The following is a 144,179-nucleotide window of genomic DNA, read 5'->3' as shown; positions in this document are numbered from 1 at the left end:
CTGTTTTACCCTATAGATATAAAAACTGTCTATCAGACGTCATTAACTGATTAAATGGATCTTATCGCGCGTATCTTGGATATGTGGCCGCTTATGCAATCTGGGTTTTAAACTATCAGTAGAGTATTGAAGCTTTTTAGAGATGGAGAGTAGTTAGATGTAATAATTTCCTCGGGGACTGTCACTAAACTGTTGTTTTCCTACAGTATTTCCAACCATATGGTCACTTTTTTTCTTCATTTGCTTTTGGCAGCGTCAGTATTTTGGCTCCAAACGTCATCCGAGAGAGATCCCAGTACTTACACTCCCTGTCCCCTTTGTTTGGCCCACTGTGCTGGTACCTGGCTAGGATTAGACCCCTTTATTCAGGGGCCTCAAATTCTTCTCCTCCATGGCTGCTACCCTGCAGGTTTTTGTTGTTTTCCTGCTCCATCATACCTGATTCAAAAGAAGTGAATCCAACAGATTGCCACCCTTTTCAAACTGACCCTGCTCCAACAAAAACCTGCAGGTTAGTGACCCTCAAGTAACCGAGTCTCACAGCTGCGGTGCTGAAAACATTCCTCGTCCGTTTTGTCCTGTATTGACATGACAGCATCACAGAGTTGCTGCAGCTTTGTCAGCTGAACATCAGTGATGAGAAGCTCCCTCTGTGTTGTACAGATCCAGACAATCACACATTGTTTGGGCGGGTGGTGGCTCAGGTGGCAGAGCAGGTCGTCCAACAACCGGGGGGATTCAGCTCGAGGCCGGCTATCGTTGAGTCCTTGGGCAGGACATGTTACTTGCTTTGCCTCTAGTGTTGGTGTGAATGTGTGTGAATGTTCAGTGGTTGGAGAGGCCAGATTGGCTTGAGGGATTGCATGAGGGATTTCCTGGAAAGCATTCAAAAGAGTTATATAAATCCATTATTATTAATATTTAGCAACGCAGGAGCAAACTGCCTTCAATGGCCTGGAAACGTTTCACTTCCCTGAAAATTGTGGTCACTTTTATTGAATAAAAAGCAACATTTGTTCAGGAAATCTTACATGATGAGACCGATCATGTCCTTTACAGCTGATCACCATATGAGTCGCTGAATCATGTCTTTGAAATGTAAAAATGTGAGATTTAGGTGCCATCAGTACCTAAAAATGTTACTACACTTTGAATCTTTCAGTTTTCAGCAAATAAACAATGAATAATGTCACCACGCCAGATAAAACAGCATTTTCACTCTGTCTATAACACAGTGAGTGTTAATAGTTTAAGCCAAACAGCTGTGTGTGTGTGTGTGTGTGTGTTACATTCAAGCTGTCCAAAATTAAACACATCATGCACCCCTTCAGATGCACTCAGCGTCTTAGTTCTAATAATGTTACTGATAACCATGATTTCTTTCTGCCCCCCCCTCCATCTCACCAAGTCCCTTTTTCCATCCTCTCCTTCCTTCTGCCTCGTTCCCTCCCTTCCTCCCCCTGCAGGCAGTAACCGTCTTGCACAAAGTGACGCAATGGTTGTAATTGGCTGCCCTCCCTCTGCCACTAATCAGATCACAGTTGGCGCTAGGAGGGCTCTGGCGATTACCCATAACCCCCCACCCTTACAGATCAGGGGCTAAGTCCACAGAGAGCTGAAGATGGCCAGGATAGAAAGGGCTAGAAACTAATCTGCAGGGTTTTTTTCCACTCGTCAGCTCTCACGTCATTTCACAGCCCTGGTAATGGTCATCCATCGATCGAAGGTGTTATAAACAATTTCTTAAGTGGCTTCTTTTCAGATTAACACAGAAAATGTGAACAATGTTGTTTTTTTAAAACCATCCGCTGTCTTTCTTCTCCCTTTTTTCTCCCTCTCTTTTCCTCTCCCAACCTCAAAGAGAAAAAAAGAAAAGAAAAAACCTGACGTGATCTTTGAGCCTGTGAGCAATTGACTTGAGATTGCCTGCCTTTCTCAGACACTCCATCGACCCTCCATTCTCAGCAAGGGGTCACACTTGATGTGGTCCTTTATTAGCTCAAATTAGGCCTCTGTGTCTCCAAGAAGGGAACATCCATCTCCTTATTCATTTGTTCTTCTTGTCCCATTTATTTACTTAGTTGGCTGGGCAGCGGGCTGTTTGGTCGGAGAGCAACGGTCGCCCCGGGCAGGAACACAAATAACATCTTATGCACATTAGTTACAAATCAGCAATGAGGGGTGACGGTTGGAAAACTGGAAATAGGTGAAGGAAAAGCATGCACGGATGGGAAATGCTGAGACATTGCTAAGCTGTCTGCATAGACTAATCCAGTCTACACATATTTATAACATGTTTTTTTGAGACCGTCCACATCGTTTACATCTCGGTATTTGTTTCTCTGTGCAATGAAAGTCTTACGCATTTCACTGTGGTAACTTTTACCTCTGTCTGGAATAAGTCATTTGGGAACAGTAGTCACAAACTAAAAGATCTAAAAATTAGCTGCAGAGGAGACGGCACCAGTGCCAAATGAAGTCATTTAAGAACAGAAATATAAGAAGTTAAAAGATTACTTGTTAAAAGTCTAGAATTCAGAGTGGCTGCAGCAGAAGTGTAGGTGTAAGAGCAGCAGGTTGTTCTTCGCACATGAGTGCATCAGATGCTGGGACGGTCTTTTGCATCGTGTCAGGTTGGTCAGAAACAAACGTTGCCTCAATCAGCTGCAGGATGAAATATGGTTGGTTTAAAAGCTCATTAAGAAATAAACATTAAGCAGGAACCTAACCGTGTTGCCACTGGTCTACTTCCCTCCTCAGGTACCTGCACCCTGACTCAGTCACATATGAGCAGGGGTCCCCAACGACTGGGCCCTGGACCGGTACCGGTCCATGGATCATTTTGTACTGGGCCACAAAGAATGAATAATCTTGATTAATATATATATATATAAATATGTTTTTGCTTCCGGGTGTCATATTTTGAAAGACAACCACTTTCCGCTCTTGCTTAACTTCTGCGCTTGACCCTGTCACTGGAGAGTTTCTTTGTAAAAGGTAAAGACAACGATGTGACAGCAGAAGGGTCACAGACTGCCTGCAAAAATAAAGCTGCATTTAAAAGAAATGACCAAGATTCCTACCTGAGTTCCGGGTTCATCACAACAGGTGATTCACATGCCCCAAACCCACTCTGTGTAGTATGCAGTGACAGACTCGCTAATGATGGGATGGGACCGTCTACTTACAAAAAACAAGCCCGGAGCTCCCACTGATTCTACATTTTGGTGAGTTGATAATATAGCGTAATAGTTCATGAAAGTGACTAATATTAAATGTAATTGTTGCATTCAGATTTCATACTAAATATAATGATTAAGGTTTTTGTTATTGGAACCTTCACGCCCCTACCTGGTCCTTGAGAAAGTGTTTCTGTGTGAAACTGGTCCCTGGTACAAAAGAGGTTGGGGACCCCTGCATTAGAAGACGGTTTCCACTTTTAAAAAATTAAATAAGGTGCCATTTAAAACCCCGTAAACAAGCTCTAAAAACATTGGCGTTAAATGTTTGTCACTCATATTTGCCACATTTAAAGGTCTGGAAGACCTCCTGACATCTGGAGATAAAGGTGTCCAAAGCACAGGGAATGGACGGTGGTCGTCAGAGGACAAAGTTCCTCCAGAAATGAACATGTTTTCAGCAGAAGGTGCATCCAGAGGCCTCAGGTGCTGCAATCACTGGTATCTTCCACTGTCTTCTTCCTGTTGGTGTAAAATATATAAATGGCTCATTAACAGATTAAAACCAGTTTATTTATTTGAAGTGAAGTGATAATTTGCCAACAAAGGTTTTAAAGACATTTTGACCTTTGATTTTGTTGCAGTGCACCTTTAAAGTCTTCATGTCTGTAAATAATCTGTATCTTTAACATCAACTATGTGTATTAATAAATGTGCATCCAGGGTCACATTCCTAACTAGTCATGATAGTGCATGCAGTTGGAACGTCTTCTTGGATCTGAGCATGTGACGTAAAGTCAGGCTTGTCCATGTGAACGCTGTTGTGTTGAACTCCTCCAACCAGCTGAGAGTAAACAATCTTCTCGTTTCGCTGGTGAGGTTGGAGCTGCGTAATGGTGCTGTTTGTTTCCTTTGTTTTTAGCCAAGGGTTATAAAGCAAAGATCTTTCATCAAACATGCCATTGCCCATTTCCACAGCTGATTCACGACTCAATTATTGGTTCATTAACTCTCCATATCAATTTATAGATTGATTGCTATGGAAGGCAGTGAGCCCAGGGGCACGGAGGGATCCAGCCACTGAAACACTGTTTAACATGAGCGATCTGGAAGACAGCGGAGCATTCCTTTGCAAATGGAGGCTTGAGAAACCTTGTGGCTCATCTGGAAATAGCGAAGCAGATGGTGATTATCAGGCGGGACATTTCCACCAGAAAGATAGATGTTTCGCTTGTGTTTTGTTTGTGCATGTTTCATGCGAGGCACCTCTTTGCACCTCTGTCAAAGCTGGGATTTTACTGATGGGATGCTCTTGTCATTTTCGTTCTAAAAGTCTTTACTTGAATTTATTTGAAATGAAAACGAGTTAGAGGGATGGCAGCCAGGGGCTGATAGCATCAGATAGAGTACAGGGGTGACTGTCAGAAAGCCTACCTCTCTCTCTCTTGCTTATCTCAAATTCTCTCTGCCTGATCACGAATCATAGCCCTCACTTAACTCCAGCCAAGAGGAGAAAAGCCGAACCCCCTCAGCTATCTTCAGTGCTTAAATCCACTCTCCTCTCCCTCCCTTCCCCATCCAGCCATCCAACTGGGGGCGGTGCGCTGGCCTTTAAAAAGGCAAACTAGTAATCTGATAATTAACAATCTGCTAAATTTCTCAAAAGGAAAACAGTCATGAGAAATGTCTGCCTTGTGCCTTTGAGTGGGATGACCTTTTGCCGGGGCTGGAATGGCAGGCGAGCTGAGGCGACTCACTTAGAAGCATTTAATTAGCTCTGCTCACGGCTGTGTGCGCTGCCAATGGTCAGAGGCGGGAGGACGAGATGCAGCGGGCAGAAGGAGGATGGAGATAGGCAGGCATGAGGAGGACAGGCAACCCAACTCTAGATGTCGCTCATTTAGTTGCTGCTGTGTCCAGTGAAGGAAAGTGGTAATTCCGGTCTTGTCTGGATGCGGCTGTGGCGTACGTCTCTTTGTTTCCATGGGAGATTAAGTCAGTGGAAGCCTGGAGGTAGGCCTCATATGCAACTGGAGAGAAGTGAGGAGGACTATCACTGCTGACTGAATTCATCCTCTTCTTCTCTTTGCCTTTGCAGGCGCAGTCTTGCTTTCCTGGCTGTGCTGCACACACACAAACTTCAGCAGCAGTGTGGGAACATATCAGCCCTTTGGCATATTCCCTGGCTCTCCCCCCACTATGTCACTGTTCATCTGCTGTAAACAGAACAAAGCTCGCACAAAAATACGGCATTATTCACGCTCTTTTCATTTTAAGGAATCCTCTCTATATTTCTACTGTGGTTTAATGAATATCCATACATATAGGTTACATTCAGCAGCCATTAGCATTTGCCTTGTAATGATACAGTCCCCCAGCCGCGATCGCTCCCCTTTTTTCAGCTTTCATACTTTATTGGATGCAATATAGAAATCCATTATTTACACAGAGCACTTGTCATAATGTCAACAGCAAGCCAGCGCTGTGCTGTGATTTATCGGTGAGGAAGAGAAATAATATTCAGACATTTCAGAAACAAAACAGCCAGAGGAACCGAAGGGAGTCAATCCAACAAAGTCAATAAAGGATCATTATTCCAGCTCATTTCAAGCACACAAACGGTGAGAGAGATATTCACGCTGAAGCTCCATAAAGCCACCACAGCTAATGCACTTACAGGGTTAATCACTGCATTTGTATGCAAATATGTATTTAAGTGTGTCTGCCCTTATGGGAGGCTTGTATGAAGGAATTGGGGCCCAGGCAGTTGGTGACATTCAGCGCCAGTGTAACCTCTGTGGATAGCTTCCCCAACGCTATTTGTGAATGTTAATTGCTTTTCGGCTGCCGCCACCTCCCCTGCCTCCACCTGCCCCCAACTGCCGAGCAGCATGGGACTCTACCTGTCCTTTAAGCCAAAGCTGTTGTTTAAAAGACTGCAAATCCTCCGAGGGATAATGTTGTTGTGCTGGTGCATCACGTCAGGAAGGATGCATTCAGGGTAGGACGTCACAAAGCAAAAAGAAGATGCAGAAACACCAGCTCAGCCTTCTCTTATCCTTTTCTGCCCCAGTAAAGGAAACACAGTGCAGGACCTGCACGTTCACCTGAACAGAGACAATCTGTCCACAGTGGCACCCAGCTGCAAAACAGCTGGGATGCTGTGGAAAACGTGAAAAAATAAAAAAATCATAAAACATGTTCAATAAAGGAAAACTGCCATTTCTGATATTATTTAATGTATGAATGACACATTTTACCATTCAATGAAAAAAAAATGGGCTGATTGTGAATCTGATGCAGCAACATGTGAAAAAAGTAGTTCCATGTTTAGTATCGTTAGCATGGTTAGCATGGTTAGCATCTCCTCTGCTAACATCTGGGTAGTGAGGATTCCAGCTGCTCTGCAGGATTCCAGCTGATGTGAGCTGGGCGGCAGCAAGGGGCGGGGACCCTGGCGGTCCGATCCCCGGCTGCAGAAGCTGGCTCTAGGGACGTGGAACGTCACCTCTCTGGTGGGGAAGGAGCCTGAGCTTGTGCGCGAGGTTGAGCGGTTCCGACTAGATATAGTTGGACTCACCTCGACGCATGGCTTGGGCTCTGGAACCAGTACCCTCGAAAGGGGCTGGACTTTCTTCCACTCTGGAGTTGCTCATGGTGAGAGGCGCCGAGCAGGTGTGGGCATTCTCATCAGCCCCCAGCTTGGTGCCTGCACGTTGGGGTTTACCCCGGTGGATGAAAGGGTAGTTTCCCTCCGCCTCCGGGGGGGGGGGACGGGTCCTGACTGTTGTCTGTGCTTATGCACCGAACAGCAGTTCAGAGTACCCACCCTTTCTGGAGTCCTTGGAGGGAGTGCTGGAGGGTGCTCCTTCTGGGGACTCCATTGTTCTGCTGGGGGACTTCAAAGCTCACGTGGGCAATGACAGTGAGACCTGGAGGGAAGTGATTGGGAGGCATGGTCCCCCTCCTCTGAACCCAAATGGTGTTTTGTTATTGGACTTCTGTGCTCGTCATGGATTGTCCATAACGAACACCATGTTCCAACATAAGAGTGTCCATATGTACACCTGGCATCAGGATTCCCTGGGCCGCAGTTCGATGATCGATTTTGTAGTCGTATCGTCGGACCTGCGGCCACATGCCTTGGACACTCGGGTGAAGAGGGGGGCGGAGCTTCAACTCATCACCACCTGGTGGTGAGTTGGCTCAGATGGTGGGGGAGGAAGCCGGTCAGATCTGGTAGGCCCAAACGTGTTGTGAGGGTCTGCTGGGAACGTCTGGCTGAGTCCCCTGTCAGAGCGAGCTTCAACTCCCACCTTCAGCAGAGCTTCGAACATGTCCCGAGTGAGGCGGGGGACATTGAGTCCGAATGGGCTGGGTTCCGTGCCTCTATTGCTGAGGCGGCCGGCCGGAGCTGTGGCTGTAAGGTCGTTGGTGCCTGTCGTGGCGGTAATCCCAGGACTCGTCGGTGGACACCAACAGTGAGGGATGCCGTCAAGCTGAAGAAGGAGTCCTATCGGGCCTTCTTGGCCTGTGGGACTCTGGAGGCAGCTGATGGGTACCGACGGGCTAAGCGGCATGCGGCTTCGGCTGTTGCCGAGGCAAAAACTCGGGCATGGGAGGAGTTCGGCGAGGCCATGGAGAAAGACTTCCGGACGGCTTCGAGGAGATTCTGGTCCACCATCCGGCGGCTCAGCAGGGGGAAGCAGTGCTCCATCAATACTGTGTACAGTGGAGGTGGGGAGCTGCTGACCTCAACTCGGGACGTTGTGGGTCGGTGGAAGGAATACTTCGAAGACCTCCTCAATCCTACCAACACGTCTTCCGATGAGGAAGCAGAGCTGGTGGACTCAGGGGTGGACTCTCCTATCTCTGGGGCTGAAGTCGCTGAGGTGGTCAAAAAGCTCCTTGGCGGCAAGGCCCCGGGGGTGGATGAGATCCGCCCGGAGTTCCTTAAGGCTCTGGATGCTGTGGGGCTGTCCTGGCTGACACGCCTCTGCAGCATCATGTGGACATCGGGGACAGTACCGCTGGATTGGCAGACTGGGGTGGTGGTCCCCCTTTTTAAGAAGGGGGACCGGAGGGTGTGTTCAATTACAGGGGAATCACACTCCTCAGCCTCCCTGGTAAGGTCTATTCAGGGATCCTGGAGAGGAGGGTCCGCTGGATAGTCGAATCCCGGATTGAGGAGGAGCGGTGTGGTTTTCGTCCTGGTCGCGGAACAGTGGACCAGCTCTATACCCTCTTTGGGGTCCTGGAGGGGGCATGGGAGTTTGCCCAACCAGTCTACATGTGCTTTGTGGACCTGGAGAAGGCATTCAACCGTGTCCCCGGGGGCTCCTGTGGGGGGTACTCCGGGAGTATGGGGTACCGGACCCCCTTGTAAGGGCTGTCCGGTCCCTGTACGACAGGTGTCAGAGCTTGGTCCGCATTGCCGGTAGTAAGTCGGATTTGTTTCCGGTGAGGGTTGGACTCCGCCAAGGCTGCCCTTTATCACTGATTCTGTTCATAACTTATATGGACAGAATTTCTAGGCGCAGCCGAGGTGTTGAGGGGATCCGACTTGGTGGCCTCAGGATTGGGTCTCTGCTTTTTGCAGATGACGTGGTCCTGTTGTCTTCATCTGGTCATGATCTCCAGCTCTCGGTTGAGCGATTCGCGACCGAGTGTGAAGCGGCTGGGATGGGAATCAGCACCTCCAAATCTGAGACCATGGTCCTCAGCCGGAATAGGGTGGTTTTCCCTCTCCGGGTCGGGAGTCAGGTCCTGCCTCAAGTGGAGGAGTTTAAATATCTCGGGGTCTTGTTCACGAGTGAGGGAAGGATGGAGCGCAAGATCGACAGACGGATCGGTGCGGCGTCTGCAGTAATGCAGACTCTGCACCGGTCTGTCGTGGTGAAGAAGGAGCTGAGCCAGAAGGCGAAGCTCTCAATTTACCAGTCGATCTACGTTCCTACCCTCACCTATGGTCATGAGCTGTGGGTCGTGACCGAAAGAACGAGATCTCGTATACAGGCGGCTGAAGACCCAGGACACGCTGGAGGGATTATATCTGCCGGCTGGCCTGGGAACGCCTCGGGATCCCCCCCGCAGAGTTGGCAAATGTGGCTGGGGAGAGGGAAGTCTGGGCTTCCCTGCTTAGGCTGCTGCTCCCGCGACCCGACCCCGGAGAAGCGGCAGAAGATGGATGGATGGATGGATGGACATTTAAGAGATGATGGTGAAGTTCTGTGCATCTTTCCATGTGAGAGACTCTGCCTCTCTGAAATGCTCCTTTTTCACCCAGTCATGTTACTGACCTGTTGCTAGGTAACCTAATCAGCTTCTACAAGTGTTTTGCGTTTTTATTTTTCTGCCTTTTGTTCCTCCTGTTCCTACTTCTCACAGATGTGTTGCTGCCATCAAATTCTAAATGGCTTCTTATTTTCTACCAGATGTCTCCATGTCGACATCTGATACATCTTTTGTGTTCTGTTAGGAATAAAATGTGTCTTCATGAAATTTGTAAACCTTTGTTGACATTGCTGCATCTCAGCTTCATGGAACCTGGGTTGTAAATAACCGTGATGTGATTCCACGTTGGGGAAAAGAGGTTCATTTCTCATATCCATGTCACCTACATGTACTTACAAGGCAAACGGAGGAGAGACGGGAGCAGGAATGAAGACAGAGATCTTTCTCATGTCTGACGGGACTTTGAGTTGAATTTAACCACAGATCTGTGAAAAGCAATCCTCATCTGTTTGATTCACTTGCAGAAGGAAATTTTCACTAATCAAAAGATTACCACCAATAGCTTAAGTTTGTGATTAACTTTTTATTCTCCCTGCTGTCTGCATCTACATTTCCTTTAAAATATTAAGCTGCTCTGCAGAGGCGAGGTGGGGGGTACAGACTGTGTGATCACCCTGTGATCTGAGTTTGGCCTATATAATGCTGATTTCAGGTGGAATAAGCAATTTTCTGAGCCTCGTTAGCAGAAAACACATCGGCAGAGAAAATATTAAAGCTGTAAAAGCAGGATGAACGTGTCTTATCTTGTCGAGAAAGACCCGATCTGCATCCATTTCTGTGACAGGAAGTGTGTCCTCACGCCGGCTTGTGGTTGGTTTAAAGCGACACTAAACATTTATGAAAGCCATGAATCTGTGTTAAAAACACGAAGCATTTAGAGTGGAGTGGTGTTTAATGGACTTCGTTAAGTGGACAGCGTTGCTTTTGTGTTTTTACTTTTCTTTCCGCAGCTTGCAGCCTCCCTCTTGGCCAGTTATATTCAAGCAAAAGCCATATAAATGCTAACAACAATCCATTGATTTTTTTTTCTTTTTCTTTTGTGTGTGTGTGTGTGTGTGTGTGTGTGTGTGTGTGTGTGTGTGCGGTCGTATCTGACACATCAATCTTGTTAACACGGAAAGCTGGGAGTGGAGGTCTGAGCTTGGAACAATGTAAGATGTAAATTCTGACTGTCTCCTCGGCGGTATAATGCAGCGTATTGAGCAACAGTCTGCAATTATTTCAGCACATTAAAGCAGTAAACAGAGAAGAGAGGACGGGAATATCGGAGATGGAAGTCAATTTATTTCCACAAACACATAAAACTTAACGACGTGGAAAAGCTTCGAAGTGTCTGTGAGGAAAAAAATCAAGCGGAATGCTGCGTGTTGTCAGCGTTACAGAGGGATAAGTGTGTGCAACGTGTGTGTGTGTGTGTGTGTGGGAACCGTCCTGACAGCGAGCCTTTCACACACACAGGAGTGTGTGGAAACAGTGGCTTGTCAGGCCAGATACACCTCACTACAAAGGGAGGTTAGATAAGAGGACAGTGTTGGGATTTACCCGACTTTTCTGGTCAGACTTGGAAGAGCAGCAGGAATTTTAAGGACAAAATGACAAACATCCATCCATCCATCCTCTTCTGAGGAAAAAACCGATTATTTCTAAAGATATTAGACCTAAAGTAGTAACTGATAAATCCTCATGATGGCTGTGTTTTTATTAATTCCAAATTATCCATCTGTTCCAGAGAAACGTGTCTCGCCGTAGTCCTGGTGTTCAGTCTAGAAAACACAGAACTGCACGTTCATCATTTTCACCTTTTATTGGACAAAATCTTCCCTTCATGTCAAAAACACGGAGACAAAACTCTGACTGACGATCATCTCCCACTTTTCCTGCTTTATGAACAAACATGTGGATTCTTTACTATTTCACTACTATTACTAGATGGTACTGTACTATCATTTCCCATCAGAACACTCGACTGTCAGGTGGACTCCAGGTAGTCTCCAGGTAGACTCCAGGTAGTCTCCAGGTAGTCTCCAGGTAGTCTCCAGGAAGTCTCCAGGTAGACTCCAGGTTCACTCCAGGTAGTCTCCAGGTAGACTCCAGGTTCACTCCAGGTATTCTCCAGGTGGACTCCAGGTAGACTCCAGGTAGACTGCAGGTAGTCTCCAGGTAGACTGCAGGTAGTCTCCAGGTAGTCTCCAGGTGGACTCCAGGTTCACTCCAGGTGGACTCCAGGTTCACTCCAGGTGGACTCCAGGTTCACTCCAGGTAGTCTCCAGGTAGACTCCAGGTAGTCTCCAGGTAGACTCCAGGTTCACTCCAGGTAGTCTCCAGGTGAACTCCAGGTAGACTCCAGGTGGTCTCCAGGTTCACTCCAGGTAGTCTCCAGGTGGACTCCAGGTTCACTCCAGGTGGACTCCAGGTTCACTCCAGGTAGTCTCCAGGTAGACTCCAGGTAGTCTCCAGGTAGACTCCAGGTAGTCTCCAGGTGAACTCCAGGTAGACTCCAGGTGGTCTCCAGGTTCACTCCAGGTAGTCTCCAGGTAGTCTCCAGGTGGACTCCAGGTTCACTCCAGGTTCACTCCAGGTGGACTCCAGGTTCACTCCAGGTAGTCTCCAGGTAGACTCCAGGTAGTCTCCAGGTGGACTCCAGGTAGTCTCCAGGTGGACTCCAGGTTCACTCCAGGTAGTCTCCAGGTGAACTCCAGGTGAACTCCAGGTAGTCTCCAGGTTGTCTCCAGGTTCACTCCAGGTAGTCTCCAGGTAGTCTCCAGGTGAACTCCAGGTAGTCTCCAGGTTCACTCCAGGTAGACTCCAGGTGGTCTCCAGGTTCACTCCAGGTAGTCTCCAGGTAGTCTCCAGGTAGACTCCAGGTAGTCTCCAGGTAGACTCCAGGTAGTCTCCGGGTTCACTCCAGGTAGTCTCCAGGTGGACTCCAGGTAGACTCCAGGTAGTCTCCAGGTGGACTCCAGGTAGACTCCAGGTAGACTCCAGGTAGACTCCAGGTAGACTCCAGGTGGTCTCCAGGTTCACTCCAGGTAATCTCCAGGTAGTCTCCAGGTAGACTCCAGGTAGTCTCCAGGTTCACTCCAGGTAGTCTCCAGGTAGACTCCAGGTGGTCTCCAGGTTCACTCCAGGTAGTCTCCAGGTAGTCTCCAGGTGAACTCCAGGTAGTCTCCAGGTTCACTCCAGGTAGACTCCAGGTAGTCTCCAGGTTCACTCCAGGTAGTCTCCAGGTTCACTCCAGGTAGTCTCCAGGTAGACTCCAGGTGGTCTCCAGGTTCACTCCAGGTAGTCTCCAGGTAGTCTCCAGGTAGTCTCCAGGTTCACTCCAGGTAGAGTCCAGGTGGACTCCAGGTAGACTCCAGGTAGTCTCCAGGTTCACTCCAGGTAGTCTCCAGGTAGACTCCAGGTAGACTCCAGGTAGTCTCCAGGTTCACTCCAGGTAGAGTCCAGGTAGTCTCCAGGCGGTCTCCAGGTAGACTCCAGGTGGTCTCCAGGTAGACTCCAGGTAGTCTCCAGGTAGACTCCAGGTAGTCTCCAGGTTCACTCCAGGTAGTCTCCAGGTAGACTCCAGGTAGTCTCCAGGTAGTCTCCAGGTTCACTCCAGGTAGACTCCAGGTAGTCTCCAGGTTCACTCCAGGTAGTCTCCAAGTACACTCCAGGTGGTCTCCAGGTAGTCTCCAGGTAGACTCCAGGTAGACTCCAGGTGGTCTCCAGGTTCACTCCAGGTAGTCTCCAGGTGGACTCCAGGTAGTCTCCAGGTAGACTCCAGGTGGTCTCCAGGTTCACTCCAGGTAGTCTCCAGGTAGTCTCCAGGTTCACTCCAGGTAGTCTCCAGGTAGACTCCAGGTAGTCTCCAGGTGGTCTCCAGGTTCACTCCAGGTAGTCTCCAGGTAGACTCCAGGTGGACTCCAGGCGGTCTCCAGGTAGACTCCAGGTAGTATCCAGGTTCACTCCAGGTGGACTCCAGGTAGACTCCAGGTGGACTCCAGGTTCACTCCAGGTGGACTCCAGGTTCACTCCAGGTAGAGTCCAGGGAGTCTCCAGGCAGTCTCCAGGTAGACTCCAGGTAGTATCCAGGTTCACTCCAGGTAGTCTCCAGGTGGACTCCAGGTAGACTCCAGGTTCACTACAGGTAGACTCCAGGTAGTCTCCAGGTAGACTCCAGGTAGACTCCAGTCAGACTCCAGGTGGTCTCCAGGTAGACTCCAGGTAGTCTCCAGGTAGTCTCCAGGTTCACTCCAGGTAGTCTCCATGTAGACTCCAGGTAGTCTCCAGGTTCACTCCAGGTAGTCTCCAGGTTCACTCCAGGTAGTCTCTAGGTGGTCTCCAGGTAGTCTCCAGGTAGTCTCCAGGTGAACTCCAGGTGAACTCCAGGTTCACTCCAGGTTCACTCCAGGTTCACTTCAGGTAGTCTCCAGGTTCACTCCAGGTAGTCTCCAGGTAGACTCCAGGTAATCTCCAGGTGGTCTCCAGGTAGTCTCCAGGTAGTCTCCAGGTGAACTCCAGGTGAACTCCAGGTTCACTCCAGGTTCACTCCAGGTTCACTTCAGGTAGTCTCCAGGTTCACTCCAGGTAGTCTCCAGGTAGACTCCAGGTAGTCTCCAGGTAGTCACCAGGTAGTCTCCAGGTAGTCTCCAGGTAGACTCCAGGTGGTCTCCAGGTAGTCTCCAGGTGGACTCCAGGTAAGACTCCAGGTAAGACTCCAGGTAAGACTCCAGGTAGTCTCCAGGTAGACTCCAGGTAGACTCCAGTGAGACTCCAGGTGGTCTCCAGGTAGACTCCAGGTAGTCTCCAGGTTCACTTCAGGTAGACTCCAGGTAGTCTCCAGGTAGACTCCAGGTAGTCTCCAGGTGGACTCCAGGTAGTCTCCAGGTAGACTCCAGGTGGACTCCAGGTAGTCTCCAGGTGGACTCCAGGTAGTCTCCAGGTGGACTCCAGGTAGTCTCCAGGTAGACTCCAGGTGGACTCCAGGTGGACTCCAGGTGGACTCCAGGTGGACTCCAGGTAGTCTCCTGGTGGACTCCAGGTAGTCTCCTGGTGGACTCCAGGTAGTGTCCAGGTAGTCTCCAGGTAGACTCCAGGTAGACTCCAGGTGAACTCCAGGTGAACTCCAGGTAGTCTCCAGGTAGACTCCAGGTAGTGTCCAGGTAGACTCCAGGTAGACTCCAGGTGGACTCCAGGTGGACTCCAGGTGGACTCCAGGTGGACTCTAGGTAGTGTCCAGGTAGACTCCAGGTAGTGTCCAGGTAGACTCCAGGTAGACTCCAGGTGGACTCCAGGTGGACTCCAGGTGGACTCCAGGTGGACTCCAGGTGGACTCTAGGTAGTGTCCAGGTGGACTCCAGGTGGACTCCAGGTGGACTCCAGGTAGTCTCCAGGTAGTCTCCAGGTGGACTCCAGGTGGACTCCAGGTGGACTCCAGGTGGACTCTAGGTAGTGTCCAGGTAGACTCCAGGTAGACTCCAGGTTCACTCCAGGTAGACTCCAGGTGGTCTCCAGGTGGTCTCCAGGTAGTCTCCAGGTAGACTCCAGGTAGTCTCCAGGTGGACTCCAGGTAGTCTCCAGGTAGTCTCCAGGTGAACTCCAGGTGAACTCCAGGTGAACTCCAGGTAGACTCCAGGTAGACTCCAGGTAGTCTCCAGGTAGTCTCCAGTTAGACTCCGGGTGGACTCCGGGTGGACTCCAGGTGGACTCCAGGTGAACTCCAGGTAGTCTCCAGGTTCACTCCAGGTAGACTCCAGGTGGTCTCCAGGTGGTCTCCAGGTAGTCTCCAGGTAGACTCCAGGTAGTCTCCAGGTAGTCTCCAGGTGGACTCCAGGTGGACTCCAGGTAGTCTCCAGGTGAACTCCAGGTGAACTCCAGGTGAACTCCAGGTAGACTCCAGGTAGTCTCCAGTTAGACTCCGGGTAGACTCCAGGTGGACTCCAGGTGGACTCCAGGTAGTCTCCAGGTAGACTCCAGGTAGACTCCAGGTGGACTCCAGGTGGACTCCAGGTGGACTCCAGGTGGACTCCAGGTGAACTCCAGGTAGTCTCCAGGTTCACTCCAGGTAGTCTCCAGGTTCACTACAGGTAGTCTCCAGGTAGTCTCCAGGTAGACTCCAGGTGGACTCCAGGTAGTCTCCAGGTAGTCTTCAGGTAGTCTCCAGGTAGTCTTCAGGTAGTCTCCAGGTAGACTCCAGGTAGTCTCCAGGTTCACTCCAGGTTCACTTCAGGTAGTCTCCAGGTTCACTCCAGGTAGTCTCCAGGTAGTCTCCAGGTGGTCTCCAGGTAGTCTCCAGGTTCACTCCAGGTAGTCTCCAGGTAGACTCCAGGTAGTCTCCAGGTAGACTCCAGGTAGTCTCCAGTGAGACTCCAGGTGGTCTCCAGGTGGTCTCCAGGTAGTCTCCAGGTAGTCTCCAGGTTCACTCCAGGTAGTCTCCTGGTGGACTCCAGGTAGTCTCCTGGTGGACTCCAGGTAGTGTCCAGGTAGACTCCAGGTAGACTCCAGGTGAACTCCAGGTAGACTCCAGGTAGTCTCCATGTGAAGTCCAGGTAGTCTCCAGGTGAACTCCAGGTAGTCTCCAGGTAGACTCCAGGTAGACTCCAGGTAGTCTCCAGGTAGTCTCCAGGTAGTCTCCAGGTAGACTCCAGGTAGACTCCAGGTTCACTCCAGGTTCACTCCAGGTTCACTCCAGGTTCACTCCAGGTAGTCTCCAGGTGGACTCCAGGTAGTCTCCAGGTAGACTCCAGGTAGACTCCAGGTAGTCTCCAGGTAGTCTCCAGTTAGACTCCATGTAGTCTCCAGGTGGACTCCAGGTGGTCTCCAGGTAGTCTCCAGGTAGTCTCCAGGTAGTCTCCAGGTAGTCTCCAGGTGAACTCCAGGTGAACTCCAGGTAGACTCCAGGTAGTCTCCAGGTAGTCTCCAGGTGGACTCCAGGTGGACTCCAGGTGGACTCCAGGTGGACTCCAGGTGGACTCCAGGTAGTCTCCAGGTAGTCTCCAGGTAGTCTCCAGGTAGTCTCCAGGTAGACTCCAGGTAGTCTCCAGGTAGACTCCAGGTGGACTCCAGGTGGACTCCAGGTGGACTCCAGGTAGTCTCAAGGTAGTCTCCGGGTAGTCTCCGGGTAGTCTCCGGGTAGACTCCGGGTAGACTCCGGGTAGACTCCGGGTGAACTCCGGGTGAACTCCGGGTGAACTCCGGGTAGACTCCGGGTAGACTCCGGGTAGGCTCCAGTTAGACTCCAGTTAGACTCCAGTTAGACTCCAGTTAGACTCCAGGTAGTCTCCAGGTAGACTCCAGGTAGACTCCAGGTAGACTCCAGGTAGTCTCCTGGTAGTCTCCTGGTGGACTCCAGGTAGTCTCCAGGTAGTCTCCAGGTAGTCTCCAGTTAGACTCCAGTTAGACTCCAGTTAGACTCCAGTTAGACTCCAGGTAGTCTCCAGGTAGACTCCAGGTAGACTCCAGGTAGACTCCAGGTAGACTCCAGGTAGTCTCCAGGTAGACTCCAGGTAGACTCCAGGTAGACTCCAGGTAGACTCCAGGTAGTCTCCAGTTAGACTCCAGTTAGACTCCAGTTAGACTCCAGTTAGACTCCAGGTAGTCTCCTGGTGGACTCCAGGTAGTCTCCAGGTAGTCTCCAGGTAGTCTCCTGGTGGACTCCAGGTAGTCTCCTGGTGGACTCCAGGTAGACTCCAGGTAGTCTCCTGGTGGACTCCAGGTAGTCTCCAGGTAGACTCCAGGTAGTCTCCAGGTGAACTCCAGGTAGTCTCCAGGTAGACTCCAGGTAGACTCCAGGTAGACTCCAGGTAGACTGTAGTCTACCTGCAGTCGACTACAACCCCTCTCCATAGAACCAGCTCCCACTCTGGGAATGATTATGACATTACATTTATTGACACTTTGTGTTTCTAGGATAAATATACATGATATACATTTGGAGAAAGGCTTAAATCATGTATCCATCTTCATCTCTTTTCATGTACAAACCAACCGGAGGGTTAGCATGCTTCTGCACTTAGCAATAGTTAGCTGCATCAAAATAAGCAAGCTAGCATGTTATTTTTCTCCACAGTTTGGGACCAAATCCAGAAATGACCGCTGGCTTTATCATTGTCTCCTTCAGGTCTTCCCCTCTCCTCTCTTTTTCCCACTAAATATGGAGGACAAACGCATCACGGTGCTCATAAGCCTTTTTAATCAGCGTGCGAGATTGCCCACATATCTGTTAGCTCTGTCAGTAATGGCTATTCTTCCTCATTAGTGAACATTATCGCTGCCTTCACCATGTTCAAGCGTGATCAATTCCTCTATCATTTAGGACCAGATCAATCTCACACCTCCTCTTCCTTTTTAAACTTCAATATCTCCCCCTTTTATCATGATGCATTACAGCACCTAATTAGTAGCATAGCTGTCATGGAGGGAGTTGAGCTGCGGGAGCAGGTCTGAACAGCCGCGGTGGGCTCTGGACATGCAGGTAAGTCTTACACACTGCACAGACGGAACACAAAGAAAATCTCCTGCTGGTTAGAATCACTAAATATGATCAGTTTTTTAGGATTTTTAGAACATCACAACAACACACATGAAATTGCTCAGAATGTGGATGTGGCTGATTTCTGACCCACGTTGTGCACCAGAAGGGAGGTGACTTAAATTGTTTTCATTCAGGAACTAAAAAACTAAAATGAAAATATTTTATGATAAATAAAAAGTGAATTGAAAGATTCCTAGAATCTGAACGATGAAATAATTTTACTCAAAGATTTAGGAAATACAAGCTCATCGGTCACTTTGTGATAAAGGGTTAAAGTTACTGGGACATTAGTGTTTTCCTGGTAAAATGCAACTAAATTATGACCCAGTCTGCATTTCCTTGCTGTGCTCTTCATCATAATCCTCCTCATCTCGAGTTTGATGCCTTGAAACATGTTTTTCAGACGTGATGCAGAGAGCCTTGAGAATCCGGTTACATCACGCAGATCTATTATATTTACATTAGAGCAGTTTTCAGGTCGATGTTTTCTTTAAAGAGTACCGACTCAAGTGTTACCCTTTGGATAAAGGTGAGTCAAAGTGTGAAACGGCAGGCTTTTAGGGAGGGCATGTGGGAGCTATTGTTTCTGCAGTGTTTAGCTCTGTTATAAGGTCAATACCGTTATGAAAGCTTTGGAGACGTATAACGCTCTTTTATAGAGTGTAAAAATCTTACACTCTAATGCCTTTCAGGGCAACAACAAAGCAAATCCTCAAAGCTCAGTGCAGCCAGAAAGCTGCTGTGAGTCCGAATAGAAGACATATTTCCGAGGGGCGACGCCAACTTCATTTAGGATGATAATTGCACATGGAGTTCTGACTGCAGAATAATCAAGATAACACGCTTTTCACTTTGTCTCTCTCACTGCAGAATGTCTTAACAGGCTGAGCGGCGCTGCCAGACAATGCCCAGCTATATTTAATGCAACACATATTTTCCCTCTTTTCTTTTTAAAACGACTCTCCTGCTTCAGCTTCGATGCCTGAAAAGAAAGTCCAAGACCTGTTAGCTCTGTGGCGTGCTCCCGCCATCTCACTGCGGTGTAGAGAGCGCGCTGAAGACAGAGGACAGAAGGGAGGTATTATTTATTAATAGTCAGTCTCCCCAAAGCTCTGTAAAACATCCTGTTGAGCTCCCTGAGGTGAGCACTCAGCTTCAAAGCAATTAAAACCAAGGCGATGAGAGCGGGATGAGAGCAGAGGAGAAGGAATTGAGAGGGGAAAAGAGAGCGACATCGGCCTGACCGGCTCGGGCTTGGCTGACTGCGCCTGTAGATTCAGGTTTTTATGCCTGGGAGTGCATGCAGAATCCCTTCCCCGGGCCAGAGAGCCCCTACTGGGGTTGAAAGCCCCCCATGTGAGTCTGGGACAAGCAGAAACCTCTCCTGAGGATTTTCCAGGCACGATGCGAAGGCATGACTTTTCCTCTGAGTCATGTTTGGAAGTTTCAGAGGAACGAAAAGGGGATTCTTCCTTCTTCCTGTCAGCAACTCTTCACACTTAATATCAGGTGATTTCTGGGAGGTTAAATAGTCGGGTGTGAGCTTAAGGTTTAAGGATTATCCTCCCTATTATCTATGTTTGTCCTGCAATATGCCGACAACTCCTGCAGGGTGTTTCCCCTCCCACAGCCCCCTGCTGGGACTGTCTTCAGCCCAACGACACATTCTGGGGATCCGCTCGTCAAACTAAAACATCTTCACTCTTCCATCACTGTTCGCCGACACGCTTCCAGAGCAACGAACTGTAAATCTCATAAACCCACATAAAGCACGGTTAAGGTTATATCTATCAGCAAACGCTCCTGGGCATCATAAATGCTGCTTAAGTAGTCTTTAATAAAGGTAAGTTTTACATGCCTCTCGGGTGTCTTCTCATAAAAACCTGAAAGGTTTTGGAGAATCCTTCTCTCTTATGGGCGTATAAATCTTTAGCAACCTCTTCTGACCACGGTCACTACCATGTCTGTAGAAGACTTCTAAAAGCCTTAAATAGTTGCCCTTAGATGATGTTTTGCCCTGGCATGGCTGATCCGCCGTCCGTATTTTCTCTTTTTGGTCTTTCCATCCCTTTTTTGTCACTCAACATCCACGACTATATTTGTCCTGAGCTTGATTTGATAAGAGGGCGAGAGCAGGGAAAAGGGAGGTTCTGTGAATAACTTATGAGTGTTCCCTGCTCAGAATTGAGGCATTATGATACTTATATTAGTTCCGCTGCTTTGCTATTCTGTGCTCACCGTCAAGGTGGGTTACGCAACTAAACAGGCTGTGACAAAGCTACTATTTTGAGCGGGGCTTTTCTGCTTGCTTGGGAAGCATCTTTACTTCCCATTTGCCTCCATTTTGAATAAAACAAGGTGGAGGAAGGCAATTATTCATGGAGGGTGGGCTTGATTGTACATCTTTCTACTTCTTGATTCTCTTTCAGGTATCACTGAAAGCATGCGAAGACACAGACTCCATAACTCCTTGTACATCCAACGAGGTTCTCAGGCCAGGTAAGACATGTAATCCCCTCTGCTGTGCTCCGGGCCTGCCCCAGGGTCTCTTCCAGAATGGACAGAGCAGCATTGCCGACATGGGAAAGCATTCAGGAATAAGTCAATCACATGTGAGAATCACCTGAGCTGACTCAGCTGAGTCTTATTGCAGGCTTAGTAATGTGTTGTTCCATAGTCTCATTCTGTCTGCTGCTCGTAGCTTAGACTGCAACTTGGAGCAGGCGTCCAAACCAAGACAACCCAGCAGTATCCATCATCCACAGCAAGCCGTTTGTCGATGCGGTCGCCACGACCGCAGTGACCTCTGCCACGGAGTTGGAGAATGTTTCCTGCAATATCTTCAGTCTTGCTTTTCTTACAGCAAGTGTGAGGAATTCCACGGCATCTTCTTCCTTCTACTTCACTGTACACTAACATGGGGTCAACAGTTCTCGTCCCCTGCTGGGAAGAGCGTAGGCAAGGCTCTGCCTCCACTTCCTGAATCATCTGATAGTTTGCCAAAACAAATCTGTTTCTATGGCATCGTGGAATTTCAGTTCATGTTTTTGCTTCCAGGACCACATGTACTGCTGGCTGTCTCTTTGCAGATAACCTGGCATCTTTCTACCACATGGAGGTGTACAGACAGCTTCTCTGGCAGGTTTGGAGGCTTTGCCACCAGGCTGGAAACACAGTCGTGTGAAATATGAAACTTTTTCTCTTCTGTTTTACAAATCAGGACATAAAGAAAACACTGTATGGTCCTCCAGGTCTTATATTATGCAACACGTCTAGCCAGGAGTGGATCTCCCAGCAAGTTTGGTGCAAGATCAGACCTGCAAGTCAGACACCCCAGTGATAGTATAGCCTGTACAGCCTGTAAGTAAGTAAGTATAGCCTGTTTGGAAGGGTTGAGAATGACTTCTCTCTGAAAAGAACAGGGCCGCCTGTTTAGATCTGCTCTAAACCACAAGACCTCTGGGACAACGCCTTCTGAACAGCGTGGAGATGTTTGGTCACAATGCAGAAAACTCAGCATTTCAGCACAACCACCTCGTACAGCTGTCCAGCACGGTGGTGGAGGGATGATGATCAGGACCTGGACACCTTACAGTCACTGAGTGAACCATAAAATCCTCTGGACTCTGGTTAGAATCTGACCTGAGTCCATCTGTCTGACAGATAGAGTTTGGCTAGCTAGCTAGCTAGGCTTAGCAGTTTAGCTTTATTTAGACAGCACCACTTCACAGTAAAACCCAGTTATTAAAAATCCAAACAAGTTCACAGTTACTGTGTTCATACATACCCTTTCATAAAAAACAACAAGGACAAGGATCCCAAACAGCAGCAGAATGACTGAAACAGAAAAGAGTCAAGTTGTTGACATGATCCCGTCAAAGTCCGGACTTCAGCCGGACGGGAACGTTGTGGCGGGACCTTCAGACTGCTGCAAACCTCAATAAACTGAACCTGAAAAGAAAAGTCGCCCTACATTAACAATGCTGTGTCAGACTGATAAGACTGAAGCTTTGTTACTGATTATAAGAAAATAAAAGCAACTCAAACATTAACCCGTTTTTAAAGTCGTCGTTGGATTTTAGCAATTTATGCATTTCCTGCAAAGGTCCTTATCTGGTATAGGAGCCGATTTCTTTAGCTGTGTTCTCATTGGTGCTGTTAGAGGGCACTGTATTGTTACCTGGGCAGGGGGAACTAGTTTGGTAGATGTTTGGACCGGAAGGCAAATGGTTTTTGACCGCAGGGCGCGACGTGTAAATGCCACAAGATTAAGCTGGAATAAAAGATGGATGAACTTGAAATTAGGCAATCTGAGTGAAGTCAATCACGGTGACGCGGCGCGTCAAAACACTCTCGGGCCAAGATATCTCAGTAGCTTTGATTAGACTTAGCTCCTTCATCTGGTCTTTAAACTTACTGTATGAGTGACTGTTTTTATCCCTGGTAGGTCAAAGGGGGAAAAGAGTGTGCTGTCCTCACAACACGTGCCTATGTGAAGTTAGACAGCCAGCGAACAAAGCAGCAAATATTAAAAAAAAGTTCTCCACGCAAGGCTTGCTTTTCTTGTTTCTTATTGAAGATTTTTATGAATTATATTTGCATTTCCACTTTTTCTTTTGTAACTGAAACATACAGAAAAGAAGAACAAATTACTGGCTGACACACACATCTCAATGCTACAGTGGAAGTTGGTGGCCTAGCTCAAACCTCATGTGCATATCACATTACCAACATATTTCTAGCAACAAAAATAATACAAACACATATGCCAGTGTTTTCTTAACATTAATACTTACAAAGACGAAAGTTTTCCAAGGTACAAGAGTATGAGGGTACATTTAGCGTGTATATGAGCTGCTGCTTTACTTTCATCGTACCAGGCAAAATACGTCAAAGACCTTTTCTATGTTAAGAGCGCTCACTCGCTCAGGTAACGGTATGATCGATATCACAAAGATTGTTTGCAATACAGATGTCTTACGCTGTCTAATTTTCGATCTTAACATATTTAACCCTTTTAAGCATGGACTCATTCTTAATATTTATTAACTATGAACTCTTGTTTTTTAACCTTATTTATGTACATCATGAACAAAATAGAATTAGTACGATCCTTGGCCAAAAGGCATGACAAAGAGAATAACAAATACTTCCATCATAAATCATTCCTACATGGGAAACATCAGACAAACGAAGGAGTGACAGACGGACAGAAAGCCATAAAGGCTGAAACACAGGATCGCTGAGATGCTGTGGATTGAAGGTAGACTGTTTGATGCATTCACTGATGAAATATATCTCCCATTTCAGAGAGATGATAGCCTGCATTTAGAGAAAGCTCTTTATTGCAGTCATTTATGCATGCATACTTTTATAGCCCATCATATCTGGGCTTTCATGAATACCTCAAAGCAGCTATATGTGCCAAAGTGGAATCTTCAAAAACACGGAGAGGCTGAAAAGCAAAAGAACTGTAAAGTACAGCAAGGGGCAATCTTGTTGTATTTCCACTTTTTATTGGGGGGAGGGGGTTCTGAACAACAACAGCGGCGACCTGGCTGTACACACAGCAGATAAGTCTGAAGCGCCTGGCTCTCCGTGATGCCAGGGTCACCAGATACAATCTACAGGTCCATCAGTCAAACGCAGTTGCTGCTGAGGTTTACTTCCCTCCCTCGCCTGCCTCCTTCGTTTGCTCCGCTGCTTCAGGAATATTAAATATGTGAGCGGTTGGCCGCTGCAGATGCAACGCCATTGATTTTGTGTCCATCCTCCAAGCCTCAGTAATTTGATTTGGTATCAGCCACCGCTAAATGAGACTTCTGCAGGCAGAAGTGGAGAAAATGGCCGAGGACGTGAAGGGTTGGCAGGTTTCTAATTGTGAATCGCTTCGTATTTGCAGGTGAGGTAGGATCTATCAATACGTTGCAGCTAGCATTAGCCTTTTTCTCCTGTTGCCTGATGTTACAAAGCAGCTGGAGGAAGCACAGCCTTGTATTTTCTGTTTTCTATCAGCCATTAAAAATCCTCCGGAGGATAAAAAGAGCACAGAATTAAACCTGACTAAACAAGTGTGTTTTTTCCATTCTTACAGACTAGAACTCAAAGGCCAGCTCCCACTTATGCATAAGTAAATTTTCTTAAAGCAATATTCATCATGACTGATTCTACCCTAATGAGGATTCAACCCCCCCGTGGCACCGGGGGCTTCGCCAGAGTCAGCAACGAGCTGAATACAACGAAGGCCACAGCCGGCCAATACGACCTCTTGCACTTTGTAAGAGACAGTCAAGCTTCTTCTTCTTCCATGTTGACAGAAGGAAGAGGAGCTTGAGCGCTACGGACGCCTTCACTGAAGCTTGTTTTTACTTTACAACCAAATTTGTGTGTGATGTTTGTAGACTGGCGGGGATTTGTTGATGTGATATAATGATAAAGCCTCAAACGTAACCCCTTTCCTGCCACTGGAGGATCTTATCTTTACCTCACCAGTTCACAAGAAGGAGAGGATTTAATGAACAGTAGGTTTGCTTCATGTTGTGAATATCGCACAGGTTCGATTTTGATGGGGAGCAGCAGAAACTACAAACGCTGTACTGTTATCTGCATTGTGGTGCTGCATTGTGATTCACCCAACACCCTGACAGGGACTCTGTTTTTGCCACATCACTGGAACTGTTCCCACCTCCCTGCTGGGGAGCCAGTCCTCATCCGGCCTGCATTTAGGCAGCTCAATGTTGCCCCCAAGTGGTCGACGAGAGCCACGACCGCCCCTCGTCTCAGCTCCAGAAGCCTGCAGTCAGAGCACCATGAAGGGGACGGGGTCGCACATCACAGGTGCCTCGCTGGGCTCAAAGAAAACAAGCTGACGTCAAATTATCACAGAGCTTGGCGGCAGTCCCGCGTTTTGATGAGCAGACATCAAATCAATGATCTGTTCATTAGTGTTACGTGAGGAAATCTAAGAGTGATCTGCTCCTCAGAAAATCAATACAGCTTGTAGTTACTCATAGCAGCAGATGCTTCCTCCATCCAGGATAGGGTTTAATGGGAATCTGCTGAAAGGAATCCTCCCAGTTGGTAGGCAGCAGATTCTCTGCAGATCATCCGGATGCTGTGTGTTGAATCTGTTCCAGACTGAACAGGACGATGGACCTGTGCAGTCTGTTGGGGGGGGCATGACACTGTAGCTGGAATGTGTTTCATCTATCAGGCCACTAATCTTTCTTTCCCTTGCTGTGGAGGTCACAGTGTGAGACAGTGTGTGAGGCCATTTCCCTCCTGCCTTCATTACTATACAATTAGCTGCGGTGCTTTTCAATTTCCCTCATTTCAGACTTTGCAGATCAATATCACTCAGGCTGCAGGCTAAATGGCTGCGCCTGCCAGGAGAGCTTTTCTGCCGCTCAGGGGGAGGTATCAGTCAGCAAGGAAAGATGTTCAGTGTGGAGGATGATCACGTGGACTGTGAGGAGCGGTCCAGCTGACTTCTGGGGGGGGGGGGGGGGGGGGGGGGGGGGGGGTGGTGAGAAGGGGTGTGTCTAGCTGCATCAGGGATCAATCACCATCATCACATGATAGCAGTGTGCCTTCTGCTTACCTGTTTCCTTGTGTTTCTGCATCATCTTTCATGATTCAGTGCAGAAACAAAAGTAAAAACTACATTCATCCAGCTGTACATGCGAGAGCATTTAGCAGCTCTGGACCCCGGCAAAAGGCTGAACATGGCCGGATCAATGTCCTGCTATTGACCAGAACACAGAGCGGGGGCCAGGCAATCACAGACCTCCACCGCCTTCATCTCTGGCAGTAATTAGATGTGGCATTGACTCCAGCGCTCATCCAGGACTGGTTATTGCTGCTGATAATAGACAGGCGGAGGGCACTGGATCATGGTGACGTGAAGGGCAGAGTGATGAGGTTCAGGAGAATTCTTCTTTTTCCTGACACCGTGCTGCAGAACGGTCCTCTGCAGGGAAAGGACTGAGTCTGGAAATGATGACAAATACCTGCATCAATATTTGAACGTGCTGCAGGCTATACAAGCACAACGGGGCGATCTGGTGAAGAAATGTTCTACTTATCAGCCTTACAGCTGCAGTTAGCAGAATCATCTCATAACTCCTCCTGCTGGAGTGTCTCGTCTGATCTTTTATTTAGCTCACGCTCTGCTTGAGTTTAAGTTGTTCTGTTAACTCAGCAAACTGAACAACAATTATGTAATATTCCCATTTTAGGAACTAACAGCTTCTTTGGTTTGGCTGTTTTTATTCCCCTCATGTGGGAGAGTTAAAGATACTGATGCTGCTGAAATAAAAACATTTAATACTTTCATCCCAGTAGCAGATCTCTTTGATCACAAGCAAAAATAACATCATTTACTGAATTCCTGTGTGGTAGAAGAGTCTTCTGAATGGAGCAATATCCCTATTAGAGTGAAATGACCCTGAAGAACTTGATTAGCAGCCATGATGCACGCTGGTTGAGCTGGTTCAGACTCCAAACCTCCAGATGAGATTTACTACAAGCAAAGCACACACAGGAGCATCTGTGCAAAAAAATAAATAAATAAATTTTTGTGTTTTTTATTTCTGTTTTATATTAAAGTCAGGAGAAGTTTTAAAGTAGTTTTATGTGTTAAAAATCTATTATACTGGTTACTTTATCAGGTGCAAGTACTGTTGACATGAAGTCCCACTCAGTTGCTGGACATCATGAGGAGAATCTCCCGTTCCTCCACAGATAGGCTGTGGAGGTTAAACCAGGTCATGTTGGGACTAAGGGGACCAGAAGCAGGATGGATCCATGTTGTCATGATGTTTCCGGCAGATTCTGATCCTACCATGTGGATGTGGAGCTGAACTGGAGACTCATCAGACCAGCAACGTTTCTCCATCTTCTATTGTCCAGTTCTGGTGAGTCTGTGTGAATTGTAGCCTCAGTTTCCTGTTCTTACTGACAGGAGGGAACCCGCTGTGGTCTTCTGCTGCTGGAGACCATCTGCTTCCAGGCTGGACGGGTTGTGTGTTCAGAGATGATGTTCTGCAGATCTTGGCTGGAACCAGTGCTGACTGGACTTCCTGTTGTCTTTCCATCATCTCCAACCAGTCTGACCAGTCTCCTCTGACCTCTGACACCAAGCAGACCTCCTGGTCCAGACAACTGCTGGATGTTTCCTCTTCTTCAGACCTTCTCTGGAAACCCTGGAGATGGTTGTGTGTGAAAATCCCAGTAAACACTCAGACCAACACGCTTAAATCTCCTGATTCTGATGCTCAGTTTGACCTTCAGCAAGTCGTCTCCATCAAGTCGACATGACTACAGGTGCTGAGTTGCTGCCGTGTGATTGGCTGGTCAGATATTTGCAAACAAGAAGTTGGATCAGGTTGACATACTAAAGTGGTCGACATGCATGTTGTTTATTACATACATGACACAACCCGTGTTGGTCAGTCTGATAAGACACGAGACACAGATGGCAAAACACTTTAGGTAAAATATTTATTCAACGTGTGTTTCAGTGCAGCAGAACCACATCACAGCTCTGAGTGTTGTCAGATTCCCAGTGAAGTGTTCGCCTCAAGCCAGCGGGGTCAAGCACAAGAGCTCAGCAAAGGACGGAATATGACACTAACACCTTTTCCACTATTACTCTGATTAGTCACACCAACACACATGTGAACGACGCCTGCTGTTCTGATACTGATGACTCACAAGAAGCGGGACGAAGCGATTTCTGGAACACAAGAAACACACTTTGTTAGGCAAGGAGACAGGAGCAGGGCCTGCATCTTTTAAATACCTGTTATCTGAGGAGTCTCATTCAAAGACAAAGCAGCAGTTAGCAAGCTGTCGCTCGCCGTCTGAATTCATCTCTCCACAGGCACAAAGACGCCGGCTGCTGCAGCATACATGGCAACTCGCCGCGCTGCATCACAGCTGATAAAAACCAGAAGACACCGATGTTTGCAGGCAGCATGCAGGAATAAAATAGCCAAACACAACTGGCATGAAACAGAGTCTCAGGAACATGTTCTTATAAGCTGCTGTCAAACGAGAAGCCTCATTAGACTTGGGCTGCGGTTTCCCTTCTTCTCGCTTTGGCTGACAGTAGAAGACAAAACAAGAGGAATCCCTCAGTCGGCTGTCAGGACAGAAGCTCCTTCATCTGGCAGCAGACTTTCTCTGTTTCAGCTACATTCACAGCATTCTGAGACGACATAACTACGCATACCCAAACATATATCACTGCTCCACGTATGTAGTCCACATGGGTCACCACGGATCAGCACTTCACCGGACATCTACACTGGTAATCATCAGGAAGTTTCCAAAGCTAAACCACGAGCAAAAACCGGGAAAAAGAGGATCATAGCTTAGTCTGGGTGGCAGCTTTACATTCTTGGCAATAACAGCACCTCTTTTATGACTGCAGAAAAAACAGACTTTCCACAGACAAAATACAGATTTGTGGATTATTTCCTGTTTTAGGTGGAAGATGATGCAGAAACACTGTTGGCGGACCCGGATCCCAGATGCAGACACATCCCAGAGACGCAGAGATGCTGTTGCAGACTGAGCCCACTGTGTGGCAGCATGGAGGCTTCCTCTGTGCATCCTCTCCCGTCTGTCCAGGCTTTTCCAACACGCCGTGGAACTTTCTGGATCCTCGCTTTGTTGACTGTTGATCACCGACTGCAGGGATGAGGTGGGGGGGGATAATAAAATAAAGAGATGAAGACTGCCACTGGCCTCTTCATCCTCAGTCACGGCTCCTGTGTGGATGTGAGACGCTCATATTTAGTATTGGGGGTAAAACTGCAAGTAAAGAACATGAAAATGCATCACTGTGTAACACAGAAACCTTAATACAGAAAAAAGATCATCTTTCATATGTTTAAGACCTTCAGTGAAGCCAAACTAAAAACCTGTAAACATTCTTTAGGCCACATATCCGTTTATAGTTGTTTCTGGTCATTTATTTTACATTTGTGGTGTTTAATTAGCCAGTTTGAGAGAACAGCAGCTCCCACCTCAGTAATAGGCTCATTCTCATAAGACAAAAGAAGAAGAATCATTCCTCCAAAGGGAAATTAGGCTTAATTTTTCCTCTTATCTCCGCTTGCTTTTTCCTTTCTGTCTCTTAACACTGATTGGTTTCTCTTGTGAGGCCTTTAAGAACAACTGGAATCAAACAGAAAGCTGCTCTTTCATTGAAGCTTCGCAGCTCATCTTCATATGCAGGCTGTGAATTCAGCCTCGAAGCTGCACTGATGTTTTTCAAAGGGCCAGAAAAACACCTCAACCTACTTCCCCTACAGCTATGACGGCACACGTATTGATCTTTATTTTCATATTTTAAAGGAGGACGATGGAGGTGAGAAATCCCTTTTCTAACATGTGTCAGTGTTGCTCCATGACAGAACAGCTTTACAACACGAAGAGCATTTCTAACAGCTTACAGGCTCCAAACTCCTCCCAACACCATCCTAACCCCACAATGAATATTAAACAGGCTGATTTCGCCCATTAAAGCCAGTTTCAGTGGCGTACTGGATATGGCGAAAAGCTGGATAAATCCTCTGGGCTTCACAAGGAACCGTTCAAAGTCTGATCAATTTCCTCAAGTAACTTCACTCAATAAAGCCCGAGTCAAGAGTCAAATAAAGTCCACAAGTCTTCCTCCTGCACTTCAGAGCTAAACACAATGTTATTAACTCAAGTGGAAATCAATAAATAACATAAAGGTCACGTCATTAAGAAGACTCTGTCACCTGGTTATAAATGGACGTCAAACACTCCTTCCTCCACCGTCTCGAGATCCTCTTCAGCAATTACTGTCGAGAACAGAGAGCACGAAGAGTTGGGGATCGATCAGATGGAAAAGCTTCGTAAACATCATGTGAAGGCTGCAGTTCACAATGAGCCTCGCAGGTTGTCCTGCTCATTGTGGGGGAAAACCAAGTAGGCACCACGTTCACCAAGCTCTGATGGAAAACACTGGCCACATCGCAGGTCACCTCACAGGTCACATCGCAGGTCACCTCACAGGTCACATCACAGGCCACATCACAGGTCACATCACTGGCCACATCACAGGCCACATCACAGGCCACATCACAGGCCACATCACTGGCCACATCACAGGCCACATCACAGGTCACATCACTGGCCACATCACAGGTCACATCACAGGTCACATCACAGGTCACATCGCAGGTCACATCACAGGTCACATCACAGGTCACATCGCAGGTCACATCACAGGTCACATCACAGGCCACATCACAGGTCACATCACTGGCCACATCACAGGCCACATCACAGGTCACATCACAGGTCACATCACTGGCCACATCACAGGCCACATCACAGGTCACATCACTGGCCACATCACAGGTCACATCACAGGTCACATCACAGGTCACATCGCAGGCCACATCACAGGCCACATCACAGGCCACATCGCAGGTCACCTCACAGGTCACATCGCAGGTCACATCACAGGTCACATCACAGGCCACATCACAGGCCACATCACAGGTCACATCACAGGTCACATCACAGGCCACATCACAGGTCACATCACAGGCCACATCACAGGCCACATCACAGGTCACATCACAGGTCACATCACAGGCCACATCACAGGTCACATCACAGGTCACATCACAGGTCACATCACTGGCCACATCACAGGCCACATCACAGGTCACATCGCAGGCCACATCACAGGCCACATCACAGGTCACATCGCAGGCCACATCACAGGCCACATCACAGGCCACATCACAGGTCACATCACAGGCCACATCACAGGCCACATCACAGGTCACATCACAGGTCACATCACAGGCCACATCACAGGTCACATCACTGGCCACATCACAGGTCACATCACAGGTCACATCACAGGTCACATCGCAGGCCACATCGCAGGCCACATCACAGGCCACATCGCAGGCCACATCACTGGCCACATCACAGGTCACATCACAGGTCACATCACAGGTCACATCGCAGGCCACATCACAGGTCACATCACAGGTCACATCACAGGTCACATCGCAGGCCACATCACAGGTCACATCACAGGTCACATCACAGGCCACATCACAGGCCACATCACAGGTCACATCACTGGCCACATCACAGGCCACATCACAGGTCACATCACTGGCCACATCACAGGCCACATCACAGGTCACATCACTGGCCACATCACAGGCCACATCACAGGTCACATCACTGGCCACATCACAGGTCACATCACAGGTCACATCACAGGTCACATCACTGGCCACATCACAGGTCACATCACAGGTCACATCACAGGCCACATCACAGGCCACATCACAGGCCACATCACAGGCCACATCACAGGTCACATCGCAGGCCACATCACAGGTCACATCACAGGTCACATCGCAGGCCACATCACAGGCCACATCACAGGCCACATCGCAGGTCACCTCACAGGTCACATCGCAGGTCACATCACAGGTCACATCACAGGCCACATCACAGGCCACATCACAGGCCACATCGCAGGTCACCTCACAGGTCACATCGCAGGCCACATCACAGGCCACATCACAGGCCACATCGCAGGTCACCTCACAGGTCACATCGCAGGTCACATCACAGGTCACATCGCAGGCCACATCACAGGCCACATCACAGGCCACATCGCAGGTCACCTCACAGGTCACATCGCAGGTCACATCACAGGTCACATCACAGGCCACATCACAGGTCACATCGCAGGCCACATCACAGGCCACATCACAGGCCACATCACAGGTCACATCGCAGGCCACATCACAGGTCACATCACAGGTCACATCACAGGTCACATCGCAGGTCACCTCACAGGCCACATCACAGGCCACATCACAGGCCACATCACTGGCCACATCACAGGTCACATCACTGGCCACATCACAGGCCACATCACTGGCCACATCACAGGTCACATCACTGGCCACATCACAGGTCACATCGCAGGCCACATCACAGGTCACATCACAGGTCACATCACAGGTCACATCGCAGGTCACCTCACAGGCCACATCACAGGCCACATCACAGGCCACATCACAGGCCACATCACAGGCCACATCACTGGCCACATCACAGGTCACATCACTGGCCACATCACAGGTCACATCACAGGCCACATCACAGGTCACATCGCAGGCCACATCACAGGTCACATCGCAGGTCACATCACAGGTCACATCACAGGTCACATCGCAGGCCACATCACAGGTCACATCGCAGGCCACATCACAGGCCACATCACAGGTCACATCACAGGTCACCTCACAGGCCACATCACAGGTCACCTCACAGGCCACATCGCAGGTCACCTCACAGGTCACATCACAGGCCACATCACAGGTCACATCACAGGTCACATCGCAGGCCACATCACAGGTCACATCACAGGTCACATCACAGGTCACATCACAGGCCACATCACAGGTCACATCACAGGCCACATCGCAGGTCACCTCACAGGCCACATCACAGGTCACATCGCAGGCCACATCACAGGCCACATCACAGGTCACCTCACAGGTCACATCACAGGTCACCTCACAGGCCACATCACAGGTCACATCACAGGTCACATCACAGGTCACATCGCAGGTCACATCACAGGCCACATCACAGGTCACATCACAGGTCACATCGCAGGCCACATCACAGGTCACATCACAGGTCACATCACAGGTCACATCACAGGTCACCTCACAGGTCACATCACAGGTCACATCACAGGTCACCTCACAGGTCACATCACAGGTCACATCGCAGGCCACATCACAGGTCACATCGCAGGCCACATCACAGGTCACATCACAGGTCACATCACAGGTCACATCGCAGGCCACATCACAGGTCACATCACAGGTCACATCACAGGTCACCTCACAGGTCACATCACAGGCCACATCACAGGTCACACCTCAGGTCACATCGCAGGCAACATCACAGGTCACATCACAGGTCACATCACAGGTCACATCGCAGGCCACATCACAGGTCACATCACAGGTCACATCACAGGTCACATCACAGGTCACATCGCAGGCCACATCACAGGTCACCTCACAGGTCACATCACAGGCCACATCACAGGCCACATCACAGGTCACATCGCAGGCCACATCACAGGTCACATCACAGGTCACATCACAGGTCACATCGCAGGCCACATCACAGGTCACATCACAGGTCACATCACAGGTCACATCACAGGTCACATCACAGGCCACATCACAGGTCACATCGCAGGCCACATCACAGGTCACCTCACAGGTCACATCACAGGCCACATCACAGGTCACACCACAGGTCACATCACAGGTCACATCGCAGGCCACATCGCAGGTCACATCACAGGTCACATCGCAGGCCACATCACAGGCCACATCACAGGTCACATCGCAGGCCACATCACAGGTCACATCGCAGGCCACATCACAGGTCACATCACAGGTCACATCGCAGGCCACATCACAGGTCACCTCACAGGTCACATCACAGGCCACATCACAGGTCACATCACAGGTCACATCTCAGGTCACATCGCAGGTCACATCGCAGGTCACATCACAGGCCACATCACAGGTCACCTCACAGGTCACATCACAGGTCACATCACAGGCCACATCACAGGCCACATCACAGGTCACCTCACAGGTCACATCGCAGGTCACATCACAGGTCACATCGCAGGTCACATCACAGGTCACATCACAGGTCACATCACAGGTCACATCACAGGCCACATCACAGGCCACATCACAGGTCACATCGCAGGTCACATCACAGGTCACATCACAGGTCACATCACAGGCCACATCACAGGCCACATCACAGGTCACCTCACAGGTCACATCTCAGGTCACATCGCAGGTCACATCGCAGGTCACATCACAGGTCACATCGCAGGCCACTTCACAGGTCACATCACAGGCCACATCACAGGCCACATCACAGGTCACCTCACAGGTCACATCACAGGTCACATCACAGGTCATATCGCAGGCCACATCACAGGTCACCTCACAGGTCACATCACAGGTCACATCACAGGTCACCTCACAGGTCACATCGCAGGCCACATCACAGGCCACATCACAGGTCACATCGCAGGCCACATCGCAGGCCACATCACAGGTCACATCGCAGGCCACATCACAGGTCACATCACAGGTCACATCGCAGGCCACATCACAGGTCACATCACAGGTCACATCACAGGTCACATCACAGGTCACATCGCAGGTCACATCGCAGGTCACATCACAGGTCACCTCACAGGTCACATCACAGGCCACATCACAGGTCACCTCACAGATCACATCGCAGGCCACATCACAGGTCACATCGCAGGCCACATCGCAGGCCACATCACAGGTCACATCGCAGGCCACATCACAGGTCACATCACAGGTCACATCGCAGGCCACATCACAGGTCACATCACAGGTCACATCACAGGTCACATCGCAGGTCACATCGCAGGTCACCTCACAGGTCACATCACAGGTCACATCACAGGTCACATCACAGGTCACATCGCAGGCCACATCACAGGTCACATCACAGGTCACATCGCAGGCCACATCACAGGTCACATCACAGGCCACATCGCAGGTCACATCACAGGTCACCTCACAGGTCACATCACAGGCCACATCACAGGTCACCTCACAGGTCACATCACAGGTCACATCACAGGTCACCTCACAGATCACATCGCAGGCCACATCACAGGTCACATCGCAGGCCACATCGCAGGCCACATCACAGGTCACATCGCAGGCCACATCACAGGTCACATCACAGGTCACATCGCAGGCCACATCACAGGTCACATCACAGGTCACATCACAGGTCACATCGCAGGTCACATCGCAGGTCACATCGCAGGTCACCTCACAGGTCACATCACAGGCCACATCACAGGTCACCTCACAGGTCACATCACAGGTCACATCACAGGTCACCTCACAGATCACATCGCAGGTCACATCACAGGTCATATCGCAGGTCACATCACAGGCCACATCACAGGTCACCTCACAGGTCACATCGCAGGCCACATCGCAGGTCACCTCACAGGCCACATCACAGGTCACATCGCAGGCCACATCGCAGGTCACCTCACAGGTCACATCGCAGGCCACATCGCAGGTCACCTCACAGGCCACATCGCAGGCCACATCGCAGGTCACATTGCAGGTCACATCGCAGATCAAGTCGCACGTCACATCGCAGGTCACATCGCAGATCAAGTCGCAGGTCACATCGCAGGTCACATCGCAGGCCACGTAGCAGGTCACATGGTCACATCGCAGGCCACGTAGCAGGTCACATGGTCACATCACAGGTCATATCGTAGGTTACATTGCAGGTCATATCGCAGGTCACATCGCAGGTCATATCGTAGGTTACATTGCAGGTCATATCGCAGGTCACATCGCAGGTCATATCGTAGGTTACATTGCAGGTCATATCGCAGGTCACATCACAGGTCATATCGTGGGTCACATTGCAGGTAATATTGCAGGTCACATCGCAGGTCATATCGTAGGTTACATTGCAGGTCATATCGCAGGTCACATCACAGGTCATATCGTGGGTCACATTGCAGGTAATATTGCAGGTCACATCGCAGGTCATATCGTAGGTTACATTGCAGGTCATATCGCAGGTCACATCACAGGTCATATCGTGGGTCACATTGCAGGTAATATTGCAGGTCATATCGCAGGTCATATCGTAGGTCACGCATTCCTTCTGCAGCGACTAAACTGACTGTAAAATGTAGCCTGGTCTTCTACTACTGCATGAAAAGCCAACGTGGACGCTTCTTACCGGAATTCTGCAGGCTGGGAGGCGTGTTAGCAGGCGGGGGGAAGCTGTAGGACCTGGCCTGGAGGGCTGGAGGTGTCTCGTGGCTGATGCTCTTCGTTCTCTTCCGGCACTCCACAGCCAGGCGGCTTCGGCAGGCCTTGTGGCAGTTCACCCCGCAGGCTGCATCCGCCGGGTTCATGTGGAGACAGAAGGACGTCGGCAGGGAGAGGTTTCGGGACAGGTGGAGAGGAGGACGAGTTCGGAAGTGAGGAAGGGAGGATCGCCGGGATGGGAAGACAGAAGGGAAGTGCCGGGTGCAAAAGGAGAAGGGAGAACGGGGTGGGAAGACAGGGTCAGACAGCGGGACGGATGCAAACAGAAACATGGGGGCAAACGGCAGAGCTAACGGTGACAGAAAGGTGTTTTGGCATGCCGAGCAGACACACGAACACTGACACACACGCAGAGTAAGACCGACTGTGCCCGACAACAGCTGTGTCAGCTGGAGGGAGTCTGAGGCAAAGGGACGATGGGTCAACGCGGCGAGGAAACCGTGAACATTCAAACTAACTATTAAAATCACAATTTCATTCATTTCTGTCACAAATGTTCTGAAAATGTCTGCAAACTGTGAGATTCTGATGTTTGGCAGATATTAATCACATGAATGTTCATGGAAATCACAAAATATTGGTGAAATTTTACACTCATAGGCTCATTTTCACGTGGAAACACACTCAACGTTTAAACACCATAAAAACTACAACCTCTGAATGTTTTATGCCTGCAGTTTCACCACACTTTTTACGAACTTCTGAGATTCGGATCAGAACTGGTGGAAAGTGATGACGTCACACAATGAATTCAGACACGCTTCTCTCATGTCTGCAGTTTCTGCTCTACACACACTAATTACACATCCAGACGTGGCAGGTTTGTCTTCCTTCACCTTGTGTGAGCGTCGCTTCAGTGCATCTCAAGGCTTCCTCTCAAAGCACATAGTTTGGTGTCACGGTTTGAGAATAAAGATATTCTGTTCTACTTTCTCTTCCATCACGTTTGAGCCGAGATTTTTCTCCTCAGATCAAGAAGTGAGGGCGATATGAAGCCATAACAGCCGTATGAGACAGTGAAACCATAAAAACAACATCCCTGTTTCTGGTAGAAGTTTCTGTCATTTAAGAATTTCTTTGTCTCACAAATTTTGGAAGATCTGTGATCGACTATATCGAGCAACTAGCACTAAAACTTATGCATGACAGCACTGGACCGCGACTGGAGCTGGTCGTGGGAAACATCTTGGAGAAGCGGTTGCTCGGTTTTGGTGGAAACTGACCCCTAATGTTTCGGAGTCCGACAGAGACCACTAAGGACTCAAAGCTGAGCCAAACAAAGCTTAGCTTGACCCAAAACAAAAGCTGTTGTCTGAATCTGGCTCCCTGACTGGCCTTGGGCAGGCTGGTTATCACGTCTCCTGGAATGTAATGCTGTCTGACGCTCAGTCCCCCTCCTCACCCCCCTCCCTTTCTCAGGCCTGTGGAACTTAAACTGAACTCAGCTCTCAAGGCCGCGTTTACGTCAGGTGGCCCAGATGAACTGGGGAAAGTTCACAGGCTGACTCACTGAACGCACACACTCACACACACTGTTACAGACACACTCTCCTATCTTTCACCGATTTCTCCAGACCTCGCCCCTCCCTCCACTCACGAGCGGCAAGTTGGATGGGCTTGCTGCTTGGCTGGCTGCGACCTCACTGGCTTTCTGGGAGACCCCACCCCCCCTCCCATTTTGTGTGTTGTCTATTGTCTGAATTTGTGCTTATGCTTAGAGGTGTGGTTTTTTGTTGCATCTTTATCCTTCCCACTTTAGGTGAAGTGTAGAGATACTTCTTTTTTTCTAACACCCACCCATCCATCCTCATGTCATCTTTTCTGCATTTTAAGGCAGCCGGTAAAACTGGCTGCAGGGCCGAAGTATCAGTTCGTTCTGTAAACTTGTCAAATGTAAACGTCTGTATGTCTCACCTTGGACGAGATGATTTGAACCTTGAATTAAGTATCTTTGATTTGATTTGATTTGATAAAACTTACAGACCAACTGCAGTGAAAATCCTGTTTTTCGTGTTGCTCACATGTCTAAAGGACAGATCTTGTGGAAAACTGGATCAAAACGGATTGTCTGAGTATTTCTGGGTTTAAATCATTGTGAACCAACAGCAGGCCACAAAAGGCGAGCTCAGAGGATAACCCCCAGTTGCAGCCTGGAGAATGGGGTGTGGTTGGATGTCAAATGGCGTGTGGTTAGGTTTAGGGTTAGAGTTAGGGTTGGGGTTAATCCAATCAAAATGTTGTCCAATATCCAGCCCCGCCTTATTCTCCAGGCTGCAGCCAAGACCCTCAGCACAGACTGAACCTCGCTAACCCGTCATACGCCCACAAGGCGGCGCCACAAGCACCCGCCTCTCCACCCAATCAGTCTGAGATGGCAGGTCAACCCTGCCTTTCGCCCAAAGCCTGTTGGGATAGGCTCCAGCTTCACCATGACCCGTAATCAGACTAAGCGGTTATGATAATGAATTAATCAATGAATGAATTAAAGTTGCACTCAAATAGAACAGTTTTAGAAATGCCAGCATGTGTTCAGTGGGTATATTTTGTCTGTGTTCAGCTCTGTGTGTGTGTGTGTGCCACCTCATCCCCGTGATGCCATGTAGACATCACCATGGCAACCAGCTAGCAGCTCTGACTTCCAGCATGTGTTACGGCAGCCATTGTTTAATCCATGAGAGGGAGCATGTCACCGCTGGCAACCAGAAAATAAATAAAACCTGAATTTTCTTTCTGATTTAACGTTTTCCTATTTTCAAGCAAACATCTTCTGTGAATTTAAACTCCACCTCATCGCCAGCTTTTTAATGATGCTGAGTTTTTCTCCTTCACCTGAGAAGTGCCTCTTGAAATGGTCGAGTACTCGTCTTGGTTCAGACTGAAATGCCAGCACACAGCTGAGGTGAAGGCTATTAAAAACCTCCCCGTTATATCTGCTGGGCCATGTAACACAGCCACACGTGCAGCTGGAAGCTTCAGATAAATAAAGTGTCATCCAGTTCTCTGCAAAGTAAAGCAAAGCTAGAAGCCTCGTTGGTGGAACTGATATAAAACTTGGAGTCCTGATGCTGCTACAGGAAGTTTCTACTATATTTAAGTCTAAATATCTGACATCTCACACATCCAACAACCCACACAAACCTCACACTCCTGCACTGCACTGTTGTGGGTGATTCATTTCAATTCCATGGCTGGCGCTCCATCTACCTCCCAGAGTACGGGCTAACAATGCTAATGGGGATGAATGAGTGTGAGGCTCTCATTGACTTCCTCTGGTCTCATTAATGGAACGAGCCAGAACACGCTGGAACTCCCTGCCAGGCTACAGTCCTTCGGAGTGGCGGGGAGAGTGTGTGGTGCATTAGCAGGCTGTGTGAGAGCTTCCAGACATACGTTTCAGTGGGCCGGCTTGTATCTGACCTCCCATTAGCCCCGTTTCATCTCAAAGGCAGAAACCAATCACAAGGCCATTACGGTCCTTTAAAAACTGATTGATCCTCCCAGATTTGTGTTTAAATTGCAAACTTCTTCTTCTGCTGCTGGAGACAGAATAATTAGCTGATTAACAAACGAGTCTCTGGTCAGATGGTAGCCTTTCCTCCCACACACAAGGTGCAGGTTGCTGTAAGAGACCTGGCTGGTTCCACGAAGCATTAATTACACTTGCTGCTATGCAGCCCATGTTTGATGATGGCTTGCCAGCTTTTTAATCAGCGCTGGTTAGCCGACCTCAGAGCAGGAGCAAATGAGGAGGCAGCTAAAATTACAATGACAAACAGACAAGTTGGTGATTAAAATGCTTTTTGTGGAGTGGATGAAGAGGAAGCTGCGTGTTGCGTCCTCTTGGAGGCGTCAGGATTACGTCACCGACAGACGGAAAGGCAACTGGCTAACAAAGCAAAACATTGACAAAGCAAAATAGTGAAATAAGTGCTTATTCATCCGTTAGCGATCATTTCCTCCCAAACATCTGAGGCCTGAAGCTCCTGCGTTTACAGCTGCGGTGGGAACATAGACTGTATATAAAAGATGGACTTTGCCTCCGTGACATCATCCATAGATTTTTGAAGAGTTGAATTGAAGCTCGGTGGGCGGTTCCTACCATCGCCATCTTGGCAGTGTCATGCGTGTCGTCTCGCCCGGAAAATACAAATATGGGCAAAGAGGTGGAGCTGAGAGGGGGGCTGTGAGCGTCATGGTGGATGATTGACATCGAGCGAACTCCAAGCTTTCTGTAGCTAAGAGCTAACCGAGCTAACCCGGAGATAACAGGAGCTAACCAGCTAACAGAGGTAAGCGGGCTAAAGCTAAGTCACGTTGTTAACCGGCTAAAAACCGCGGTTGTTCTACGTTCTTCTGACTTGAAGCAGGAGATCGGGTACCTGTCAATCATAAGGACACGCCCCTAAATATGCCGAACTTCGAGATTAAATTACTTTTAAACGGGCGAGTCAGAAAAAAATCCACTCCCCCCACAGTTGTCATGAAGGTAAAACTGACCTATGAAACGAAAATGGATTTTTGAACCAGGCTGTAAATATGTTCATTTCTGCTGTGAACATGTTTATTCCTGCTGTTAACATGTTTATTCCTGCTGTAAACATGTTTATTTCTGCTGCAAACATGTTTATTTCTGCTGTAAACATGTTTATTTCTGCCGTGAAGTTGGTCTTTTTAACATGGGAGTCTATGGGGATTTGCTCTGTTTTGGAGCCCCTAGTGGATGAAGGGGGAACTGCCGTTTTATCCACTTCCGTATAGGCTTCACTTTTAGGTTGGCGCTTGGGTGGGACATAAAGTATGTACGCTAAGTTATTTTGACAGCGTACCGTCTGCAGATCATCACATACTTTACGGACGCCTGACAGCACATTCCCACAGCGAAGAAAAGCAGTGTGTGTGTTTATGAAGCTGATGACCAGCAGTGAGGCAGGGTGGGGGATGCCTCAGGTTGCTGCCCCCGGAGTGGTCAGCCTCTTCATACCAGCTCTTCCTGGTATGGTAAATATTTAGCCAGGTCTCAGCTGATGTGTCCAGCTGTTGGTGAGCAGTGCTGTGTGAGACAGCAGGGTGATATATCTGCTGTGGGTCCTGTGTTGTGCATGCTGATGACATTTACTGCGTGTATGTGTGTGTCGGATGGGAAATCAGAAAGAATCGCGGACTCTCTGGAGGCCGTTTCCTTCCGGGTGGAACAAGAACATCTGTGCAGCAGACACAGAACACAGTCTCAAATGAATCTCTCACCTTTACACTTGTAGCCTTGCTTGTAAAAGCCCCATATCTGAAAGAAAGACAAAGCAGGGAAAGGGCAGAGGGTTGGCTGTTAATTAGGATGGATTTCCATTTCCCTGCAGAAAAGCTGGGCTGTGTTGGAGATCATTAGTGTGACACAGCAGCTGCAGAAGCTAAAGGCTGAAGGCGTTTCTTCCTTTATTTACCTTGTTTAATAACCATGTAGGCAGCAAAAAATAATTGCAAAACTACAAGCAAAATTAGGTTGGAATTTATAAGCAAAACATTTCAGCCATAATTAACTCTGTCATATAAGTCTTCATGTCCACATACAGCCTGGTTTTACTGTAAATCCCAAATTACAGCTAATGAACAGGAATCCTGCCACTAAGTAATTTACTTTCTGCAAAGTTTTGCTCCAGACCGCTTTTATTCACAGTTTCTTCCAATCTTCTAAATATGTCTTGAGCAACACTTCTCCAGGTTGTCTGAAGGTCTTTCAAAGGTTTTTTTCTTTCACTTATTTCCTGTCCTGAGCAAGGACTTGGCCATTTTCAGAAGATTATGCTGTTTCTTGGCTTGTTTAGCAACACTTTAGCACACTTGAGCATAAAATGCCTTTAACTATGTGTCAACACAGAAAATGTGGCAGGAACCGATTTTAAACAGGATCTCTGCGGCCAGCATTCTGTCACAAACACACATACTTAGATCCTCTTTTTTTAGTTACAAAAAAGACATCTATAAAAAACATCGCAGATAACGTAGTTTTATATAAAATCATGTTTTTATGAATCTTTTAGGTCTTTGACACGATTAATCAAGGCTTACTGTCAAAACTTTGAACATTTAATTCCACTGTTGATGCAATAAACTATGAGCTCATCACATCTGGGGTCCCCCCGAGGGTCCACATCAGGATCCACTTCATTTAGTTCACATTTAAATGATAACATTCAATTTTAAGCCGATGATGCAGTTATTTTTAGCCATGGTTTAAAGAAGAAGTTGTGCAAGGAGTCTGATTTGCTGCCAAAACCACACTTAACTCACAATGTGAGTAAAACACTTTGCATTAATTTTATGTCAAAAGCTGCCAAAAGTTGATCTTCCAGACAGTTTGCTTGGAAGTTCTAAAAGCTGCAAAGCACTTTAAATACTTTCGGAAGGAGTGTCATATAAAGCACCTGTTAACACAACAACACAAAGGTAATCTGAGGAATCCTGCATCAAATGTCCACGTCTGCTGCTACAGTCCACGATGCTTCCTCACCTGTCTGACTGCATAACAACCTGGGACCAGAATATTCTCTCTACAAACAGACCTAAAACAACAAGGAGGTATCACCACAGTAACATTTTAAAAGAGAAAAAGACACATATTCTTCTTTACTTTTCCACTCAGACGTGTGCCTCATGTCAATGGGATGGCACCTAAACTGTCTGTTTTCCCGTCTTCACTGTTTGTTTATCTGTCCAGGAACCGCACATGCAAATTAGCTCTTAGCTAACTCTGGTGCAATCGTGTGATTATGCAAAACCACCGTGAAAACTAAATGTACACATCTGCTGAGCAACTGCAGGACAAAAGGAGAAGTGTCCGATGAAAAGGGTCTGAAAGTCCTTAAGAAACAGGAACAACTTCACCAGGTCGGAACCGGGACCTGAGATGCACCTGGACCTTCAGCTGGCTGAAGTCTCATCAGGAATGGTCTCCATGGAAACGTGGCTGCCACATGACACAAGAACTGGACTAAAACCGTTTTTTCTGCTGGGAGAACGGATCCTCCCCAGAACCCAGACCTCAGCATCCTCCAGGCAGCATGGGATCATCAGGACAAAAGGCACAAACATCCAAAGAAAAGCTCTGAAAAGTCCTTCAGGAAGCCTGGAGATCTCTTCTTGAAGAGTGCCAGACCGATGATGAAACATAAGGACAAACTCTACTTTTGCCATTTTTGTTGTTTTTCTGTTTATTTTGCACATTTCAATAAAGACAGAACTCATTTTCCAGTTTCCTCTGATGAAACGCAAAAACGAAGGTGCTCAGATTTCTGCAGGGAACGGCGTTGTGGTGGTCTCCAGCGGTCTGCAGATCAAATCCCCCCAAACTTCCAGCTGTGGATGGCATCACTCATCAGATGTGATGGAACAGATGGTTTATCACCGTTTCATAACGCAGGCTGTCTTCCTTCATGCAGCGAAACAACCAACACTATCCCTCATTTTGTGTGTGAAAACGTTCACAGTAAATTTTAGTTTACTCTAATTCTATTTAAAGCAAGTCGTCATTTGCAATAAAATGATTTTGGCTTTTAATAATAAATTTATTTAATAGAAAACATATATAATAACAGCTTATTAAATGTGTAACTAGGCAAGAAAATCTTCTAATTACCAGATTGTAATTTCCAGCCAATTAAATGTACTAATGTCAAAGCTTTTCTTTTCGTGGTGGTTTTGCATAATCACACGATTGCACCAGAGTTAGCTAAGAGCTAATTTGCATGTGCGGTTCCTGGACAGGTAAACAAACAGTGAAGATGGGAAAACAGACAGTTTAGGTGCCATTCCAGCCATCCCATTCTAGATTGCGCCGTCTGATGGCAGCAGATTGTAGTAGCTCTGACTTGCTATCTTGATTTTTTTTAAAGTACAAAGTCGTCTTTCATAGATATTACCTTAAATTAGGTATTTTTTTCTGAGGATTTCATGCCGGTTCGGAGGGTGTGCTGCAAAGAGGATTTTTTTGCATATTTTCGTTCTTTCAAGGCTTGTTATGATGAGTCTCCATGGCAACGAAAGACTTGTTTACAATCGGGATCAACTGATTAACCTCTCCCAAATCAGGATTATCAGCGAAACAACACATCAAATCCCGATGGAGTTGAAAAGAAAGAGAAGAGGATGCAGAGCGGGAGTGAGACAGAGGAGAAAGCGATGGAGATTTAAACCATTTCTCCCAACCATTGTAATGGGTAATGTGAGATCACTAGCTAACAAAACGGACGAGCTCGAGGTGCTAACAAGGTCTCAGAAAGAATACAGAGAGTGCAGTATTATGTGCTTCACCGAGACATGGCTGCATGAACACATCCGTGACTGTAATGTGTCTGTACCGGGCTTTAAAACGGTCCGTGCAGACCGCAGTAGACAACACAGCGGAAAGCTAAAGGGTGGTGGAATTGCAGTGCTGGTTAACCAGCGTTGGAGTCATCCTGGACATGTTACTGTCAAGGAGAAGATATGCACAAGGGACATGGAACTGTTAGCTGTGAGCTTCCGTCCATATTATTTACCCAGAGAGTTTACCTGTGTTATTCTGGTAGCGGTTTATATAATACCTGGTACCGCACCAGACACAGCCTGTGACGTCATCAGCTCCGTCGTTGCTCGGCTACAAACACAGCATCCAAACTCATTCATGGCGATCTCCGGAGACTTCAACAACGTCTCCCTCTCTGCAACTCTACCAACATTCCAGCAGTTTGTCAGCTGCTCCACCAGAGAAAATAAGATGTTGGACTTATTTTATGCAAATATGAATAATGGATACAGTTGTTCTGCCCTGCCTCCTTTAGGAAGATCTGACCATAATCTGGTTCTTCTCACCTCCACCTACAAGCCCATCGTTCAGCAGCAACCAGTCATCACAAAGACTATCAAAATCTGGTCTGCTGAAGCTGAAGATGCTCTTCGAGGAGGCTTTGAGGCTACAGACTGGAACGTCCTCTGTGAACCTCATGGAGACGACATCAACGCCATGACTGAGTGTGTGACAGATTACATAAACTTCTGTGTGGACAGCATCGTCCCAACAAGAACAGTGAGGTGCTTCCCCAATAACAAACCCTGGATCACCAGTGACCTGAAAAAGCTGCTGAACATCAAAAAGAAAGCCTTCAGGGATGGAGACAGGGAGTTATTGAGGGCAACACAAAAACAACTTAAAACACAAACTAAGAAGTGCAAGGAGGACTACAGGAAGAAGTTAGAAAGTCAGCTCCAGCAGAATAACGTGAGGGATGTGTGGTCTGGAATGAAGAAGATCACCGGCTTCAAGTTAAAGGGGGACCAGCCTGATGGGGGTCTGGACAGAGCTAATGAGCTGAACATATTCTTCAACAGGTTCAGTTCACCCCCTACCTCCAGCTTAACAGACCACACACCCTCCATAAGCCCACTGCTTTCCTGTCACGCCTCCAATCTGTTACCCTGCAGCTCAGTTATGGACCAGAACACAGCTTCATCTCCCTCCACATCAGGACATCCTGAGACCTCCACCTTGTTTGTCTCCTGCAATCAGGTTAAGAAGCAACTTGAGAAACTGAACCAGAACAAGGCTGCAGGTCCAGATGGTGTCAGTCCCAGAGTTCTCAAGACCTGCTCAGAACAACTATGTCCGATTCTCCAGCACCTTTTCAACACCAGTCTGAGACAAAATAGAGTCCCAGTGCTGTGGAAAACCTCCTGCCTTGTTCCAGTGCCTAAAAAAACACAACCAGCTGAACCAAGTGACTACAGACCAGTTGCCCTGACATCTCACATCATGAAAGTCCTGGAGAGACTCTTACTGGCTCACCTCAACAAGCAAGTAAACACCTTTCAGGACCCATTCCAGTTTGCATATCGTAATGGACTTGGGGTTGAAGATGCCATCATATACCTGCTCCAGAGAGCACACACTCATCTGGACCATTCAGGTAGCACTCTGAGGGTCATGTTCTTTCATTTCTCAAGTGCTTTTAATACCATTCAGCCTGCTTTGTTATGTGAGAAGCTCCATAAATTCCAGGTGGATACCTCCACAACCACCTGGATCTATGACTACCTCACAAACAGACCCCAGTTTGTGAGACTGAAAGGTTGTGTGTCTGAGATGGAGGTCAGCAGCACTGGTGCACCACAAGGAACTGTACTCTGGCCATTCCTCTTCACTCTGTACACCTCAGACTTCCAGTACAACTCTGAGTCCTGTCATCTGCAGAAATACTCTGATGACTCTGCAGTTGTGGGGTGTATCAGGGATGGACAAGAAGCAGAGTACAGAGAACTGGTCAGTCAGTTTGTTAAATGGTGCAGTGACAATCATCTCATTTTAAATAACAGCAAAACAAAAGAGATGATTGTTGACTTCAGGAGGAAGAAGGATAAACAAAGCACTGTTTCCATCCTGGGAGAGGAGGTGGAGGTGGTGGAGGAATACAAGCATCTTGGAGTTCAGCTGGACAACAAACTGGACTGGAAATGCAACACTGACTACATGTACAAGAAAGGTCAGAGCAGACTGTACTTCTTAAGGAAGCTGAGATGGTTTAACGTCTGCACCAAGATGTTGCATATCTTCTATAAGTCTGTTGTGGAGAGTGCAGTCAGCTTTGCAGCACCTGCTGGGGTAGTAGCATCAGAACCAGAGACTTGAAGAGAATCAACAAACTGATCCAGAAAGCTGCTTCTGTGCTTGGAGTAACTCTGGAGCCGCTGGAGCTGATTGTCCAAAGAAGAATGCTGCACAAGCTGATGAAGATGATGGAGGATTCTTCACACCCTCTCCACAACACAGTGATGAAACAACAAAGTGTGTTCAGTGAGAGGCTTCTTCAGGTCCGATATAAGACTGAAAGACACAGAAGATCATTCCTGCCAGCAGCCATCAGCCTCCGGAACAAGACCTCCTCAAATTAATTATTATTATCATATACTACAATATTGAATTTCCCTTTGGGGATTAATAAAGTATTTTTCATTTCATTCATTAGCAGCTTTCAGTATAATAACAGCTGAAATTAAACATTACAGTGAACGCTCTGCGGCCTTAGGCTCTTTTACCGGTCATTTTATCATCTCATCAGTGATATTTAAGCCATAATATTTCATATTATGTTTACATCTTTTTCTTGCTTTGTCCTGAATGCTTTTAAATAAAGCAACAAGCTGGATGCTCCCTCTCCTCTTTAGTCTGCAGGACACGCCGTCCATGCTGTCCACAAACTATTCCACATCTTCATCCAGGTTTCCACTCAGAACATTTTAAATGAGCTTTGGTCCAGAGAAGACGGCGTGTTTCTGGATCCTCTTCACATATGATGGAGCTTTAACCTGCATGTGTGGATTTCAGCCTGAACTGAGGCATTTCTGGAACCTTCCTACTGGTTTCCAGTAGAGGATCATGACTACACTGTTTACAGTATAGATCAAGACGATTCAGCTCAGTCCCATGACGACCACAGTCCTGCAAGTCTTCAGTGTTTTCCTGCTCCAACGCATCTCACTATGACATCATGGATCTCATAACCTATGAGCTTCTGCACAGTATTTGAGTATTTGTAAACTAAACTCAGCGTTTATCACAGCTGACCGCCTCAAATGGATCAAACCTCCTTGCTTCATTCAGAATAAAACCTCAGGGATGTGAAAGCAGTGCAGCTTACCATCATCATCCTCATCCACAGCAGCAGATGAAGGTCCTGCTGTGGTTAACATGTTTGGACATTCAGCAGCGGCATTTTTCTTTACATTGTACACTTCCTATGCACCTCTTCTCTGCTTCCTCTCATCAGTTCAGACAGCAGGTACCTGGATCCACCAGTCCAGAACCAAACTGGGATTAAACAGTCTGATTGGTTAAACCTGGAATTCAACCAGTCAGTCCGGAGGTCAGGACAGAAAGGTTTCTTCTGACTGGATGAAGACCTCAGGCCAGTTTTATGGACCAGTTAAACAAATAAACTGTGTGGACCAAAAGACACGTCGGCTAACTGGGAAAGGCACTGGGATGTGCACTCCCACAGTCTAACCTGAAGTGGGAAATGAAAACCAACATCCTGAAAGTAGAGTCGCTTAGATATTAATGATCTGCTCTGTTCATGTCTTCATGGCCACCATTGATGATGAAGTGCAATGAAAGTGGGGTATGGGGTGAAACGGGGGAGAGGGGGGAAAGGGGGGACAGGGGAGAACGATGGGACGGACGGGAGGAGGATGGACAACATCAAGCAGGACGCAGGCAGTGGGGGAACAATGACATGAAAGAGCTGCGCTGGAGATCACACACACTGCACTGGCACATCTGAGGAGGCACAAAATATCCTGACCTCTTCACACACACACACACACACACACGCACACACACCTCGGATGTACACACAACCTACAGAGCATGGATAAACACAAACACACAGCCAGCAACACCACACACACACACCACCAGACACTGTGCAACAAAGAGAAGTGGCTTCTCATCAGGACCGACTGACCTTTAGCGCTTCTACAGACACAGGCAGTGCTGCAAACACCAACTTGTTGCTTCCCTTTTTGCATAGAAGCGGCTAGAAAAGTGCGACTTGAAACACTTTTAACATAAAAGCCAGATGTGCTGAATGCAGCAATGCTTTCTGTAGAAGGAACAGACCAGGAAGAACTTTGCTTCAGCATGAGAGAACCGAATGTTAAAGGGGTGTTATGATGGTATTTGGAGTTTTCTGAGCTTTCTACAGTGTTACAGTGTTGAATCCTCATCAGACATGTGAACGGCACTGTTTTTATCACCTAAACGCATGTTTGAGTTTGAGTTCCAGCACTCTCTCCGTTCGCTTTTTTTTCTACTTGGAAATCCTTGTGACGTCCCGGGGGATAAGGTTCGGTGATTGGTTACCTTCTACTGGTTAACAAGGGCATGTACAAATACATCAGGCGGGTAGAAAACGTGGGATAAAGTTATTTCCAACGATGGCTGGTGAGTTTACCAAAGAGAGACATCCTGCTGCATTCGTTGCTGTGGGTTGCTGTTTTCCACTTCGTTTTCAGGCTCTGATTCAGGTTCCAACATGTAGGGCTGGATGCTATGTGTTGACATTGTATTTTGTTTTTTTACTGAGTTTATATTAGCCTAATCCTTCTGTTTATGAGACGTTACAATGATGGCGAAAGCAGGTGCGGTGCGCGCTCCCGATGTAGTGCAGTGGCGGGAGGCGGGGCTTAATGCGGAAGAGTCTCAATCCACTCGTTTTGCCCGCAGGCTGATCTGACAGCCTACGGAGAGGGTCGGTCTGAAGTAAATAAAGTGATTTGTGACAATAACTCCATCAATCCCAGCCCTTCTGGTCTCAGAAATAAAATGAAATTAGCCCGAAATGCACATAATAGTTCCACTTTAATGTTGGAAATAAATCATGTCTGAGACGCTTCATGCAAACACGCCTGCTGCAGTGCAACACTCAGTTCATCCGAAGCTCAGCCCCTCGGCTGGCTGGTATGGTACGGCTCGGTACAGCACCGTTAAAAAGCACGGCTCAGTCCTGGACAGGACACATTAGTTTCCATTTCCAAGGCAAAAACCTGATAAAGCTGCCAGAACATTCTGTCCACACCATCCAGCTGTCCACAGTTCCTTCTCTTAGATCCCAATCAGATCATCTTACACGATGAGCTCGACACAAATAATCTAAAGACTCGTCTCTGTGAACAAAGCAGAGCCGGCTCATGTCTCAACATACAAAGGAATGGCTCCGCTCTGACGTCTAGCCATCACAGAGCTCTCTGGCTTTACTCTGCACACCAGGTAGACGATACGCAGCAGATATCAGGGCTCCCCGAACCAAACCATCACCATGGATCTGCGTGAGGCTTCAATTTTGTGAATGTTTCCAACACACGGTTGAATCTATAATTACACCAGTTTTAAAGGAAAAAGGGGGTCGAACTTTGCAGCAAGGGGGGCTGGATAAAGGAGCCGGAGTGTGGATCAACCAGAATATGATTAAAGACCGTCATCAGGTTTCTCTCTAATTCCAATGTTTGAGGAAAACAACATGTAATCCCACTCTACTGACTAAAGTAAGACAAAGCAGAGATGACTGGGTTTGGACTGTTCTTCTTCTGTGGTAAAGTCTGGTATCCAGCAGGATAAGAATAAGGCACTGAAAAGCAGAACATTATTTCTGTATCATACAATCCAGAAATAATGTTTGGAGAAAATCTGCGACTTCCCACTGAAGGTAATTTGTGTCATACTGAGATAAAACTGCAGCAACAGACGTCAAAGTAAATAATATGTGTGGACCAAGCCTCACCAGCTCGTTCTCCTTCTACAACGCTCGGCTGTCGACAAGAGTCTGAGCCGCTGGCCAACACACTCCGTCCTCCAGAGAGGAAAACACCTCCATGTTCCTCCATGTCTCCTCGCTCTGCATTTAGCAAAACTCATCTGTGAGCTGTTAATTAAGATGAACGACTGGAGGAAGCTGCAGGCGACGCGTGCAGAGATCCGTGTGAGACACCAGGAACTCTGCAGTGTGTGCAGAGTGTGTGAAGCGAGCGCTGGAAAACGGGCCGAGGGAAAACATTGCTTCTGCACCAGAGCCAAAAGGAAAGTACAAAGCCGGCGGATGGGGAAGTGGCTGGTGTATCTACCTCTGGCACACACACTGCCAGAGCCCTTATCGCCACATGCTCTACGCTGAAAATTCCCCTGCAGATGATAGGAAAACGCCAACGTCATCAGAGGAAGAGTGTGTGTTGATGTTTGTCTAATCTAGGCCGAAAGCTCTCATCTGAGCGTCTAAAGGAAGAAGCATCTCGCCGCTGAAAGCCATGTTCTTCTCCTTACAGATGAGCGCTGACTCACCGCCGGCGTCCGAATAACAAGACAGCTCCTCGGGGGAGAGCAGGAGGACACACACCTCCACACACGCGCAGGAATAACAATGTCACATGCGAAGGTTATCATCTTGCCCAATTACCTTTCTTCCCCATGTTTTCTCAGAATGCAGCTCTGTGTATGTGTGTGTGTGTGTGTGTGTGTGTGTGTGTGTGTGTGTGTGTGTGTGTGTGTGGGGCGATGACTCAGAGTAATTGGCCTGCCTGACCTGACAGGCGGAACCTCTGAGAGACGCTCCATCGCTGCAGCTGAGGCCGGTAATGAGCTGCGTTAGTCGGGACGGTGGAGCCACGTGACGAGCACGTCTGACCTTTGATCTTCTTATTCTGGATATTTGATGCAACGGAGAAAAACATCTCTTCAACCCGAACACCGACGCTGACTGATTTAAAATCACCTTTAACCCTCTGGGGACCAGGGGTATTTTAGAGAAATAAACCTCGCCTGACTTTTTTTTTAGTTTAAATGCTAATAAACTCCACCTTTCAATGCCCCATAATGTCCTCTACCTTGTTTTTTTTTTTTTATTATTTTGAATTGAAATATCATAAACTGCTATGTAAATGAGGCTCCTTTGCTTGAAATAAAGAGTATTATAATTTAAAAGCATGACTAAAGGTCCTGAAGCACCGCAGCTTTCAGCTGCACACACTGTATCTGTTACCAAGTTATACATCTGTTACGACGCCGTCGTGTCGTTTATGTTGAAATAAACTACTTGAGTAATGCAAATGTTTGTTTGAGCAATTGCGCATGGTATGCGTGCGTAAAAGCTGTTGTTTTCACCATTAGTCGGCCTTGTAAATACAGAAGGCAGCTATCCTGCTGCTAATGACACGGATGCAGAGTGATTGACACTGTTTGGAGGCGTTTCCTGAGGCATCGTCGGCTCTGATTGGACAAACACGTGTCATGCGCCAAAGACAAAGGCTCTGGTTGGAACACCTATTTAGACACAACACGGTATGAACGGGCTACAGTGATGCCGGAACTACCGTCTGAAAGCCCGGAGTCTCCTGATTAAGAGGGAAAAAAGTAAGTTTCTATCTTTTATGGTTCGAAAGCTATGCTGGATTAAACACAACATGGTCCCTGGCATCGCCAACGATGCCGGCGTCCCCAGAGTGTTAAAGATGCAGAGCAGCGATCATCCTGATCAGGAACGTATCGACAGACGCAGCAGCATGAAGGCCATCTATCTCTGACAGAAGTTAAGTAGTTAAGTAGTAGTAAGAAGTTAAGTAGAGATAACACACATCAACACATCATTCTCTCACATCTGAAACACACACACACACACACACACACACTGTTTACATGTTTACACTTTCCAGTAACGTCCGCCACCATCCTCGCTAAAGCAGCTCTATGAAAACATCTTCTTTGTTTTATTCCAGCCGTAGAGGACCATTATTCCTCTTCTTTCCAGACACACTGACAGCTTCCTACTCGCCTGTTTGGCTGCTTCTGATTGGACATTACTGCGCTCTGATTGGACATTACTGCGCTCTGATTGGACATTACTGCACTCTGATTGGTGGAAAGTCTGACAGGAGGTGGTTTCATCATAACCTCCAGGTGGAAACAGCGGTCTACTAGCAAACAGGCCTGCAGGCGAGCAGGCCTGTTTTTCCACTATATAGTCTCAGAGTAATCCCCCCGACAGGACAGAAACCTCCTTAGATAACCTGAAAGGTGAGCTGACACTAAGAGTTTAGCCTTCAGAGTTACACACGACTCCTCCTGAGTAGCCTCGGCCACCGCGGAGCTTTAAGGGTTAATGTAACACATGAAGAACGGACGTTTACTTACAAAGCCGGCGCAGTGCTCGCAGAATGTGGGCTTCACGTAGGTGGTCTCGGTAAAAGTGTGGATGAAACCCATCTTACAGTTCAGCAGAGAGCTCGCTTTCATAAAGTAGTCGATCATCTCCTCCCTGCTGATCTTTCCGTCTCTGTCGGAGCAGACAAAGCAGAGATGAGCGCCTCCTCCTGCAGGCTGGACCGGTTTAGCTACAGCACAGGAGGGAGCTTGGCGACGCTCACTGGTTCTTGTCCAGTTCGCCGAACTTGCTGAGGTAAGGAAAGTTGTTCCTGATTGCTTCGAATTCATCCCTGGAAATGTGGCCGTCGCCATCGGTGTCAAAGTTCTTGAAGACCGACTGTAAAAAAAAAACAAAAACACGACATTTATCATCAACAAAACGAAGCTTTTCATTTTCATAACGTGTGACATGACTCGCTTTATTATATCTGAATGATACTAGACCACCCTCATCGGACTAAACCGTTAGGATAATGACTGTGTGTGTGTGTGTGTGTGTGTGAGATGATGCAACAATGACAAAAAACCTGGAATGTTTTGTATCTGCAATTGTTTACATTTGTCTTTAAAAAGTGAAAAAAAATACCTAAATTTGCTCTCTTTTTTTTTAAATATTCACAACATATTTCCTACTTAGATTGTCCATAAAAACAGCCGTAAGGCTGACGGGAGGGGCAGCCGAAGGCATGAATGTGTGAGCCATCGTCAAACAGATGATCCAACAGGTGGGTTAAAAATAGCTTGGGTTTTGTCCTACATCTACAGTTAATAAACTATTTGGATGTTTAATCTGACAACGGCAGAAACATTACATAAGCTTTACGCTCATGTCAGATAAATTTGAAAAATACTTCATTTCCAGCATTTTTGCATGGTGGACAGAGTAAACGCCATCATGGCAGCAGCTTTAAAATCTGGATCTGATCGCCGAGGATGAGGAGGCTGATGCCGACCCCAGAGCAGGAAGATGCTCCTTCTGCTAATGTTTATATTTTAATTTCCAAAAGTTTGAGTGTTGCTGCAGTTTTCAAACTAAATCTTATGGCTTTAGTGTTTTTATGTCCTTTAAAACACACAATAAAAGATGTTTTTCTCAAAAAAACAAGTGATGTAAAAGCTAATAAAGTAGAAACATACAAATGTTTATTTAGGATGAGTCACATTTTTTATTGTGAAATTTTGACCAGATCTAAACTAAAACCTTTAAAGGAATTATTGATCTGGCTTGAAACTGACCAGAAAGTAACATTTTAATGGCACATCAGCGTTAAACTGTTAAATGCTTTGTTGACACTTTGTATTGATCCTATAGATTTGTTAGTGAGTTAACAGAAGGTGACAACAAATAAGTCAATCTTTATTTATCAAACACTTTTTATAAAAAGAAATGCAACTTAAAGCACTTAATATTAAAAACTTTACAAACAAAAACATCCATCCTCCCCTTCAAGCCCCTCTGACCACTAACCCACCAATCAGACACACACATGGCGTTGTCAGGGTTCGCAGAGATGTGGACCCAAATGCAGGACGAAGAGGCACGGAGAACGCAGGAATAATGGTTTTAATCTGGCAAATAATCCAAAAGAGAATGAGCAGAAGCCTGGATGGAGGAACATGAAGGATGATCTGACAAAACAGGGAAAAATGCACAACGGAGCCAAACAGGAAAAACTCCCAAATAAAACAGGAAACCAGGAGTCCATAAAAACCCCACACCACAGACATACCCTCACAGAAAAACACGTGAACAACATTAAGCACATATGTGAATCACACACACACACACACACACACACACACACACACACACACATATAACATAAAGAAAATCGCACCTAATAAAGTGCTTTCCACTCTACCCAGCTGCATGTGTAGCAGATATGTTTGTCCAATAGAACAAATGTTGTATACGTGGTTAACCAGCGTGTGAAACATGGTGGACATGAGAGCGGGGGAGTGATTGTCAAACTCTGGCCCGCGGGCCAACTTTGGCCCTCAAGGTTAAACCGAATGACGACTAGAGCTGGACCGCCAGTATTACACAGCACATGTACGGTCCATCTTACAAACTCCAGAACGCTCCGGTTTGGTGCGTTAGGACTTCTTCTCTGCAGTCGTCAGAGCAACGTCAAGCTACTGCAGCAGAGATGGTAAAATACGTCCTGCTGCTTGGAATTAGATGATTCCGAATTCACAATTTTTCCTACGAGTTTAAATGGAAATAATTCCGAATGGAGGTTTACATGAAACACGTCCTCACTTAATTCCTCTTTAGAGCGGCGGGTTGGGAAGGGTTCTGATTGGACAGAGGGTGCACGTGACATATGACGTATACCAGAAATAAACAAAGTTAGCTCCCTGCTTCTCGTCTTTTCAGTCGTAACTTGTAAAAACTACATAATAAGTACCAGCTTCGCCGCTATTTTTATCATAAATGTGAAGTAGCAGCTCAACACCAGCATACTACCTCACTTTCTGCAGCAACTGAGAAGGAGAAGAAAGATAGACCACCGAACACGAACATGCTCAGAACGACCGGAATTAATTTAGAGTGTAATGAAGGTTTACATGACAGAGGAATTAAATAGTTCTGAATTAAAATGTGAATAAACCAAACGCTTACATCGGAATTAAGTTCAATAGAAATCTGCATTAGGAATTAGGTGTTTACATGGTCATTTTTTGTCAGTTTAAAGCAGAATTAACTTTTATTTGGAATTAAACATGAATTGAAACTCCCATGTACAAATGTTGCTGAAAAACACTGCCAAAAAAAACTTTAATGCAAATAAAAATGGACCCAAAACGGATCCCTGAGGTACACCACGAAGGAGAAATTCCTCCTTTTAACAGAGAAGGACCACTACTATCAGCAGTAATTCATGCATTTTAACCTAAAGATGCTGAAAGTGTGTGCAAATACAACCTTTGACATGTAGTTTATCTTAAATAGGCAGCGACTGATGTCTCCTTCTGGAATCTTCTCAAGCTTTTAAAGTGCAGTTAAATAAATTTCCATTTCATAACATTGTGGTGTGAGATTGAGGAATTTGCAAGACATAAAGAGTGTTTTGGTAGAAGTAGGGGTGGTATTTTATGTTAGCAGGACTAAACAAAGAGAACTGCTTAAATATATGACCCCCAAATTAAACCATTGTGCTCTAAAACAGTAAATCAGCAATGAAATGCAATGCAGGTGACTGTCATTTATATGGTATATGATTCCCTGAAGGTAGGAAATGTGGGATGGCATCTGGTCAGCAGAGTGTGCTGTGGGTATTTAGGTACTGTGATTTTTTGGAAATGTTAAAGGAACTGATTTAATCTTGGTGGTGCGGAGGATGGCATTCTCTGAGTACTTTTGCAGTTTGCGGCTTTTTCCACCAATGATTTTCTCTTTCTCGGCTGTTTAGCAGGAGGAGGCAAATAAATCGAGCCGGGTCGGGAAATCCTTCCTGCATTTTCTCAGCCATGTTTGCCTTCCGAGTTTCTTCTTCACTACTTTGTATTTTCATCCTAACACGCTTTTTATATACAAGGTATGGCTATCAGGTATGCGCTGCTGGAGGGGGAGAAGGGGAGCCGGGAGAAGAAGCTTACGGAATATAAGAAATGAACAACTCCATTTTGGTCAGAACGTTTGAATTGGTCAGAGTTTTTACTGATTTACAGTAAACTGAGGGGTCTAACTAAATTTCTTATTATTCATGATTACAGAATGTATAGACTACTATCAGGACGAGGAACCACTTCACCCAGAGGAACATGTGTCTCAGCAACGTTACCTACCACAGCCTTAATACGCTGCGTAAGGATCAGCTACAGCGTCATCCTTTAAAGGTGGCCCCTCTAACAGTTAGCCCTGACAGAAACTCACCTCCACCATCTTCTCGATGTGTTTCTTGATGATTGTCGGGTCGGCATTGGGCTTCACCGACACAGCCCACTCGTCAATCATAGTGGGCTTGGGTTCAGGTGCAGGGGAGGGGCTGGAGTTCTGCTACACAGCGGAAAATGAGAGCCCATCAGGTCAATGTTACGGCGAGGAAATCTTGCTAAAATAAAAACAAAACTCTTCTCATGACCAAATGTGTGAAAATTTCCCAGCATGCAGTTGTGATCTTGGGAAATTAAACTTTGCTTCATACAAAACCTCTGAACATATCAGCCATGAGTCTTATGACATGGAACCAAAGCCTTCTGAAATGAAGATGATGAAGAGGCTTTGGATGTTTTCACTTTGAAGCAACATAAAAAAGAGAGGAATAGAATTTTAAAAATTAAATTGTTTTTAAAGCGACAACAGGACAAATAAGACCTTCATACAGGTCATATTCCTTCCTTGAGTGGCTTATTGTCACAGATTGCTCCCAAATCTGACGACAACAGTGAAATCTGCTGCCAGCACACAAACCAGCGCCTTTATTGTCTCATGAGAAACCAAAAACTCGTCTCATAACCAGTTACAGCAGGTGATTATTTCTCATGTTATGGAGTGAAAACAAGCAACAGAAAAGATCAGCGGGCACGGCGGCGGGTTGCAAACTGCAGGGTGTGCTGCTTACTGCTGGCTTGCGAGGTTCCCTTTGTAGAGACATCTGGTAAATCTCCTCCTCGGTGTGGTACTGGTCCAGAGAAACCTGCACCGAGAGTGCGTGTGGGTTAGGCCTGCATGTCATTAGCACCATCATGACACATTTCACTGACATTCAGCTAAACTTTATCACCTTTTACTGTCTGGTAGATTACTGCTGTGTTGGAACAACACTTGTTAAGTCCTGCTGATGTTGTTGTAGCAAAACCATCAGCACAGCCAAATCTGTCCCCACACACCCCCACCCAAAATAAAACAAAGTGCAACTTTCTATGCAACACATAAATTGTTAATTAGAGCCTTTTCCATGTCTGTGCATTCTGTCATGACAGCAAGAGACGAAGCATCTATGTATTTATTTACTTTACAAGCAGCTGTGACGCTCATTGTTTTATTTCTTTGCAGCTCCTCTCCTTTTGTAATTATGTTCCACTGAGTTCTATCGAGTTGATCACCAGGAAAGGCAAATGGGTTTTCTTCTGCTTTTAGCCTGTTTCAGTGCAGTTTATACCGTTTTGGTATGAAGGTTAACTTTTTTCCTTCTTAAATTTAAAGTCATGAAACAGAAACGACTTCATGTGAAAGGTTGAAATGTACTCGAGAAATTTAGTAACTGAGTACGGAATAACCTCTTTAAGTAATCCTATCCAACCGTTTAAAAGGAGCCACGAGTTTGAGGAAAATGAACTCTGTAAAAATGCCACGACTGGGATCCTGCCATTGCTGGAGGCCGCTGGAGGTTTCCGGAGCAGGAAATGTCCATAACACCAGGAGTTTTCTGGTCTGGGGAGACCGAGACCGAGCCTGATCTGCACCATGGATAAACATACTGGCCTCCTGCAACTCAGTGGCGACCAGCGTCTGTTCCCACAGCAGAGACCACGGGGATCCACTGGTTGCTGCCTCGCTCTGTTTTATTCTAACATGCAGTTATGTCTCCTCAATTAGATGTGGCGTGAACATTTCTTTGTATTTTTGGTCTTTATTTTTATTTATTTTTTCACTGATAATGATTTTGATTAAAGAGAAATTGGAAGCAACATCATCTCCACCTTTATAAAACAGAATTAGACCCTTTTCCCTTCACAACTGACTTCATTCTCTGTGATATGAAAACCAGGTCCCAAAGTAAGTAAAATAAGGTCATCAAAACCTGATATACAATGTTTTAAAACAGAACTTCTTAAACAAAAGTAAAAAGACTAAATAAATAAACTACTTAGGCTGTACCAGCTTGTGCTTCTATCCATGTTTCATCCATGTGGTCTGGTACAGAGACGTTATTGAGTCATTGGTCATTGAGCAGGTGACGCGACAGAAGTGGAGAATGTTGTCTGTCATGGTAACACTGAGTCTTTTCCTGCACCACTTTTTCTAATAAATTATGTCTGAGAAACATAGTGCAGATGAGCTAGCAAAAGAATAAAGCCAAGCATGGCTTCATGACTGTGTGGAGGGGTCCAGGGCCTTTTGTTGTTGTATTACAGGAGGCTTCATGAAAATAAGTTGTGGACCACAGCTACAGATTGAACGAGGCGATGGAAACGTTCCTCAGAGATTTTGTTCCGTACTGACATGCTTCACACAGTTATAGCACCATGAGAATCTCCCGTTCCACCTCATCACCATGAGAATCTCCCGTTCCACCTCATCACCATGAGAATCTCCCGTTCCACCTCATCATGATGAGAATCTCCCGTTCCACCACATCACCATGAGAATCTCCCGTTCCACCTCATCACCATGAGAATCTCCCATTCCACCTCATCACCATGAGAATCTCCCGTTCCACCTCATCACCATGAGAATCTCCCGTTCCACCTCATAACCATGAGAATCTCCCGTTCCACCTCATCACCATGAGAATCTCCCGTTCCACCTCATAACCATGAGAATCTCCCGTTCCACCTCATCACCATGAGAATCTCCCGTTCCACCTCATCATGATGAGAATCTCCCGTTCCACCTCATCACCATGAGAATCTCCCGTTCCACCACATCACCATGAGAATCTCCCGTTCCACCTCATCACCATGAGAATCTCCCGTTCCACCTCATCACCATGAGAATCTCCCGTTCCACCTCATCACCATGAGAATCTCCCGTTCCACCTCATCACCATGAGAATCTCCCGTTCCACCTCATCACAATGAGAATCTCCCGTTCCACCTCATCACCATGAGAATGTCCCGTTCCACCTCATAACCATGAGAATCTCCCATTCCACCTCATCACCATGAGAATCTCCCGTTCCACCTCATCATGATGAGAATCTCCCGTTCCACCTCATCACCATGAGAATCTCCCGTTCCACCACATCACCATGAGAATCTCCCGTTCCACCTCATCACCATGAGAATCTCCCGTTCCACCTCATCACCATGAGAATCTCCCGTTCCACCTCATCACCATGAGAATCTCCCGTTCCACCTCATCACCATGAGAATCTCCCGTTCCACCTCATCACCATGAGAATCTCCCGTTCCACCTCATCACCATGAGAATCTCCCGTTCCACCTCATCACCATGAGAATCTCCCGTTCCACCTCATCACCATGAGAATCTCCCGTTCCACCTCATCATGATGAGAATCTCCCGTTCCACCTCATCATGATGAGAATCTCCCGTTCCACCTCATCACCATGAGAATCTCCCGTTCCACCTCATCACCATGAGAATCTCCCGTTCCACCTCATCACCATGAGAATCTCCCGTTCCACCTCATCACCATGAGAATCTCCCGTTCCACCTCATCACGATGAGAATCTCCCGTTCCACCTCATCACGATGAGAATCTCCCGTTCCACCTCATCACCATGAGAATCTCCCGTTCCACCTCATCACCATGAGAATCTCCCATTCCACCTCATCATGATGAGAATCTCCCGTTCCACCCCATCACCATGAGAATCTCCTGTTCCACCCCATCACCATGAGAATCTCCCGTTCCACCTCATCACCATGAGAATCTCCCGTTCCACCTCATCACCATGAGAATCTCCCGTTCCACCTCATCACCATGAGAATCTCCCGTTCCACCTCATCACCATGAGAATCTCCCGTTCCACCTCATCATGATGAGAATCTCCCGTTCCACCTCATCACCATGAGAATCTCCCGTTCCACCTCATCACCATGAGAATCTCCCGTTCCACCTCATCACCATGAGAATCTCCCGTTCCACCTCATCACGAGAATCTCCCGTTCCACCTCATCATGATGAGAATCTCCCGTTCCACCTCATCACCATGAGAATCTCCCGTTCCACCTCATCATGATGAGAATCTCCCGTTCTACCTCATCACCATGAGAATCTCCCGTTCCACCTCATCACCATGAGAATCTCCCGTTCCACCTCATCACCATGAGAATCTCCCATTCCACCTCATCATGATGAGAATCTCCCGTTCCACCTCATCACCATGAGAATCTCCCGTTCCACCTCATCACCATGAGAATCTCCCGTTCCACCTCATCACCATGAGAATCTCCCGTTCCACCTCATCATGATGAGAATCTCCCGTTCCACCTCATCACCATGAGAATCTCCCGTTCCACCTCATCATGATGAGAATCTCCCGTTCCACCTCATCACCATGAGAATCTCCCGTTCCACCTCATCATGATGAGAATCTCCCGTTCCACCTCATCATGATGAGAATCTCCCGTTCCACCTCATCACCATGAGAATCTCCCGTTCCACCTCATCATGATGAGAATCTCCCGTTCCACCACATCACCATGAGAATCTTCCATTCCACCTCATCACCATGAGAATCTCCCGTTCCACCTCATCACGATGAGAATCTCCCGTTCCACCTCATCATGATGAGAATCTCCCGTTCCACCTCATCACCATGAGAATCTCCCGTTCCACCTCATCACCATGAGAATCTCCCGTTCCACCTCATCACCATGAGAATCTCCCGTTCCACCTCATCACCATGAGAATCTCCCATTCCACCCCATCACCATGAGAATCTCCCGTTCCACCTCATCACCATGAGAATCTCCCGTTCCACCTCATCACCATGAGAATCTCCGTTCCACCTCATCACCATGAGAATCTCCCGTTCCACCTCGTCATGATGAGAATCTCCCGTTCCACCTCATCATGATGAGAATCTCCCGTTCAACCTCATCACCATGAGAATCTCCCGTTCCACCTCATCACCATGAGAATCTCCCGTTCCACCTCATCACCATGAGAATCTCCCGTTCCACCTCATCACCATGAGAATCTCCCGTTCCACCCCATCACCATGAGAATCTCCCGTTCCACCTCATCACCATGAGAATCTCCCGTTCCACCTCATCACCATGAGAATCTCCCGTTCCACCTCATCACCATGAGAATCTCCCGTTCCACCTCATCACCATGAGAATCTCCCGTTCCACCTCATCACGATGAGAATCTCCCGTTCCACCTCATCATGATGAGAATCTCCCGTTCCACCTCATCATGATGAGAATCTCCCGTTCCACCTCATCACGATGAGAATCTCCCGTTCCACCTCATCACCATGAGAATCTCCCGTTCCACCTCATCACCATGAGAATCTCCCGTTCCACCTCATCATGATGAGAATCTCCCGTTCCACCCCATCACCATGAGAATCTCCTGTTCCACCCCATCACCATGAGAATCTCCCGTTCCACCTCATCACCATGAGAATCTCCCGTTCCACCTCATCACCATGAGAATCTCCCGTTCCACCTCATCACCATGAGAATCTCCCGTTCCACCTCATCATGATGAGAATCTCCCGTTCCACCTCATCACCATGAGAATCTCCCGTTCCACCTCATCACCATGAGAATCTCCCGTTCCACCTCTTCACCATGAGAATCTCCCGTTCCACCTCATCACCATGAGAATCTCCCGTTCCACCTCATCACGAGAATCTCCCGTTCCACCTCATCATGATGAGAATCTCCCGTTCCACCTCATCACCATGAGAATCTCCCGTTCCACCTCATCATGATGAGAATCTCCCGTTCTACCTCATCACCATGAGAATCTCCCGTTCCACCTCATCACCATGAGAATCTCCCGTTCCACCTCATCACCATGAGAATCTCCCATTCCACCTCATCATGATGAGAATCTCCCGTTCCACCTCATCACCATGAGAATCTCCCGTTCCACCTCATCACCATGAGAATCTCCCGTTCCACCTCATCACCATGAGAATCTCCCGTTCCACCTCATCATGATGAGAATCTCCCGTTCCACCTCATCACCATGAGAATCTCCCGTTCCACCTCATCATGATGAGAATCTCCCGTTCCACCACATCACCATGAGAATCTTCCATTCCACCTCATCACCATGAGAATCTCCCGTTCCACCTCATCACGATGAGAATCTCCCGTTCCACCTCATCATGATGAGAATCTCCCGTTCCACCTCATCACCATGAGAATCTCCCGTTCCACCTCATCACCATGAGAATTTCCCGTTCCACCTCATCACCATGAGAATCTCCCGTTCCACCTCATCACCATGAGAATCTCCCGTTCCACCCCATCACCATGAGAATCTCCCGTTCCACCTCATCACCATGAGAATCTCCCGTTCCACCTCATCACCATGAGAATCTCCGTTCCACCTCATCACCATGAGAATCTCCCGTTTCACCTCATCATGATGAGAATCTCCCGTTCCACCTCATCATGATGAGAATCTCCCGTTCAACCTCATCACCATGAGAATCTCCCGTTCCACCTCATCACCATGAGAATCTCCCGTTCCACCTCATCACCATGAGAATCTCCCGTTCCACCTCATCACCATGAGAATCTCCCGTTCCACCCCATCACCATGAGAATCTCCCGTTCCACCTCATCACCATGAGAATCTCCCGTTCCACCTCATCACCATGAGAATCTCCCGTTCCACCTCATCACCATGAGAATCTCCCGTTCCACCTCATCACCATGAGAATCTCCCGTTCCACCTCATCACCATGAGAATCTCCCGTTCCACCTCATCATGATGAGAATCTCCCGTTCAACCTCATCACCATGAGAATCTCCCGTTCCACCTCATCACCATGAGAATCTCCCGTTCCACCTCATCACCATGAGAATCTCCCGTTCCACCTCATCACCATGAGAATCTCCCGTTCCACCTCATCATGATGAGAATCTCCTGTTCCACCTCATCATGATGAGAATCTCCCGTTCCACCTCATCACCATGAGAATCTCCCGTTCCACCTCATCACCATGAGAATCTCCCGTTCCACCTCATCATGATGAGAATCTCCCGTTCCACCTCATCACCATGAGAATCTCCCGTTCCACCTCATCATGACGAGAATCTCCCGTTCCACCTCATCACCATGAGAATCTCCCGTTCCACCTCATCACCATGAGAATCTCCCGTTCCACCTCATCATGATGAGAATCTCCCGTTCCACCTCATCACCATGAGAATCTCCCGTTCCACCACATCACCATGAGAATCTCCCGTTCCACCTCATCACCATGAGAATCTCCCGTTCCACCTCATCACCATGAGAATCTCCCGTTCCACCTCATCATGATGAGAATCTCCCGTTCCACCTCATCACCATGAGAATCTCCCGTTCCACCTCATCATGATGAGAATCTTCCGTTCCACCACATCACCATGAGAATCTCCCGTTCCACCTCATCATGATGAGAATCTCCCGTTCCACCTCATCACCATGAGAATCTCCCGTTCCACCTCATCACCATGAGAATCTCCCGTTCCACCTCATCACCATGAGAATCTCCCGTTCCACCCCATCACCATGAGAATCTCCCGTTCCACCTCATCACCATGAGAATCTCCCGTTCCACCTCATCACCATGAGAATCTCCCGTTCCACCTCATCACCATGAGAATCTCCCGTTCCACCTCATCATGATGAGAATCTCCCGTTCCACCACGTCCCAAAGCTGCTCTGCTGGATGTAGATCTGGTGACTGTGGAGCCGTTGGAGGACAGTGAACTCATCGTCATGGTGGAGATGATGTGAGCTTTGTGACATGGTGCATCATCCTGCTGGAAGTTTCCATCAGAAGATGCTACACTGTGCTCAGAAAGGGACGGACATGGTCAGCAGCAGGACTCAGGTAGGCTGTGGAGGTTAATGACATGTCTTCCTCATTCTGCTGCTCAGTCCTCTTGTCTGCATGACTACATGCATTGAGTTGTTGTTGTGTGATTGATTTATTAGTTGTGTTGACAAGCAGTTGAACAGCTGGACCTGATAAGTTGCATGATGTGAATATAACACATCTGTCTATTTATATGAAATAAACATAATGAAAACTAACTGACACTGAGAGTTTTGCTTCCTTATTGGAGTCTTGAGGGCTCTATCGACCTTCCCTCCATCTTATTGCTGCAAACCAAACAAGACTCTAGTCCGATCAACTCCAGCCAACAAGAGATAATTGTGTATTGACTCCAAACAGAAAACTTTCGGTTTGATTCTCAGATTCAAAACCTGTGAAGTTCTTTTCTGAAAACAATAAAGGCGGCCAGTAGCGAGCTCACACCAGCCCTGGCAGCCAGGCTGAGTAATTGATCTCCTGGGATTGTTTTAGCTCGCAGTCTCAAATACAGGAAACATCTGCCAAAATATACTGAAACACACACACACACACACACACACACACACACACACACACACACACACACACACACCTACAGGACCTATAAGGCAGTGGTGCTACAGCTGCTCCTTCACCTTCCTGTGTTTACTTTAAAGTGTGTCACATTTCAACACAACTAGAGTTTATTTTTTAAAGAAAAGTGTTTTGGGAGCTGTTTATTTGCAGTGGAGGTTTCCATCGCAGCTGTAATGGCCTGTGGTGTCTGACAGATGCTGAATACTCTGCAGCAGAGCGCAGTAAAAGCAGAGAAGTAAATCAAACAGGAATGAAGTCTGACATAACTTAATTATGTTCTGAGGAACAGTTGCTTTTTATGCTTTAATAAGAGATCTTTTTTTTTTTTCCTTCCCTTTGAGAAACACATTCTTCCCAAGAACAAATGATCATTAAACACAAAACAAATGGTTGAAACAGCAATTAGAGCGGAGCTGTGATAGCAAACATAAAGGGCTTTTCATCAGTCATATCCTTCAATGTCGTTTCAAAGCCACGGCCGCTGACAGCCACGTTTTGAGCCCAGAAAGGGAACAGACAATGAAATCTCTCTGTAATTAAAGTTCCTCTTCTAGTGACTGTTCCTACAAACTCTTCTCTGATCATTAGAAAGCTCTCATTTACTCATTTACCACATGCTGGTTGCTGATTGGACGACCTGTCCTCATCTCTGGTGCACCTTTAGCTCCATTCAAATGGTGCAAAACTGACTTTGCAGTTTCAGGCTCGAACATGAGCTGGAAACCCAAACTGAAGGTGATCGATACCTATACACACTCTCACTTTATTAAGTTCACCTGTTCTGTTCAAACTGCTGGTTAACACAAATCTACAAGTCAGCGTGTAGTCATGTCGACATGGTGAAGATGACCTGCTGAAGTTCAAACTGAGCATCAGAATGAGGAAAAAAGGAGATCTAAGCTTGTCGGTCTGAGTGTTTTCACACACAACCATCTCCAGGGTCTCCAGAGAAGGTCTAAAGAAGAGAAAACATCCAGTTGGAGCAGTTGTCTGGACCAGAATGTCTGGTTGGTGTCAGAGGTCAGAGGAGACTGGTCAGACTGGTTGGAGATGATGGAAAGACAAAAGGAAGTCCAGTAAGAACTGGTTCCAGCCAAGATCTGCAGAACATCATCTCTAAAGACACACAACACGTCCAGCCTGGAAGCAGATGTTCTCCAGCAGCAGAAGACCACAGCGGGTTCCCTCCTGTCAGTAAGAACAGGAAACTGAGGCTACAATTCACACAGACTCACCAGAACTGGACAATAGAAGATGGAGCAACACTACCTTAGTCATAACATGACGTGGTTTAACCTCCACAGCCTACCTGAGTCCTGCTGCTGACCATGTCCATCCCTTTCTGAGCACAGTGTAGCATCTTCTGATGGAAACTTCCAGCAGGATGATGCACCATGTCACAAAGCTCACATCAGTCATGTCACATCATCTTAAAACACACTTTTTTCATAAGAGAATGTCTTTTTAAAAAACACTAAAATGTGTTTTGACCTTTTTAAAACATGACCCACTGCTTCACTGGAAAACAGTATCTCTGCTAATTTTGTCTTTAGGATCATTTTATTTTAATAAGATCATCTTAAATTGAAAATGAGAGAAAACAAACAGTCATTTTAACTTAAATTATTATCCTGTGTGTTTAAAATCAACTTGTCTGTTTCTGAAAGTCATTCTCTCACTATTCTGATCATTCTGTCTGAATGCTTTACAATTAAGTGTTGATTTTTCTGAATATTGGCTGCATATAATGGAAGTCTGCGTGGTTTTATTCCAGCTGGCTGCAACAGCGTGTCTGAACGCGAGCCAGAAGAAAGTGTCCATTTCACCGACTCCTTCGTCTTTTTTAGCGTCTTTTGATCAGGAAATGTTTTGGAAATCTGTCACACTTCACAAGGACAAACATTTGCAGCCTCTCTGATTCAGAATGAGATTGTCTGCAGATCAAATGGTTATTCGACTCGTCCTGGCCAGACTCTGAACTCACCGTGAGCAAGTTGAGCAGGTCTGTGTTGGCGTCGATGCTGGGCGGCGTGTTCTGGATGAGCGCCAGCTCCTGAAGGATGGCGTACAGCTGCTGGGTTTTCGCCAGGTTGACCCGAGTCTTCTCTTTGTCAGCCCAGTCCGGCAGTGCCACGTGCACGGCGATCAGGTCTTTAAGGTGAACGCCAAGTATGGGGAATCTGAAGCCCAAGCACTCGGAGAAGCGCTTACGGTAGTGGCTGTAGTTTCCACACGAGGTCACCAACTCAATCAGGTTGCTAAAAATCTGTGAACACAAAGGGAATTAAAGTAGTTTCAAGCTACAGGAATCACATCAGGCTATTCAAACAGGAAGTTTTACAGAGTCTCAAGACAGATTTGCTCAAATATTCTGTGAAACTTTGCTACAGATGGAGTTACATAACCGAACAGACACTGGAACTCCCCCCCAACTGTTGCATCCAACTTTCTAGTCAAGTGGCTGAAGCTCACTTCTCTAAAAAGACAGAACGTAGGAGTAATGGCACCGCTGAGCAGCCTGGCAGCTCACACAGAAGAGATGCAGTTTGATGTATCAAGATTCAATATCACATGCGAGCTAAGTGCATCGACGTGTGGTGAACATTGGATTTGTCTGGCAGGGTTTTTGACTGCGGATGCCAGAAATAGATGAGGGATAACTGGGAGGGCGAGCGCAGCTACTGCACCTTGTTGGTCTCCGCGCTGATGTGAGACTGCGTGTCTTTGAGACGGGAGATTGAGCTGTTGCTGAGGCCGCCCACCACCGCCATCAGAGTGTTGAAGTTCTGCAAATGCAGCAGTTTCTGTCAACAGAAGGAGGAAAATGTGGAGAGAGAGGGTGAAAACGGGCAGAGTTGTGATCTGGTAAATCGCTGCCAAGAGAAAATATTTTAGGAAGAATGAGGAAAAGTTCCAACAAGAAGCAATGCTGCGCAGAATAAAAACCAAAAACAGAATGCAAATCTCATGGACCCAGATACCATTCCCAGGAGAAGATAAAACAACGTGTCAGATGATGAAACTGACACATTTTATCATTTCATGTTAAACATGAGGTGATTGTGAATCTGATGCAGCAACATATCAGTAAAATGTTTAATCAGGAGCAACAAAAGGATGGAAAACTAAGTGGTTTGACTAAAAAGATAACTGGAGGAGAATTTGATGAATAATTATGTGTAAGTGGTAAAAGGTCAGAAATAACTGGATATAAAAGGAGCATTTCAGAGAGGCAGAGTCTCTCAGGTGGAAAGATGAGCGATGGTCCACTAACCTGAGACAAACTGGCACTAAATAGTCAAATTATTTAAAAAAGTTTCTTCAATGTAAAACTGGAGTTTGAGATCCCTGGTCTTGTTTCTAAAGAATCAGAAGGAATCTCTGTATGCTGGGGGAAGGCTGAAAGTCAAACTGGAGGCTGGTTAGCGTGGGGTCCTCAGGCAGCACTGCATTAAAACAGGAAAGTACTGCATGGACTGCAGAAGACTTTGAGTGAGCAGGTTAAAGCTCCATTAACCAGTACATGGACTCCGGAAGAGTCCATAAACCAGTGTGAACCCAGTTCATTTTGAACTCCACACATGCAGGTTAAAGCTCCAGGATCCAGAAACACGTCGTCTTCTCTGGACCAAAGCTCATTTAAAATGTTCTGAGTGGAAACCTGGATGAAGATGTGGAATTGTTTGTGGACAGCATGGACGGCGTGTCCTGCAGACTAAAGAGGAGAGGGAGCATCCAGCTTGTTATCAGCCTGCATCTCTGATGGGATGGGGTTGCATTAGCGCCGATGGCGTGGGCAGCTTCCACATCTGGGAAGCTCCATCAACGCTGAAACATCTGCTCCCATCCAGACAACGTCTCTTTCAGGAAGACCTTGCAGGTTCCACCATGCTGGACCACATCCTGATGGTGGAACAGGAGAACTGGTCTGCTGCAGTCCAGTTCTTTCACCAGTACAAACATCTGGAGCTTCATGGAAGCAGCTGGAATCCTGCATCAGACCAGGAGGAGACAACATTCCTCTCATGAACCTCCAGCAGCTGCTCTCCTCACTTCCCAGATGTTTCCAGACAGGTGTTAGCAGAGGAGATGCTAACGATGCTAAACCTGGAGCTACTTTTTACAGACGTGTTGCTGCATCAGACTCACAATTAGCTAATTTTTTCCATGAAATATTAAAATATCTGAGTTTCATATGTTACTTATCTTCTAGTGGGAATCACATCTGGCTTTCTGAGATTTGCACATCATTGCATTCTGTTATTATTTACATTTCACACTGCTCTAACTTCTTTTTTTTTAACTTGGGGATTCGGTCAGATGCAATAAAAAAGTTTGTGATAAACACATTAAACTAATTATGGAAAATCTCCACACAGCTGAAATACACATCAACACATGAATCTAACATGAATGCTTCGTATTTATCATGAGCGTTCCCTTCTTTCTCTATCAAAGTTTGGCGAACTCTTAATGAACGGCTCTCAGCGGGGCTCCACGATGCCCTTCAGCCTGCTGGCATCTCACTGAAAATCAATGGGGGGGGGGGGGGGGGGGGCTGCCACAGGGGATCATTTGATCCATCTCAAACACCCTCTTTTGGAATCAATTTGCAAATCAGGATGTGAAAGGCAGGCCCCTAAATTTCCGAGAATGGGTTTTAGTTGCATCACACGTGCACATGAGCATCAGAAACACCAGAGCAACATTTCATCCTCAGCTCCTTCTGAGAGGAAGCAGAAACGTTTGCAGCAGTCTGAGACCGGCTGGGAGGAAGGGGAAATATGGCGGCTCTGAACTGAAATGCAGTTTAAGGCTGCATTGTGGGAAAAAGCCACATCTTTAATCATAATGTTAGTTTGCAGTCAAGAAAACGAGCATGAGGCGTTCCCCATTGGGAGCTATAATGCCACACATCCAGCACCCTGAGGGAAGCTTTCGAAATGTCAAGAGCTTCAAGACTACCTTCTGTGCTGCCTCCGAATATATCCGAAAGCAGCTTGAACTTCATTTTTTCTCCCTGCACGTGCAGAGCTCCAAGCTACTTCTCCTACTTGACAAAGATTGAAGCAGTTTTAAATAAGACAAGAACAATGTGTGATGGTGTGTCAGACGTCGGTAGATATGCTCCGGATGGATGCAAGGTGGTGCAGGAGAAGTGACCCCCTCCCACGGTGAAAACAGTAAACACTGATTGCAGTTGAGCATGACGAGGAAACTCACTAATGAACTATACAGAAGTAAGATTCCAGACGTGAGTTTAGTAATAAACACACATCACCTCCGTTTGTGTTCTTTGAAGGTGAAAGCAAGAAGAGCTGAGTGTGTATAAAAGAGATAAAATTACATTTAATCTCATGGCTGCAGCAAAATACATCTGAAAATAAAAAGCAGACTCAAACTTTACATCAAGGTTTCAGTGGCATTTAAGAGGAATTTTAAGAGCTGATTGAAATGTAGGACTGAAAGGTACAGGGACACGAAGATCTGACAACAAATAAACATTATCAGTTGTTCACAGGCAACATGTTGTACAGCCACTTCAAAAACACCATGAATAAAGTGAAATAAGCTCTTTCATAGACTCCCTGACAATGTATCAGGTTCACCAGAGTTCTGGGTCAGACCTCCAACAACGACTTTATTCTTACTGTTAAAGATTCAACCAGGTGTTGGACACATGTATCTCCATGTTGAAATGAAACATCACACAGTGACTGCACATCACCATGAGAATCTCCCGTTCCACCTCATCATGATGAGAATCTCCCGTTCCACCTCATCACCATGAGAATCTTCCGTTCCACCTCATCACCATGAGAATCTTCCGTTCCACCTCATCACCATGAGAATCTCCCGTTCCACCTCATCACCATGAGAATCTCCCGTTCCACCTCATCACCATGAGAATCTCCCGTTCCACCTCATCACCATGAGAATCTCCCGTTCCACCTCATCAAGATGAGAATCTCCCGTTCCACCTCATCATGATGAGAATCTCCCGTTCCACCTCATCATGATGAGAATCTCCCGTTCCACCTCATCACCATGAGAATCTCCCGTTCCACCTCATCACCATGAGAATCTCCCGTTCCACCTCATCACCATGAGAATCTCCCGTTCCACCTCATCACGATGAGAATCTCCCGTTCCACCTCATCATGATGAGAATCTCCCGTTCCACCTCATCACCATGAGAATCTCCCGTTCCACCTCATCACCATGAGAATCTCCCGTTCCACCTCATCACCATGAGAATCTCCCGTTCCACCTCATCACCATGAGAATCTCCCGTTCCACCTCATGATGAGAATCTCCCGTTCCACCACATCATCATGAGAATCTCCCGTTCCACCTCATCACCATGAGAATCTCCCGCTCCACCTCATGATGAGAATCTCCCGTTCCACCACATCATGATGAGAATCTCCCGTTCCACCTCATCACCATGAGAATCTCCCATTCCACCACATCACCATGAGAATCTCCCGTTCAACCTCATCACCATGAGAATCTCCGTTCCACCTCATCATGATGAGAATCTCCCATTCCACCACATCACCATGAGAATCTCCCGTTCCACCTCATCACCATGAGAATCTCCCGTTCCACCTCATCACCATGAGAATCTCCCGTTCCACCTCATCACGATGAGAATCTCCCGTTCCACCTCATCATGATGAGAATCTCCCGTTCCACCTCATCACCATGAGAATCTCCCGTTCCACCTCATCACCATGAGAATCTCCCGTTCCACCTCATCACCATGAGAATCTCCCGTTCCACCTCATCACCATGAGAATCTCCCGTTCCACCTCATGATGAGAATCTCCCGTTCCACCACATCATCATGAGAATCTCCCGTTCCACCTCATCACCATGAGAATCTCCCGCTCCACCTCATGATGAGAATCTCCCGTTCCACCACATCATGATGAGAATCTCCCGTTCCACCTCATCACCATGAGAATCTCCCATTCCACCACATCACCATGAGAATCTCCCGTTCAACCTCATCACCATGAGAATCTCCGTTCCACCTCATCATGATGAGAATCTCCCATTCCACCACATCACCATGAGAATCTCCCGTTCCACCTCATCACCATGAGAATCTCCCGTTCCACCTCATCACCATGAGAATCTCCCGTTCCACCACATCACCATGAGAATCTCCCGTTCAACCTCATCACCATGAGAATCTCCGTTCCACCTCATCATGATGAGAATCTCCCGTTCCACCACATCACCATGAGAATCTCCCGTTCCACCACATCACCATGAGAATCTCCCGTTCCACCACATCACCATGAGAATCTCCCGTTCCACCTCATCACCATGAGAATCTCCCATTCAACCTCATCACCATGAGAATCTCCGTTCCACCTCATCATGATGAGAATCTCCCGTTCCACCACATCACCATGAGAATCTCCCGTTCCACCACATCACCATGAGAATCTCCGTTCCACCTCATCATGATGAGAATCTCCCGTTCCACCTCATCATGATGAGAATCTCCTGTTCCACCACATCACCATGAGAATCTCCCGTTCCACCTCATCATGATGAGAATCTCCCGTTCCACCTCATCATGACGAGAATCTCCCGTTCCACCTCATCATGATGAGAATCTCCCGTTCCACCTCATCAGGATGAGAATCTCCTGTTCCACCTCATTACCATGAGAATCTCCCGTTCCACCTCATCATGATGAGAATCTCCCGTTCCACCACATCACCATGAGAATCTCCGTTCCACCTCATCATGATGAGAATCTCCCGTTCCACCTCATCATGATGAGAATCTCCTGTTCCACCTCATCACCATGAGAATCTCCCGTTCCACCACATCACCATGAGAATCTCCCGTTCCACCACATCACCATGAGAATCTCCGTTCCACCTCATCACCATGAGAATCTCCCGTTCCACCTCATCACCATGAGAATCTCCCGTTCCACCTCATCATGATGAGAATCTCCCGTTCCACCACATCACCATGAGAATCTCCCGTTCCACCACATCACCATGAGAATCTCCGTTCCACCTCATCATGATGAGAATCTCCCGTTCCACCTCATCATGATGAGAATCTCCTGTTCCACCTCATTACCATGAGAATCTCCCGTTCCACCTCATCACCATGAGAATCTCCCGTTCCACCACATCACCATGAGAATCTCCGTTCCACCTCATCATGATGAGAATCTCCCGTTCCACCTCATCATGATGAGAATCTCCCGTTCCACCTCATTACCATGAGAATCTCCCGTTCCACCACATCACCATGAGAATGTCCGTTCCACCTCATCATGATGAGAATCTCCCGTTCCACCTCATCATGATGAGAATCTCCCGTTCCACCACATCACCATGAGAATCTCCGTTCCACCTCATCATGATGAGAATCTCCCGTTCCACCTCATCATGATGAGAATCTCCTGTTCCACCTCATTACCATGAGAATCTCCCGTTCCACCTCATCATGATGAGAATCTCCCGTTCCACCACATCACCATGAGAATCTCCGTTCCACCTCATCATGATGAGAATCTCCCGTTCCACCTCATCATGATGAGAATCTCCCGTTCCACCTCATCACCATGAGAATCTCCGTTCCACCACATCACCATGAGAATCTCCCGTTCCACCACATCACCATGAGAATCTCCGTTCCACCTCATCATGATGAGAATCTCCCGTTCCACCTCATCACCATGAGAATCTCCCGTTCCACCTCATCACCATGAGAATCTCCCGTTCCACCTCATCATGATGAGAATCTCCCGTTCCACCTCATCACCATGAGAATCTCCTGTTCCACCTCATCACCATGAGAATCTCCGTTCCACCACATCACCATGAGAATCTCCCGTTCCACCACATCACCATGAGAATCTCCGTTCCACCTCATCATGATGAGAATCTCCCGTTCCACCTCATCACCATGAGAATCTCCGTTCCACCACATCACCATGAGAATCTCCCGTTCCACCTCATCACCATGAGAATTTCCCGTTCCACCTCATCACCATGAGAATCTCCTGTTCCACCTCATCCCAAAGCTGCTCTGCTGGATGTAGATCTGGTGACTGTGGAGCCGTTGGAGGACAGTGAACTCATCGTCATGGTGGAGATGATGTGAGCTTTGTGACATGGTGCATCATCATGCTGGAAGTTTCCATCAGAAGACGCTACACTGTACTCAGAAAGGGATGGACATGGTCAGCAGCAGGACTCAGGTCAGCTGTGAAGGTTAAACCAGGTCATGGTGGTACTGAGGAGGCCAGGGACTGAACTGGAGACTCATCAGACCAGCAACGTTTCTCCATCTTCTATTGTCCAGTTCTGGTGAGTCTGTGTGAATTGTAGCCTCAGTTTCCTGTTCTTACTGACAGGTTGGACAGTTTCTGTGTTCAGAGAGTTTATTCTGCATATGTTGGTTGCTGAGATGTTTCCTGTCTCTCATACACCTAATTAAAACATTCACCGAAAGTCCTGTATATAATTATCTGCAGAACTGATATGTAGTTGTACTTCTGGTCACTGTCAGCATCTGTCCACGCCCCCCACGGTGTCACAGCTTAATGAAACAGCAGAACAAGTCAAAGTGATCATCATCAATGTGAGCAAGACACTTGGGAGAGATCCGCTTGGCTTGCTTGACGACAGGTGTGGGGGACACTGATGTATTCTGACAGAGCAGGTGAAGACACCTGCTGAGGCTCTGCTGAATAAATCCCGGATGACTGATACCTCAGCTGCAGAGAGAAATGAAAATAATAATAACAACACTGGGAACAGTATGAGACTTATTAATTAATTAATGATGGAGAGAAGGCAAGGATGCATTCACACACAGCACTGCAGACTGAAACACGGCAGATGAGTGAATCGAGGTAAGTCTTCCCTTCTGACAGACCAGAGTAAATGAACTGCGATTAAACCAATCACAGTGAAGCCCAGGGTGCCGTTTAAAGGATGTTTGTTTCGCCAGAGGAGGAGACGAGTGGAAACAAATTATTAAAGAAGCATTGAGGGAAGCAGCTGCCAGTTTCGTTTGTGGGACAGATGAGGTTTTGTTCTCATTAGGTGGGGAGCAAATTACCACATATGATTATACCTGATGAGCACAGAAATGACAAGCTGCGAAACAAAAGCTCGATTTGCCAGTTTAAAGCAAGGCTGGCGTTTCCCATCTTAAATCCTTCACGTACTCAGACAAGCATGCAGAGTTGGTGCAGGATAGCTGATGGCATGAAGCAACTGTACGACGCTTCAGGTCAACATGGAGCAAAATCTCTGAGGAAAGTTTCCAACACCTTGATGAAGCATCACACCAAGAATCAGGCCAGTTCTGGGGAGAAAAGGGGTCCAACTGGTGCTAAAGGTGAACCTGATAAAGTGATCATAGTGTTTATGTCCACCAGGTTCACCTCAGTAGAGCAAAAAGCTGAAAATGGATGCTGTGTCTGTGTTCAGCTCATCATCTACATGCAGAAAAGGCCTCTGCAGACCTCTACAAGCTGCTGGAGAACCAGGTATGTTGGAGCAACATCTAAACCATGAAGGGTAGTGGTCCTTTAGGGCTGGAACGGGACATCCCGCCCTGAGACGTCATCAAAGTTTAGCTTTTTGTAAACCTAGTTCAGTAATGTATCAGAATCCAGAGTGAAAAAGTGAGTTTTCCTGTTATTTTTAGCAAGTGAGGGAGAAGCAGAGAAGATCTCACATGAGCAATCTGTTGCATGAAAATCACCAGATTAGCACCTCCAGTCATCCCATTCATACTCCTGGCTTAAAGTTCTCTCAGGCTGGGATGTGCCAGCTACGGCCACCACCAACTGATTCATCCTGATCCAGATCTGATTCACAGCAAAGAGATGAAACATCAGAGAAGATCAGCAGCAAAGAAGCACATGAGAACATGCGTATACTCTGTATTCCTACAGCAGAGCGAAGCCAGAAAGAAGCTGAAACTGACTCCAGTGGCTGCAAAATGCTAAAACATGCAGATGTGCGTCTGGAGCTACTGCGAGACGCGAAACGCAGACATCTGGACCTTAAAACGCATCTCAGGGCTGATTTTGCATCAAACATAATCAGGAATTGGGAGCAGAAGCAGAGTTATAGTTTATGATTGACTCAGCGAGACATCCATCGTGAACATAAACACAGTGAAAAGAGAAGCAGGCGTCGGACATCAACAGGGCCTGGTTTTATTAGACTAGGTCTGGGTCTTCTCTGCTACCACTACTGGTTTTCTTTTCACACATCTGGTTCCATCTAATGGGAGATCATGAGCTTAACATTGGCTGTGTGCATCTAAATGACTCTTCCCCTCCTGCCTGGACCTCTAGGTTTCCACAGACACGTTTAGTCCCGCCCACCCTCCCGTTTTCTTCATGTTACGTCCTCCTGTCTCGCTCTGGCCCCAGGCAATCACCTTCTCCTGCTCTGCTTGCTTTGCTCCCTGAACCCCAGAGCTTTCTCCAAGCTGATCTCATGAGCCCGAGCAGACAGACCTGTGCCACTCTGATGAAATGGGCGATGACAGCAGCTCTCTGCGGGGCGGTGGGCTTGCTGAGCACCATAAGCTGGATCCACTGGGAGACGCTGTTAAAGAGCGTGATGAAGCGCTCCAGGATGGGGTTATCCACCGTGCAGCCGTGCATCACAAAGCTGTGGTAGTCCTGGAACTAAAAGAGGAAGTAAAGTGTCTCGCAAATGTCACTTATTCAAAGAGAAAGAAGAAGTACAGGAACAGCAAACAACTTACCCACAGACCAACAACTGTTTACACAAACAATTTATCACGTATATAAGATGAAATATAATACATCATCATACTCTGAGAAAAAAATGTGGTCCAACTGCTAAAGTTTACGTATTTCAATGAGATGATGAATTTCCATCCAAGTGAATGACACAAAAACCTGCAGGATGGTGGCTGACGCAGTGGGTGACCCCTGAGTTAGAGCAACCAGTTAAGCCAACATGCACGTCTTTAGACAGGAGGGAGGAAGCCGGAGCACCAGGCCAGAACGCGGGGAGAACATGCCAACTCCTCACTGTCAAATATTATATATAGAATATATGGTATTATATATGATGATATAACATATACCATCATATGTTGGATGTTATTGATCACGTAGGATATATAAATGATTATTTATCATGTATAACATCTGTGTATGGTTGTGGTTCAGATGCTGGTGGCGGCGTTGAGACTACAATCAGGTGTGTGTTTTAGGACTTGTTAGGATTTATAGCTGGGAGTGTGTGAAGACTGGTTTTTAAAGTGCAAATCTTGTTTTTATGTGATAAACTGCTTTTTTTATAGCAACTGCTTTATATGTTTGATTTGATTTGATACCATATGACACATGATGATAGATTTTATATATTACATTATATATGACAACATATAATATGACATATAATTACATATATTTTTCATATGATCGTATTATTTATACTATATGACATATAGTAATATAACATATCATTTATATGTCATATATAAAATTATGTATAATACACATGATAATAATGAAATATCTAAGATATGATACATGACATGATGTAGAGTCTAATAATGATGACATCAGACATGTTTGTGTTTTTCCTTAGTTTCAGGTTTCCTGTTTTATTTTGTAGTTTTTCCTGTTTGGTTCTCTTGTTTGTTGTTTAGCTTTATTGATTTCCTGTTCATTGAGTTCACCTGGTCTTGCTTCAGTTCATTCCGTACACCTGTTTCTTGTTTGGTTCCCCAGTGTATTTACACCCCTCAGTTTCAGTTCTTACTTGCGGGATCATTTTGTTGTGCTTTGTTGTTTGTGTAAGTCCCCTGAGTGCCTCAGTTTAATTAAATTAGGCTGGAATCTGCAACCCTGTTTCCCCCATCTCTGCATTTGGGTCCACACCTTTCACCTTCCTCACCGCCACCTTGACACATGATATAATCATATGATGGCTGCTGATCCGAGCCAATCAGAGAAGAGCCCTCTCTCCTACACTTTTAATTTGCTTTTCATCCCGCTGTCATTCCTGGCTGAGCTTCAGCTCGGAAGGAATGACCACAGACTGCGCAGATAGACATAAATGTTCCACATCTAGAACTCTGTTGTGTCACATGTTGTTCATCTCCGGTTGTTTTCAGAGTTTCCTCTCTGAGTCATGTGACTGTAATTTGCTGGTGTTTGTCGGGAGGATCGTTCACTTAAATTAACGTTTCATGATTTCTTCAGCTTCATAGATAATTAACATTTAATCATAATAATTAGTCACTTCCAGAAATACTTCAGTTTCCAGTAATGCTCAGTCACACGATTTCCTTCCTTTTAAGGCTGTTTCTGTCTTAAAGGAGGCCCGACAGTTTGGAGAAATCCCGCTGCCACCATACTGGACTATTTTATCTAAAGTACGAGTCGTCAAACATTAAATCTCTGTTTGGCCCCAGAAGCAACTGGAAGAGAAAACAGCTTCCAGACAGTCTGGTGAAAGTTTTCATCCCTACTGCTGCGTGTTGCATGAAACACTGAACTCCCAGAGAATCCAAAGAATCCCAGAAATGTAAACATGACGCTGGATGTGTAGCTCAGACTGACCAGGATCTTGCAGAAGGATTTGTACTCCAAGTAGGTCAGGTGTTCTGCCAGCTCGCATGAGTCGAGGTGGTCAAACAGCAGGGACATTTTCCTCTTCTTGGACACAGATGGGACACGCTGAGTCACCTGCCGTTTCCATTTATATGATGGCCTGAGAGGAAGAAAAACAGCAGTTTTCGCTTTACTGGTTTACTGGAGCAGAACCGTAAAATTTACCAGGACTGACTTTATAGCTGCAGGAATAAAATAGTCAGAAATGCAGAAATATGCATAATTTCCACAGAAAAATAAGACAAGAAAAAAAATCATTAAAACCTCTAAAAACCATTCAAGTCAGATTCAAGTTCAAATCCACCAAAGATTCATCCTGTTTTACCTGGCAGGTCGGTGAGTGCACGGAGAAACGGGTTTTACAAACAAGTGACAATGACAAGTCGTCCAGGAGTAATAAAACAACATGCTGACCCTGACATCCGCTATTTAACTCACACACTGTCCAGGTCAATGAGCTGACTCTGGCTCTCATTGCCTTCCGTGCTCAGGAGGTCTTTATAGTCTTTGATCTGGTCCGCAAGGTCCGGGTTCAGATTGAACTCTGCAGGAAACTCAGAGATCCAGTACCTGGAAAAAAAGGCCAAAGGCAGCTGAACGGACAGGTGGGAACATATGCCGGGAGAACCAAAGGAAAACAGATCTGCAAGCTTTTCACCCAGAATTACTACATGGTTCTTTTCACCAAATCCCAGGATTTCTGTTGTGAACATCAACATTTCCAGGCAGCAACACACATCAATCAAACGCATCAAGCTGAAGGAAAACTAGAAGAGGATGGAGGGGAGCGAGAGATGGCGGATGGAAAGAAGAAAGACGGGAAAGGAGAAGTGAGAGATGAAACGTCAGGAAGAGAAAACTCTTCATTACTTAACAAGGTGGCAAATTTTTGTTCGCTGCTTGCCGGTGCTGCTCTCTTCTTGGGATCTGATTCCCACGTCAAGGTACATCATATCTGCACCTGTCTCTGACTGGTCTCTGACTGGTCTCTAACTGGTGTCTAACTGGGCTTTTACTGGTCTCTGACTGGTCTCTGACTGGTCTCTGACTGGTCTCTAACTGGTGTCTAACTGGGCTTTTACTGGTCTCTGACTGGTCTCTGACTGGTCTCTAACTGGTGTCTAACTGGGCTTTTACTGGTCTCTGACTGGTCTCTGACTGGTCTCTAACTGGTGTCTAACTGGGCTTTAACTGGTCTCTGACTGGTCTCTGACTGGTCTCTGACTGGTGTCTAACTGGGCTTTAACTGGTCTCTGACTGGTCTCTGACTGGTCTCTAACTGGGCTTTAACTGGTGTCTAACTGGGCTTTAACTGGTCTCTGACTGGTCTCTGACTGGTCTCTAACTGGTGTCTAACTGGGCTTTTACTGGTCTCTGACTGGTCTCTGACTGGTCTCTAACTGGTGTCTAACTGGGCTTTTACTGGTCTCTGACTGGTCTCTGACTGGTCTCTGACTGGTGTCTAACTGGGCTTTAACTGGTCTCTGACTGGTCTCTGACTGGTCTCTAACTGGGCTTTAACTGGTGTCTAACTGGGCTTTAACTGGTCTCTGACTGGTCTCTGACTGGTCTCTAACTGGTGTCTAACTGGGCTTTTACTGGTCTCTGACTGGTCTCTAACTGGTGTCTAACTGGGCTTTAACTGGTCTCTGACTGGTCTCTGACTGGTCTCTAACTGGTGTCTAACTGGGCTTTTACTGGTCTCTGACTGGTCTCTGACTGGTCTCTGACTGGTGTCTAACTGGGCTTTAACTGGTCTCTGACTGGTCTCTGACTGGTCTCTAACTGGTGTCTAACTGGGCTTTAACTGGTCTCTGACTGGTCTCTGACTGGTCTCTAACTGGTGTCTAACTGGGCTTTAACTGGTCTCTGACTGGTCTCTGACTGGTCTCTAACTGGTGTCTAACTGGGCTTTAACTGGTCTCTGACTGGTCTCTGACTGGTCTCTGACTGGTGTCTAACTGGGCTTTAACTGGTCTCTGACTGGTCTCTGACTGGTCTCTAACTGGGCTTTAACTGGTGTCTAACTGGGCTTTAACTGGTCTCTGACTGGTCTCTGACTGGTCTCTAACTGGTGTCTAACTGGGCTTTTACTGGTCTCTGACTGGTCTCTGACTGGTCTCTAACTGGTGTCTAACTGGGCTTTTACTGGTCTCTGACTGGTCTCTGACTGGTCTCTGACTGGTGTCTAACTGGGCTTTAACTGGTCTCTGACTGGTCTCTGACTGGTCTCTAACTGGGCTTTAACTGGTGTCTAACTGGGCTTTAACTGGTCTCTGACTGGTCTCTGACTGGTCTCTAACTGGTGTCTAACTGGGCTTTTACTGGTCTCTGACTGGTCTCTAACTGGTGTCTAACTGGGCTTTAACTGGTCTCTGACTGGTCTCTGACTGGTCTCTAACTGGTGTCTAACTGGGCTTTTACTGGTCTCTGACTGGTCTCTGACTGGTCTCTAACTGGTGTCTAACTGGGCTTTAACTGGTCTCTGACTGGTGTCTAACTGGGCTTTAACTGGTCTCTGACTGGTCTCTGACTGGTCTCTAACTGGGCTTTAACTGGTCTCTGACTGGTCTCTAACTCGTTTCTGACTGGTCTCTAACTGGGCTTTAACTGGTCTCTAACTGGTCTCTGACTGGGCTTTAACTGGTGTCTAACTGGGCTTTAACTGGTCTCTAACTGGTCTCTAACTGGGCTTTAACTGGTGTCTAACTGGGCTTTAACTGGTCTCTGACTGGTCTCTAACTGGGCTTTAACTGGTGTCTAACTGGTCTCTAACTGGTCTCTAACTGGTCTCTGACTGGTCTCTAACTGGGCTTTAACTGGTGTCTAACTGGGCTTTAACTGGTCTCTGACTGTTCTCTGACTGGTCTTTAACTGGGCTTTAACTGGTCTCTGACTGGTCTCTGACTGGTCTCTAACTGGGCTTTAACTGGTCTCTGACTGGTCTCTAACTGAGCTTTAACTGGTGTCTAACTGGGCTTTAACTGGTCTCTAACTAGGCTCTAAATGGGCTTTAACTGGTCTCTAACTGGGCTTTAACTGGTCTCTAACTGGTCTCTAACTGGGCTTTAACTGGTGTCTAACTGGGCTTTAACTGGTCTCTGACTGGTCTCTGACTGGTCTCTAACTGGGCTTTAACTGGTGTCTAACTGGGCTTTAACTGGTCTCTAACTGGTCTCTGACTGGTCTATGACTGGGCTTTAACTGGTGTCTAACTGGGCTTTAACTGGTCTCTGACTGGTCTCTAACTGGGCTTTAACTGGTCTCTGACTGGGCTTTAACTGGTCTCTAACTGGGATCTAAATGGGCTTTAACTGGGCTTTAACTGGTCTCTAACTGGTCTCTGACTGGGCTTTAACTGGTCTCTAACTGGGCTTTAACTGGTCTCTAACTGGTCTCTAACTGGGCTTTAACTGGTCTCTAACTGGTCTCTAACTGGGCTTTAACTGGTCTCTAACTGGGCTTTAACTGGTCTCTAACTGGTCTCTAACTGGGCTTTAACTGGGCTTTAACTGGTCTCTAACTGGTCTCTAACTGGTCTCTAACTGGGCTTTAACTGGGCTTTAACTGGTCTCTAACTGGGCTCTAACTGGTCTCTAACTGGGCTTTAACTGGGCTTTAACTGGTCTCTAACTGGTCTCTAACTGGTCTCTGACTGGTCTCTAAATGGGCTTTAACTGGTCTCTGACTGGTCTCTAACTGGGCTTTAACTGGTCTCTAACTGGTCTCTGACTGGGCTTTAACTGGTCTCTAACTGGTCTCTGACTGGTCTCTAACTGGTCTCTGACTGGTCTCTAACTGGGCTTTAACTGGTGTCTAACTGGGCTTTAACTGGTCTCTGACTGGTCTCTGACTGGGCTTTAACTGGTGTCTAACTGGGCTATAAATGGGCTTTAACTGGTCTCTAACTGGGCTTTAACTGGTCTCTGACTGGTCTCTAACTCGTTTCTGACTGGTCTCTAACTGGGCTTTAACTGGTCTCTAACTGGTCTCTGACTGGGCTTTAACTGGTGTCTAACTGGGCTTTAACTGGTCTCTAACTGGGCTTTAACTGGTCTCTAACTGGTCTCTAACTGGGCTTTAACTGGTCTCTAACTGGGCTTTAACTGGTCTCTAACTGGTCTCTAACTGGGCTTTAACTGGGCTTTAACTGGTCTCTAACTGGTCTCTAACTGGTCTCTAACTGGGCTTTAACTGGGCTTTAACTGGTCTCTAACTGGGCTCTAACTGGTCTCTAACTGGTCTCTAACTGGGCTTTAACTGGGCTTTAACTGGTCTCTAACTGGTCTCTAACTGGTCTCTGACTGGTCTCTAAATGGGCTTTAACTGGTCTCTGACTGGTCTCTAACTGGGCTTTAACTGGTCTCTAACTGGTCTCTGACTGGGCTTTAACTGGTCTCTAACTGGTCTCTGACTGGTCTCTAACTGGTCTCTGACTGGTCTCTAACTGGGCTTTAACTGGTGTCTAACTGGGCTTTAACTGGTCTCTGACTGGTCTCTGACTGGGCTTTAACTGGTCTCTGACTGGTCTCTGACTGGTCTCTAACTGGGCTTTAACTGGTCTCTGACTGGTCTCTGACTGGGCTTTAACTGGTCTCTGACTGGTCTCTGACTGGGCTTTAACTGGTGTCTAACTGGGCTTTAACTGGTCTCTAACTAGGCTCTAAATGGGCTTTAACTGGTCTCTGACTGGTCTCTAACTGGGCTTTAACTGGTCTCTGACTGGTCTCTGACTGGGCTTTAACTGGTGTCTAACTGGGCTATAAATGGGCTTTAACTGGTCTCTAACTGGTCTCTGACTGGGCTTTAACTGGTGTCTAACTGGGCTATAAATGGGCTTTAACTGGTCTCTAACTGGGCTTTAACTGGTCTCTGACTGGTCTCTAACTCGTTTCTGACTGGTCTCTAACTGGGCTTTAACTGGTCTCTAACTGGTCTCTGACTGGGCTTTAACTGGTGTCTAACTGGGCTTTAACTGGTCTCTAACTGGTCTCTAACTGGGCTTTAACTGGTGTCTAACTGGGCTTTAACTGGTCTCTGACTGGTCTCTAACTGGGCTTTAACTGGTGTCTAACTGGTCTCTAACTGGTCTCTAACTGGTCTCTGACTGGTCTCTAACTGGGCTTTAACTGGTGTCTAACTGGGCTTTAACTGGTCTCTGACTGTTCTCTGACTGGTCTTTAACTGGGCTTTAACTGGTCTCTGACTGGTCTCTGACTGGTCTCTAACTGGGCTTTAACTGGTCTCTGACTGGTCTCTAACTGAGCTTTAACTGGTGTCTAACTGGGCTTTAACTGGTCTCTAACTAGGCTCTAAATGGGCTTTAACTGGTCTCTAACTGGGCTTTAACTGGTCTCTGACTGGTCTCTAACTGGGCTTTAACTGGTGTCTAACTGGGCTTTAACTGGTCTCTGACTGGTCTCTGACTGGTCTCTAACTGGGCTTTAACTGGTGTCTAACTGGGCTTTAACTGGTCTCTAACTGGTCTCTGACTGGTCTATGACTGGGCTTTAACTGGTGTCTAACTGGGCTTTAACTGGTCTCTGACTGGTCTCTAACTGGGCTTTAACTGGTCTCTGACTGGGCTTTAACTGGTCTCTAACTGGGATCTAAATGGGCTTTAACTGGGCTTTAACTGGTCTCTAACTGGTCTCTGACTGGGCTTTAACTGGTCTCTAACTGGGCTTTAACTGGTCTCTAACTGGTCTCTAACTGGGCTTTAACTGGTCTCTAACTGGTCTCTAACTGGGCTTTAACTGGTCTCTAACTGGGCTTTAACTGGTCTCTAACTGGTCTCTAACTGGGCTTTAACTGGGCTTTAACTGGTCTCTAACTGGTCTCTAACTGGTCTCTAACTGGGCTTTAACTGGGCTTTAACTGGTCTCTAACTGGGCTCTAACTGGTCTCTAACTGGTCTCTAACTGGGCTTTAACTGGGCTTTAACTGGTCTCTAACTGGTCTCTGACTGGTCTCTAACTGGGCTTTAACTGGTGTCTAACTGGTCTTTAACTGGTCTCTGACTGGGCTTTAACTGGTCTCTAACTGGTCTCTGACTGGTCTCTAACTGGGCTTTAACTGGTGTCTGACTGGTCTCTAACTGGGCTTTAACTGGTCTCTAACTGGGCTTTAACTGGTCTCTAACTGGTCTCTAACTGGGCTTTAACTGGGCTTTAACTGGTCTCTAACTGGTCTCTAACTGGTCTCTAACTGGGCTTTCACTGGGCTTTAACTGGTCTCTAACTGGTCTCTAACTGGTCTCTAACTGGACTTTAACTGGGCTTTAACTGGTCTCTAACTGGGCTTTAACTGGTCTCTAACTGGTCTCTAACTGGGCTTTAACTGGGCTTTAACTGGTCTCTAACTGGGCTTTAACTGGTCTCTAACTGGTCTCTAACTGGGCTTTAACTGGGCTTTAACTGGTCTCTGACTGGTCTCTAACTGGGCTTTAACTGGTTTCTAACTGGGCTTTAACTGGTCTCTAACTGGGCTTTAACTGGGCTTTAACTGGTCTCTGACTGGGCTTTAACTGGTCTCTGACTGGTCTCTAACTGGGCTTTAACTGGTCTCTGACTGGGCTTTAACTGGTCTCTAACTGGTCTCTAACTGGGCTTTAACTGGTCTCTAACTGGTCTCTAACTGGGCTTTAACTGGGCTTTAACTGGTCTCTAACTGGTCTCTAACTGGTCTCTAACTGGGCTTTAACTGGGCTTTAACTGGTCTCTAACTGGGCTTTAACTGGTCTCTAACTGGGCTTTAACTGGGCTTTAACTGGTCTCTAACTGGTCTCTAACTGGGCTTTAACTGGGCTTTAACTGGTCTCTAACTGGTCTCTAACTGGTCTCTAACTGGGCTTTAACTGGGCTTTAACTGGTCTCTAACTGGGCTTTAACTGGTCTCTAACTGGTCTCTAACTGGGCTTTAACTGGGCTTTAACTGGTCTCTGACTGTTCTCTGACTGGTCTCTAACTGGGCTTTAACTGGTCTCTAACTGGGCTTTAACTGGTGTCTGACTGGTCTCTAACTGGGCTTTAACTGGTCTCTAACTGGGCTTTAACTGGTCTCTAACTGGTCTCTAACTGGGCTTTAACTGGGCTTTAACTGGTCTCTAACTGGGCTCTAACTGGGCTTTAACTGGTCTCTAACTGGGCTTTAACTGGGCTTTAACTGGTCTCTAACTGGGCTTTAACTGGGCTTTAACTGGTCTCTAACTGGTCTCTGGCTGGGCTTTAACTGGTCTCTAACTGGGCTTTAACTGGGCTCTAACTTGGCTTTAACTGGGCTCTAACTGGTCTCTGACTGGGCTTTAACTGGGCTTTAACTGGTCTCTAACTGGGCTTTAACTGGTCTTTAACTGGTCTCTCACTGGGCTTTAACTGGTCTCTAACTGGTCTCTAACTGGGCTTTGACTGGGCTTTAACTGGTCTCTAACTGGTCTCTAACTGGGCTTTAACTGGTCTCTGACTGGTCTCTGACTGGGCTTTAACTGGTCTCTGACTGGTCTCTGACTGGTCTCTAACTGGTCTCTGACTGGTCTCTAACTGGTCTCTAACTGGTCTCTAAATGGGCTTTAACTGGTCTCTGACTGGTCTCTAACTGGGCTTTAACTGGTCTCTAACTGGTCTCTGACTGGGCTTTAACTGGTCTCTAACTGGTCTCTGACTGGTCTCTAACTGGTCTCTGACTGGTCTCTAACTGGTGTCTAACTGGGCTTTAACTGGTCTCTGACTGGTCTCTGACTGGTCTCTAACTGGGCTTTAACTGGTGTCTAACTGGGCTTTAACTGGTCTCTGACTGGTCTCTAACTGGGCTTTAACTGGTCTCTGACTGGTCTCTGACTGGGCTTTAACTGGTCTCTGACTGGTCTCTAACTGGTCTCTGACTGGTCTCTAACTGGTCTCTGACTGGTCTCTAAATGGGCTTTAACTGGTCTCTGACTGGTCTCTAACTGGGCTTTAACTGGTCTCTAACTGGTCTCTGACTGGGCTTTAACTGGTCTCTAACTGGTCTCTGACTGGTCTCTAACTGGTCTCTGACTGGTCTCTAACTGGGCTTTAACTGGTGTCTAACTGGGCTTTAACTGGTCTCTGACTGGTCTCTGACTGGGCTTTAACTGGTCTCTGACTGGTCTCTGACTGGTCTCTAACTGGGCTTTAACTGGTCTCTGACTGGTCTCTGACTGGGCTTTAACTGGTCTCTGACTGGTCTCTGACTGGGCTTTAACTGGTGTCTAACTGGGCTTTAACTGGTCTCTAACTAGGCTCTAAATGGGCTTTAACTGGTCTCTGACTGGTCTCTAACTGGGCTTTAACTGGTCTCTGACTGGTCTCTGACTGGGCTTTAACTGGTGTCTAACTGGGCTATAAATGGGCTTTAACTGGTCTCTAACTGGTCTCTGACTGGGCTTTAACTGGTGTCTAACTGGGCTATAAATGGGCTTTAACTGGTCTCTAACTGGGTTTTAACTGGTCTCTGACTGGTCTCTAACTCGTTTCTGACTGGTCTCTAACTGGGCTTTAACTGGTCTCTAACTGGTCTCTGACTGGGCTTTAACTGGTGTCTAACTGGGCTTTAACTGGTCTCTAACTGGTCTCTAACTGGGCTTTAACTGGTGTCTAACTGGGCTTTAACTGGTCTCTGACTGGTCTCTAACTGGGCTTTAACTGGTGTCTAACTGGTCTCTAACTGGTCTCTAACTGGTCTCTGACTGGTCTCTAACTGGGCTTTAACTGGTGTCTAACTGGGCTTTAACTGGTCTCTGACTGTTCTCTGACTGGTCTTTAACTGGGCTTTAACTGGTCTCTGACTGGTCTCTGACTGGTCTCTAACTGGGCTTTAACTGGTCTCTGACTGGTCTCTAACTGAGCTTTAACTAGTGTCTAACTGGGCTTTAACTGGTCTCTAACTAGGCTCTAAATGGGCTTTAACTGGTCTCTAACTGGGCTTTAACTGGTCTCTAACTGGTCTCTAACTGGGCTTTAACTGGTGTCTAACTGGGCTTTAACTGGTCTCTGACTGGTCTCTGACTGGTCTCTAACTGGGCTTTAACTGGTGTCTAACTGGGCTTTAACTGGTCTCTAACTGGTCTCTGACTGGTCTATGACTGGGCTTTAACTGGTGTCTAACTGGGCTTTAACTGGTCTCTGACTGGTCTCTAACTGGGCTTTAACTGGTCTCTGACTGGGCTTTAACTGGTCTCTAACTGGGATCTAAATGGGCTTTAACTGGGCTTTAACTGGTCTCTAACTGGTCTCTGACTGGGCTTTAACTGGTCTCTAACTGGGCTTTAACTGGTCTCTAACTGGTCTCTAACTGGGCTTTAACTGGTCTCTAACTGGTCTCTAACTGGGCTTTAACTGGTCTCTAACTGGGCTTTAACTGGTCTCTAACTGGTCTCTAACTGGGCTTTAACTGGGCTTTAACTGGTCTCTAACTGGTCTCTAACTGGTCTCTAACTGGGCTTTAACTGGGCTTTAACTGGTCTCTAACTGGGCTCTAACTGGTCTCTAACTGGTCTCTAACTGGGCTTTAACTGGGCTTTAACTGGTCTCTAACTGGTCTCTGACTGGTCTCTAACTGGGCTTTAACTGGTGTCTAACTGGTCTTTAACTGGTCTCTGACTGGGCTTTAACTGGTCTCTAACTGGTCTCTGACTGGTCTCTAACTGGGCTTTAACTGGTGTCTGACTGGTCTCTAACTGGGCTTTAACTGGTCTCTAACTGGGCTTTAACTGGTCTCTAACTGGTCTCTAACTGGGCTTTAACTGGGCTTTAACTGGTCTCTAACTGGTCTCTAACTGGTCTCTAACTGGGCTTTCACTGGGCTTTAACTGGTCTCTAACTGGTCTCTAACTGGACTTTAACTGGTCTCTAACTGGGCTTTAACTGGTCTCTAACTGGTCTCTAACTGGGCTTTAACTGGGCTTTAACTGGTCTCTAACTGGGCTTTAACTGGTCTCTAACTGGTCTCTAACTGGGCTTTAACTGGGCTTTAACTGGTCTCTGACTGGTCTCTAACTGGGCTTTAACTGGTTTCTAACTGGGCTTTAACTGGTCTCTAACTGGGCTTTAACTGGGCTTTAACTGGTCTCTGACTGGGCTTTAACTGGTCTCTGACTGGTCTCTAACTGGGCTTTAACTGGTCTCTGACTGGGCTTTAACTGGTCTCTAACTGGTCTCTAACTGGGCTTTAACTGGTCTCTAACTGGTCTCTAACTGGGCTTTAACTGGGCTTTAACTGGTCTCTAACTGGTCTCTAACTGGTCTCTAACTGGGCTTTAACTGGTCTCTAACTGGGCTTTAACTGGTCTCTAACTGGGCTTTAACTGGGCTTTAACTGGTCTCTAACTGGTCTCTAACTGGGCTTTAACTGGGCTTTAACTGGTCTCTAACTGGTCTCTAACTGGGCTTTAACTGGGCTTTAACTGGTCTCTAACTGGGCTTTAACTGGTCTCTAACTGGTCTCTAACTGGGCTTTAACTGGGCTTTAACTGGTCTCTGACTGTTCTCTGACTGGTCTCTAACTGGGCTTTAACTGGTCTCTAACTGGGCTTTAACTGGTGTCTGACTGGTCTCTAACTGGGCTTTAACTGGTCTCTAACTGGTCTCTAACTGGGCTTTAACTGGGCTTTAACTGGTCTCTAACTGGGCTCTAACTGGGCTTTAACTGGTCTCTAACTGGGCTTTAACTGGGCTTTAACTGGTCTCTAACTGGGCTTTAACTGGGCTTTAACTGGTCTCTAACTGGTCTCTGGCTGGGCTTTAACTGGTCTCTAACTGGGCTTTAACTGGGCTCTAACTTGGCTTTAACTGGGCTCTAACTGGTCTCTGACTGGGCTTTAACTGGGCTTTAACAGGTCTCTAACTGGGCTTTAACTGGTCTTTAACTGGTCTCTGACTGGGCTTTAACTGGTCTCTAACTGGTCTCTAACTGGGCTTTGACTGGGCTTTAACTGGTCTCTGACTGGTCTCTAACTGGGCTTTAACTGGTCTCTAACTGGTCTCTGACTGGGCTTTAACTGGGCTCTAACTGGGCTTTAACTGGTCTTTAACTGGTCTCTAACTGGGCTTTAACTGGTCTCTAACTGGGCTTAAACTGGCCTTTAACTGGGCTTTAACTGGTCTTTAACTGGGCTTTAACTGGTCTCTAACTGGGCTTTAACTGGTCTCTGACTGGTCTCCTATTGGGCTTTAACTGGGCTCTAACTGGGCTTTAACTGGTCTTTAACTGGTCTCTAACTGGGCTTTAACTGGTCTCTAACTGGTCTTTAACTGGGCTTTAACTGGTCTTTAACTGGGCTTTTACTGGGCTTAAACTGGCCTTTAACTGGGCTTTAACTGGTCTCTAACTGGGCTTTAACTGGTCTCTAACTGGGCTTTAACTGGTCTCTGACTTGTCTCTGACTGGGCTTTAACTGGTCTCTGAGTGGTCTCTGACTGGGCTTTAACTGGTGTCTAACTGGGCTTTAACTGGTCTCTGACTGGTCTCTGACTGGGCTTTAACTGGTCTCTAACTGGGCTTTAACTGGTGTCTAACTGGGCTTTAACTGGTCTCTGACTGGTCTCTAACTGGGCTTTAACTGGTCTCTAACTGGGCTTTAACTGGTCTCTAACTGGGCTCTAAATGGGCTTTAACTGGGCTTTAACTGGTCTCTAACTGGGCTTTAACTGGGCTTTAACTGGTCTTTAACTGGGCTTTAACTGGTCGTTAACTGGTCTTTAACTGGTCTCTAACTGGGCTTTAACTGGTCTCTGACTGGTCTCTGACTGGGCTTTAACTGGTCTCTGACTGGTCTCTGACTGGTCTCTAACTGGGCTTTAACTGGTGTCTAACTGGGCTTTAACTGGTCTCTAACTGGTCTCTGACTGGTCTCTAACTGGGCTTTAACTGGTGTCTAACTGGGCTTTAACTGGTCTCTGACTGGTCTCTAACTGGGCTTTAACTGGTCTCTAACTGGGCTTTAACTGGTCTTTAACTGGTCTCTGACTGGGCTTTAACTGGGCTTTAACTGGTCTCTGACTGGGCTTTAACTGGGCTTTAACTGGTCTCTGACTGGTCTCTAACTGGTCTCTATCTGGGCTTTAACTGGTCTTTAACTGGTCTCTGACTGGTCTCTAACTGGGCTTTAACTGGTGTCTAACCGGGCTTTAACTGGTCTCTGACTGGTCTCTAACTGGGTTTTAACTGGTGTCTAACTGGGCTTTAACTGGTCTCTGACTGGTCTCTAACTGGGCTTTAACTGGTCTCTAACTGGGCTTTAACTGGTCTCTAACTGGGCTTTAACTGGTCTCTAACTGGGCTCTAAATGGGCTTTAACTGGGCTTTAACTGGTCTCTAACTGGGCTCTAACTGGGCTTTAACTGGTCTCTAACTGGTCTCTAACTGGTCTCTAACTGGGCTTTAACTGGGCTTTAACTGGTCTCTAACTGGGCTTTAACTGGTCTCTAACTGGTCTCTAACGGGGCTTTAACTGGTCTCTAACTGGTCTCTAACTGGGCTTTAACTGGTCTCTAACTGGGCTTTAACTGGTCTTTAACTGGTCTCTAACTGGTCTCTGACTGGGCTTTAACTGGGCTTTAACTGGTCTCTGACTGGTCTCTAACTGGTCTCTAACTGGGCTTTAACTGGTCTTTAACTGGTCTCTGACTGGTCTCTAACTGGGCTTTAACTGGTGTCTAACTGGGCTTTAACTGGTCTCTGACTGGTCTCTAACTGGGTTTTAACTGGTGTCTGGCTGGGCTTTAACTGGTCTCTGACTGGTCTCTAACTGGGCTTTAACTGGTCTCTAACTGGGCTTTAACTGGTCTCTAACTGGGCTCTAAATGGGCTTTAACTGGGCTTTAACTGGTCTCTAACTGGGCTTTAACTGGGCTTTAACTGGTCTCTGACTGGTCTCTAACTGGTCTCTAACTGGGCTCTAACTGGGCTTTAACTGGTCTCTAACTGGGCTTTAACTGGTCTCTGACTGGTCTCTAACTGGGCTTTAACTGGTCTCTAACTGGTCTCTAACTGGGCTTTAACTGGTCTCTAACTGGTCTCTAACTGGGCTTTAACTGGGCTTTAACTGGTCTCTAACTGGTCTCTAACTGGGCTTTAACTGGGCTTTAACTGGTCTTTAACTGGGCTTTAACTGGTCTCTAACTGGTCTCTAACTGGGCTTTAACTGGTCTTTAACTGGGCTTTAACTGGTCTTTAACTGGTCTTTAACTGGTCTCTAACTGGGCTTTAACTGGTCTCTGACTGGGCTTTAACTGGTCTCTGACTGGTCTCTAACTGGGCTTTAACTGGTGTCTAACTGGGCTTTAACTGGTCTCTAACTGGTCTCTGACTGGTCTCTAACTGGGCTTTAACTGGTGTCTAACTGGGCTTTAACTGGTCTCTGACTGGTCTCTAACTGGGCTTTAACTGGTCTCTAACTGGGCTTTAACTGGTCTCTAACTGGGCTTTGACTGGTCTCTAACTGGTCTCTAACTGGGCTTTAACTGGTCTCTAACTGGTCTCTAACTGGGCTTTAACTGGGCTTTAACTGGTCTCTAACTGGGCTTTAACTAGCCTCTAACTGGTCTCTAACTGGGCTTTAACTGGTCTCTGACTGGGCTTTAACTGGTCTCTGACTGGTCTCTGACTGGTCTCTAACTGGGCTTTAACTGGTGTCTAACTGGGCTTTAACTGGTCTCTAACTGGTCTCTGACTGGTCTCTAACTGGGCTTTAACTGGTGTCAAACTGGGCTTTAACTGGTCTCTGACTGGTCTCTAACTGGGCTTTAACTGGTCTCTAACTGGGCTTTAACTGGTCTTTAACTGGTCTCTGACTGGGCTTTAACTGGGCTTAAACTGGTCTCTGACTGGGCTTTAACTGGGCTTTAACTGGTCTCTGACTGGTCTCTAACTGGTCTCTATCTGGGCTTTAACTGGTCTTTAACTGGTCTCTGACTGGTCTCTAACTGGGCTTTAACTGGTGTCTAACCGGGCTTTAACTGGTCTCTGACTGGTCTCTAACTGGGTTTTAACTGGTGTCTAACTGGGCTTTAACTGGTCTCTGACTGGTCTCTAACTGGGCTTTAACTGGTCTCTAACTGGGCTTTAACTGGTCTCTAACTGGGCTTTAACTGGTCTCTAACTGGGCTCTAAATGGGCTTTAACTGGGCTTTAACTGGGCTTTAACTGGTCTTTATCTGGTCTCTGACTGGGCTTTAACTGGGCTTAAACTGGTCTCTGACTGGGCTTTAACTGGGCTTTAACTGGTCTCTGACTGGTCTCTAACTGGGTTTTAACTGGTGTCTAACTGGGCTTTAACTGGTCTCTGACTGGTCTCTAACTGGGCTTTAACTGGTCTCTAACTGGTCTTTAACTGGTCTCTAACTGGTCTCTGACTGGGCTTTAACTGGGCTTTAACTGGTCTCTGACTGGTCTCTAACTGGTCTCTGACTGGGCTTTAACTGGTCTTTAACTGGTCTCTGACTGGTCTCTAACTGGGCTTTAACTGGTGTCTAACTGGGCTTTAACTGGTCTCTGACTGGTCTCTAACTGGGTTTTAACTGGTGTCTAACTGGGCTTTAACTGGTCTCTGACTGGTCTCTAACTGGGCTTTAACTGGTCTCTAACTGGGCTTTAACTGGTCTCTAACTGGGCTCTAAATGGGCTTTAACTGGGCTTTAACTGGTCTCTAACTGGTCTCTAACTGGGCTTTAACTGGTCTTTAACTGGGCTTTAACTGGTCTTTAACTGGTCTTTAACTGGTCTCTAACTGGGCTTTAACTGGTCTCTGACTGGTCTCTGACTGGTCTCAAACTGGGCTTTAACTGGTGTCTAACTGGGCTTTAACTGGTCTCTGACTGGTCTCTAACTGGGCTTTAACTGGTCTCTAACTGGGCTTTAACTGGTCTCTAACTGGGCTTTGACTGGTCTCTAACTGGTCTCTAACTGGGCTTTAACTGGTCTCTAACTGGTCTCTAACTGGGCTTTAACTGGGCTTTAACTGGTCTCTAACTGGGCTTTAACTGGCCTCTAACTGGTCTCTAACTGGGCTTTAACTGGTCTCTGACTGGTCTCTAACTAGTCCCTAACTGGGCTTTAACTGGTCTCTAACTGGGCTTTAACTGGTCTCTAACTGGTCTCTAACTGGGCTTTAACTGGGCTTTAACTGGTCTCTAACTGGTCTCTAACTGGGCTTTAACTGGGCTTTAACTGGTCTCTAACTGGGCTTTAACTGGTCTCTAACTGGTCTCTAACTGGGCTTTAACTGGGCATTAACTGGTCTCTAACTGGGCTTTAACTGGGCTTTAACTGGTCTCTAACTGGTCTCTAACTGGTCTCTAACTGGGCTTTAACTGGGCTTTAACTGGCCTCTAACTGGTCTCTAACTGGGCTTTAACTGGTCTCTAACTGGTCTCTGACTGGTCTCTAACTGGGCTTTAACTGGTCTCTGACTGGTCTCTAACTGAGCTTTAACTGGTGTCTAACTGGGCTTTAACTGGTCTCTAACTAGGCTCTAAATGGGCTTTAACTGGTCTCTAACTGGGCTTTAACTGGTCTCTAACTGGTCTCTAACTGGGCTTTAACTGGTGTCTGACTGGGCTTTAACTGGTCTCTGACTGGTCTCTGACTGGTCTCTAACTGGGCTTTAACTGGTGTCTAACTGGGCTTTAACTGGTCTCTAACTGGTCTCTGACTGGTCTATGACTGGGCTTTAACTGGTGTCTAACTGGGCTTTAACTGGTCTCTGACTGGTCTCTAACTGGGCTTTAACTGGTCTCTAACTGGGCTTTAACTGGTCTCTAACTGGGCTCTAAATGGGCTTTAACTGGGCTTTAACTGGTCTCTAACTGGGCTTTAACTGGTCTCTAACTGGTCTCTAACTGGTCTCTGACTGGGCTTTAACTGGTCTCTAACTGGGCTTTAACTGGTCTCTAACTGGTCTCTAACTGGGCTTTAACTGGTCTCTAACTGGGCTTTAACTGGTCTCTAACTGGTCTCTGACTGGGCTTTAACTGGGCTTTAACTGGTCTCTAACTGGTCTCTGACTGGGCTTTAACTGGTCTTTAACTGGTCTCTGACTGGTCTCTAACTGGGCTTTAACTGGTGTCTAACTGGGCTTTAACTGGTCTCTGACTGGTCTCTAACTGGGTTTTAACTGGTGTCTAACTGGGCTTTAACTGGTCTCTGACTGGTCTCTAACTGGGCTTTAACTGGTCTCTAACTGGGCTTTAACTGGTCTCTAACTGGGCTCTAAATGGGCTTTAACTGGGCTTTAACTGGTCTCTAACTGGTCTCTAACTGGGCTTTAACTGGTCTTTAACTGGGCTTTAACTGGTCTTTAACTGGTCTTTAACTGGTCTCTAACTGGGCTTTAACTGGTCTCTGACTGGTCTCTGACTGGTCTCAAACTGGGCTTTAACTGGTGTCTAACTGGGCTTTAACTGGTCTCTGACTGGTCTCTAACTGGGCTTTAACTGGTCTCTAACTGGGCTTTAACTGGTCTCTAACTGGGCTTTGACTGGTCTCTAACTGGTCTCTAACTGGGCTTTAACTGGTCTCTAACTGGTCTCTAACTGGGCTTTAACTGGGCTTTAACTGGTCTCTAACTGGGCTTTAACTGGCCTCTAACTGGTCTCTAACTGGGCTTTAACTGGTCTCTGACTGGTCTCTAACTAGTCCCTAACTGGGCTTTAACTGGTCTCTAACTGGGCTTTAACTGGTCTCTAACTGGTCTCTAACTGGGCTTTAACTGGGCTTTAACTGGTCTCTAACTGGTCTCTAACTGGGCTTTAACTGGGCTTTAACTGGTCTCTAACTGGGCTTTAACTGGTCTCTAACTGGTCTCTAACTGGGCTTTAACTGGGCATTAACTGGTCTCTAACTGGGCTTTAACTGGGCTTTAACTGGTCTCTAACTGGTCTCTAACTGGTCTCTAACTGGGCTTTAACTGGGCTTTAACTGGCCTCTAACTGGTCTCTAACTGGGCTTTAACTGGTCTCTAACTGGTCTCTGACTGGTCTCTAACTGGGCTTTAACTGGTCTCTGACTGGTCTCTAACTGAGCTTTAACTGGTGTCTAACTGGGCTTTAACTGGTCTCTAACTAGGCTCTAAATGGGCTTTAACTGGTCTCTAACTGGGCTTTAACTGGTCTCTAACTGGTCTCTAACTGGGCTTTAACTGGTGTCTGACTGGGCTTTAACTGGTCTCTGACTGGTCTCTGACTGGTCTCTAACTGGGCTTTAACTGGTGTCTAACTGGGCTTTAACTGGTCTCTGACTGGTCTCTGACTGGTCTATGACTGGGCTTTAACTGGTGTCTAACTGGGCTTTAACTGGTCTCTGACTGGTCTCTAACTGGGCTTTAACTGGTCTCTAACTGGGCTTTAACTGGTCTCTAACTGGGCTCTAAATGGGCTTTAACTGGTCTCTAACTGGTCTCTAACTGGGCTTTAACTGGTCTCTAACTGGTCTCTAACTGGTCTCTGACTGGGCTTTAACTGGTCTCTAACTGGGCTTTAACTGGTCTCTAACTGGTCTCTAACTGGGCTTTAACTGGTCTCTAACTGGGCTTTAACTGGTCTCTAACTGGTCTCTAACTGGGCTTTAACTGGGCTTTAACTGGTCTCTAACTGGTCTCTAACTGGGCTTTAACTGGGCTTTAACTGGTCTCTAACTGGTCTCTAACTGGGCTTTAACTGGTCTCTAACTGGGCTCTAACTGGGCTTTAACTGGGCTCTAACTGGTCTTTGACTGGGCTTTAACTGGGCTTTAACTGGTCTCTAACTGGGCTTTAACTGGTCTCTAACTGGTCTCTGACTGGGCTTTAACTGGTCTATAACTGGTCTCTAACTGGGCTTTAACTGGGCTCTAACTGGGCTTTAACTGGGCTCTAACTGGTCTCTGACTGGGCTTTAACTGGGCTCTAACTGGTCTTTAACTGGGCTTTAACTGGGCTTTAACTGGTCTCTAACTGGTCTCTGACTGGGCTTTAACTGGTCTCTAACTGGTCTCTAACTGGGCTTTAACTGGTCTCTAACTGGTCTCTAACTGGTCTCTAACTGGGCTTTAACTGGTCTTTAACTGGTCTCTAACTGGTCTTGCGTAAAAGACAAATCACACAAATACAAGCAGATCAGAGTTAAAGGATACTTGAGCACAAGCTTCTTCGCCATGTCAGCCGAAGGGATGTACCAAGGGTGCATCATGAGGAACATCCGGACCAAGGAAACATCCTTCAAGTTGCCCTTCTCGTCTTTAAAAGCAAAGTTTCATTATTAAAAGGCATCTATTGTGAGCAGTTTGAGATGTAAAAGATCCTAAAGGACTATTTTCTGGATTATAAATAAGAGATTTGAACCTACCAAAGGCTTGGATGCACGCTTCCAGCAGCTCATCCACCGTGGCAGATTGCTCAGACAAAATGGACTCCATCGCCCTCTCTCTGCTTTCCTCTTTCTTCCCTTTGTGTGGTTCGATCCCGTGATGCTCACTGGACACAAAGCAGGGAAAGAAACATGCAAAAAAGAATCATTTTTAAGTAAAGACTAAAAACAGAAATGCCTGAACGTTATCTCCCAACACATTTAAAGCCAGTTTTTATATTTAGTTATTTTTCTGACTTTATTCAAAGCAACTTAGAACAACATTAAAGTGATGAAACTGCAGTCCATACATGAAGTGGAAAATCAATTTAAACCCAGTATAGAAGTTGAGCAGGCTGTACACAGAAGTGCTGGCGTGGTGTAAAGGTGTGAGGAATCAGATGGGGAAGATAGACGGGGACGTTTCTGCTTACAGCAGAGCCACGCAGGGACCGGTCTGTGCAGAGACTCCTCTATGAGTCAGGATGATAGTAACAGATGAGGTTCCTGCTGGAGAAACAGGAGAGCAATCCTGTATGACAGAGTTTAGATAAGTGGGTGCTGAGCCAGAGGTCAGTCTGTAGGCAGCACAGTGACTTGGGCATGGCCATGGGCAGCCAGTGAAGTTCAATGCATGATGGTGTAACATGTGACCTTTTTGGCTGATCAAACAGCAGATGCACTGCTGTGCAATGGATCATCTGGAGGGATTTCACTCTGCAAGCCCAGAGACCTGCACTGCAGAAGTCAAGGCCAGACACAAATGATCTGTTCAAGGGTTAGATGGCGTAGCAAGTCCAGTTCGATTTGCTGGGAAGTGACGATGCAGCATGGTCATCAGTCCCAGAACACTGGTCCCTTCTTCTGCTGGGGAAATAGCGTTTTTTCATGCTCATATTTGGTGCTTTTTAAAGTAACCAAATTCCTCTTGGTTGGAAAATGAAAATGCACAGTGAACAGGAAAATAAGTAAAACAATCTGACCATCATTTACACTGAAAACAGCTAAAAAGCTGGCTTGGCCACTTAAGAACAGTTATTACCTCCAGTTTAGACTTTATTGTGCTTTAAAGCAAAAGCTTCTGTCCTGAGATTCCTGCCGTCCTTCCACGAAGGTGGTCACACTTAAATGAGCATGTTCAAAACATTTAATGGGTCGTGAAAGAACCATTATGAATTATGAATTATGTGATTATGAAGTGCTGCTGTCACACACCTGAGGAAAAGAAAGTAACCCTACAGCTCTGAACAAACAGCAGTCGGCTGGCACCTGGCTGATACGTTGACTTTAGAAGCAAACCAGGGTTCAGAATCCCACCGCACACAGCACAAAGACTCGCTCTATGTGCTTACACTATTAAACAGAAAAACTCAAACAGGGAGGCACAGTCTGGTGGTTCTCTGTGCATCACACTCTGACCTGCCTGGTGTGTGAACTTGTTCCGGAAGGGAATTAAGTCCATGTTGTTGCTACGCACCTATCCAACGAATAATAAGTGTCTGACTTGACAGTTGTAGCCCTGAAGCTTTGCTCATGCACATTCACCCAGATTCAGTCTTAAATAAATTTTACCAGAACTCAGAAAAGTGTGACTCATTAAGGTTTCTGCATCTATGATGTAGTGGAGGTTATTCTTTCATCATATGCTCACAACCTCCATCAGCATGTGTGTGGGGAAAAGCCTGTAGGGAGAGTACGGAACCACAGCTTTAAGTGACACACTGACGACTTTACAGTATTTTTCATAGAGAAAACAAACAAAAGTGTGATGTTTTATCTGCATCTTCTCTGATAGCCTCAGTGTCCCAAAGGCTTCTGGGACACTGAGGAAAGCAAGGATACACAGGAGTATCATGCGGACTCTGCAGCGATGCGGCGTCTGCAGCGATACGTCTGCAGCGATGCGGCGTCTGCAGCGATGCGGCGTCTGCAGCGATGCGGCGTCTGCAGCGATGCGGCGTCTGCAGCGATGCCACGTCTGCAGCGATGCAGCGTCTGCAGCGATGCCACGTCTGCAGCGATGCAGCGTCTGCAGGGATGCGACGTCTGCAGCGATGCGACGTCTGCAGCGATGCGACGTCTGCAGCGATGCGACGTCTGCAGCGATGTGACGTCTGCAGCGATGCGACGTCTGCAGCGATGCGGCGTCTGCAGCGATGCAACGTCTGCAGCGATGCAGCGATGCAACGTCTGCAGCGATGCGGCGTCTGCAGCGATGCGACATCTGCAGCGATGCGGCGTCTGCAGCGATGCGGCGTCTGCAGCGATGCAGCGATGCAACGTCTGCAGCGATGCGGCGTCTGCAGCGATGCGACATCTGCAGCGATGCGGCGTCTGCAGCGATGCCACGTCTGCAGCGATGCCACGTCTGCAGCGATGCAGCGTCTGCAGCGATGCCACGTCTGCAGCGATGCAGCGTCTGCAGCGATGCGGCGTCTGCAGCGATGCGGCGTCTGCAGCGATGCGACGTCTGCAGCGATGCCACGTCTGCAGCGATGCCACGTCTGCAGCGATGCCACGTCTGCAGCGATGCGGCATCTGCAGCGATGCGGCGTCTGACGCGATGCGACGTCTGACGCGATGCAACGTCTGCAGCGATGCCACGTCTGCAGCGATGCCACGTCTGCAGCGATGCGGCGTCTGCAGCGATGCAACGTCTGCAGCGATGCGGCGTCTGCAGCGATGCGGCGTCTGCAGCGATGCCGCGTCTGCAGCGATGCGGCGTCTGCAGCGATGCGACGTCTGCAGCGATGCGACGTCTGCAGCGATGCCGCGTCTGCAGCGATGCGGCGTCTGCAGCGATGCGACGTCTGCAGCGATGCGACGTCTGCAGCGATGCGACGTCTGCAGCGATGCGGCGTCTGCAGCGATGCGGCGTCTGCAGCGATGCGGCGTCTGCAGCGATGCCACGTCTGCAGCGATGCCACGTCTGCAGCGATGCCACGTCTGCAGCGATGCGACGTCTGCAGCGATGCGACGTCTGCAGCGATGCCACGTCTGCAGCGATGCGACGTCTGCAGCGATGCGATGTCTGCAGCGATGCCGCGTCTGCAGCGATGCGGCGTCTGCAGCGATGCGGCGTCTGCAGCGATGCCGCGTCTGCAGCGATGCCACGTCTGCAGCGATGCCACGTCTGCAGCGATGCAACGTCTGCAGCGATGCGGCGTCTGCAGCGATGCCACGTCTGCAGCGATGCCACGTCTGCAGCGATGCCACGTCTGCAGCGATGCAACGTCTGCAGCGATGCAACGTCTGCAGCGATGCGGCATCTGCAGCGATGCCACGTCTGCAGCGATGCGGCGTCTGCAGCGATGCCACGTCTGCAGCGATGCCACATCTGCAGCGATGCCACGTCTGCAGCGATGCGGCGTCTGCAGCGATGCAACGTCTGCAGCGATGCAACGTCTGCAGCGATGCGGCATCTGCAGCGATGCCACGTCTGCAGCGATGCGGCATCTGCAGCGATGCCACGTCTGCAGCGATGCCACATCTGCAGCGATGCCACATCTGCAGCGATGCCACGTCTGCAGCGATGCGGCATCTGCAGCGATGCCACGTCTGCAGCGATGCGGCGTCTGCAGCGATGCGGCGTCTGCAGCGATGCCACGTCTGCAGCGATGCCGCGTCTGCAGCGATGCCGCGTCTGCAGCGATGCCGCGTCTGCAGCGATGTGGACTCTGCATCGGCCTTAGCAAAGCTCTCAATTTACTGGTCAATCTATGTTCCTCCTGTCACCTATGGTCACGTGCTTTATAGTGACCAAAAGAAAGAGATTGTGAATAAATGCATCTAAAGTTAGTTTTCTCTGTGGATTAGCAGGACTCTCTTTCAGAGATAGAAGTCTGGGCTTCCATGCTTAAGGAAGCCCCCCCCCCCCCCCCACCCCCCCCCCCACCCCCTTGTTGCTTGTTACAGACCTTATCAGCCAATATCCAGTCTTACCTGATCAAAGAATGTAGAATCAGTGATTGGTGAAGTATTTTTTGGTATCATAGATTAACACAGTGGTTGGTTGTTATGGCTCAGCTGGTACTGTACAACATCCAATTAGCTTTTATACATCCACGCCTGGTTCACGACTGTGAACTTTGGAGCCAGACATGGTGAACAGGCAGAAACTTTAATAAAAAAAAAAAAACCACAAGCACAATCAGCAGGAAACCAGAACTTATCTGCCACATCACGCTTCGGTGCCGACACATTTTACTAAGGCTCATAACATCACATATATGTTGGTGAAAGAAGTTTGAAAAGACATTCAGACTGATAGTTTTCATAGTTTAAATAAGGAACCGAGTCTGACCACACCTACTCAAAACCTCGACTGGTTTGAAAGAAGCCGGTGAGTTTGAGTTTAATCAAACTTTGAAGACTATTTTTATGCATTATGTACTTCAGCTGTGTCTGGAGCTCCATCTTCTCTACAGCTTGAATCTCATTCTGTCGGTCATGCTGAGAAGTCTCATAGTTACACTCAACTTGCAAAATTTCATAATGAAATCAACGTCAGCATGCCCCGCTGCTGGCTTTCTGATCTAATAGCTTTTGAATGATGTGGTTCTGAGAGCGTGAGAGGGGTGTGAGCCGTAGCCTGTGTGTACATATGTACTGTGCCTGACACAACAAAGCCTTTCATCGCACTGTCTCTGCTGCAACACGGTGGGTGGACACACTCAATTACAGGCTTCACAAGCTGTCGCAGTAACGCTCATTTGTGTGGGGATGGAGAGAAGAGACAACAAAGAGAAAGACTGAGAAAAACAATCTAAAAGCTCTTCAGTCATGATAAACATCTCACAGCGAGAATGAGTCCAAGTCACAGTGACCATGAAAACTAGAACAGTAAACTTCAAACGTGTGACTTCATGGTAACATTTAGATAAAGTATGAAGAGACTGTAGACACAAGTATTAAAAAAAGATGCTCTAGAGGCTATAAATAGACATAAAAAGTTCACCACTAGAGCCAAGTCTGAGCTGTAGAGCAGAGCATGACACGGTTACTTGAGTCACCCCTGCATCACGTCGCATAAAATGCAGCAATGTCTTTACAATACCTGTACAGATGTAAACAACTGAAAAAGATAAATGGTTTTGACATTACAAAGACAGAATTATTAGGAATAATGAGAGTCTACAACTGGGCATCATTTTCACTTCTGCATTGTTAACAGTTTGTCTTCCTGAACAGACAGATGCTTCCAAGGCTTAAAGTCAGAATGCTGAATTCCAGGGTTGCACCTTAGCAGTGAGTCTGCTTCTGACTGGTCTAGTCTGGCACTGCGGCACAGGCTGTGCCCATCTTCATGATGATACTATCTGGCCATTCCAAGCGATTGCACCATTCATCATCTCCCTGACAAGCAAGCCTTGTCACAACCCAGAGAGCGTTTTACTTTCTGAGCTTTCAGGCGAATTCAGTCTGATTTATCCATCACACGTTCCCTCCTTCTGTCTTATATTTTCCCTTTTCATCAATGGTTTGATTTCTGCCTCTGAGGCTGTGAAGCAGTGGATTGAGTGGAAGTGGCTCACACTGTGAGAGCTTTGGTGTGATCCTTGGTTGCCTGGTGACGACGACCCAGGGCCATCGATCAGGCAGATTAAGGGGTGGGATGGGGGCGCAGCGGGGATAAAGGGAAGTTGACAGGTGCCTGGTCAATCCCGGCCAAGCAGGATCTGCAGTGTGCTGCTGCTTTACTGGGCAGTGAAAATGTCACATCCTCTGGCTAGACACAGACTGCTGCCTCTGCGGTTACAGCCTGTAAACATCTGTAAAATATACTGCATACCTTCAGTGTTTTTAAAACCTCACCAAAGATCATTTAAATACTTTGTCAGTGATAGTTTTGTTATAATTTCAGACATTGGTTATACATTTAAGAAAGAAAAACCTTTTCTAAAACCAAAAAGCCATCCTTAAATAGTTTGTTTTGTCCTTTATAGAAAAAAACTGATCCAGAATGTGTGAAAAATGAAGCACATTGCATGATTTCATAGAGAGAGAAGCACAAATAACTTTGTGTGCTTTTCTGTGATACGTTATCAGTCTCTCGCATGACTGTGGAGGAATTTGGTCTTTTTATTGTTTATATTGTTGCTCCCATCCATTGAGGTTTGCAGCTTTTGTTTCTGCACAGCTCTCTTTAACCCTTCGATGCATCGTGTCCACTGCAGTAAACGTCTATGTAAAGGTTGTTTTCTAGTATATTTATAAGTGAGGACTGTATATATTTACAATTTGGTGACTTCAGTGGACATGAGGATAGTCACCCAACACACTGCCTGTTATGGTGGCAGTGGAGATGTGGACCCAAATGCAGAGAAGATGGAAGCAGGGATGTAGGTTCCAGAAGGTTTCATTCAAACCAAAGCACTCAGGGGACTAACCAAGTACAAGTGATGCAACAAAATGATCCATCAAACAAGGAATCAAACTGAAAGGTATAAATACACAGAACAAAACGAGACACAGGTGAAACAAATTAACTAAATGAACCCAGGTGAACTAAATCAATAGAAAATCTAAGAAGCTAAACAAGAACCAAGGGAACCAAACAGGAAATACTACAAAATAAAACAGGAAACCTGAACCAAGGAAAAAACACAAACACCACATCATAACACTGCCACTCATCGAAGAATAAACAATATGAAATAAAATTCCATATATACCTGTAATTACCAGTTTTACCTCAGCGATAAACAGGACAAGAAAATGATCTGAGTCTATTTTTATGTAATATTTCTATTATATAAATATGACAATGTAATATGTTAGAAATATTTCTATAGAATAAAGAATAAAGTCAAATAATATTAAAATAAAAAGAAAAATGTCTGTACTTGTCTGTAGAAGTAAAACATTGCATGTGGCATTGTTGTGACATTGTTTTCTTTAATAATCCATGCATCAGAGGGTTAAAGTCCAACAACAGCCTTTCAGCTGGGCTGAGGTCTGGACTCTAACTGGACTACTGCTGCAACTTCTTTTCTTTTTCCATAATTCTGTTGCAGACCTGCTGCTGCTGCTGGTGTTTGGGTTTGTAGTCATGTTCAACATGTAGGCATGTTCAGTTTTAAACAAGCCACAGTGGTCTCAGATTTAACGCTAGAAATCTTTAGTTTGCAGATGAGTTATGTTCCACTCAATGGCTGTAAGGTGTCCAGGTCCTGTAGCTGCAGAACAAGATTCATCGTCAACCTCTAAAATGTTTGTTCAGTGTCTGGTTTTCCCCAAACATGCTGCTGTGCATTATGGCCAAGCATCTCCAGTTGATCTGGTTTGTTTAAATGATGTTGTTCCAGAAGTTATGATATGTTTACGTCAGATCTAAGCTGCTACCATGTTCTTTTTAAAGACAACATACTTTCTCCTGCAACCCTTCCCAAAAATATAATGGTTTCCAAGTTATTATTGACCACTCTTTAATGGGCCCATTTTTATCCATCCATCCATGTTCTATACAGCTTATTCCAGTTCAGGTTGATGGGAAAGTTGGAGCCTATCCGAGCAAAGAACAGGCCAGAGTCAGCAAACATCCTGAACACGTCGCCAGTCTATCGAAGTGAACTTACATTTCCATGTAAGTTAATGTTGCATCCCCATTCCTGGTCTCAACACAGCCATCCATTTAGTGTTATCTCGTCTCAATGGCATTAAGGTAAAACAAGTTTAATCAATGCTTTTGTAATTAATGATTTTAAGACAACTCTTTTATCTAGGATAACACACAAATTGTGCAACTATTGACTTTATATCAGCAAAACCCAACTCTTTATATTTAAATCCTGTGATATTTTGGCCTACACGTTTTCTGTTGTATTTAGGGTTTAACAAGGGACAACATTGTTCCATCAATATAATTCATTAAAAGTGACATAGCATAAGAACAGTTGTGGCAATCATTTAGGCATGGCAAGGTCACTGTTTGTTTCTCAACAACTATTAAATGCATTAATTCTGTTGTGTGATTGTTGTAAGCTAGACTGATGCTAATCATCTAATGCCAGCAGCACAGTTGCATTTCAGGAACAAATCAATAATTCTTCCATTCCCTTCAACTTCAGATGTACTTTGTGTGCTACTAAAGAATTTTAGCTAACAATATTCTAAACTAAATCATGAATATGCAAACATTTTACATGTTTAATGCTAGAGTGTTAGTTTAGCTATTATTAGCATGTTGGCATGGATGCTAACAGCATTAGCTAGTGAATTGTAAACCTATGAACAGGTTAAATATCTTGAATGTTAAACACCAGGATGTTAGTATTTTTATTTTATGGATTTTAATGGCAACATTAGTAAAATTATAAACTTAATTACTACCATGTCAAACATTTTACATGTAAAACATTTGACATATTAGCATAATTCTTTTTAGCATTTTTCATGCATGCTAATGTCAGCATTAGTTAGGGAAATTTTAAGCTTTATTATGATCATGTTAAACATTTTACATGTTAAACACCAGCATGATAGAGAGGTTACTGTTTTTTACATGTTAATATTAGCATTAGCAAACTTCTAAACTAAATCAACAATGTAATATATTGATGTGGGTTAAATAAGGAAGACAGACACTGGCTCAGCGTGCAGACTAGGACTTTATCTGGCAACGTCAACAACGTCAACAATACAGGTTACAGTCAGTACCTGAACATGACCACAAGAGGGCAGAGGCTGCATATTATAAATACACTACACTCCTCCCCTTTAAACTTTAACCCCCAAAACCAAAATATGCTGCACTTTAATAACTATTGTCAGCAAATGTTTACTTTGCAAAACTAGCAAACAGAAATATTATTTTGTGTTTTTAGTTTTCTCTTTTCTTTCTTTTTTTTTTATTTTTTATTTTTTTATTGTTAGCTACTTGCAAACTAAACAGTTAGCTTTCACTATAGTTAACAGTAAATTATTCCAAAACATTTTTTTTCTTTTTTTATAATGAACACTTGACTCAAAGGTTTCAAAGGTCCAGTCTTTTTGGTGGAACTCTCACGCGATCTGGATAACGACGTCTAGGTTGTTGTGTAGCAGCTGAGACAGTCACTGGCTCCGCAGGTTTTACAGGCGTATTCCGTGGAGAGTGTGGGAAGTGAGCAGGGATGAGTGTTACCGGAGTTGCCGACTTCACCACAGAGCGAGCAGGGACTGGAGTAGCGATCTTCTTTTCTGCCTCCTGGATGCTGCTGGGTTGGTTTGAATCCAGATCTGGTGTCATATTATCATCACTTGCGTTGCTGTAATCCACAATTTCTTCATGCGATAGTAACAGGTGATCTATGTGAACTGTGCGCTCTCTCACACCATCATGTATGAGATAGGAAACGGGTCCGAGTCTTTTTACAACTCTTCCTCTGATCCATTTCTCCTTCCCCTCACGAAAGTTTCTCACACGCACTAGATCACCACTAGTCAACACTCTCAGCCTGTTCCGACTGTTGTCATGGTATTTCTTCTGCATTTGTTGTTTTCTCTCAACATTTTCTGCAAGACTTGGCTTCAAAAGACTAAATCTGGTCCTCACTTGACGCTTAAGAAACAGCTCAGCTGGCGAAACACCTGTCACTGTGTGTGGTGTGCTTCTGTACATCAGTAAGAAATTTGCCAGTTTATGCTGTAATGTAACAGACCCTTCATCTGCCAAAACTTGCTTCATCAGTGAAGATTTTAGTCTGTACAGATCTTTCTGCTGCTCCATTGGATGCTGGATGGTATGCAGGGACCAAGGATTGTTTGATGCCATTTCCTCTTAAGAACTGTTTAAATTCACTGGATGTGAATTGTGGTCCGTTGTCCGAAACCACTTCTTCAGGTAGTCCATAAGATGCAAAAATGCTGCGCAGGACTTCAATAGTCTTAGCTGATGTTGTGGTTGTCATGGGAACAACCTCCAACCATTTCGAGTGACTGTCAACCAGAACTAAAAAGTACTGTTTATCTTTTTCACAAAAGTCTATGTGTATCCGTTGCCACACACGAGTTGGCCATTTCCAACAATGCAATGGGGCTGCTACTGGTAGCTGTCTCACTGTTTGACATGCGCTGCACTCTTGTACAGTTTTTTCAATGTCTTTATCCAAACAGGGTCACCACATGTAGCTTCTTGCAAGCGCTTTCATGCGGCACATTCCAGGATGACCCTGATGAAGATCATACAGCAGCTTTCGTCTGAGAGATGGAGGAACTATAACTCTCATACCCCAGAGCACACATCCTTGTTCCACTGATAGTTCAGTTTTTCTTTGAAGGAACGGCTTGAGTGACTCCTCCTTCACATGACTTGGCCAACCATTTAAAGTGAGTTTCCTGACTCAGCTAAGCAACGGATCTTTGTTTGTGCTGTGTGCGATGTCGTTTGCTTTCACAGGCAAATCCTCTATGACTGAAAAATAGAAGATTTGTCCTTCTTCTGCAGTGCCATCCCCGACTTTGCTTGGCAATCTTGATAGTGCATCTGCATTTGCATGATCTGCAGACTGGCGATACACTATTTCATAGTTATAAGCCATCAGTATGAGTGCCCACCGTTGCATTCTCAAAGCAGCTAGTGTGGGAATTGCAGACTTCGGCCCAAGGATAGCCAAAAGGGGTTTATGGTCAGTAATGAGAGTGAACTTTCTCCCGTAGAGATACTTGTGAAACTTCTTCACCCCAAAAATAATAGACAAGGCCTCCTTTTCAATTTGGGCATATTTGCTCTCTGCCTCAGTTAATGTACGAGATGCAAATGCTATTGGTTTTTCTTCTCCATTGTCCATCACATGGGAGATCACCGCCCCGACACCATAAGGTGAAGCATCGCAGGCTAATTTCAGTGGCTTTCTGGTGTCATAATGAACCACTAAGGTGCTCTGTAGAAGGTGATCTTTTGCACTTTTAAAAGCAGTTTCACAGTCTGATGTCCTCTTCCAAACACTTTTTCGTTTCAATAGCTCATGCAAGGGTCGCAGTTGCATGGACAGATTTTTCAGGAACCTGCCATAATAGTTTAGTAGTCCTATGAAGGAACGTAATTCGGTAACATTGGTGGGACTTGGTGCGTTCACAATGGCTTTCACTTTCTCTCTTGTGGGATGAAGTCCCTCACTATCCACAATGTGTCCTAAATATTCCACTTTGCTTGTCATGAACTGACATTTTGATTTCTTGACTTTCACATTGTATTTTTCCAGACGACTCAACACTTCCTTCAGTTGTTCTTCTTTTGAACCTGCTGTGATTAAGATGTCGTCGAGGAAACACGTCACATGTTCAATTCCTTGTAAGATTTGGTCCATCACTGCCTGGAAGATGGACGGCGCACTTGAGACTCCATATGACAGCCGGTGGTAAGTGTAGAGCCCTCGGTGAGTGTTCACGGTGAGGTACTTTTCTGAGTCCTTATCCAACTCCAACTGTTGATAAGCATGTGATAAGTCCAGTTTGGTGAATAACTTTCCTACAGCCAATGTTGCAAACAGATCTTCAGTATTGGGCAATGGGTAAGTTTCTTCTTCCACACTTTGATTTATGTTCACCTTGTAGTTTCCACAAATCCGTATTGATTTGTCTACCTTAGGCACAGTCACTATAGGTGCAGCCCATTCACTTTTCTCTGTTTTTGATGTGATTCCCATGGTCTCTAGTCTGTCCAGTTCTCTTTCCACAGCCTCTTTTAGAGCATATGGCACTGGGTTTGCTTTCTTAAATATTGGCTGTGCCTCTTTCCTCATCTTGATCGAAGCCTTAAACCCCCGGATGGTGCTGGGCCCTTCCTCAAACACCCCCATGTGCCTCTGTAGAATTACTGCCACATCTGGATCAGTAACATCTCCTGTTGCCTTGACTTGAAAGATTTCTTTCCAGTTCAGTTTAAATGTCTTTAACCAGTTTCTCCCCATCAGTGCGGGTCGGTCGCCTTTCACAATAACCAATGGTAGGTTGGCTACTTGTTGTTGATATTTTACATTTACCAACACCCTTCCTAACACTGGGATGGATTCTCCAGAAAAAGTAGACAGCGGTATTTTACATGGTGAAAGTGGCAAATGAGTGAGTGATCTCTTATAGATGATCTCTGATACAAGAGACACACATGCTCCTGTGTCCAACTGCATCTTCATGTTCTGTCCTTCAATGTTCATGTCAACCTCATAGCCATCATTTCCATTTGAAGCAGTGTAAACCGTGTACAGTCCAAATGAATTTTCATCATCCCCATCTGCCAAGCTTGTGTCAGCCTCTTGTTTGACATAATGGGTTTTCTGTGGGGTCTTTTTATTTCTACACATGCGTGCGATGTGTCCCACTTTTGAGCAATGGTGATATTTCTCTTGTTTAAATCTGCATACAGAAGCTGAATGCTTACCACCACATCTGTAGCAGGGCTGGTATGGTTGCTGCTGCTTGTCATCCACGCTGCTCTTTTGCCAGGTTGTACTCTTGCCATAGCTTGTGTTACTTGATTTATGCTTGTCATCTCTCTTCTTATTTTGGTTGTACACATGATGAACTGTTGCACTCTCTTTAATTTTCCCCGAAAACTCCAAAGTGTTGCGGGAAGCCATCTCCATGGACAGTGCCGTGTCACATGCAGTTTTAAAAGTCACATTTGTCTCTGCTAGTAATTTTCTCTGTATTGCTCCTGCTCTCAGTCCACTCACAAACCTATCACGGAGGGCATCATCTAAGTGAGTACCAAAATCACAGTTAGTAGACAGTTGTTTCAAAGCTACTATAAAGTCACTCACTGATTCATTTTCTTGTTGATTTCTCTTCTGAAATCGAAACCTCTCCATTATGACAAGTGGCTTGGGCTTGTAATGGTCGCTGAGTGCTTTGGTGAGTTGATCGTAGCTCTTTGTACTTGGCTTTTCCGGCTGAAGTAAACTTTTCAAAAGTTTATAGGCGTCCGCTCCAATTAAGGACAGGAAAACACTGACTTTTTTTTTCATCCTCCACTTCATTCGCAACCATCCATTGTTCCAGTCTGTCCAGGTAAGATTCAAAGTCTTCTTTACCCTCTTTGTATTCCGATATACTGCCGATTCGCGCCATGCTGTAGTCCAACAATAACTTGCAGTCACGTTAGCTTGTTAGCTCGTTAGCTCGTTGCTAGCCACTCACGTTGGGGCCACAATTTTCTTTTCTTGTGATCTGCCAGTTATATTTTTATATTCCTCGTCTTCCGGGATGCTTTTCCTTGTTTAAGCATCCCATCCTCGTCGCCAAACTGTAATATATTGATGTGGGTTAAATAAGGAAGACGGACACTGGCTCAGCGTGCAGACTAGGACTTTATCTGGCAACGTCAACAACGTCAACAACACAGGTTACAGTCAGTACCTGAACATGACCACAAGAGGGCAGAGGCCGCATAATATATTATAAATACACTACAAACAAGGCAAACATTTTACACGTTAAGCATCAGCATGTTAGCATAGTTCTTGTTAGCATGTTTTCATGAATGCTAGTGCCAACATTAAGCTTGAGCTAAGTTGCACAGAGAGCAATTATTGTTCAAATATAAATCACTAGTCCATGGTTGGCATAATGCTTTGTGAAGATTATACAGTACAATATTTTTAGTACAAAGAAAACCAAAAAATGCTTGAAATGAACATGTTGAACTTGTGTTTTTGCTCTTATTTTGCATGTCAAGTCATACAGGAAAAAGCTCATAAAAGTTAGCCCACAACACGGCTTTGCCTTAACACATACACACACACCAACATACACACACACATTCCTTCTGCTTTCATCTCTTGTTGTCTGTGTCACTCAGTTTTCCACGAATCACTGGTTAGTGGTTTGCTTTTGGCAAACAAACCAGCAACAAACTCTAAAAGCATTTGCTTTTACCTGACTGCAGTAAAATGTAAAAACTAAGACGTACACAACAGGCAAGCCAGGCCGATGTCTGAAAGTTCACAGACTGGGGCTTTGAAGCAATATCTCATCCATTTGTCCTCAACTGGCTGTAAAAACACTATCTAAACACCATTTTTCATATCGTAGACACACTAACCTATCTATTGCCCAACACGCTTTAGTTGGCCTCAGGAAGTTGTAGTAGGATGCTGTGTGATGGGACAGATATAGTTCTCCAGAGGGGCCAACACAGCCTGTATTTACAGACTTCAGGCTGGGGTACTGGGGGCAGGAAGAGAAGCATTTCCTTCTCCCTGGACATGCAGAATGCCACGTTGGTGGTGGGGGGAGACCGGCTGCAAACTGAGATTAGCAGAAACACTTGCTCCTTCGGGAGCTAAGTGGTTGAGGAGGAGGGTGAAGAGGACGAATGTGAGACCTGGAGATAAGGAGAAAGACTGGGAGGCAGGAAACATGGAAAGATGTTGCTGACTGAAGGAGGAGGGCCACTATTGATGGGGAAAAACTATGAGATAATAACATACTACACTCAGATATGTCTGTAAAACCAATAAACACCTCCCTAATATTGTATGCAGGAGAGGCAAGCAGCATATTTTTAATAATCATACAGATAACAGAAGGAAGTGAAGGAGAAAAATATGTAAATTTGATGAGGCAGCTGCCAAGAGTGTAATATTTTACCATGTTCTCCAGAACAGAAAAAACTCACACATCTCGTTCCACATCTGGTGGGTTCATGTCACATTTTAGCTTCCAGCCACAAACAAAACTTGTAATGTGTGAAGCAAAGAGAGAAAAAAAAGGCCTTTTGGGACACATTCCCCAGCCTCTGAAACACAACAATGTGTCATTGTGCTACGCTGTTGTTCCTGCTTTGTGTTGGGGCTTCCTGCTCAAACTTCTGTCCTTTTAACAGATGTGCGAGTTTGCTTCATAACAAATACCGGAAGGGTGTGTTGGTATGCGAAATGCAGTGTGCATGTGCATGTCTAATTTTCTTTAGAAGTACAAACCCTCTTAAAGTGAGGTTTTCTCACAGAATCTTAGCGTTCTTGCAGTGTTATGATTTAAACATGCGTTTACTCGATGAGTAATCGAGCAAACGTGATGCATCATGTCTTGCATTAGCGCGGCAGGGTTCTCCTTTCAGCAAACACCCAGGCGATTCCTGCCAACGCTCCATGCCAACGTTAACTTCAGAGCACGCCTCAGTTAGAGTTCATCTTTGGTGTTCTGCAATGCTGAAGTCAGGAATCTCACATCCTGTTGTGACAGGGTGTTTCATCTCACACAGGCAAATTTGTAAGTTTGAAGCAGCAGGCTAAAGATTTCTCAAGTTTGTGATGAGGATCCAAATCATTATTTTCAACATGCAGAATCTCAGCGTAATCTTTTAAACGTTGATCATTTTCTCCTGAGCACTACAGTCATTTGATGAAACCGTCATTCTGAGCTTGTTTTGTGTGTGAAAGTTGGAAGTTTCATATTCACCGTGGCAACCTCCTCATCAACCCTCTTCATACTCGCAAGAAGCTGTTTAGCAGCAACTGCTACTTCCTGTTTATGTAATCCTCCTTAAAACAGACCACAAACCCCTTCCATTTCCTGAACACATAAAACACCATTGATTGAGCAGATATCGATCTAAAAGAATAGGATTAACTGCAAGGAGTCTGAGAATGATTATGAAGGTGGGAAACTTTGATTACAGGTGCAACATACTGCAGGGGTTTTCAGTTCCCTTCTGAAAGGGAACAGCTAAAACCTGCAGCACAGATTGCCAAACAGCTGAAACTGACGAATCGTGATCTTGTAATTGCCATCGCCTGCAATCCGCTACCTTTAAAGCTGCACCTCCAGTCTTCCCTCGCACCAGGTCTGCTCTGTTTTGTTTAGCAAAGCATCCACCAACAATCGGGTTGGGTTGGATTTTTATTTCCCAACAGGTATAAACTGGTGAGAGTGCCAGAATATCCAAGCTGTCCTACTTCTTTGAGGCCCTTCCATTGAGCTCCTAATAGTCCAGTTCCCACTAAAAATTCTGATGAGTCAGCTTTTCTCGTTTGTTTCAAAGATGCAACATCAATTCATCCACCAAAGTAGCGAGAAAGTATTTTTTCCTGCCAGAATGAATTTCTACCTGCATCTGGTGGGTTGGCGGGTGTAAATTTAGGATCCAGTTTCTACCAAGGAGTCGAGTGTGAGACACTTTGGTGTGGTTTGGTTCATTAAATCAGGATCTCTGTTGTGTTTCCATAACCAACTGCACCCTTAGTTGGTAGGCTGCTTAGGTATAGGCAGGGTAGACGTGTCAGCTATATAATAACACAGTAAAACTACTTTTGTTTAGTTATAACAAACAAACATGTGACTTTAAACAATATGACGAAATGGTAAGCATTTTATTGCTCACCAGGACACGCTGGAGGGATTATATCTCTCTGCTGGCCATGGAACACCTCGAGATCCCCCCAGACAAGCTGGCAAATGTGGATGGATGGATGGAGGGAGGGATGGATGGATGGATGGATGGATGGACGGAGGGATGGATGGATGGATGGATGGATGGAGGGATGGATAGAGGGATGGATGGACGGAGGGATGGATGGACGGATGGATGGACGGAGGGATGGATGGATGGATGGAGGGATGGATGGAGGGATGGATGGACGGAGGGATGGATGGATGGAGGGATGGATGGACGGATGGATGGATGGAGGGAGGGATGGATGGATGGATGGATGGATGGATGGATGGATGGATGGAGGGATGGAGGGATGGATGGAGGAATGGATGGATGGAGGGATGGATGGAGGGATGGATGGACGGATGGATGGATGGATGGATGGAGGGATGGAGGGATGGATGGAGGGATGGAGGGATGGATGGAGGGATGGATGGACGGATGGATGGATGGATGGATGGACGGATGGATGGACGGATGGATGGACGGATGGATGGATGGACAGATGGATGGAGGGATGGATGGACGGATGGATGGATGGATGGATGGAGGGATGGAGGGATGGATGGAGGAATGGATGGATGGATGGAGGGATGGATGGAGGGATGGATGGACGGATGGATGGATGGATGGATGGACGGATGGATGGAGGAATGGATGGATGGAGGGATGGATGGAGGGATGGATGGACGGATGGATGGATGGATGGATGGAGGGATGGATGGAGGAATGGATGGATGGATGGAGGGATGGAGGGATGGATGGAGGGATGGATGGACGGATGGATGGACGGATGGATGGACGGATGGATGGACGGATGGATGGATGGACAGATGGGACGGCACATTTTTTGAGTTTTTACAGGTAAAAGTTGGGAATGATGCCAGATTATAGGATCTGATTCCTCTGACTACTCTGGGACCAGGATCGACAGACCCAAACCGCACCATGCTGTCTCAACTAGAGCCGGACCGCTTGGTGGAAACGGGGCTTTTGACCTGCTCCAGGCTTGCAGAGAGGAGAAGGGCTGGAGGTCTTTTTTAAGTTCTAAGACATGAGAGTAAAACATGACCCAGTTCACAGAAGAATCATCCCTTGATGGTGGAATTTTAGGATCGCCTTGGTCTTGCCAAGTCAGTGGGAGTCAAACCTGAATGTGATTCCAGCTCGTCCTACGCCTCAGCGAATGTAAATTTTCTTTTTTTGGACTTGAAAACCTGTTAAACTCCAAACAAATAGCTGAAAAGCTGACATAGCTGGAGTGTGGTTAATTAAGGAAGCAGTGCCAGGACTGTGGAGGAACAGATCGGATAAGCAAATAAAAAGCAAACTGAGGAAGGCAGAGTGTGCACCGGACCGTTCACCCCGCTGATGACCAACATCCAGTCCACATGTCTGAGCTGCTGCTCTTTGTCTGCTCTGTAATTATTTTTACTCTCGTCTGCATTGATTTTACTTGTGAAGATTCTCTGTTCTGCTCTAGTTTGTTCCTTCCTCCTCCTCCTCTTCCTCCACCCAAATACCTTTCCAATGGTCCTTACATATAAAGCAACAGCCTCCCACAATGGAAGCAATTATGGCCAGCTTTCCTGATAAGTGTAGCTCGGCTGCAGGCTGAGGTGGAGGAGGAGGCTGGGAGTGATGCTAAATATCAAGGGCGGCCGCTCCAGAAGCCAGAAGTAATTGCACTGCGGCAACGAAAGAGCAGAGATGCAGAGGCTTCCCTTTGTTAATCTCCTCTGTAGCTGCTTTCCCCAGCATCGTAAGCTCTTTGAATCCCTGAAATCCCGTCTTTTTGATGCGCCACATCTTTCAAGTCAAGCACCTCCTCAGCCTTCAAGGTGGTGAGATCAGAGAGGCCATAACTTTTCAGACGCCTGGTGGTTAAATAAGTCAACATATGACACGCATGTACGCTGTAAACTGTAAATAAAAACAGAATTCAATGATCTGTAAATCTCGTGAAGTCAGATTTTATTCCCAGAAGAGCATAAGCACCATATCAGATGTTCAGAGTGAGATATTTTACCATTTCATGGAAAATATGAGCTGATTGTGAATCTGATGGCAGCAACAAATCTGTAAAAGGCTGGAAAAGGTAACGGGTACATATCAGAAATAAACTGAGGAGCATTTGACAACTAATCAGGTTAACTGGCAGCAGGTCAGTAACATGACTGGGTATAAAAGGAGCATTTCAAAGAGGCAGTCTCCCACAGACTCCTACAATGAAAACTGAACGAAGGTTTCTCATACTGGGTCTAAAAGTTGTGGAAACATTTTTATTTTAAATATGTTAAGACTTTGAATATCCCACCATCTACAGTGTAAAAATATCATCCAAAGACAGAGCAACAAGCGGAATCTCTGTATGTAGGGGTCAAGTTGGAAGCTGATGATCTTGGTGTCATGATGCGATGTTTTCCGTGTTCCAGGTTCCTGTTTTATTTTGTAGTTTTTTTCCCTGTTTCCTGTGTAGCCTTCGTTCTTGTTAGTTAGATTACCTGGTCTCATTAGTTCGTTCTTTACACCTGTGTCCTGTTTAGATCTGTCAGTATTTCTAGCCCTCAGTTCAGTTGCGTTTTGCAGGTTCATTGCATTGACTGGTTCCCTGTGTTCCTATGGTTAAATAAAATCTGCTTGATGCTGCACCCCTGGACTGGCTACTCTGCGTTTGGGTCCACACCTCTCAGCACTCCCCACGACACTTGGGGCTCATATCATATGTGATCATATGTGAAGAGGATCCAGAAACATGCCATCTTCTCTGGACCAAAGCTGATTTAAAATGTTCTGAGTGGAAACCTGGATGAAGATGTGGAATAGTTTGTGGACAGCATGGACGGCGTGTCCTGCAGACTAAAGAGGAGAGGGAGCATCCAGCTTGTTATCAGCCTGCATCTCTGATGGGATGGGGTTGCATTAGAGCCGATGGCGTGGGCAGCTTCCACATCTGGGAAGCTCCATCAATGCTGAAACATCTGCTCCCATCCAGACAACGTCTCTTTCAGGGAAGACCTTGCAGGTTCCACCATGCTGGACCACATCCTGATGGTGGAACAGGAGAACTGGTCTGCTGCAGTCCAGTACAAAACATTTCAGGGAAGACCTTGCAGATTTCAGCAGGACCATGCTGTACCACATCACCCTGGAAGTCCTTTTTACAGATATGTTGCTGCCATCGGATCATGATGAGCTCATACATCTGATATGTTGTTTGTGCTCTGCTGGAAATAAAATATGGATTTATGGGATTTACATTTTAGTGTTACAACTTTTTTGAACTGAGGCTGTTTCTGTGCTTCTCCTGACAAACTGGTCTGAGTGGGCCCTGCTGATGCTGATAGCTGAGCTCATTTGCATCCTCTGAATCAGAGGCTGACCTGAATGAACGAGCGCACAAAAGCGAGCTTGTTCCGATATTCAAAACAGGCACAGTTAATCGGCACGGACAGCATCCTAAAGAAGACACGGGCTCTACAACTACAGCTCGCGCTTTCAAACATCGAGACAGGAAACCAGTTACGCATTACAAGTCAAATACCAGGGCTGTAAGGCCAGAACATGGGAAGATAAAGCTGGGGCGAAGTTGGCATTCAGATGCTTCCTAATCCTTCCTGCTCACTGCTCTGAGGGTGGTTGGAGAAAATCACCTTAAATCTCCACAGTCAGCTGTTAGACTGCAGAAGGGAACAGCAGGTTGGGGGTGGGGAGGCATCCCAACCCAGTTTAACACCGCGTCCCAACCCAGTTTAACACCGCGTCCCAACCCAGTTTAACACCGCGTCCCAACCCAGTTTAACACCGTGTCCCAACCCAGTTTAACACCGCGTCCCAACCCAGTTTAACACCGTGTCCCAACCCAGTTTAACACCAGGTCCCACCCCAGTTTAACACCGTGTCCCAACCCAGTTTAACACCGCGTCCCAACCCAGTTTAACACCGCGTCCCAACCCAGTTTAACACCGCGTCCCAACCCAGTTTAACACCAGGTCCCACCCCAGTTTAACACCGCGTCCCAACCCAGTTTAACACCGCGTCCCAACCCAGTTTAACACCGCGTCCCAACCCAGTTTAACACCGCGTCCCACCCCAGTTTAACACCAGGTCCCACCCCAGTTTAACACCGTGTCCCAACCCAGTTTAACACCGTGTCCCAACCCAGTTTAACACCGCGTCCCAACCCAGTTTAACACCGCGTCCCACCCCAGTTTAACACCAGGTCCCACCCCAGTTTAACACCGTGTCCCAACCCAGTTTAACACCGTGTCCCAACCCAGTTTAACACCACGTCCCAACCCAGTTTAACACCGCGTCCCAACCCAGTTTAACACCAGGTCCCACCCCAGTTTAACACCGTGTCCCAACCCAGTTTAACACCGTGTCCCAACCCAGTTTAACACCGCGTCCCAACCCAGTTTAACACCGTGTCCCAACCCAGTTTAACACCGCGTCCCAACCCAGTTTAACACCAGGTCCCACCCCAGTTTAACACCGTGTCCCAACCCAGTTTAACACCGTGTCCCAACCCAGTTTAACACCGTGTCCCACCCCAGTTTAACACCGCGTCCCACCCCAGTTTAACACCGCGTCCCACCCCAGTTTAACACCGTGTCCCAACCCAGTTTAACACCGTGTCCCAACCCAGTTTAACACCACGTCCCACCCCAGTTTAACACCGCGTCCCAACCCAGTTTAACACCGCGTCCCAACCCAGTTTAACACCGCGTCCCAACCCAGTTTAACACCGCGTCCCAACCCAGTTTAACACCAGGTCCCACCCCAGTTTAACACCGCGTCCCAACCCAGTTTAACACCGTGTCCCAACCCAGTTTAACACCAGGTCCCACCCCAGTTTAACACCGCGTCCCAACCCAGTTTAACACCGTGTCCCAACCCAGTTTAACACCAGGTCCCACCCCAGTTTAACACCGTGTCCCAACCCAGTTTAACACCGCGTCCCACCCCAGTTTAACACCGTGTCCCAACCCAGTTTAACACCGCGTCCCACCCCAGTTTAACACCGCGTCCCAACCCAGTTTAACACCGCGTCCCAACCCAGTTTAACACCGCGTCCCAACCCAGTTTAACACCGTGTCCCAACCCAGTTTAACACCGTGTCCCAACCCAGTTTAACACCGTGTCCCAACCCAGTTTAACACCGTGTCCCAACCCAGTTTAACACCGCGTCCCACCCCAGTTTAACACCGCGTCCCAACCCAGTTTAACACCGCGTCCCAACCCAGTTTAACACCAGGTCCCACCCCAGTTTAACACCAGGTCCCAACCCAGTTTAACACCGCGTCCCAACCCAGTTTAACACCAGGTCCCACCCCAGTTTAACACCGCGTCCCATCCCAGTTTAACACCAGGTCCCACCCCAGTTTAACACCGCGTCCCAACCCAGTTTAACACCGTGTCCCAACCCAGTTTAACACCGCGTCCCAACCCAGTTTAACACCAGGTCCCACCCCAGTTTAACACCGCGTCCCATCCCAGTTTAACACCAGGTCCCACCCCAGTTTAACACCGCGTCCCAACCCAGTTTAACACCGCGTCCCAACCCAGTTTAACACCGCGTCCCAACCCAGTTTAACACCGCGTCCCACCCCAGTTTAACACCGCGTCCCAACCCAGTTTAACACCGCGTCCCAACCCAGTTTAACACCGCGTCCCAACCCAGTTTAACACCGCGTCCCAACCCAGTTTAACACCAGGTCCCACCCCAGTTTAACACCGTGTCCCAACCCAGTTTAACACCGTGTCCCAACCCAGTTTAACACCGCGTCCCAACCCAGTTTAACACCGCGTCCCAACCCAGTTTAACACCGCGTCCCACCCCAGTTTAACACCAGGTCCCACCCCAGTTTAACACCGTGTCCCAACCCAGTTTAACACCGTGTCCCAACCCAGTTTAACACCACGTCCCAACCCAGTTTAACACCGCGTCCCAACCCAGTTTAACACCAGGTCCCACCCCAGTTTAACACCGTGTCCCAACCCAGTTTAACACCGTGTCCCAACCCAGTTTAACACCGCGTCCCAACCCAGTTTAACACCGTGTCCCAACCCAGTTTAACACCGCGTCCCAACCCAGTTTAACACCAGGTCCCACCCCAGTTTAACACCGTGTCCCAACCCAGTTTAACACCGTGTCCCAACCCAGTTTAACACCGTGTCCCACCCCAGTTTAACACCGCGTCCCACCCCAGTTTAACACCGCGTCCCACCCCAGTTTAACACCGTGTCCCAACCCAGTTTAACACCACGTCCCAACCCAGTTTAACACCACGTCCCACCCCAGTTTAACACCGCGTCCCAACCCAGTTTAACACCGCGTCCCAACCCAGTTTAACACCGCGTCCCAACCCAGTTTAACACCGCGTCCCAACCCAGTTTAACACCAGGTCCCACCCCAGTTTAACACCGCGTCCCAACCCAGTTTAACACCGTGTCCCAACCCAGTTTAACACCACGTCCCAACCCAGTTTAACACCGTGTCCCAACCCAGTTTAACACCAGGTCCCACCCCAGTTTAACACCGTGTCCCAACCCAGTTTAACACCGCGTCCCACCCCAGTTTAACACCGTGTCCCAACCCAGTTTAACACCGCGTCCCACCCCAGTTTAACACCGCGTCCCAACCCAGTTTAACACCGCGTCCCAACCCAGTTTAACACCGCGTCCCAACCCAGTTTAACACCGTGTCCCAACCCAGTTTAACACCGTGTCCCAACCCAGTTTAACACCGTGTCCCAACCCAGTTTAACACCGCGTCCCAACCCAGTTTAACACCAGGTCCCACCCCAGTTTAACACCGCGTCCCATCCCAGTTTAACACCAGGTCCCACCCCAGTTTAACACCGCGTCCCAACCCAGTTTAACACCGCGTCCCAACCCAGTTTAACACCGCGTCCCAACCCAGTTTAACACCACGTCCCACCCCAGTTTAACACCGCGTCCCAACCCAGTTTAACACCAGGTCCCACCCCAGTTTAACACCGCGTCCCATCCCAGTTTAACACCAGGTCCCACCCCAGTTTAACACCACGTCCCACCCCAGTTTAACACCGTGTCCCAACCCAGTTTAACACCGTGTCCCAACCCAGTTTAACACCAGGTCCCACCCCAGTTTAACACCGCGTCCCATCCCAGTTTAACACCAGGTCCCACCCCAGTTTAACACCACGTCCCACCCCAGTTTAACACCGTGTCCCAACCCAGTTTAACACCGTGTCCCAACCCAGTTTAACACCGTGTCCCAACCCAGTTTAACACCGCGTCCCAACCCAGTTTAACACCAGGTCCCACCCCAGTTTAACACCACGTCCCACCCCAGTTTAACACCGTGTCCCAACCCAGTTTAACACCGCGTCCCAACCCAGTTTAACACCAGGTCCCACCCCAGTTTAACACCGCGTCCCAACCCAGTTTAACACCGTGTCCCAACCCAGTTTAACACCGCGTCCCAACCCAGTTTAACACCGTGTCCCAACCCAGTTTAACACCAGGTCCCACCCCAGTTTAACACCGTGTCCCAACCCAGTTTAACACCGTGTCCCAACCCAGTTTAACACCACGTCCCACCCCAGTTTAACACCGCGTCCCAACCCAGTTTAACACCGCGTCCCAACCCAGTTTAACACCGTGTCCCAACCCAGTTTAACACCGCGTCCCAACCCAGTTTAACACCACGTCCCACCCCAGTTTAACACCGTGTCCCAACCCAGTTTAACACCGTGTCCCAACCCAGTTTAACACCGCGTCCCAACCCAGTTTAACACCGTGTCCCAACCCAGTTTAACACCAGGTCCCACCCCAGTTTAACACCACGTCCCACCCCAGTTTAACACCGCGTCCCAACCCAGTTTAACACCAGGTCCCACCCCAGTTTAACACCACGTCCCACCCCAGTTTAACACCGTGTCCCAACCCAGTTTAACACCGCGTCCCAACCCAGTTTAACACCGCGTCCCACCCCAGTTTAACACCGCGTCCCACCCCAGTTTAACACCGCGTCCCATCCCAGTTTAACACCGCGTCCCACCCCAGTTTAACACCGCGTCCCAGTAGATCCACTGCCATGCCAGTCAGCAGGATAAAGACCCCGCCACTCCCTCGGTCTATATTTAGGCCACCCGTCATCCTCCTCTACGCTGCTCTCTGATGCTGCCTTCATGAAAATGAATGTTAATTCCATTTATGGATTCAGATCACGGTGAGAGGTATTAATGTCTCATCAGAGCAGCTGGAGCACCTGAGCTGCAGGTTACGGCTGCTTGGAGACTATTACTGTCCATAAAGATTACAGACTCGCACAATCATTCCTTCAGTTGAAAGCTGCTCACACGGTCATGGTGAGCTCTGCAGACGTGCACCTTCATTCACACTGTGCAACAAATAGGCAGTGGCGGAGCTAGAGGGGTGGCCAGGGCGGCACTGCCCACCTCTGATATGTGACTGGACGCTCCATGTGCCACCTCAGGTGATGGGATATCTTTCCAGACCTGCATGGCCACCAGTATCACTACACCAGTTTGTAGTGAATTTTGCACATTTAAAGAAGAGATTTTCTCCCTTTTTAAGCAAAATTACAAACGTTATGTAAGGCTAACCTGCTGTTAGCATGAAGCTACATAGCAGTGCTGTTGTGTTATTTGGTAGATTAAGTAAGAGGGGTGTGTGTCTTCATCTGCCACATGTTGGAAGCATGTTTGTACTTTCTCATGGCCCCAATCACATGTTCATTAAAACGATCAACAACAACTTTGAATCGTTGGACTTTTTTACGTGCTGCTTTTCCGTTAAATTTTAAAACAATCAAACCGCTGTTCTCGGATGCTCAGCTAATTTATCAAGAACATACCGCTGACGTTCTTGTCCCTCATGAGAACACAAAGAACGTTGCTGGTTCTTGCAGAGTATGGAACAAACTTTACTTAGTGCTGACGAAACTAGCGGAACAGGAGGTAAGGCTGCTACTTGATTTTAAAGTTTAGTTTTAGGCATGAAAATGTGTGTAAATGTTGTCTTTAACCAGTCTGGTTGTGTATAGGAAGATATAAGCCTGAAGGGAGAGGGGGACATTTCTGACTTCTTTTCTAACAAGGACGGAGACGAGCCTCTCCAGCGTCAGTCAGAACTACGAAGGGAAGAAGTGATCCACATCGCCCCCATGGCAGCAGTGGTGTGTGTTGGACAGAGAAGCCCACCCTCAGGGCCCCCCGCGTCTAAAAGTCTAGCTCCGCCACTGGATCTGAGCACATTTCCCAACACACAACATCCAGATTCCAAAGCTGATGATGATGATGATGATGATGGTGGTGGTGAAACAGGACCAGTCCTGCGCTGTTGCAATGCAATAAATTTACTCTGATGAATCATCTCATCCAGAGCTGGTAGATCTATCCAGAAACGCGTGAGAAGCACAAGTCGGTGTGTGTGAAAACACACACTTGCAGACTAACTGAACGTGCAAACATGGAAGTTATGCGCCGTTTCTCACCTTCACAGTTTGAAGGGTCCCATGCTGGAGGGAAGGAGAGGTGATGAAGAGTAGAGCTGAGAGACGTGAAGCTGTTACATCAGTGCTGGTTGCAGCTGGAGTCTTCCTCACAGCGCGGCTCGGAGTCTTCCTCAGCAGGAGATCTTCCTCAGCAGGAGATCTGCGCTCCTCCGAGTTGCTCCTGGCTCTCCATGCAGCTCTTCTCCAAAGCGCGCTCCTAAAAGTGTCTCCTGACGCGCGCGAGCTGAGGATGTGCGTCCGAGCTCAGGCATCTGTTGCAGCTGGACCGCGTGCCAGCCCCTGTGCTCGCGCGCGCTCCAGCTGTGCGGCTCCACACTGCGGAGCCACAGTCCCGCCTATTGGTAGTATCACAGCAACACCACAACGTCCACGAGGCGCGCGCCGTACGCGCCACGTTTCTCCCAGATGTCCCCGCTTTGGAAACACTTCTCTTTACGTGCTGCGTTCACGTGCTGCCTTCTTCATCCCAGCGCTTTGCTTGTGTGTTTCTGGCCATGACAGTCAGGCTGCTGCAGTGATGGAATGCAGGATTTATTTCATCAACCTGCAGAAAAGCCAGCAGACGTCATGTTGACACCACACCAGATGCACATTAAAACTGGTCCTGTGTTTAACTGCTTGGTTTATGTTCATGAAAGTCTGCTCACATCACGCTTCTGCAACCTGTTGCTGCGCGCGGCGACGTTTCCGCCAGCCTCATGTTGCGTTCATGGAACAAGGCAGCAAAGGAGAAACGAGAATCCTAAGCAAGCTAACTACATATTCTCCCATAAATAATAACATAGGTTATTAGATTTGCATGTTTTTTCTCATCTTTGTTCAAATATATCCTGTTTTAATGTTGAAATGTGACACATCTTTTTCTTAAGACAGATTTTCTTAACTGATGTAAAAATCAGATGTTTAATGTAATTTAGAAGTTTTTCCTTTTTTTCTGTCTTGTCAAATAATTAGTTTTATTTATACAGAACATTTTAAAGCAAATTGCAACTAAAAGTGCTTTACAAAGACAGAAAAAATGACATAAAGCAGAATAATACGGAGTCATTTGGTGACATTGCTCCAAAACAGATCAAATAATTTACAAGATGTCTTCCAGTTTCCATTCATTAGTAAAACATGACAACGGGTTTCTAATGGGACTAAAGAACTCCTGGTGATACGTTAGTTAAGCACATATTTATGGGAATTGACCATTTATTCTATTTTAATACTAGAAATACATACACCCACTGATTTGAGTCAGTTGCGTTGCAGCAGGGAAACTCTTAACACTTGCAGGACTGCATCCCTGCAGCCACCCATGGTGGCTTTGGATGGTGGGAGGAAGCTGGTCAGAGGGGACAACATGCAGGTTCCACTCCCCCCAAACCGGGTTTCAAACCTCGAGCCTTCCTGCTGCAGTGTGAACCATGACACCATCATGCAGCAGCTCTCTGAAGAGCCACAAGTTGCATCCCTGCAGGGACCAGAGCTGGGGGACTCCAGCTCCCTGCGACCCTGATGAGCTGTGGAGGAATGAATAACCCATAAATCCAGACATTAAGACCAGTTTTAACCTGCTCTCAGATGAGATCTGCTTCCCAGCTTTCACCTCATTGTGGCGTTTGAATGAGATCACATGTCTGTAAAACTGAAATGATAGTAATTCCCTGTTTTCTGATATTTACCAGCCTTTAGTCTGTACTGTTGAGTTTGACCAAGTTAAGTCTGAGACTTTAATGCTTCTTGACACTCTTTATCTCTTTATTTTCCCCGAACATAATTATTTTATTGATCTGTTTTCTGGAACACATCCTTGTTTATGTAAATTAATTGTTATTAATCTGTTTAATATTAAACTGAAAATTCTTTATTTCAGTGTTTTTCTGTGTAGAAGAGGTTTTTCCTGAGTTTACTTTCATGATGACGGAAGTGATGCGTTCAGGAACTGAAGATGCTGATATTTCCTACGGCTTTGAAGGCAGCATGTCCGTCCGTCCGTCCCCCCCCCCCCCCCCCCCCCCCCCCCCCCCCCCCCCCCCCACCAGGAAGAAGCGGAGCCTGAACCTGGAGGTGAGTTGATCTGTGAGGAATAAAGTGAAATAAAAGTTGTGTGTGTGTGTGTGTGTGTGTGTGTGTGTGTGTCAGCTACACTGGTGTCAGAAATGACCTTGCAGTGTTTGGATTTCCTCCGTTTTTATTCTGGTTTTGCTGGAAGAGCAGTTTGGCCCTCCAGGTTGTGTACTTCGGTCCTTACAGTTTATCTGCTTCATAAAACAATAAAACCAGACTAAAGATTTCTGTACATTCAGGATTAAAGTGGAACCAAAGTTTTCTTTGTTATTGTTGATGTTTTATTATAATTGTAGAATTATTTTCCACCACGCTTTAATAAATGTCTTCTTTTTACCTTTTTAATTTATTTTTTAGGCCTGCTAATTCATTGTGAAACAGGCAGGATGTTGCAACATTTCGGTCATTTTACAGGATTCTTACATCCCCGTCATGCAGGATTGGTGGTGAGGAGGCAGCAGAGGGAGGGACTCCCCTCCTCTCTGGAAACAACTGTTGTGTGTGTTTGCAGGAATGGAGGTGGGGGGGTTGCTGATGGATTGTCTCAGAGCTGCAGCAGCTCCACCGTCCACCCAGCTGGCTGAAGCTGCGAGGTTAAACTACTGTACATGCAGAGGTTAGACACACGATGGCGCTGTTTGGGCATCTCTGACCTGATAACTGTCTCTCTCACACACACACACGCACACACACACACACGCACACACAGTGTGGTGTTTGTTTGCTTTAGCTTGAACCAAAGAAAAATAGTGTTTTACAATTTCTGAGGTTTTTTTTGTTGTTGTTTCCTGTTTATGTGGCCTAAAAATAAATTACAATATTTTTATTTTCATTTCACAACACAACCACAGTGGAGGACAACAGGACAAAATTCACATAAAAATAGAACAGAATATAGAAAAGTAGCAGATAATATCTTCAGAATCTTTTTTCATCCAATAATGCTTTAAATTTGAAGAAAAAACAACTCTGGATCATTCTTCTCTTACTTATTGCTTGCAGGTTAAAATGTGTGTAATGATACATTACAATGTAGTGTAAAACCTGTATTCAGTTCAAAGTTGAACATAAGTAAGTCCTTTATGTTCTATAAGACATAAAACATAAAGAAAGTTCTGCTTTCCTTCTTCCTCGGGATATATTAGCTGGGATAATCGCAGAAGCAAACATTTTAACTCCGGGATAGATGAGGCAGGACATGTGTGCTGATATGCCAAAGAAAATCTGGATTTCTTGGCCAGTAGGATTCAGTGACTGTCGTTGATTTGTAAAAGTTGCTAGATCTTTAAAGATGTTGCCTTCAGTGTCCTGTAAAAAGTACTGATTGGACTCCAGTATTCACAGATTTTAGTGTCATCTTGATTTACAGGAAGCTCAGGTGTGAATCTGTTACAAAAGATGAAAAACACAAATAAATTTAAGGTAAAAAAGGAGTAACGGGTAACTTTTTCACATCGATTTGGGTTCATGCAGTCGTTTCACTGTCATGAATGTGATATGACTTCCTATTGACCAGATTTATAAGCATATTTTTACTTAACTTATAGTTAACAGCATTTACACATCGTACAAATACTACAATAATCTAACATGTAGTACATCTTCATCATCTTGTCCCTCTCCTTCATCATCATTTTCCACTATCAGAGGTTGATACTAATCCTCCTCAGCCTTTTCCTCTTCTGAAGGCTTTAAACCTGAATTTCCCTTTATAATAATGTGGAGCAGAATCCTCTCCGCTTCACGTGTTTCTCCTACAACAATGTGCCGACATCAAATACATGACAATAGTCCTGGTGTCCACTACAGTTCACATTTTATTTTAAATCAGAAATAATGAAACTTTTCTCAAACGTAAGAACCTTGTTACTTACATGTTAATGAACAAGAATATATCTAATTATCATGGTAAAAAGAGAAATAGATAAAGAATATCTGACTCTCCTTTTTCCATTAACTGTGCTTGTTGGTATGGCAGCCATCTTTTTTTTCATTCATTCATTCATTAAAAAAAAGCAAAGTTACCAGGATGCAAATGAATCACATGACTGGAAAGCCCAGGATGTCCTCTACAGAATGCTGTAGGGCTTGATAGGAAACTCCAGTTTCTTTAAATGAATGGGCCGGGTCTGAGGAGGTTACCCGTCCAGTTTCCTCTCTGCAGATACTCTCTGTTTATGGAGAGCTAAATGCTTCTTCACTACTTCTGTAGTATTTAGAGGGAAAGCAGCCGCCAGGTGCTGCTGGTAAAACCTGCTAGATGAGCTGCTCATCATCACCAGCAGAGAAGCAGGATCTGGACTCAGTTCACACAACGCCTGGGCGGAAAGACATCAGACATGATCTTTACATTTCCAAACGGATCTTTGAAGGGTTATACGACCACTTCCAGACTGTATGGAGTCACTGGTTACTGGTTTTATACTGGTTGTTCTGAAGGATTATTCAGAGGGAAACAGTCGAGTCAGTCTCCCAGGAATGATGGTCCCAGGAAGTTCTCCCCACAGTCAGACCAGGCAGTGTTCAGAGAAGCTGTGGAAAGCGCCGGGAACCTCAAGCTCCTCCAACCTCAGTTAGCATGTTAGCTGTTACAGTCCAGGACAGTCCGGTTAGAACCAGACTGAGGAGGTCGGACTTGTTTACTGATGTGAACCAACCTGGTTCTGGATCCATGTCCTTAGGACAGGCCAGACCGGAGTGGAGATGTTTGCTACGGACTTTGCTCTCCAGACCAAGTCCAGACCTCAACCCGGCTGAAATCTGCTGCCCGTCTTCTGCCCCCTGGTGGTGGAAGAATATGATGCAGAAGAAGAGTTTTACCACATCGGTCTGACTGGGAATCCCGCTTTGCATTTCACTCGTCAGTGGACGAGCTACAGACCAGTTCAGGCAACCAGGAAGGGGTTGGGGGGGTGAGGGCCTTGCTCAAAGGCCCAGGGTATTCCTGGGACTCAAACTACAGCTCTCCAGACCCAAGGCCACCTCTGTAACCACTATAGAGTCATAATAATAATAATAATACAGTGATACGCCACCATATATAATAATTACTTTTGGCATCACACTGTATTAAACAGTAAATATGAAATACTTACATATACATATTTTTAAATGTTTAGTTAAAAGGACAAATGAAAGTCTTCAGATAAATAAAAATTCCCATTTTTTCTGAGAGAAGCTGCACATAAACATGCTGCAGACATCAATCAATCCAGTGTATGACGGGCCGAGACGTCTGCAGAGCAAGGTGACGCCTGATAGCATCAAGCAGCTCACTGGCTGGAGGCATAAACACACTCTGCTCGTGCATTTTTCACTTTGGTAAACAAGAAATGACAGTTTAATAAGTCCTGTTGGTTTGTCTAAGACCTTGTAGGGACCCGCTGGTTATTAGAACTATTATTACACAAAGACTGTGTTTCTTGTTCATGTGACTACATGTCTGTCATAAAATAAATCTCAGAAAGTAAAATAAAAATAGAAAGTGACCAATAGTTGTAATCTCCTGATGTTACTCCGGAAATGACCAAAGCAAACGGTGAACAGGCTCCAGACCGCTTCAGGCCTGAGAGAACCCGACTGAAAGAAGGCGCCTTGCAGTCAGGGGAGGGAGGGTTTGTTCGGGGCCAAAGGGAGGATCTGAGATTCCCACCGTCTGAACTTATGTTCCCAATAAACTTGTGAAGCTCCGTTGGCGGTGCACAAGCCTCTGCTCGCTGCACGGCTCCTCTGTTTCCCTGCAGACTCGCTGTGTGCAGAGCTGGCGTCTCTGCTGCAGGAGGCCGTGGACATGAAGTGGCCCTTCGCACCGGAGAAGTGGCAGTACAAGCAGTCGGTGGACGCCGGCGACAAGACCAACCTCAGCGACCTCATCAGCAAGCACCTACCCCAGCTTCTGGTAACGGCTGAACACCATCCTGTCATGTGACGTGTCTTTGCACCACTTCCCCCCCCGTGTTGATTAGATGTGCGTGCTGTGCTGTCAGGCTCTGCTGAAGGCATCCATCATGGCTCAGGAGGCACAGTGGGCTTTGGCGGTGGTTTTCTTAGTGGACCGTTTCCTCTACTGGACCGATGAGTCCAGCCGGCTGCTGAAGATTGCCAGACTGCTCCACCAACGGCACCGCCACACCCCCATAGCCCCACAGCTGGTCATCCGGCAGGCCAGGGTCTACCTGAACTCTGGTGAGGAAGGGGTTAAAGACGTAACCTGATGGTTTCATGGAGTTTTGTCTCAGGTGTGCATTTGCTGCTCATTTCCCAGGCAAACTGCAGAAAGCTGAATACATCCTGAGCAGTCTGATAAACAGCAGTGGAACAACAGGTACCTTCGCTTTACCTTCACGTTAGACGCCTTTAGTTCCGCCATGACCCGCTGGGACTCATTCTTCTGGACTCCCAGGCTGTTGGACCTACCAGTCGGAAAGCGACAGAGCGCTTGTGCAGGCCGTCAGCGTCCAGGTGCGCGGGATGATCCTGCAGAAGCTCGGTAAGAGCCTCCTGGAACAGGGATGTGTTGTTTTATCCACTTTTCATGCTTCTTCCCGAAGCGTCTGTCTGTCGCAGGCTTGTGGCTCGAGGCTGCAGAGCTGGTCTGGGCCTCGCTGGTTGGATACTACTCACTTCCTCATCCTGATAAAAAGGTGTGCTGTCATCATTACGCCTTGTTATAAACTTAGCACAGTTTACAGCTGCTTTAAACCTTTGCTTTTCCAGGGCATCGGAACCTCTTTGGGAATACTGGCCAACATACTGGTTTCTATGAATGATGAGGACTTCCACGCCTTCAGGACGAATGAAGACATTGATTTTGTACGTCCAGATGACATCATCTACCTGTGTTTATTATTAAACCCTCACCAGCCACTCTATCAGGTCCACGGTGGGACTTCCAGGTTGGACCTGGTGTTCCTCCAGAACGATTCGTCGTAGTGATGGAAACATTTTGCTCCATATTAACATGAAGCATCACATGGTTGCTGCACGTCATGATGACCCACATCCCAAAGCTGCTGTGTAGCAGCAGTTTGCACCTATTTGTCCCGAGGACCCCCTTCATGCAGCTACTGAACAGCTGAAGACCCCCATCTGCCCTCTGTCGGACCAATCCTTGCTTTTCTTCTTCTATTCGCTGCTTGAACACCATAAATGATGCATTCTGCTTGAATCCTTTCTTTTCATAGAAAACAAAGTTAAGGTCATCGTCAGCACATAGCCGAGCTTTTTGTTTACAAAGACGGACGAATCAGCTGCACTCGGACATTTCTTCAGCCTGCATCATTATTAAATGAAGCAGGCTTCCAAAATGCTGCTTCCATGAAGGAAAACACTTAAATGATACAAAACAAAGCAAATACACCTCAGAGGTGCCTCAGAGACCCCCTGCGCCTTTCGGGGGGTCCAGGGACCCCGGGTTGGGAACCACGGCAGGATGGATCCATGTTGTCATGATGTTTCCAGCAGATTCTGATCCTACCATGTGAATGTGGAGCTGAACTGGAGACTCATCAGACCAGCAACGTTTCTCCATCTTCTATTGTCCAGTTCTGGTGGGAACCCGCTGTGGTCTTCTGCTGCTGGAGACCATCTGCTTCCAGGCTGGACGGGTTCAGAGATGATGTTCTGCAGATCTTGGCTGGAACCAGTTCTTACTGGACTTCCTGTTGTCTTTCCATCATCTCCAACCAGTCTGTCCATTCTCCTCTGACCTCTGACACCAAGCAGACCTCCTGGTCCAGACAACTGCTGGATGTTTCCTCTTCTTCAGACCTTCTCTGGAAACCCTGGAGATGGTTGTGTGTGAAAATCCCAGTAAACACTCAGACCAACACGCTTAAATCTCCTGATTCTGATGCTCAGTTTGACCTTCAGCAAGTCGTCTCCATCATGTCGACATGACTACAGGCGCTGAGTTGCTGCCGTGTGATTGGTTAGATATTTGAGTAAACAAGCGGACCTGATAAAGGGGCCGGTGAGGTTACGTTCTGCAGTATTCCTGTGTGTATTTATAGTATGTGGTCTTCTCTGTAGCCATCGCTACTCGGGGATGGGAGTCACCGTCTTCTTTCAGCCGCCCAGGCAGCTAAGATGGCCGTAGTGTACAGTCAGTACACGTCGCTTTATGTGTTGACCAACGTGGTAAGTTGATCTACTGAACCCTTTCTGGTGATACTCATGACTACATGAAATCTGATTTAAAAACTCACAATAATTCCTAAGACAAGCGAAATGAATGTAGAATAGAATAGAATGGAAAAGTCTTAAGGAGAACCAGAATCTGAAAAAAGATAAAAAGTTACAACTTAACTTTTACCATCTAGACCACAGAAACATTTATTTCATACATTTCTTTAATATTCTTTGTTTTGTTTTTTAGAAAATATATAAAAACTGAATTAGCATTTTGATATGTGTGTACATGTTAATGTCTAGTTCAGGGGTGGGCAACTCTGGTCCTCGAGGGCCGCGGTCCTACAAGTGTTGGGAGTTTTCCTGCTGCAACTCAGCTGACTCACATCAGACTTGATTAGCAGACTGCCGCAGAGCTTGACATCCAACGACACCAGTCTGATAATTACCCGCTGAGTTGCAGCAGCTGAGTTGCAGCAGCTGAGTTGCAGCAGCTGAGTTGCAGCAGCTGAGTTGCAGCAGCTGAGTTGCAGCAGCTGAGTTGCAGCAGCTGAGTTGCAGCAGGGAAACTCCCAACATGTGCTGGACTGCGGCCCTCGAGGACCGGAGTTGCCCACCCCTGGTCTAGTTCTACATAAAGATTTGATTGTAAATGTTTTACATTTGTTCTAAATAAATTCATTTTAAAATCCTTTCTACTGTATTTTGTATAGAAATAATTATATAAGAAATAATTATAAAATTCAATAACTTCATGTCTTGCTGCACGGTGGCATAGTGGTTCGCACTGTGGTCTCACAGCAAGAAGGTTGCTGGTTTGATTCTTGGCAGGGGACAGGGTGGGACAGTGGCCATCCTGCACATATTTACTCATTCAAACATACATTATAACTTGCAGATTGTAATAAATTAAATAAATCCAGTATTTGACATTATAGACAGTCATTTTCTGAACCACTTAGTCCAGTTAAGGGTCGCTGGAAAGCTGGAGTCTGTCCCAGTAATCACTGGGCGAGAGGCGAATAGTATGTATAATTGTGCTGGACCCCAGGAAGAATAGCTGTAGCTTGATACAGCTGATGGCGATCCTTAATAAACTAAACAAACTGAAGTCCCATCTGTCGGGATTGTAGAAGAGACAGAACAAGTTATCCTGCTGCCTCGGAAATGTGGACACATTTATTTTTCTTTTTTCTTTTAGACAAATAGATTGTCTTTATGGCATCGTCATATTTTATAAACTCATCCCACGGGACAGTTTGGACACTCTGGGAGGCGGGGGGGGGACAGTGTGCCTGACACCCCTGGTCTAGATCCTCTGTTTTATCTTTGATCTGGAGTATACAGATCTATGTTTCCCAGGTTCCTCCGAGTCCAGGGAGGTTGACGCCACAGCTTAATGACGCATTAATAAAATTCTACATGGATTTGTCAACATAACTGTTCTGCAGAGCTGGAGGAAGGAGTCCCATAGCAACCCTTCATGAATGATGCTGTCTGGGGGGCTGGAAGTGTTGGGGTTTAGGCTTGAACTCTTCCAGAAATATCCAAATCCCATTCATTGTCTTTGAGGGGGATTTTCTCATGAATCCTTTGTCATTCTGGAGCTAGCTCATCTGCTATCTGTTTAAGGTAGCATGCTTCATATTTTACTCGTTTATGTCAACTTATTAGCATGCTGGATTTATATTAACAAAGAAAATGAACTTGACGAGTTCAAACCGTCACAGTTAATTTGCATAATTTGCATAATTCATTCCTTTGTGGCGCGATCTGAGAATCTTTTTGCATCCATGATGTGAAAAAAAGAAAAGATCTTGTGACTTTCTTCATATTAAGAGGCGTTAAATCTGAGAAAGAGGACTTTTCTACACTTTCCCAGAAGTGATGGGGGTGTCACAGAGAAGGAGGTAAATGGCAAAGAAACGAGTCACAGCAGAAAACCGCACTGCATGACCAAATCTCTGCTTGTGGGGAAGTTATAGCACATGCTGAACTTCACAGTCCTCATCTGAATGTCGCTGGTGTTTCTGACGAGCAGGCTGCCCTACTTACAGGCTTTGCCTCAGGACTTGTAGTAAACTCACCCAACTGAAGCACACAGAAATATAAAACCATGATTATTGTTTATAAATTAAACCTCCTCACATTTCTGTTTTTCTTTAGACAACTCAAGGCGCCTGCTTGGTATCGTACAGCTTCTCCCTGGACTGTCCTTCCTCTCAGAGAGAGTCCTTCCTCCGGCAGGCGAGAGAAGCGTTTGCAATCGGCCTCCTCACCAGAGCGGAGGGCGATCTGGTCACCAGCCAGCAGGAACTTCATACCTTCCTTAAGGCTGCTTACTCTATCACCATCGTTCAGAAATGGCTCGGCACTCCGCAGGAGGTTGTGGCGAAGGCGGCTCAAGCTTGTCAAGAAGGTCTGGCGAAATTCTACGATTACTGTCATGCAAGTACTCAAGACAAAGATGGCCTCTCTGCTGAAGTCATGCATCTCGTCGCCCAAGTTAAGCTCCTGTTGGGTGTGGACCCTATGCCTACTTCAGATAAGGGGTCTTTTATCCCTGACAGCTATAGGAATGTCAAAGATTCCTCTGTTCACTTTACCCTGGAGAGTTTCTCCAAGATAATGCAGAGATTTCAAAAGTATCATGCTACGCTGTGTAAGACCACCACTAGAAGCTGTAAGAAGACTCAAGATGAGACAGATAGGGCAAAGCTGTGTTTAACAGCTGTGGGGACAACCATAGGGACACTCGGCACCGAAGGAGCTGAGCCAAAACCGGCCCCGAAGTCCGAGCTGTGTAAAAGCAAAGACAACCTCGGCTCTTCGTGGCAGAAGATCTCCATGAGTAGTTTGGGCTCTCCTCGGCCCAGCAGCAGTGGCTACACGGGAAGTTATCACACTGGACATGCAGCAGATGGAAGTGATCAGAGCTGTGTCATCACTGAGGGTTGGGATGTCATGTCAGGTAGCACGGTTCAGCCCAACGGAGAAAACGAGAAGCAAAATCCACAGGGTTGTAACTCTGGTTTCAGTTCCCTTGCTGCTTCAAAATCTGCAATACCTGCCGCTTCTTCCAAAGCGCTAAATGATTCAGAGGCTGGAAAAGAGACAGTGGACACTGATCTGGACTGGATGGACGATGTTGTCGTAGCACAGAATCAATCAGATGCTCTACAGTCCCTGTCGCAGCTGAGCCTCAAAACATCGTCCAGTTCGCTGGGTGGCAGTTTCGGTTCCCAGTCATCATGGGAGAAAATCTCAGCCGAGCAGAACTCCCCTGTGAACACAAAACCACAGCCTAGTCCTTTCCCACAAGCAGGAACAATGCGAGGCTGCAGGTCTCCAGGTTCCGATGGGAGCTTCTTTGTCATGGAGGCGCTTGATATAGCAACTGATGATTCAGCTCTTCATGTCACATACAAAAGCCACAAATCTGCACAGGAAGTCAAAGCATCGCCCAAGCCACAACCACTGCAGAGCCAGAATGTATATCTGGATAAAGAGGTCGAGACTGACTCGGTGCCTGCTAAACCTGCAGCCACTAATGCTTCAGTGGCGCCATTGGCTGCCCCGAATCAGAACGAAGCCACAGAAACCTCCACAAATAGTTCATTTGAGTTTCTGGAGGTTGAAGTGAATCAAAATGGACACCAATCAAATTCAATGACCTCTACGGAAAACAAAAAAGAGGCTCAGCGGAACCCTTTGTGCTACAGCTGCTTAAACCCCAGCGAGGTAGCTGTCCGACAGTTTTTACTGTCCCAGCAGGACTACCAAGCGCTGCTGGCTGGAGTTTGCCATGACTGTCTGCTGAGGAGGTTATACAGCGATAAGACAGAATTCCAACTCAAACAGCACCAAACTGCCTACAGTAAGTGTGTCTCCATAACATCCTAAACTTCCCCTCATCTTCCGTATATATTCTTGAACACAGTAGTAGAGTCAGCCTTGTGATGTTCATATCAATGCCGCGTAGCACATTGTAGCACAAAATGCATAATATCTTGCTGCGTGTCCTGCTGCTCATACAGAGCATCTACTTGTCAAAAGGGTTTCATAAATAAAAAAAGTCCAACAATCCAGGATGTAAACTCCAACTTCAAAAAATTAAGCAATACATGTATACTGAGAAAATACAAATAACAAGCAAACCAGTCAAATAAATGCATCACATACATGTAACATCCAAAAAAAGAACTTGGATGAAGTACAAACTTCTTAAATCCCTCCCCTTTTATCAAAATAAATATCTTGCTTTTTCCAAAACTTTATTTTTCTTCTACCAATAATTCATTAAGTTTAAACTGAAAAGTAAGAAACCCCAAAGCTAATAAAATTGATTGTTGCTTTGCTGTTTGTGGACGAGACGATTTCTTTCCCGGCCAATCAAAGAGCTGAATTTTCTTCTTCTTTCTTCTTGGTTACTGGTCATTTTTGTGGAATATGATGTCTAGCGAGAAGTGACAATGTTCAGGTGGTTTGGTCCTCTTCAGTAAAGTCCAGTGTGAAAGCAGCCCAAACCAAATCAAACCAAGGTGCCAAATTTTTAAAAATTTCTTAAAGGAGCGGCACCGTATGTGTTCAAGCCAACATTGTCAGCATTTTTCAGATTCGGGAAATGTTTACCAGTGCTAACATTTCCCAGCTGACAGATTTTCATCCTGTTGGAGATGATCCAGTTAGATTTTCCACCATCCATCGCCAACCTTGCACTGTCTTCACCAGGTGCTCTTCATTTGAAATTCTCCAAAGCCACCGGACTGTGGACAGCCAGAGAAACCTGCGTCTACATTGGAGAGCTGATGGGGTTGAAAGGCAAGCAGAGGGCAGCGATATGGGTTCAGTTTTTACACCAGGAGGAGAGATTGAGCAGGTATGTAGCATCGTCTTGGTGCAACCTGACAGCTTTATCTACATACAGTCTAAATTAGTTTCCTTAATGATGTCTGTAGTTATGTGGGGAAAGATTACTTGGAGCCAAGGGGGATCCAGTTTCACCTGAAAGATGTGGAGAGGCAGATGACAGCCCAGTACTACGTGACCCAATTTAACAAGAGTCTCTATGATAAAGACGACATGGCCCAGATCTTCTTCATTCCCTCGGAAGCACTGCTGGTGAGGCAACTGCCGAGTTAAAACACAAATACATGAAATAGATAAAAACGCACCGTTTCATTAAGATGGACCAAACATGGCAGATGTTGTGTTAGAATTAAAAAAGGTCATTCATAAATTCTACTTTTACAGAAGACATGTATAACGTTAGAGGTTGCAGTGAAGAATAAAGCCTGTAGCTGAATGTAGGAATGAATTAATTCATATTAAAATCTGATACGTTCCTACATCCCACTACGATTATCTCACTTCACATCTTACACACACATCTCTGTACACTCATCCACTGACAAACATCTTGGGCCCGTGTGTTCAGATTTTTGCCCGAGGACACGGGTTGGCTGGGGTTCAAACCGCTGACCTCTTCATTTGAAGGCAGATCAGTCGATCGTATCATTTTTGGCACCAGCAGCGCCTGCTGTGATAGATAGGCTTTTGTAACGTGGAACGAGAGCAGTCACAGCTGTACACACATGATGGAGGGAAAATCCCTTATGAACATTGAAAATCTAAAAGAGAATTTGGTCCAGAGAACTGAGATCTGTTTAGATTCCTTTAGCTGAGACGTTATTATAAGACTAAAACTAAAAACTGGAATTTAACTGGCTGGTGTAATAATGTGTATATCAGTTTATATCGCTACACAACTTTGATACGGTGATGATTGAGCCATTTGCAGTGGTCCATATGGAAAATATAGATCTAACTTTGGTCATCTGTTAGAGCCACCTTAGAGGAGCATGTTGAATTGTTTACGTGTGTTTTGTTCGTACAAATTAAATGTTTTATTTGATTTGATGAGGAAAATGCTGCTTTGTGATGCGTGTTGTAACTATGGTTATATTAAACTGTCCTACCTTGGTTTCTATAGGTTCCAGAACTATCTGGTTTATAATGCCTAACAGGAGCAAAGTTTGCAAGAATCTTTGGATCATTATCTATATTATGGATTATATTGATTGTAACATTGTCTCTGGGCCAAATGTGCCACTGAGGCAGGAAAACGCCCACTCCACACTTACACAAGTGCATTGCTAAAATGAAGGCATAGGTGTCACAAAATCTTTATGCATTTCAACAATGATGAGACTGAGGCTCTGTTGTTTGGGCCCAGCGAGCCTTCAAAGTTGATATTGATCTCAGCACACTAAAATATGATTTTCATCCGATGAGCTCTGTGGTCAAATCCAGCCTTTTTCCTTTGAAACGACTGGCTTAAGTTAAGTCTCTCTTTTCTTTGTGTCACTTTTGATCCATGCTTGCCTAATGCACATTATGTACAGCTCCGTCAGTCCTCAGCTGCTTGACTAGAGCTGGTTTTGAACACTGCTGCTCCACTATTAACTATTATTAAGAAACAAAAACACTTTACATGAATTCTAGCTTAACTTTATTGGATTTTGGTTATTTTTAGGATTCATTTTGAAATTAATTTAAAACTTTTATTTGTTTTTAAGTGTTTTTATGGCCTCACCACACAGAATCTGTCCAGTCTGTTAGGTAGATCAGTTATTGTTAGTTGTACCATGGTCAGTGATCATTTTATTGATGACGGGCGTCGACGTGCACTTAGTTTGACGAGTTAAATCACTATAATGTCACTCCATTATTGGGCGTCACCATAGCAACACGTTAATTGACAGATCAGCATTTGACAGGTGAATGAAAGAAACATGCTGTAGCTTGACAATGGTTATTTAGTATAAAAAATACATTTAAGCCAACATGAAATAGTTCCTGTACTTTAACATATTTAGCAAGTTTTGTAAAACAGAAATAAACATTTGTTATGAAATATTTACTGTGTTATGTTTCTTGCCATTGTATAAGCAAATTAAATCTGTGGATTAGATTGTTATAATGCACTCCTCCACAAGTTGTAGTGTTATAAACTCTGCATTGTGCATTATAACCGTCTAATGAACGGCTCCTCGTTGTTTAATCCTAACTTGTACCTAACAGCAGGAAGAAGCTCAGAGGCGACCATATCGCATGGCATCGTTTGGTATGGCGTCGTTTCGCATGGTATCATATCACATCATATTGCATCGTGTTATATTTCATTGTATCATATCGCATCATATCACATGATATTGTATCGCATGGCATCACATCATATCCTATTGCAACGTACTGCATCCCACCGTATGGTATCTCATCACATAATATATCATGCAATATCGTATTACAACGTATCGTATTGCAACGTATCGTATGGCAACGTATCGTATGGCAACGTATCGTATGTCAACGTATCGTAATGCAACGTATCGTAATGCAACGTATCGTAATGCAACGTATCGTAATGCAACGTATCGTAATGCAACGTATCGTATGTCAACGTATCGTAATGCAACGTATCGTAATGCAACGTATCGTAATGCAACGTATCGTATTGCAACGTATCGTATTGCAACGTATCGTATTGCAACGTATCGTATTGCAACGTATCGTAGTATTACAACGTATCGTATTACAACGTATCGTATTGCAACGTATCGTATTGCAACGTATCGTATTGCAACGCATCGTATTGCAACGCATCGTATTGCAACGCATCGTATTGCAACGCATCGTATTGCAACGTATCGTAGTATTACAACGTATCGTATTACAACGTATCGTATTGCAACGTATCGTATTGCAACGTATCGTAGTATTACAACGTATCGTATTACAACGTATCGTATTGCAACGTATCGTATTGCAACGTATCGTATTGCAACGTATCGTATGGCAACGTATCGTATGGCAACGTATCGTATGGCAACGTATCGTATGGCAACGTATCGTATGGCAACGTATCGTAATGCAACGTATCGTAATGCAACGTATCGTAATGCAACGTATCGTAATGCAACGTATCGTATGTCAACGTATCGTAATGCAACGTATCGTAATGCAACGTATCGTAATGCAACGTATCGTAATGCAACGTATCATATTGCAACGTATCGTATTGCAACGTATCGTATTGCAACGTATCGTATTGCAACGCATCGTATTGCAACGCATCGTATTGCAACGCATCGTATTGCACGCATCGTATGGCAACGCATCGTATGGCAACGCATCGTATGGCAACGTATCGTATCGCAACGTATCGTATCGCAACGTATCCAATTGTATCTCATCACATCGCAAGGAAATAAAAGGATCATAAATTTGTACGTACACAATACAAATTTATGTTGCGTTACAACGCAATACATTGTAATGTGATACGTGTCAATGTATTGCCAACATATCGCATTGGTGTCTCCAATTGTATCTCATCACATCGCAAAGAAATAAAAGGATTATAAATTTGTAAAAATGATTGTTTAGTGGCACTTCTTTTCATAAAGTAAATTTGAATATGAAAAAATAACTTTACAAAAAACATTTGTACACGTGTTTCTTTGTATCTGTGAGCAGATTCTGAATGCAGATGAGATCGTCGGCTGTGTAACAGTGGAGCCGTACATGCTCGGGGAATTTGTCAAACTGACTAACAATGCTGGGGTGAAGGACCTGAGTTTCAAGGCTACTGACTATGGTCTCGCCTTTGGACACTTCACCTACCAGTTCTCTGGTGGTGAGGAGGTTGTTGTAGACTTGCAGGGTAAGATAACCAACTTTTCTATGTTATGGCCTTACCACGTATTTTTACCTCACAGTAAGTATGGTGGTACTACCCTTTTCCTCAGGTTGGGTAACAGCCAACGGCAAAGGTCTGACCTACCTCACCGACCCACAGATCCATTCCACTAGGACCCCTAAAGGTCCTGGTAACTTTGCTGAGAGGGGGCTCAGGTACTTCTTGGAAGAGCAACACGGACCAGATTGCAACGAGATTTGCCGCCTGCTCAAACTTTGTCCACTTCCCACACGGCCATCTGTTCATCCTTAGAAAGTACTGTTGCTGAAAATAATGACTGTGTAGTGATAGTTAATTGATTTTTTTAAGATTCTAAAATCAACTAGAGGATTTTTTTGTGGATTATTCATGCATTAAAATGAGCTTGATCCAAGTTTCTGCAACTTGTGGGTTCACATAATTTACTTTACTACAAGCCCGGAGAAAATAACGGTGACCCATTTTTTTACCTTTACCTGTATTGTATTTGAACTTGTCTGAGGGGATTCATGGGATTGACTCCAAATTTGGGGTAAAGTTGGGGTTAAATGGTTAGTCAAATCTATCTAATAGGATAATCTGTGTTACCCTGGCAACTCAGGGAATAAAGCCTTCTCACCATGAAGCACGGTTTACTCATATCATGATTTTTTTAAACTGTTTAAATCCAAAAGAAAAGTGCATTTATTTAAAGCTAGCAAATTTCAAAAGGTGCTTATGTTATAAATAACATTCCTCAGATTATACTGTTTTGTTGTTTGTGTAGCACATTATAAGACAACAATCCTCTCTGGATGATACAATGACTGACTCATCATGGTGTGAATGGATTACAGTCTAACAAGTCTGAGTGGAAGAATCACATGACAATGAACAAATAGGTTTGAGTGGAAATTTGTGCCTGTATGAAAACATTTCACACTGTTTATTATGTAGTTTGATCATTTATAAGGTTATTAGAATGTGATTGCATAAAAATTCCCCTTTAAAGTTTCTCTGCAGCAACACATCTGGTTCAGACTCAGAGGTTTGCTCTTTATAAATTCCCTTTTAATCAGTTCCATCACGGACACTTCTAAAACCCGCAGGACACTGGCCCTCGAGGACCAGGACTGAGGATTGATTGCATTTGGTAAAATGGAGATCATGGAGTCCAGCTGATGTGTCTCCATGGTTCAGATGGATGAGACTGTTGCCTGTCACTGCCGACTGGAACAGTGGCAAAGAAGCCGATGTTGGAAAAAAAGCCCACATGAATGATCACCTTGGAATTTCCCAAAATCCCAAGGGTCAATTGGTCCGATTAGATCAAAATTCAGCTTTTTGGTCAGAAGACAAGATGCTGTGCAGATACCAAACACTGGACATCACCACAAACTCACCACAGCCACAGGTGTATCTGATAAATACTGACCTACTGGGAGTAAACATACATGCAGTCACTTCTTTGTCATTATATGTATTTCATTCATTCACTGGATTTGGTGAAATGATATTAAAAACGGCTTTTTGAGAGTAAATTCTGGCAAAAATGGTGAAAGTATATTGAAAGTATTTTTGATATTAAAGCAATAAAAGGGTGAAATATTGGGGGTGAATACTTTCTTTTACAGCCACTGAATTTTACATTTTACTATTACATGGTGTGAAGTTGTGTGTCCAAGTTTCCTGTCATTTCCTTCAAGATGAACATTTCATTCTCCATCACTGGTCCATGGTGCAATCTAAAAAATTTACCTGGAAATCGGTCACCAGTTTCACATCTTTCTTCCCACCCTCGTGGGACCGATGTACCCGTTTAGAAACACCTGATCTGATTCAGCTTGAACCGTTTCCCATGTGACCAACCCCAGCAACCTTATTCTACACCAACATTATTAAACAAACCAAATTCCTAAACAAATAACACAAAAAGAATACCCTATTTCAAAATAACCCCCACATTTAAATAAAGAAACAACAAAAAGAGCAAATCTTCCACTTGGTTTTAGCCAATAAACTAAGTCACTCACGCCTGCAATGAGGAAGAGCTGGGTTGGCCCACACCTGTCCTGCAAGGTGGATTCAAACAAAGAATAATGTTAAATATTAATACAATTCCAAATGCAACACAAAACCAACACAAAAGACCAGGGACAGTAGGTGCAGCATGGTCACATGGCAACAGAAACAACAGAGTAAAGGGACAAATATGACACAAGGTAAATGTAAGGGACAAGTGGTGAACAACCAGTTTGTCACTCGTTGTCTTTAAAAATGAAACTACTTTTTTACAGAGTAGCATAAAATGCATTTTTCTAAGCGCAGTTCACTGAAGTCATAAGAATACTACATCCATCCTGCCATAATCAGGGTCTTATTTTCAGTAAAAAAGCTCTCAGGTAGCAGAAGCACGAAGAGCCGGTCGAGCCGAGCTGCACCAACAAGCCGTTTGGTTGAATGTAAAGAAGATGGAAATGAATGGTTGGTTTGGAGAGTCAAAGGTCATTCACACAACAGCAGGTGTCACTGCATTGCACTATTTTCTACATCTTTATGGTCTTTATCATCACAAACATTTGTTCCTATAACATTGGTGTTAAAACTAATACTTGGAGTGTCGCAAAGCCGTTCAGTTTGTAAATTCCTCCCGCTGATGTTGGCGTAGGAATGAAGTCGCAGTGTGAGGAGGTGTTTTTCATCCAGGAGTCAGATGACTGCAGTCACGCGCCTCTGGTGTTGTATGACCATGACGTCATTCAGCCTTCCGCCACATAAAAGCCGATGCTGGCTTTCAACCACAACCCAGATCTGAGTTTATTAGCTCCTTTGTGAACACAAACTGCATTCCTGACCCCTGACCCACTGCACAGTCATCTCCTTCCACTGGGTAAACAGCTCTGTGCTGACCGCATCTGGACAATACGCAGACTTTCCTTTAAGTTTCTGCACAATAAAACCGCCTGAATGTTTAATCTGAGTTAAAAGTTTCTGCATTCAGCTGTAAAACTCACGTCCAAAAAGCAGCTTAATAAACAACCAAGTTTTAGTGCATGTGCTGCAGAAGTGGCAGCTTTCATGGTGTCATGTTGCAGTCAGTCTGAGGAGACGTGATCTCTGCAGCTGCAGTGGTTGAAAGTAAAACCCGGAAGTGTCCGGGGTTTATGAGGAAGTCGGTCTCAGCCGGAGCCGCTGAGTGTTTGCAGTTGCCTCTGCATGAGAAGCAGGAATCTGAAAAGATGAGACAGCTTGTGGTGTTGGCATGTTTCCTAGCGGGTTGCCTGGCACAGAAACCTCATCCGTGTGGTAAGTACATCTTCATGGAGAGTACCTGACTTGTTTTTGTTATTGTGATTCCAGAGAAGACTTACGTCCATATTTTATCCCCATTTCTGCCTTGTTTTCCTGTGTTTCATGACCCACACAGAAAGTCCTCCACTTCTATCTGGAGCTCTGACTATGGTGAGTGTTTGTTCTGCAGACAAAGTCAATCAGAACCTAAAGAACCAGACACACAATGAGTGAAAATAAATATTTAAACATGTGATTCTCCAGTCCACGCAGAGTGAAAAGCTGTGGACTTACACTCGCTACATTTACGATGCAGTGGGACAGAGGATACGGCTCTTTGAGATGGGGATGTACAACAACAAGTCCTTCACCTACGATGTGCTGCTGCTCTTCAGAGAGGTGACCAAAGCCATGACAGGAAAATCTCAGCTATCTGCCTCAGTGTTGGCTCAGATGACCTGAGGAGGGAAGTTCTGGGAGGTTTATTTCAGTGTCTGCCTCACAAAATACCATTTTCAGCAGGTGGAAGGTTAGCTTCCAAAGTTTAACAACAAATCATCACTATACTTATCAGCAACAGCAGGCCAATGTAAAAGGCAATAATCAAGGGCAAAGTACATTATAGTCACTGATTAGTTGAGACAATAGTAAAACCTGAGGCGTAAACAAAGCCACAATCTTTTGAGGAAAACAGCCTGAATGGTTGTAACTGGGTTTGACCCAAATACAAGTTTACCTGCAAATGCACAAGTTCAGATTCCTCTGAGGAATAGACTGTGTCAAACGACAGAAGTATGCATAAAGAGTGACATGACTAGAGTTTTAATCTGCATTTAAAGATATTATTATTATTATTATTGTTATTATAATTGTTGTTATTATTGTTATTATAATTATTATAATAATAATAAGTTAGTATTTACACCTTCATTAAAAATGTTGTGGGTGAGGGGCTAGTAGGATCCAAAGAGCGGACACTTTCTGAGTACAGAGAGAGGTTTATTGATTTTCCACAGATTCCTGTGAATTCTTCCAGCGGAGCTTTCAGAGACTGGCAGACTGGCGGGCATCAGGAGGCAGGCAGGCAGGCAGGGGAGCAAGCGAACGAACAGGCAGGCTTTCTCTAGCAGGAGGAAGACAGGACAGGTTACAAT

At 46.3% G+C, this 144,179-nt stretch overlaps 3 protein-coding genes across 4 annotated transcripts in view; 2 read left to right on the top strand and 1 right to left on the bottom strand.

The window, feature by feature from the left end:
* Positions 1–27,512: 27,512 nt before the first annotated feature.
* Positions 27,513–123,058, bottom strand: LOC306769372 (RAS guanyl-releasing protein 2-like). 2 transcript variants are annotated; one of them, XR_013771677.1, is made up of 18 exons: positions 122,811–123,058; positions 96,955–97,082; positions 96,743–96,845; positions 79,490–79,546; positions 79,058–79,189; positions 78,569–78,719; positions 76,481–76,654; positions 67,641–67,757; positions 66,938–67,219; positions 57,258–57,332; positions 56,570–56,692; positions 52,911–53,026; positions 52,678–52,819; positions 41,220–41,256; positions 35,884–36,042; positions 29,763–29,825; positions 27,791–28,763; positions 27,513–27,724 (listed from the first exon to the last, which is right to left on the bottom strand). XR_013771677.1 is itself a non-coding variant. In XM_079257957.1 (17 exons), exons 2-16 carry the CDS (start codon positions 97,022–97,024, stop codon positions 29,767–29,769), a joined length of 1,797 nt encoding a protein of 598 aa, XP_079114083.1. In that variant the 5' UTR covers positions 97,025–97,082; positions 122,811–123,058; the 3' UTR covers positions 27,513–28,763; positions 29,763–29,766. The 2 variants fall into 2 exon arrangements, 1 of the variants encoding a protein (XP_079114083.1); XM_079257957.1 differs by having other exon boundaries at positions 27,513–28,763.
* On the top strand, positions 122,854–140,028 carry alpk1 (alpha-kinase 1; the record flags this gene model as incomplete). The annotated part of the gene is made up of 14 exons (XM_079257510.1): positions 122,854–123,172; positions 125,398–125,502; positions 128,630–128,784; positions 128,873–129,071; positions 129,151–129,210; positions 129,289–129,375; positions 129,453–129,529; positions 129,603–129,698; positions 130,917–131,024; positions 133,182–134,892; positions 135,747–135,894; positions 135,974–136,136; positions 139,554–139,740; positions 139,826–140,028. The coding sequence occupies 14 exons, from the start codon at positions 122,854–122,856 to the stop codon at positions 140,026–140,028; spliced, it is 3,618 nt and encodes a 1,205-aa protein (XP_079113636.1).
* Positions 140,029–142,878: 2,850 nt separating this feature from the next.
* The window catches only part of epdl1 (ependymin-like 1), a 17,968-nt gene continuing 16,667 nt past the window's right edge, over positions 142,879–144,179 (top strand). Inside the window, exons 1-3 of the mRNA XM_079257509.1 lie at positions 142,879–143,040; positions 143,162–143,196; positions 143,290–143,424. Coding sequence (XP_079113635.1) covers positions 142,899–143,040; positions 143,162–143,196; positions 143,290–143,424 — 312 coding nt within the window. The 5' untranslated portion in view covers positions 142,879–142,898. The remainder of the gene's footprint in view (positions 143,041–143,161; positions 143,197–143,289; positions 143,425–144,179) is intronic.

Source organism: Telmatherina bonti (assembly GCF_933228915.1).
Source record: "Telmatherina bonti genome assembly, chromosome: 18".
Taxonomy (NCBI): Eukaryota; Metazoa; Chordata; class Actinopteri; order Atheriniformes; family Telmatherinidae; genus Telmatherina; species Telmatherina bonti.
This window is presented reverse-complemented; position numbering and strand designations above follow the sequence as displayed.

Coding starts and splice junctions, on each gene's coding strand:
- LOC306769372 (XM_079257957.1), bottom strand. CDS start 97,024: ATGGAGTCCATTTTGTCTGAGCAATCTGCCACGGTGGATGAGCTGCTG. Junction 67,758..76,480: donor ATTTCATCAGAGTGGCACAG/GTCTGTCTGCTC, acceptor TTCTGTTGACAG/AAACTGCTGCATTTGCAGAA. Junction 67,220..67,640: donor TCAGCGCGGAGACCAACAAG/GTGCAGTAGCTG, acceptor TTGTGTTCACAG/ATTTTTAGCAACCTGATTGA.